A 144179-nucleotide genomic window follows, 5' to 3' on the forward strand; every position below is an offset into this window, starting at 1 on the left:
ATCTAACAGCACCATTTCCGTATCCAAATCGGATCTGATTCAGATTAGAAATTTTGATATCTAATCAGATCTAGATCCAAATTTGGATATCTATTTATAGATTTTGATTTTAAATATTTTTCCAATCTAGATCCAAGTATTTGGTAAAAAAATATAATAAAATAAATTGTATAACTTGGATTCGAGCCAACATTCCCTAGAATGAATGGCAAGCCCTCACACACGAGTCTATGACATGATTATTGCTTTATAAAAGTAGTTTGTTTTATCTATCCTTAAGTATTGTTTGATGTATATTCTCTATTTTTTATAAAAACCCTTTTCTCTTTGATAAAAAAATGAAAATGGAAATATTTTATTTTATTCTTTATGATATTTTCAAAGCCTTATTGTTTAAAATGTCAATATTAATAACTTCTATATATTTTCTATATCTATATATAACTTTTCTTACAAGCTCTTTAACAATAGATAATTCATGATCTCGACCCTTAACAAGGTACGTCTCTATGCAGGTTTATAAATAATCATGCATTAAATCCTTAGTTATCTATGTATCGTATAAATTCTATTCCTATCCTTTATGATTATATAAATGAATATCAATTTTCATCACTAAATTCTGCTAAAAATTTGATTTATAGCCAAATAGTATTTGACTTATATTTATATTAAGATATCAACATATGGATACAAATAATATCCGGCATATATCCATATCCGTTCAAAATGGCTATAGATGCCCTTAACTCTAAACTGTATCCGTCTCTGTTTAGAACAAATATAGATATTTTAATTTTGGAATCCATTTAATATGTTTATCAGTATACATATTCATTAAAAAATAAGTTTTTTTGACCACATCTTGTGTCTCATCTATAACAACTAGAAAAGATTTGGGTTAATTTCTAAAGCTGAAAATATGATAGTTTGGGCAAATGCAGGAAAAAATTTAGCAGTACTCTTTTGCTTAGGAAAAAAAATTAGTAGTACTTTTCATGCATTAGGTCCAATTACATCGATCACTTATTGGGAGGCCAAGCTGAAGCTAAAATTATGAAATGGCTAAAACGGCTATAAGTTGCTTCTCTTTTAATTCTCTTGTCCATGTGAGTTGGACAAGTCTTGCTAAACCTAACCTACCTGTACTTTAAAAATGGATTCCTGTTTTTGAAAATTGTTCCAAAAGAAAAGAGACTTCTTCTTGCAAATAGAGTACCTTGCCCAATCAACTTGAGATTTGCTAATGCAACTGGGGCGGTAGCTCTATGGCATGTAGGTAACTAAATTAGGATGAGTGGTGGATCTTATTATATCACAGGAAAAATATACATATTGTTACAGAATGGGACCCAGTAAGTGTACCTCTTCCATGTTCAGAAGAGAAGCAACGTAACGTTGCTGTTCGCCCTTATGCTTGAGGAGTCTATCATCTTCCCTAGAACAAAATGATTTGCAGGAAACCATGGATGGGTTCAAGATTGGAAAACATTATCTAAGACATTCCGCCCAGAATGTAATTGGCAGTGCATCTTTTTCCAATTCAAAGTTGGCATATATGCCTGCCTTTCTATCTTGTTTTTCATGGATTTCTGAGAAGGTAGCAGTCCTTGGTATCAATGCTGATTTCTTCTTTTAATCTAAGTTCTTTCCGTGTTTAAGGAATATTGAAGAGTGGTTTGGTACTTACATAAGTTTGGTTAATATGAGACAAGTCTCACCTCTGCTGACTATTGTTCTGGTTTGCAAAATGCTGGGAAATAAAAAAAAAGAAAAAGTTCAATGCACACACGACATGTTGACACCTAGAATATCAGTTGTTCTAAGACCAATCCTAAGATCCACCCTTGTGAAATGTATGCTTGTGGATGTCTGCTAACAAATTTTGATAGGTTCGAAATTCTTGGAGCATTGATTAATGCAGACATCCAGATGTCTTAATCATTATAATCATCAAGCTTTTTCCCAACTATTTAGAGTTGGCTTTATGGATCCTCATTCATTAAGTATTCTAATCTAGAACTATCTCTAAAGTTATTCCAAGTTTCTCCATATCCTGCCAAATCAAGGTACTCATGAATGGGTTCAAACGAATGCTTCAAATTTCTAACCTTTATATAGGCATGTAAAAATCAAGGTGCTCTCGTGCCTTGTTATATGTGTCATGACCCCAAAAAACAGCTTGCTTGTGTTATCATCAATTTGCAAGCTACAAGACACAGCAGGTAGCAATGAAAGCTATCAGCACACAACCACAACAGTGGAAAAGGCGCACCTAAAGATGCTTCTAGCCTGAACCAATTGTATTACTGTTGACTATTTGTGAAACCACTCCTTTTGCATGGTGCGGCCAGTTAGGATCATTCGGGAATTGATTGCAAGATCATTTCCCAAAAAATAAGAAAGAATTGATGCCAGGATAATGCCAACAAATAAACTATCAAGTTGGACAAGAAACTGACTTTTCTATTTAACAGATTATATATTCAAGGAAGATGACATCAATCAAACTTGGTTAATGTTGACCAAGGATTTAAATATCGGTGCCCATACTCATGCCAAACACCTGCCGGCACAGTATGTCTGTGTGCCATGCCGGCACATGTTTAATTTTGTATCGAGCAAAAAAAAAATAAAGAAACTTAAAATTTTCTTTAGATAAAAAATTAAGAATGGATGTAATAGGGTTGTGTTGATCCATACCAATGGTTCTGCACTGTTAGCATGCTCAATCTTCACACAATCCAACACTTGTTTCTCTTGGGTTCCATCATCAATTGTTTCTTTGTTCTCTGTTTCCTCTGCAAAGACAGATAAAGAAACAGAGCAGTTGGTGCTAGTACAATTATTAATTTGGTAATTAGCCAAAATGCAAGTATAGCTACCTTCAATTTCGACACATGGAGGAATAGATGGCTGCCGATCAACTTGTGCAAGCCGGAGTTGAGGACATCGCTCTATTCTTAAGATTAACAAGTTGCAGCTCCTCAAATGCACCCGTTGGAGCTTAGGGCAATTAACAAGCTGCAGCTCCTCAAATGCATCTCGGTTCTGTTGTGCCAATGGCAAATCCCTTAGCTCCTCACAACTATCAACCACCAAGCACTTGAGCGTGGATGGGAGCAGATAAGATGGCAGGCAATGGATTCTAGGACAGTCTTTTACTACCAAGCTTCGAAGAGATGTGAGCTTGGGTAGGCACCGTAGTGGTGGGATTTTCGTGCAACCCCATATGGTTAGCTGTTCAAGTTGGGGTAGCTGTTCAAGTTTGGGTATGGGGTCTCTTTGCATTATATTCTTCCATGTTGGCCTACGTTTTTTCCAAGTATTACGGAAACAAAGATACTCAACAGATGTCAAATCATGAAACCCACTCATTATGTTCTCCCATGTGTTGGATATAGTCAGCTTGTTGCCTGAAGAGACCTAGTATATTAGCAAAAGAGAATAAGAGAACTCTGTTGGTGCATGAGTTTCATACAGAAGCTTTAAAACAAACAATCTGAGAATGTACAATTGTGTAATTCTTTAAGTGATCAATTAGAGCACTTCAAATCTAGGATGGAGGGTACCTGAATGCAGTTGATTCTTTGTATTTGGCACCAGTTGACCAATCCAGGGCAATCTACAATTTTCACTTTGTCAGGCATAGATGAGAGCTGATCTTCTGCCATGATCTGAAGTTTAGGACAATTTTTTATAATTAATCTTCCGAGAGAAGTAAGGTTTTGCATCCTCGGCAATGATGTCAACTGCTGGCACTCCTTAATATGCAGATATTTGAGCTTGGATGATAGTCTTTCATCTAATAAGTGTCGGAGTTGAGGACAATCTTTTATAATTAATTTTTTGAGAGAAGTAAGGTTTTGCAATGACGTCAACTGCTGGCACTCCTCGATACGCAAAACTTGAAGCTTGGATGGCAGTCCTTCCTCTGATGAGAGCAGAAGTTGAGGACAATTTTTTATCTTCAGATCTTTAAGCAAGTGGAGATGATGCAGCCCTACTATGGATGTGAGTTGCCGGCAACCAGAAATGGACACCCTCTCAAGCATGGATTTTGATATGGGTGCATCCAATTTTCCAAAAGAGTCATGAATGTATAGAGGAAGAGACCGTATTTTGTTACAATTAATTATACGGATTTCTTGAAGTGATGCAAAGGAGAAAGAATTTCCCACCCATTCTGGAAACTTGGAACCACCATACCTTTTTATAGACAAAACTTTGAGGTTGGCATGAGGTTGGAGATACTCGAGCATGGCTTCCTCCCTTTTTTTATCGGCTGGGACATCCTTATTTTCCTCTGGAAAAGCTTCTAGATGTAGTAATCCATCATCTTGCTTGTCACACGGATCATTATTGCAGTCGACCGCATTCCAAGCTAGCATCAACCCCTCGAGTTTATGCTTATGTTTAAGACCAGCATCCCTGGCATTCTCTATGTTGACCAAGTTTCTGAGCCTTGAGATGATTAGAAATCCTTGGAGATTCACCAAGTCCTTCAACACTCCTATCCCACCCTGCACTTTATAGCATCCAAGAAATCTTTGAAGCTTTGTTAGTTTTCCGATCCCAGCTGGCAGGCAGAGAATTTGCCCTTTCGCAATTTGTAGGTGGCGGAGCCTAGTAAGGCTTTCTATGCCACTGGGTAACTCTTGAAGATACGTGTACCCATCAGGAACCAACATCTGCGAGTTGCGGAGCTGACAAACTGTTCCAGGCAGTCTTTTAAAGGATCGTAGGTTGGTAAGGTTACCTAGGCCATCTGGTAACTCTGCAAGATTCTGGCAATCAAGTTCCAATATTTGTAGGTGATAAAGGAGGCATACTAATTCAGGGACCTTCTCAATATTATGGGATTTGATACGTAAGTAGCGCAGGTGCTTCAGGTTACTGAGTAAATCTGGGATCTCATCTTCCCTTTCCCAACAAAATTCTAGAGTCCGTAAACATCTTAGTAGCGGCAGATTCTTGATTATTTCTAGGATTACTGTTTGATCTCTATACCCATCCCATAATAACAAGGTCCGTAAGGCGCTAAAATTATGCGAGCGCAGTGATTTCACAAATTCCTCTTCATCTCCGACTCCCACATATAAATGGCGAACTTCATCAGGGAGACTGGGTAGCTTTTTATTCACAATTGCCCCGCACTCATCTCTTGCAATGGATTTCGCTAGATCATGTATCATATCATGCATCTTAAACTTAGACCGATAGGAATCAAAGAACGATCTTCTTTGCAAGTCATTGAAGTATTCATTGCCAATGTCTGCCATTCTTCTTCTACCTCCAGATGTCTGGATGTAACCTTGCACCATCCATAATCGGACTAATTCATCTTTGTCAAACTCATAATCCTTGGGAAACATGGAACAATAAACAAAACAAGGTTTTAGATGTGCTGGCATGCGGCTATAGCTTAATCTAAGAACTGGCAAAATCTCATTCATATCCTCGTCGACTTCCCATAGATAACTCTGTATGACATCCATCCAGCTATCTTCATCTGCCGTGGATCTCAGGAGGCTTTCTATTGACTTCACAGCCAATGGTAAACCGGAACACCTCTTGACAATCTGCTCACCGAGATCAGCCAAACGTGGCTGTTCTTCAGGGTCTCGACCATCGAATGCATAATGTCTGAACAATGACCAAGACTGCTCTGGAGACAAGCAGTTAGGATGATAAGGATGCACTGTCTGCATGATCTCGGCGACCGAATCATTCCTACAGGTCATGATAATTCTCACCGATTTTGCACCAACGAAGGGGCTTCTTAAGGACTCCCAACGGCTTTGTTGCTCATTCCAGACGTCATCGAGCACGAGCAACACACTCTTCCCCTTCACCTCTTCCTTGAGAGTATCTTGAAGTGTGCTTAGTTGTGTAAGATCACACGAACGTCGAGTAAGAGACTCAAGGATGGCCTTTGTTAGCCTTGGAACATCGAAATCGTCAGATACACAAACCCATCCGGTTAGATTGAAATATTGTTTTACCTTGCGGTCACTGTAGACCAACTGGGCGATCGTGGTTTTTCCCAGTCCTCCCTTGCCGACAATCGGAACGACAGAGATACCATTTTCCACACCCTTAGAAAATAGCAAATTAATTACCTCCTGCATGTCGTGTTCCCTTCCATAAATACTTGACTCATCCACTATGTGGCTGGTTGGTGCTCGGTACGGAGCTCCGAGGTCTCGTCGCTTTCCATCTTCCTCTCTTAAACGGAGGCGTTCCCGATCCTCCGAGATCTCATCGAACCTCTTCCCGATCTCCCTGATTTTATCCCCCATGCCGTCCAGAATTGAAACCTGTTGGAGTTTTAAATTTATCAATAGATTGTTTTTTAAAAAAATAAACCAGCCTTACCACGTACCTCTTCCTGATCGCCCCCTACCCCTCCCTTCTCATTGCGGGAAGCTCGGCCTGTCGCTTGGCCTCGCAGTTCCTCGTAATGGTATTCGTCCAGCACGTCGTCTGCTTGATAAGCCACTTCTTTAAGCTCCTTCAGCCAGAGCTTGACGGATTCTTCTCGTATCTCTCTCTCCTCCGCGTCATGAAGCACTGCCTGGATCCTCTTCAATGTTCTCCCTAGCTTCTCCAGATCTTTCAAGACACTGTTGCGTGGATCCGATGATGAAGACGGAGAGACTGCCGATCTCTGAGCAAAGCCCAGTACTTGGCTGGTTTTTGATAGGATGGAAGATAGGAAAACGCTCGCCATTGCACAGCCTCGGTTTCCTCTTTGCTCTGCTCGGAGCAGACACGGCAAACAAGGAAGAGGGCTTTGGCTTTCCTTCTCGCCTCCTTATCTCGTTCGCGGAAAGAGTGAGCCGGGGTCAAGTCAATGCCGAGCAAAGCAGAGACCTCGTTCACTGGGTATGCTTCCGTCCACTCATTTCAGCTTCTTGCTAAAGCCAAGTGAAAAAAAAAAAAAAAATCTCACCAAAAAAACACGCACACACAATAAAAATAAAAAACGTGGATTCCCAGCCACTAATTAAAAAAAAATCAAAAGAAACAGAACAAACGAAAAATCAAAAGAAATAAGAAAAGGTGGGAATGTTGACGTTTGTAAAAAAAGTCGATGGGCGCGCATCAATCTTTGATGTGACGGATACAATCATGGTCCTTCGTGAAATGAGAAGAATGAAAATTTCAAATATAGCAATAATTTTTTTCAATAAATCTAGGTTAGGCTTTGTACAATTTATATTCCTATTTTCTATATCAAAAAGAGAGAAAATTTGGCTCATCTTCAAAATTCAGAATAATCATAAAAAAACTACTATTCTCAATAAATTTATTTCTTTACACACGAAAGGAAAAAAAAGATTAAATTAGCATGCAAAAAAAAACCATGAGTTAAATTTAGTTTCTCAATGCACAAAAAAGGGAAAAAGTAAGAGTAAATAAGTGCAAAAAAAAAAAACCACGATTTCGTTTCTTCATGCACAAAAAAGAAAAAATATCAAAAACCCATGAGTTGGATTTTGTTCCTCAACGCACGTAAAAAAAACAAACGGGAGGAGTACTCTTCAAAACAGTCACTTCAAAAATAAAAAAAAAAATCATTCAAAGTGGGACTCTTCAAAAAAAAATCAGTTCACAATATTTTTCATCAAAAAGCAAATCTATTTATAATATTTTCTATACGCACAACAAAGAAGTCCATTCAAAATGGACTTTTCAAAGAAATTTTTTTCACAAAGTAAATTAGTGTACAAAAAAAATCATGCACAAACTAAGCCGAAAAAAGTTTCATTGCTTATTTCTTTTGGGAACTCAAAGAAAAAAAGAGAAAAATTCTGCAACTTAATTAAAAACAATCCGAGTTAGATTTTTCATTGGAGTCTTTAAAAAGAAAAAATAACAAATTTCATTCGAAAGCGCACAAAAAAATAATTCATAATGCATAAAAAAAACCCCCAAATAAGAGCTTTCTTGGGCTGAAAATACAATTAAGGAAAATCCACTAGCATCATTAAGGTAAGAAATTTACAATGTGCTAAATCTTAAAATATGTACCGATAATTTAATTCTTCAATTCTAGGTATCTTATATATATTTAAATACTGATCATATGAGATAAATTGCATCAATTGTTTTTAATAGAAATACTGAAAGCCTCATGAGAGAACTTTATTTTTCAATTCTAAGTATCTCATACGTAGTAAAATACGTGATCATATAGGAGAAGTTGCTTCAATTATTTTTGATAGAAATACTAAAATCCTCCTGGGAAAATCTCTTACCGAACTGTATGATCTATATTTGGAGATAGTATAACCATGATATATTTTAATCGAGCAGAGTTTTCTGATAATAAATATATTAATATTGTATCTATATTATAGGAGGGGGACCAATAGAGCTGAAAGAATTTATTAAAAAAAATATTATAGGAATGCTATATCTTTGTTTTAACATTCATAATAAACAAAGCCTTCTTATCTGCAAGTTCTAACTGGTTTGTATGTGGCATATTTCAAATAGATCCGATTGAAGAAATTAGTCATTTCCTTTTACAACTTATTGCTCAATATGATCAACCTAATGAAAAAGTTATAACTATGCCATTCTCTACTTATTCATTTGAAGCATATAAATGTTGCTAATTTTTATTCTCTATTTTTTCATACGTTGAAACAATCAAAACATAAACATTCCAACAAGAATGAAAATAGCTACTCAAATGCAAAAGAAAAGTAATTGAAATCTTCTGCATCAAATCAAAAGAATCGGATGTCTTCACATAAGCAAACATTTATTTATCATACTACAAACATTCAACTATTATCTTAAACAATTTATCTTTTCTATTAGCTGATCTTTTTATTAGTGAGATGTTGAAAGTAAAATGATTAATAATTATAAAACATATGTTACTTATAATATAATTTTTTATTCTATTTTTAAGTTCTTATTATTCTTCTGTTATATTTCAGTTTCCAGTATCTCCTCGCACATTGCGCATGTATCATTTTTATTCTTTTCCTAAACAAAAAAATAAACAAAGGAGGAAGGAGAAATTATAGGAGATAACTTGGATGGTGATTGGATCTTCCTTAGGTTGAAATCGACAGGAATGAGTCTATCCTTAAGGAAGATCTTAGCTTTGTTGGATGTTATTGGCTTTCCAAAGAGAAACAAGAAGAGGTGATCTAACTCTGCCGTCATTAAGGAATGTACATATCAATGGTGGGAAGCTTTAGAATGGAGTTGGATCCCTCCGAGACTGCATCTATGGTGGTCTACGGCCTAGAATTTGAGAGGAGGGCAACTAGTTGAGTTTGTTCTAATTAAGCTTAGAACGTCACTGGTTCCCCGTGATAGTTTGCAGTAGAATTTCGAATCTTATTCAAAACAATTTCATTTTATCCATATTCATAATATGAAAATTTGGTGGAGTCTAGATTATTATTTGATGTACATGGATTCATGTCATGGGACATACTTTAGTGATGATATTACTCACAAAAGACTTCACAAATGCAAAGTCTTCCTAAGTTCACACGTGATGTCTCTTCTACAACTTTGGCTATCCTTTTTAATTTGTGAGAAATATTTCTCATATTTCATTTCTACTTGCTCTCTCTTTTTTATAGAGGAAGTATAATGAAATCTCATTCAATGACATTCATTATAATGAAACTTCTCTTATTCATATCTCTTCATGTACTAACGTTTAGTCTACCATATTCATTCCATTGTAATGAATAAAAAATTAATCAAATTTAGTAACATTCATCTAATGAATAGTAAGAGACTATTCATAATATGACCCTTCATATTATAACCTTTTGGATGTCAATTAGTAAGAGAATAAGCATGTTGCGTGGTCCCATTAGGGATATATTTTTTTCTCTGGTAAGCCAAAATCTAATTTGGTTTGGCAATTGCAATTATGCCTATTAGCAAACTACAGTCTCACCCAAAGAATAGAATATGTAGTGAGTATCCCTTGTCACATTATATTTCTACATAATTCCCTTCATCAACTAATATTCCATATGAACTATTGAATTGATATGGACCACAACGAGACTGTCTATTAGTAGTTTACATGTGTGTTCTTTTATTTAATTTGAATTAGACAATTTCTCAAAATTGTACCGGCCGGGTTTCAAATTCAATTCTAAGAAACGCAGTCTTGAATATTCTTTCCTTTCTAAGGAATGATGAATCCCCTTTTTGGATATTCATAACTCTTCACAAATCTCCATAATATATTTATGCAACCTAACATGTCCGTATGTAGTCTTTTACTAGACATCAACGGTTGACAATGTCAAAGCTACACAAACTCTACATGAGATTATGTAACATCCTTAGGTCATTAATAAATTATGAATATGTGACTAGAACCACTCTTTCATTCAGACAGATTTTATGGTCCAAGAGTGTTCTAATATTTGGTCCTATTCAGTATTTGTCATCTTACAAATACCCACATATTCACTAAGAATCTCTATTTTGATGATTGAAACACATCATCCTATCACATATAGTAGTACAATATGGGACAACCATAATATAAATATATTTGTCCAATATATATTTATTTAGGTTGTGAACTATTTTAGATTACAAAAAAATTGGAGTATCATATCTTTCTATATTAATCTCTATTATTATATGATTTCCATACAATGTAATCATGGACAAATTTTATCATCATATAGTAGAATTAATTACCCACAATATGCATGTAACTGAACTTTATTAATATAATATTGGTTTTGTTGGGCACATTAACTCTTTCACCCCGAATTTGAACTGCCAACATTCCATGCCAACATTATATGGTCAATGCCTGAACAACCAGAAAACATTTGAGCTATAGGTTCTAAAAAGAAAAACATAGTTTTTTACTATGATGATTTGTTTGTTCTATTGTATATAGTTTATTTTTCTATTTTGTAATTCCTGCAATGGCTTCTAATATTCGGATTGGAACCGGACCCGACCTGAACCCCAAATTTTTTGGATTGGGACTAGATCATACATGCACCCGACCCAATCCGAATGACTTGTTAGGTCAGAAAGTTTAGCAATGGACCTGACCCAATCCGATCTTCTATTGGATTGGGTCTAGGTCCAACATTAGGACCCGAACAAGGAATCCGGTCGGGTCGAGGTCACTCATGACCTGGTCCGACCCGACCTATTTGCACCCCTATATATAATAGAATAAACTGATTTAGTGTTGAACTAGTATTCCTACAATAATCAGCTTAGACTAATAAATAACTGATGTCCTAAGTTGATGTGGATTTGAACTAGTATCTTAAGTGGATTTGAATATTGTAAATTTTATCTTCCATATTTTAGAACTGATGTGGATTTGAATATTGTAAATTTATGATACACTCAACAATGCACCACATGCCAAATAATAAGTGGCAATCCTTTGAGCTGCGGCTTCGGATGGCACAGCCTGTTTGCCACAAATAATAAGACAATGAATGACCAACTAAATATCTTCAAATTTGTTATAAAACAGATAATAAATATGGAAGATAAAATCATTGTTGCCATTTTTTAAATGCACAAAATTTTTCTAGACGGCTGAATGTAGCGGGCCCAGCTTAGGCCTCTGTTTTATCCTGAGGCTTGACCTCCCCCTCTCTTTATATATATATATATATATATATATATCAAAGAGCTTCCGTCTTTGAAAAAAAAAAAGAAGGAAACTCCATGTGGAAACCGGATTTTTATTTTCAAAAAAAAAAGAGAGTGGCTTTTTTTTTTTTTGTTTGCTGAAACAGATGATTAAATTGAGTTATTTCTGTCAAAAAGAAATCGGATTCGTTAAATTTAATTGAAAGCGTCTGAACCGTTTAAAACTATGTTGATAAGCTAACATTGTCCGGTCCCAATTTGATTTCGGTGATGGCCTCCGCTTTGCCTGTGGCTTGATTCTATTGGAGGAAAAATAGATTGCTCCGAAACACGTAGACGCATCACCGGCACATGATGGCAGGCGCCTGACCTCAAGGTGCCCGACCTCGAGGCGCCCGACCCCGAGGCACCCGATCTCGGCATCCCCGACTTCAGAACGCCGAGCCGACCTCAAAAAGCCGACCCTGTCGTCCACATGCTGCGGCCACGCCCTGCAGCAACCTCACCGCACCATGCTTCGCTCGCCAGCCATGCCACGACATGTCAATCGGGGACCATGCCCTGAACGACTGACAACAATTAATGCGTGTGGCCTTCACAGATCTCCGACACTCAACAATTAATGCGCATGGCCTCCATGGATCTCCGGCCTACTCAAAATCTCAGGCCCTCTACGACAACCAGCTGACTCACTCAACTACGTCCGGTCACCCACAACAACTCATTGGCTCCAGTTTAGCCCTCCACGGCAATGTATTAATTCACACGATTGTGCTCAATCATGACGGTAACTCATTTAATTTATCCGGTCACATCACAGGTAACCATGTATCCCTCCTATAAAAGGAGGGAACTCTCATCTTGATCCGGATTCGGATTCTGACTTTTAAACTCCTGTATACAGTTCATCTCTTTCTTCAAATTAAACTCCTCTATGACTTAAGCATCGGAGGGCCGACGCCGGAATCTCCGGCAACCGGTTTTTTGCAGGTCCTCCAGAGGATGCAGCCCGCCGATGTACCATCCGCACCGGAGCTTCTCCTTCTCAGCCAGTGGTCACCCCCAGATCCAATTTCCAGCAATAAATTGGTTTATAAGTTATCGCAAGAGAGCCGGTGGTTTCGGCGGTATTCCTTCTTGGCTATGGCTGGCATTCCTTTGATTGCTTGATTAGAAAGAAACGACACGGTTTTTGAGGAAGAGGAACTCAGCGTACTAGAACTTCCGAGTATGGGTCCCATTCTACCTAGATCATTTGTCATCCTAAGTCCAATCCTAAGATTCAGACTCGTCAAATATGTACTTGTAATTGTGTGCTACCAAATTTCGATAGGTTCTACAAATTTCAATATGTACTTGTTATTATGAGTCCTCACTCATCAACCATTCTTATTTTGGACCAATCTAATATTGTTCCATGTTTCTCCATATCTCGGTGAGCTTATGGATTGCCTATAATTGAGAAGCCCATTACTTATTGGTAGATTTTATCACTTACATGAACGGCTAGCTGCTCAAGTTAGATTAGGCCCCAGTCGTGATTTAAATTACTCATAATTCCTTCGTGAATGGGTTCAAAAGAATGCTTAAAATTTGTGACCTTTATATAAGCATGTAAAGATGCAATATGTAAAAAAATCTGTTGATCCTGTTGTACAGATGCTTAAAAAAGTTGATAGCAACGAAGGCTTGTCCATGCCATCTATTTATAATGACATCTACCGAGCTAAGCTTGCTATTAAAGCCATAAATGGTGGTGATGATCGAAAATATGGTCCATTCTAGAGTGTCATAGAAAGCCATTGGTGTGCTGTTTTTCACCATCCTCTATATGTTGCAGCTTACTTCCTTAATCCATCATACCGTTATCGTCCAGATTTCATGGCTGTATGATTGTAGCATCGCATGCTTAAATCCTATGAGTACGATGTTTGTATTCTAATTTTGAATTGTTATTTTCTAATTCGTAGCTACCAGAGGTGATCCGAGGTCTAAATGAATGCATTACTCAACTGGAACCAGATAATGGAATAAGAGTTTCTGCTGCTTCACAGGTACTCTCTGTCCGACTTAAATCACTTTTTAATGATTAATATCATGATAACCTGTAAATTTTTAACAGATTCTTTTATTAATATTTTCTGGATCTCATGTTGTTCATCCTAGATTTTCAGATTTTGTTTTTGCTAAAGCTGAGGATCACTGGACATATCCTAGTTATTCTGTCTAAGTTTGAATAATCATATTAAACTTATGACTACCATGACTTCTTATTTAATTTGGAAGTTCCAGTATTTTTTTTCCCAATTGTTTGCATCAGAGGATCACTGGACATGTTACCTTTTTCTGAGGATCCTGTTTTCTCTCCACCTCTGCCAAAGATTTAACATATTAAAAACAGCAATTTTGATAATCATTTTTATTTTGATAAGAAACCATCACAATCAAATGGACGCTAATTGAAACAAAAAAAGAAAAAAAAGAAAAGCAAAAGAAACACTTGAGGAACAAATTCAAGTCTCTGCAAAATAATGTGTGAAATATATCAGGAGGACATTGCATGGCTTTTTGACCTGATGTCTGAACCCCCTAAATCACAGCCCCAGACCGAGCTCAGAGCCAGTAAACACCTCAGATCTATTGATTTTAACTGAAACTTCTATCATCAAGCATAAATAGATGCTCACCTAGTTTTGTGCCATTCTGCAAAGTTCAAATCAGTTGTATTATTCATTGAAGACTCGTATAGCGAGGACCCACGATGATGAGTTTCTTTTGCTACAAGCTAAACCCAGCCTATATGTTCTTGTCTACGAATCACTTTGATGGATATATTTGCAGTCTTATGTAGAGTAGCCAACATTAGAAGGTACAAACACTCAGGGGCGGCCCAATACATCTGGAGGCCTAAGGCGAATTCAGTAAATGGGGCCTTTCTTTTTTAAATAATAATTTTTTTTAATAAATATAAAATATTTAAAAAAATGTTATGGAAATGGATTGCTGTCAAGTACACTATTTCAACAAAAATGCATGAATCTAATAAAGGTAGACAAAAAGTCTCTTCAGTTTAATATAATTCTTGAATGAAAATATTTAAAAAAAATACTTAAAAAAAAGGACCCACGAAACTGTTCTTGGCAATACTGTTTACCATGTGAAGCAAGAGCAGAGTAGGAAAAGGTCATCCCATGGCGCTTCACAGTCAAAAAATTTGTCCAGAAAGGAAGCTCTCTATAAGAGAAAGTAGGGTCATTATGGGAAATTCACTCCATCTAATTAATAAAAGTCCCATCCCACCATCTCCCCTTCAAGTGAGTACCCAAGCAGCCACTGCAGCATCACGGCACAGCAGCCATTCAACCGCCCCTCCCTCCTTCTCTTTCTCTACCCTCCTTTTCTTTTGCTAAAGACCATCTCCCCTGATGGGGGAGCGCACCTCCCCCCCCCCCCAAGTGCATGAAAACACTGCCATCAGAGGACCGATGACGGCCGACCTCGGGCGGCCGAGCTCGGTGCCCGACCCCAGAACATCCAACCCGAAGAGCTCCCGGCCTCGGAAGTCCGCCCTCGCCGCCCACCTACCGCGGTTGCGTCCTGCCGAAGTCTGGTCAGAGGCCATACCCTGCCACCGCCTCCAGCATTTAATGCGCACAATCAATGCATGTCTCTGACTCACTCAACAATCAATGCATGTCTTCGACTCACTCAACAATTAATGTATGTCTCCGACTAACTCAACAATCAATGCGCATGGCTCCTGTTATCTGCGGATCCTCAGTCCTCCACGACAAATCGGCTCGGCAGTGTTCAATCAGCCGTAACAACTCTTTGATCCCGGCCTCACCTCCGACATCGAAGCATTAATCCACCTGATCGCGCACCAACTCGAGCGACGTGCTAAGTCGTACGGCGACCTCGCCCCATCACATCACAGGTAATCCGACCCCCCTATAAAGAGGAACCCCTCCTCCTCAATGGGGGGTAGAACTCAGAAAAAAGAAAGCAGAACGCTTCTTCCCTCTTCCTCTCTCCCAAATTTTAGCCCCCTCTAACTTAAGTATCGGAGGGCCGGCGCCGGAAACTCCGGCCACCGGCTTTCTGCAGGTCCCCCCCATCCACGAAGGACGCCGCTCGCCGATAGATCGCCACCAGCTAGAGTCCGCCGAAGCTCCTCCTCCTCAGCCGACGGCCGCCCCCGGGTCCAATTTCCAGCAACAGTTGGCGCTAGAGGAAGGGCCCGAGTCGCGGTCATGAAGTTGAGAAGTAAGGGAGCCTCCAATGCTTCCCGGCGTCCCCCGCATAGTCCTGGACACTCTGTCCAAAATTCGCCTTCTCCGGCTGATCCGGTTCCCCAAGTTCAGCCGGAACAGTTCAACTTTCTAGTACAACAAGTCCAGGCCCTGGCCGCCATCGTCCAAGGCCTGCGGCGCGAGGAAGCTCTACCTACGCTCACCCCGCAGGCCCAGGTCCCGCCGGTGCTTCCTCCGAACGGACCGATTCTCCAAGGCCAGAACCTTCACGGTTCTTCCAGGGCCAACAACGAAGAGCGAGTGTCCCCCCAGAGAGAACTGCTGGGGGGATCTTTAGACAGAAGACCCCAGCTCTCCGAAGCTGAGTCAGCACCGGACCACCGCGAGCCGGAGCAAACTGTGGTGACAACTCCCCGGGCTGGGGAGCTCGACAGGAAAGTCGAGAACCTGGAGTGCCAGATTGAAGCGCTCCGCAGCAGGAAGGCAAGGCATGAGGGAGACTTTGAATTCACCACCAAGTCCCCCTTTTTCCGCCAGATTGAGGACGAGCCGATCCCCTCGAGGTTTAAGATGCCTCCAGTGGAGCCTTACAGCAGAACCACCGACCCGCTCGACCACCTGGAAAGTTACCGGGCTCTCATGGCACTGCAAGATTCCTCGGAGTCCGTGCTCTGCAAGGCCTTCCCAACGATCCTCCGAGGGACAACTCGGCTCTGATTTTCCGGGCTGAAGCCAAGCACGGTATCCTCTTTCGAGCAACTCGGCAGACAGTTCGCCACCAACTTTGCTGCCAGCCGACGCCAGCGGCGGACGTCGGACTCCCTCCTAGATGTTAAGCAGAAGGAGGGGGAATCTCTCAAGGAGTATCTTGACTGCTTTACCGCCGCCACGTGGGAAGTTCGTGAGCTCGACCAGTCAGTAGCCATGTCGGCACTAAAAACTGGGGCTCGTTCCTACAGATTCCTCTTCTCTATTGAGAAGAGCTTTCCTGCCGACTTCACCGAGATGCTGGCCCGAGCTTGGAAGTATGCTAAGGCCGAGGAGGCTATTGCCACCAGGCGGGGTACAACTGAACAAGCTTCAAAGAAGCAGAAGAAACGCCGCGAGGAGCGCGGCCGTCAAAGAAGCCGGCCCCCCCGCCGAGAGAAGAACCTCCCCCGGCTGAGGAGCCCGCCGCAACAGCGAGGACAGTTTCGACCAAGGTCCCCGCCTCAGCCAGGGTCCCCACTACGACCTCGGATGCACCCGGGGAGGTACGAAAACTACACTCCCATCAACGCACCCCGGGCCGAGATCCTGATGGAGATTGAAGGTTGGGACTTTTTCCGACCTCCGCCTCCTATGCGAGATACAGGAGTTCTCCGCAATCCCAGAAAGTATTGCCGCTTCCACCGAGACCACGGCCACGACACGGAGGACTGTTTTCAGCTCCGAGACGAGATTGAGGCGCTTATCCGCCGTGGAGTACTTAATCGGTTCGTAAGGAACCGACGTGAGGAAAGAAGGCCACTGGAAAACGCCACACCGCCCGAAAACCTGAATAGCAACAGGCCTATCGCCGGCACCATCAATGTAATCGGAGGAACCTCGGCTGGAGATTCAGCCCAAGAAGGAATCCCCCCAAAGCGCCCGCGCACTTCTGAAGCCATCTCGTTCACGGACGAAGATTTGGAAGGAGTTGAGACCCCTCACGATGATGCTGTGGTCATCTCCATGATTGTAAATAAATTTGATGTAAAACGTGTCTTAGTTGACAATGGAAGCTCGGCTAATGTTCTGTACTACCACGCCTACCAAAAAATGGGGTCAACGGGAAGCCAGCTTCGGAGAATTAATGCCCCACTCGTCGGATTCACCGGGGACTCGGTCCCGGTCGAGGGCGAGGTCAGCTTTCTTGTTACGGTCGGCCTCGCCCCCCGAGAAAGTATGGTGAGGACGGACTTTCTTGTGGTCCGCCTACCCTCAGTCTACAATGCTATCCTTGGACGACCAGGGCTAAATGCCCTCCGAGCCATGGTCTCGACCTGCCACCTACTCATGCGATTCCCCACCAACCAAGGGGTAGGCGAAGTCTGCGGAAACCAATTGATGGCCAAACAGTGCTACATGGCGACCCGCAAAGCAAAGCAACCAACTGAAGCGTCGAGTCGGCAAGAGCTATCAGCCGAGGCGCCAACTCAAGCGATGGGCCGCACGCTGCCCATAGAAACCTTGGACGCAAGGGATGACCTCTGGAAGAAGCAAGTAAAGCCCGGTGAGCTTCTTAATCGAATCCCTTTACGAGAAAATTGCCCAGAGCTAACTGTGCAGATCGGCTCCGGCTTAAGCCCCTGCGAAAGAAGGCGCCTGACCGAATTCCTCCGGGCCAACATTGACGTATTCGCCTGGTCACCCGCCGACATGCCGGAAATCGATCCTGAGGTCATGATCCACCGACTCCAGGTGAAGCCGACCTGCAGGCCGGTAAAACAAAAGAAACGGGGCTCTGCCCCGGAACGACAGCAAGCGGCAGCCGAGGAAGTGGATAAGCTCCTTGAGGCCGGCTTCATCCGAGAGGTCTCCTACCCAGATTGGCTTGCCAACGTGGTCCTCGTAAAGAAGGCCAACGGGAAGTGGCGCATGTGTGTGGACTACACCGACCTGAACAAGGCCCGCCCGAAGGATAGTTTTCCTCTCCCCAGCATCGACCAACTCGTCGACTCCACCTCAGGACACCAGCTGCTGACCTTCATGGACGCCTTCTCAGGATACAATCAAATCCGAATGGCACCTGAAGATGAGGAGAAGACGGCCTTCATCACTGACAAAGGCACCTATTGTTACAAAGTAATGCCATTCGGGCTGAAGAATGCTGGAGCCACATACCAAAGGTTGGTTAGCCAAATCTTTGAAGACCAGATCGGCCAAAATATGGAAGTCTATGTGGATGACATGCTGGTGAAGAGCCGAGCGGCGGAACACCATGTGGCCGACCTCAATGAAACTTTCTCTAAGCTCCGGAAATATCAAATGAAGCTCAACCCCGCAAAGTGCGCATTCGGAGTTACCTCGGATAAATTCCTGGGCTTCATAGTAACCCAGCGCGGAGTTGAAGCCAACCCCGAGAAAATCCGGGCGCTGCAAGAGATGACACCTCCAAGGACAGTTAAAGAAGTGCAGCAGCTCACCGGGCGGGTCGCCGCCTTGGGGAGATTTGTCTCCCGGTCGGCCGAGCGCTACCTTCCATTCTTCAAGATCCTTAAGCGGCCAAAGAACTTCCTATGGTCGGAGGAATGCCAGCAAGCCTTTGAAGAACTCAGGCATCTTCTGGCCTCTCCCCTGCTGCTCACTAAGCCTCGGCAGGGCGAGGTTCTGTATCTATATCTGGCCGTCTCTCCGGTCGCAGTGAGCTCAGTCCTGGTCCGAGAAGAGGACAAGCTCCAGAAGCCAGTCTACTATGCCAGCCGGGTCCTCAGGGATGCTGAGACCCGATACTCTAAGCTTGAGAAGACAATTTTTGCCCTAATCATTTCAGCTCAGAGACTCCGGCCTTATTTTCAAGCACATACCATAGCCATACTGACCGACCAGCCTATGAAGCAAATACTGCAAAGGTCGGATCGTGCCGGAAGAATCGCCAAATGGGCGGTTGAGCTCGGAAAGTTCGACCTTGAATATCGGCCCAGGCCAGCCATTAAAGCTCAAGCACTCGCCGATTTCATCGTGGAGTGCACCCTGCCAGACGACCCCGAGCTGCCACTCACACCCGCAGAGGAGACCCCGAGGCCGCCATGGGTCCTATATGCGGACGGCTCCTCGACCTCGGGGGGTAGCGGAGCCGGACTCATCCTCACCAGCCCGGATGGGGTGGTGGCCGAGCAAACCCTACGCCTCGAGTTCCGGCCTCAAACAACGAGGCAGAATACGTGGCGCTTATTGCCGGACTCAAATTGGCGAAGGAGCTAAAGGTGGAAGACCTAAAGGCCTTCAGTGACTGAAAGTGAATCCTAGGTTCTTCGGTGTTTAGCATGCTGAATTTTTTTTTTTTTTGAAAACTATGGCTGAACCTGATCGGGTTGCCTACGTACCCCTTCATAAGGGGGATCAAGCCATACGTAGTACTTTTTAAGTTTTAAAACGCAGTGGAAAAACCGAATCAAACAATTTAATTCATGCATGCTTACAAGATCAAATCTAGAAATCAGCACCTTAAGAACACATAGGATTATGCCGGAATCGTTTAAACAATTATGCTAAAACTTTTATGCATGATTAACTATCAGATCTGAAACTTAAGAACTCTATTCCAATTAATCTCCGAATATCCATTGAATGGATTCTGGAGATATCTCCGTGAGGAGCCCCAAAAGAGGATAAAACCTCGGGAAATTGGACCTAGACCTTGACACCATAATAAATGATTAATGCTAGATTAATACCTTTTATGATGGATGAAAGTTGTGAATCTGATTCTTGACTTCGCAGCCACGCACACGAATGGCCTCTACGAGAAGTACACGCGAAGTCCTGAAGGATCTTCTTCCGCAACAGTGCTAGCAGCTGCAGAACACTTGAAAGCTGAAATCTGCCCGCCGGGATTCAATCAACTCTTGATCAATCGTCTTGAAGCAGATAGAGATGAGGTTTGTAAGGGAAGTAGAGGACTCAGATCTGATCTTGAATCTTCTAGATATTCACCCTGAAAACCCTATCTAAAATGGAGAAGAAGAGGAGGAGGAGGCGGGTGAGGAAGAAGGCTGCAATGGATGTGTTTTTGGTGCCCATGTTTGACCCCTTTTAATGGCCTCCGAATTTTCATTCAAAATTCGAAATTTATTTTCAAAAAACCTCTTTTAGTTGGCACATGCAAAGGAATAGGAACAACCCAAATCAGATCTCAACCAAATCTGATTTAAATTCAAATTTTAAACACATGTGCAAGAGGGAAGGAATTTGAAATCCATGCGGCAAGGTAAAACACTTCATAATTTCGAAATCACCTCTTGAAATTCGAATTTAATCCATTCAAAAACTCAGACGCCACCTTGGCTGATGGTTTGAGTGATTAAAATCATTTAACACATTGCTTAATGTTTGAATTTAAATTCAAATAACAAACAATGTCGCCATGTGTCAAGCAATGGGTCCATGTGCCATGCAATAATTTTGGTTTATTTAAAATTCATGAAATCCAATTCCATGTCACCAATAATTGCCACATCATCTGAGCCTAATCTCCTTGGGTTGCACCTAATCAAATTTGGTCAAACCCGAATTAAAACAAAGCAATTTGGTTGAACCCAATCTAATCAGGTCAGACCCTGATTGAGCTCAAATTGAATCCAATTCAATTTTGGCTCATGCAAACTCAATCAAATTGAATTATTACTTTGTGTTGGACCTAATTCAATTAGGTCAATCCCCAATTAAAAACAAATTAATTTAAAATTAATTTGATCAGCTTAAGTCCTTTTTGGTTCTGACTTAATCCAATCAGGTCAAAACCCTGATTGAGCCCAAACTTGAATGCAATTCAATTTGGCTCATCCTTAGCACAATTACTCAATCAAATTGAGTTTATTAGTAATTTAATTACTAATTAATCCTTCAATAATTACTTTAATTATTTTATAAGATAATTTGCCAATCAAATTGACCAAATTACCCCTGAATGATTCTTAATCATTCACCAGCTTTCTTGATCAATCAGGAATCTTCTATGCGTGTGACCTCATAGGTTCGAACCTAAGCCGGTAGTATAGGAACAATTTTCTACACTAATCGATGTGACCATCTAGCAATGGTACCCGACGTCCGGATAGGTCGAATATATGCGAAGCAAATATTCTGGAACCCTGAACTATGGTTACTGTATAATTCAATCCCTTTGACTCCTAATGCCAGGATGACTTAGAGCTCACTGTCAACCCTATAATTAGTACATCCATTATGTGATTAACTTTAGATATCCCGTGACTCCTCACTGGGATTACCCTGGCCAAGGTTTTGCTAAATTAATCACAAGACATTATCTCCTATTTTCAGGAGGGGTCAATTCCATCTTGACTCACAACTGACTACGCAAATACTTGACTGCACCCAGTGACCTTCCGTCACTGAATTAGAAATTCAGGTAGTCCGGTACCAAAGTACAGTGAGTTGCTTGCTAATCACAGGTTGCGGTCTCAGGTCAGAGGGCCAAACTTATACCCATATCCACTCGGAACATCTCTCGACAGTAGAGCGTTCCGGAATTGGTCACGTTTAGTGAAATGTACTTCTACACTTCACTTGTGTGGCATACCAGTGTCTCCACACTCCTTGGTTAAGAGGACAACCAACGTATATGTCACACAACGACCTAATCTCGATAATGTTGTCGTCCTAGTAACAACATATCATTTCGTCGCAAACAAGTTTAAGGACTCAAAGATAAATCCTCCTTTATCATAACATAAGTCCTAAGGACTTCATCATATAAGAGTTCATTTGAAGATGAAATGATGAATAATGCCAAATAACACTTTATTAATTTGTCAATTCATTTACAAAATTCAATCATCAATATGCTGACGATTGACATTTAGGATACAAATTCCAACAGTGACTCCCAGCTAATAGTAAGCCAGGTCCAGGGAGACTTCGAAGCAAAGGAGTCATCGATGCGGAAATATCTCCAAAAGGTGCGGGAACTTACATCCGTCCTAGGTTCTTTCAGCATCCAGCACATTTTCAGGGCGGAGAACCTCAGGGCGGACCAATTGTCTAAGATGGCGACCTCCCGCATGAGTGAGCTCTCCAAGACAACGGTGCTCGAATATCTCCGAACACCCAGCACAGAGGAACCTGAACCAACCATGTGCATCGACTTCGAGCCAAGCTGGATCGACGGGTTCGTCCGCTATCTCCAAGATGGGACCCTCCCTCACGACGAGCTGGAGGCCCGCCGGATCAGGCGTCAAGCTTCCCGGTACGTCCTATATGAGAACAAGCTCTATCGTCGGTCATTTACTTCTCCTCTCCTTAGATGTCTCCGCCCCTCGGAGGCAGACTATGCCCTCCGAGAGGTCCATGAAGGGATTTGTGGAAACTACCTGGGAGGCCGGGCATTAGCCCATAAGATCCTGCGGCAAGGATACTTTTGGCCCACGCTTCAGAAAGACGCAACGGACTTCGTCCGGAAGTGTGACCGGTGTCAACGGAATGCCATCATCCAGCGCCGACCTTCGGCCCCGCTGACTCAATTATCGCCCCCTGGCCGTTTGCCCAGTGGGGAATTGATATTCTGGGGCCCTCCCCCATATCCTTATATCAGATAACGGCCGCCAGTTCGACAACGTCCACTTCAGGAAATTTTGCTCCGAACTCGGTATCGACCACCGCTTCACCTCGGTCGCCCATCCGTAGACAAATGGAAAAACTGAGGTAACTAATCGTACCATTTTGCAGGGGCTCAAGGCTAGGCTTGACCGGTCCGAAGGACAATGGGTCGAGAACCTGTACAACGTCCTCTGGGCTTACCGGACTACGTTCCGATTACCCACTGGTGAGACCCCCTTCAACCTGGCATACAGCACGGAGGCTGTTATCCCGCTGGAAATCGGCCTCCCTTCCTCAAGGGTGGAACACTACGACGCCAACTCCAACTCTTTCCGGCTTAGGAATAACTTGGACCTCGTCGAAGAGACACGAGAGGTCGCCCGAGTCCGCATGGCAAGGTACTAGCAGAAAACGGCCCAGTACTACAACTCCAAAGTCAAGCCCAAGCTCTTCAAGGCGGAAGACCTCGTCCTCAGGAGAGCCGAAGTTTCTCAGCCCGCCGAGCAAGGAAAGCTCACCCCGAACTGGAAAGGACCGTATCAAATCGCTCGAGTGCAACGACCCGGAGCGTACAAGTTGAAATCTCTTGAAGGAACCCCCATCCCTCGAAGCTGGAATTCCGAGAATCTACGGATGTATTATCAATAAAATCCCAAGGGATTCCGGGCGATCGGAAACATGGATCCTGTCTCCTCTTTACAATGATTTGTCTCCTTACAACAATTATGATTATGTCTCCTCAAATGTTGGGTCGTTTGTGATCCTCAGATACCCCGACTAAGGTCGGAATGCCCCGTGCGTCGACCTTAGAGTCTCAAACTCCCTCAACCTCGGAAAGCGTCGCAGGTCGACAGAGCGTTCCCAGACCCCTCGACCTGGCGCACGATTCCTCAACCAAGTTCGAGATGCCCCGAGGGTCGACCGTAGAGTCCCAAACTCCCTCGACCTCGGAAAGCGTCGCAGGTCGACAGAGCATTTCCAGACCCCTCGACCTGGCGCACGATTTCTCGACCAAGGTCGAGATGCACCGAAGGTCGACCGTAGAGTCCCAAACTTCCTCGACCTCGGAAAGCGTCGCAGGTCGACAGAGCGTTCCCAGACCCCTCGACCTGGTGCACGATTCCTCGACCAAGGTCGAGATGCCCCGAAGGTCGACCGTAGAGTCCCAAACTCTCTCAATCTCAGGAAGCGTCGCAGGTCGACAGAGCATTCCCAGACCCCTCGACCTGGCGCACGATTCCTCGACCAAGGTCGAGATGCCCCGAAGGTCGACCGTAGAGTCCCAAACTCCCTCGACCTCGGAAAGCGTCGCAGGTCGACAGAGCATTCCCAGACCCCTGGACCTGGCGCACGATTCCTCGACTGAGGTCGGGATGCCCCGAGTGTCGACCGTAGAGTCCCAAACTTCCTCGACCTCGGGAAGCGTCACGGGTCGAGAGTGCGGCCTCAGACCCCTTGATCTTGTGTATGATCCCTCAACTAAGTTTGAGATGCCCCGAGTGCCGACCGTAGAGATCCAAACTTCCTCGACCTCGGGAAGCGACGCCAAGTTGATAGCAAACCCAAGCTCCCTCGACCTCGCGCTCGATACCCCAACCAAGGTCGGGATGCCCCGTGAGTCGACCGTAGAGTTCCGAACTCCCTCGACCTCGGAAAGTACTGACAAGCTGACGGCGAACTCACGCCCCCTCCTCAGTCCGAGGAAACCGGGGACAATGCCTTGACGGCCCTCCTGGATATTCAACAGTAACAACGGAGCAACGCTCGCGAAGGCTTTCGACAACGGCAATACCCCCTGGCTCGATTGGTATTCCGAAATAGACCCCAAGCTAAAGGATGACTCCAAAGGCCAGCTAGGAAACAAGGCGATCTACTCCACTACGAAGCGCGCAATCTCGGAGGTGCGAGAGTACATCCTACTTGACATCCGCCTTGTTATATTCATCTACCTATGTATTGCCAACAAAATCCCGATTGAGATCGGTACCTCCTCCCGGCCAAGGCTGGGTCGCCCCTACGAGTCGATCCAAGATCGAGGTCCCACCGACCTCGTGCATGCTTCCTCTACCGGTGACCCCCATGACGACTCATGCAAACTTCTTTGAGTAAGGGCCTGATTCGGCCCCCATACGTTGAGACATCGATGTCGACCTGTGAAGATGACCTCGATCACGGGCGTGCTGATCGAGATCAAGAGGGCTGAGGTACCCTTTACAGGTTCCGACTCCGCTTGCCAGAACTTCGGCAGAGCCCGAGGGCAATAACTATGAAAGCCCCGATGACAGTTTGACTATTGGCTCATGCTCCCCTTCAGAAACGGCCCTAACATTTTTTCGGACCTACGCTCCAAAAAGCCAAGCTCAAAAGCTTGACCAAATACCCCGATAGCGACCTATGCAAATCTAACAAGGCCCCCTCTCGGGGGTCCGAGGCCCGAGCCTGGTGCCTCAGAAATCCAAAAACCAAACCCGGCGAACTCTGCGAGCTTCAAATCCGAGCTCCAAGACTTGGTGAAGTTTCCTAAAGACCAAGCTCAGAGCCTCCCCTAATCAGCGTCATCGGAACTTAGACACTTAAACAAGTTAGGAGAAAGAAAAGCAAAACACAGCCGAGAAGCATGTCTTTATTGGCAAGCAGCCCAAAGGCTAGGATACAAAGTCGAGGGTCCATGAGACAATAAGTTGAAGTACCGGCCTCGCTTACAACTGAAGAAAATAAAAGGGAAAAATAAGCGCAGAAGGGCAAAAGAAAACCTTTTCATTAGTAAAGTGCCGGAAGGCTAAGTACAAAATTGGAGGTCGGCCGCTCGACAAATTTGAAGGCCGACCTCATTTACAACGAAAGAAAGATAAAAGTCTAAGTCCTAAGGGACGGCAGTTTCGTTGGCGTCACCCTCGGGGTCATCTATGGCGATGACCTGGGGACCTTCGGCGGACACAGGCTCGGGGTCTGCGGCGGGGACCTCGGCGGGCGCCTCGGGAGCGTTCTCGGTGATTTCGCGAGGGAGAGCCTCCGTCACTGCAGGCGCGGCTACGTCCGCCTCAGCCTCGGCAGACCCCTCAGATGCGAGGGCAGCAGGAACATCGTCGTCGGAGTCGGCGCCCAACCTCATTCTTGGACGAATCGTTGAGAGGTCGAGCTGGGGACAGTTGAGCCATCTGCCTCCGGAAGTTGTCGAAGCCGCGGAGGAACCCATCCACGGTCTCCTCCTCTAGCATGTCGCGGAATTCGTCCGAGTCCTTGAAGAAGTCCACGGCATGCTCAGCTCGCTCGAGTGCCCTTCTTTCCCGGGCCTCAAGTTGCTCGACCTTCAGGCGCAAGACCCCGCCCTCGTATTTGAGGCCCGCAACCTCGGACTGAGCCTCCGCCAGACGCGCCTCCGATGCGCGCAGGGCCGACTTGGCCAGGGAATGGGCAGCCCTTTCCTCCTCGAGCTCCTCAACAATGGCTAGTCGCCCAGCCTCCGTCGCCTCCCTCCGCGCTTCGGCCTCAGCCATGCGCGGCCTCCAACTCGGCGACCCTCTTCTTGGCCGGCTCCAACTGCCGGCTGAGTCGCCGAGTCTCCTCCTGACATCCTTGGGCGATGAATACCAAGGTGTCGACTTCGTGAATGTGCTGCAAGAGAAAAGAGAGAAAGCGATTATAAGTAAAAAACACACCAGACGTACACTAGTAGCCGAAGGAAGATTAAGAGAATGGCTTACCCGAACAGTATTGCGGTAGGTACCGTCGGCGATCTCTTCCAGCGATAAGTTTCGAAACTCGGCCCGGTCCGCTGGAAGCATAGCGCGCCGAAACACTGCACGCGCAACGTCGGCATCTTGGAAGGCCGAGCTCCCCTCAAGGAGTGGGGACCCTGGCTCGGCTGATTCCTCCCTCTGGCCCCTTGAAGAACTCGGCTCGTCCGAGCTGGGGACCTCGGGGCCCCTGCTCGGCTCGGGCCCCGAACGCCGCGGCTGGATTACCGTCGGCCCCCCCGCTGGGCGACAGGGACAGGACAGGATGGGGCCGCCGAGCCCGCATCATCGGCGGCCGACGCCCGCCCTCGAGCGGCTGCGGAGACCCCCGCCTCCGGGCCTCCCATCCCGGCCGAGGTAGAAGCGGCGGCCGACTTCGACTTCTTCCGAGGCTGGGGAATAGCCCCGCCGGCCTCGGCCTCCCGCCTTTTCAACCGGGAGAAGAGAGATGTGTTGCTGGTCGGCATGTGGGGAATGTCTGAAACAAAAAAGATTTTTCTAAGTATCAGACCAACGTTAGAGGAGCAAGAGGAAGGAATAGATAAAGCAAAGACGAAGCAATGCGACTACTCTTACCCTCGGGACGCGCCGAACTCAAGCCAACACTCGCCAAGGCGCTCTCACTTAGGAGCTCGGTCAGGTTGAACCCCTTTCCGAGGCCCCGCAAAGCGTCAAGGACCCTCTGGTCCCTCCCGGAGGGCTCGGAGAGCTTGTTAAGGGCCTTCAGCCGGGGGTGCCCCCACCTCGGGTCAAATCCCCACGGCACCTCGGACGCAAGAAAGAAAAACTTCCCCTTCCACTCATGAATAGAGGAAGGGGCACCCTAGAAAAGCGACATACCACCCCAAAAGGCGAAGTATAGCCACCCTCCATCCGTCGGGTTTGTCTTCAGTAAGAAACACCGGCGGAAGACGCTCACCGAAGTCGGGATCCCATGTGCAAGACAAAGGGACAAAAACCTGACTATGGTCCTCCACGAGTTCGGAGCGAGCTGTGCTGGGACGAGTTGATACTCCACCAGCAAGCTGTTCACGAACTCGTGTAAGGGGAACCGCAAGCTAGCCCAGAGCGTTTCACGATGAATCGCGATCCGACCTGGGGGCGGCCGCGTCACCCTATCCTCCGGCCCTGCAGTTTCAAGACGAAACCCGGGCTGGAAAAAGCACCGGGAGCGGATTAACTCCAGCTCCTCCCTCGACAGACTAGACCCGACTTCCTCCGGACCAAAACCCATTTTGGAGAAAACCGAAGTAACCTAAAGACAAAAGAGATGGGAAAAAGGAGAAAGAAGAAGAACCCCCTAGCTAGCACAAGGAAGAAACCTACAGGGGGAGTCGCCGGAAATCGCTCCGAGCACCACCGGCGAGATTTTGTTAAGAGAACAAAGGTGGAGACGGCGAGAAAGAGAAGGCAACCGAACAAGACTCCTCTTAGGGCTGGTTTGGGGGGGGGGGTTTATATAGACCCCCTAACGGCCCAGATCGGCGGATTTGGTTTCCACCCTCCCGTCTGGATTACGCCACGTGTCGGCGTCGGAAGCTAAAGTGCCGCATTCATTCCGGACCGATGCCTCAGGCGCAGAACCGAGGCGCCGTCCCATCGGATCTCGCGGCCTCATCATGGACCTGCTATACCGGATCACCTCGAAAGGCGAGCAAGTGCCGCCCCCGCTCCCCTCATTAAAGGAGCCCCAGGACGCGCGGAGCGCCGACATAATTGCAGCCTCCCAAATCCCCATTCGGCCGATATGAGATTAAATGCGTCCGACCTCGAGTAATTGGCTTGATCCTCGATCCCGAACTACCAGCTCGGCTCTAAATCCCGAGCGGCTGATCTAACGTCCGACCTCAAGGCGTCCGGTTCAATAAATGTCCTCCGTCCAAATCACACCACGTGTCCACCTCGAAGATCGAGACAGCGTACTTATTCAAGAAGGACGCTTCGAATACGGAATCAAGACACCTCCCCACCAGGTCCTAAGACTCCATCATAAGCTCACCATACGAGACGACAACGAAGGGTCGAGAGGCGCAACCTCCCGCCTCCCTTCCGTTATAAACGCTTCGGGACGCGTAAGGGCGCCAGCATAGCTCAACTCTCCTCGATCTCAGTTACCATAATAAAGACTTCTACTTTCCGCGTCCGAGCTCGCAAGCGGCTCGAACTCGGAAGTCGGGGGGTAGTGTTGGGGGAGCGCACCTTCCCCCCCCACCAAGTGCATGAAAACACTGCCATCAGAGGACCGATGATGGCCGACCTCGGGCAGCCAAGCTCGGTGCCCGACCCCAGAACATCCGACCCAAAGAGCTCCCGGCCTCGGAAGTCCGCCCTCGCCGCCCACCTACCGCGGTTGCATCCTGCCGAAGTCTGGTCAGGGGCCATACCCTGCCACCGCCTCCAGCATTTAATGCGCACAATCAATGCATGTCTCCGACTCACTCAACAATTAATGTGTGTCTCCAACTCACTCAACAATCAATGCGCATGGCTCCTGTTATCTACGGATCCTCAGTCCTCCACGGCAAATCGGCTCGGCAGTGTTCAATCAGCCGTAATAACTCTCTGATCTCGGTCTCACCTCCGACATCGAAGCATTAATCCACCTGATCGCGCACCAACTCGAGCGATGTTCTCAGTCGTACAGCGACCTCGTCCCATCACATCACAGGTAATCCGACCCCCCTATAAAGAGGAACCCCTCCTCCTCAATGGGGGGTAGAACTCAGAAAAAAGGAAGCAGAATGCTTCTTCCCTCTTCCTCTCTCCCAAATTTTAGCCCCCTCTAACTTAAGCATCGGAGGGCCGGCGCCGGAAACCCCGGCCACCGGCTTTCTGCAGGTCCCCCCCGTCCACGAAGGACGCCGCTCGCCGATAGATCGCCACCAGCCAGAGTCCGCCGAAGCTCCTCCTCCTCAGCCGACGGCCGCCCCCGGGTCCAATTTTCAGCAACATCCCCCTTCAAGTGAGCACCGAAGCTGCAACTGCAACATCACGGCACAGCAGCCATTCAACCCCCTCCCTCCTTTTCTCTCTCTACCACCCAAGAGGGGAGAAGAAACCGAGAGGAGAAAATTAAAAGAATCTCCACCCTCCAAGAAGTCCATCTCCAATCCTCCTATCTTTCTTCCTGATGGCCCAGCTGGATCAGGAGTAATGACTTGTGAGGGAAGAAAAACCAAGACCAAAACCAAAAAAGAGAAGGGATGAAAGATAAGAGTGGCTTCAGGCATGTATCAAGCCAACCAAATCCCTCCTCTCTCTCTCTCTCTCCACCCAAAACAAAATTATTGTCCCCAACTTCCCCAATTGCCCCTCTGCAGGCTAGGAAACCCTCCACCTCCCTTCCATCAAGGGGGAAGACTCGTAGCCAGCTTCTACTCCTGGAGGCCTTCCATTGGCCCGAGGCCTTAGGCGACCGCCTCGGTCGCTTAGAGCTTGGGCCGGCCCTGCAAACACTAAAGCCCTGTTTGGGGAAGTTTTTGGAGGGCCAAAAAGTACTTTTTGACTCTCCAAAAGCACTTTAGATAAAATAAAAGTGTTTGGTTAAATTTTCGGAAAGTTGTTTTAGCTTTTCTAAAAAGCTAAAACAGCTATTTGGGAGAAACTTCATTTTGGAGCTTCTCCGAAAAAGCACTTTTAGGAATTATCGGCAAGCAGTTTTGAGTTATAATATTTTTTTCTTTTTGGACCAAAATACCCATAATAAAATAAATAATTACACAAAATATATTATATGATATAATTATAATATTTTATATCTTTATTATTGTATTATACTATAAATATAATATAATATTATATTATATCATAATATATTAATATGTTATGTTAAATAATTTAATATTATGTTATATTATCCCATAGCCATCGAGAGAATGGAAATTAATTTATGCTAATAATTATAATATTTTATACCTTTATTATTGTTATACTATAAATATAATATTATATTGCATTATATCATAATACATTGATATGTTATGTTCAATAATTTAATATTATATTAAATTATTATGCTATAGTATACAATATTATATTACTATATTATAATAATATTATATTGCATTATATTAATATTATACTATATCATATATTTATGTATTAATACATATTATATTTTATTATGCTCTGTTGTATAATACTATGTAATATCCTTTATGGTCATTTTGTCATATCAAAAATATTTTCTCAGTTTGTTTACCAAACATATGTTAAAGTTCTACAGCACTTTAGAACTCCCCGAAATATTATGCTCTACTGCCAACAGCTCCCCCAAACGGGGCGTAAGTAGCTGAATCTTGCATGCGTTAAAATTTGTTTTTCATATTCTGCCAATTTTATGCTTGCATATTTTTCTTAAGTTTTTGGTTTTAAGTTCTTATATTAGGGAATTAAATGTGTCCGAGTATGATCTAAAAGAGAATTAATTTTTCCTTAATATTTAAATGACAATATTTTCTAATGCAGAGACAACGAAGCATCTCTACAGTATAGAAATGATGAATGTATAACATATCTCACAACACTTGAGTTCAACATGAGTCTAAAAATAAATGAGAAAAAAAAAAGAAAATGCAAGAACAATAATAAGATAAATCTCTTCCTTCAATCCTTGCGTGTATGCCTCTATATAAGGTATAAAATAAGTCAAAAGGCACCTGGCACTAGTTTCTCTATTTAATATAATTGCTGGAGAACAGTGCTGCAATCATAAGTTTTTTCCTTATTTCAAGATCACATTGATAATAAATAAAGCCAACCAAGTCTAGTCCATTGCTTTCTGTTCTTCTTATCACCTTCATTCATTTCAAATTCAGTAAATTGTCACTCTGTATGTTAGTATCTAATTTGTCTTGGTCAATTGGCACATATTGGACTCCACATTGAATTAGTAGTGTGAATAATGCTTTTTGTAGGCCAAATATGGTTGCCCTTATCCTTCCCCAGTTATAAACACTGCAGATGAAGCACTAGAATGCAAAGAAAACTCCCACAGAGGATCTCCTCTTTTCAGCCTCACCGCATTGGCACCGGCCTCAGCGAATCTCGGAAGCAACTCAAGAGTCTCCTCCTATAATATACCATGACGGGTGGAAAAACACTAATTCCAGAACAGAGCACCATGAAACTCCTAAGAGAAAAAAAGAAGAAGGAAATTTTGATCTTTTCACCGACCTCAGTCCGGCCGTGATAGCCGGCCGTCTTCCCGACATAGGGCAGCCTGGCATCAGCCCCGACCGAACCAAACAAGACATCATCGGACACCAACCTATCATAGAGGATAAGATCGGCCTGCTCGATCGCCCGCACCGACGCCACGCTCCCAGGCTCGCCACCGTCGCCGTTCTCCCGCCCGCCCGCCCGCCCTCCGGGCGGCCCTCAGGGCCTCCAGCAACCGCTTGAGCTCCGGCAATCGGAGGGCGATCTCATTCTCCCTATCGCTGAAGTCTTGGGGGTGGAAACCGGCAACTCTCGGGACGATAGCTTTTAAACCCAGCTATGTCTCTGGTATCGCTTGGGGGAGTTTTTCTGCGTGAAGGGAGACGACGGGGAGGCGGCGGCGGAGCAAAAGACGACGCGTTGTGACTGACGGCAGGGAAAGAAATGATGTAGCTCACTGAATCTAACTGTCTTCGTGATGTACTACACTTCATGAGAGGAGGAAGTATCTATTTATTTTAAATTCAAAATCAATAGTAAGACATTAAAATTAATAATACAATATCATTGATTATAATGTCTATCACTGGAAATATTTAGAAATAAAAAAAATCATATATTTTAGTGCTCCTTAATTTATATCATTGGGAAACAAAAATTAGAAGGATTCTGTATACTGACATGCTAAAATATATCATGAATCACTTTAATTAGGAATCCGTTTTATAAATCATGATATACATATGTTAATATATATATATATATTATAAATTAAGAAATTTTTGATGCTTAGGTGATAGAAAAATATAATCTCACATCATTTTAACTGCTAATTCTTACATCAACTTGATAGATGGATCAAAGACTATAAAAATATATAATTTTTTGTTAGCATAGATCATGATAATAGTGTAAGAAAGATAACTTTCAGGTGGTGATTTTGTTCTATTTTATTCAAGCAAACTAATATTGTGTATGTTAGCACACATGATAATTGTTTTTTTCTTTTTCTTTTTCTTTTGCAGAACTATGTGATCAATCAAAGCTTTAATTATTTTCCTCTCCCTTTCTTGAAGCCAAACGAGAAGCTTCCAGGTGTAAATTGCATCAACTACTGAATATGGTCAAGGAAATCGAGGCTTTTAGCAATTCGGCTCATTCAATCTAATATATGGAGAAGACTGATGGAGAAGATGGATGAAATATGGAGCCAATCATAATTGACAATAATTGACAATTAACGATAAGATGGCCAATTACCCTTCACTAGATATTGTAGATACCATGTAGCCAAGAGAAAAGATTAAGTTGTTGGTAGTTAGGGTAAGGTAAACCTATAGATTTTCCATTTGTCTTAAGTTGGAATTTTCTGTTTGAATTTCCTGATTACTCTACCGCAATTCTAGGATGAAACTGGGCATTGCAGCTTTTAGACATAATAATGATATATTCTCTTTAAGTTATTAAAGAATTTTAAATTATTCTCGAATTTTTCTTGATAGAAACATTCTCAAAATATTCTTTGTAAATTGTTGGCCATGTTAGTCAATACTGATAGTTTTGATTGTGTTTTTTGCCATCCATTTTACCAAAAATGACATGATTATTTTCCAAAGAAGTAATATGAATTATTAAATATAGGATTTATTTATAAATTATTCACAATCAACTCAAAAAACAATCATGGCTTACAAAACAATCGCACGCTGTTGTTGGCCATGGTCTTTTTGTTGTTGGTTATCATTCTCACCCCCTCTCTCATGCCTAATTTTACGTAAATAAATACATAATGTATGAACAATCTCACGTTTCTTTCTTGTTAACATTTTCTTAAGAAATTTAATCATGCAAGTCCTTTCTGACCTTTTTATAAAGTTTCTACTCTTTGCTTAAAAAGGAGGGGGAGGCCCACAGGTGCCGCAATTACCTAGGTCCCAGAACCTCAAATTGCTAGGCATAAAAATGTGACCACAGAAACAAGCCCCAGTTCTTTTCTTTATTTGTTTGTTTAATTATTTAAAATTCAGAATCTTTTCCTCTAGTTCATACATGGGCAACCTGAGATGCACTTTAAGCTAATTCCAAGAAATTTAGCAGTCTAGTCGAGACAGTAGGTTTCGATCCGCAGGAGTACTAGATCGGAGAAACACAGGAGAACGAAAGTGCAACAGTAGATGTACAAATAATGAGTTGATCATCTGACTTCCAATTCTCATGAATCCTATTAGACCAACATTAAATCAATGGAATGATTACATTAAATTGCCGTTTTATTTCCGAGGAAAAAAATGCGGGACCCATCATGTTACACGGGCAGTAAGCGACGAATGGCCATTTCCAACATCGCAAGATCATCTCACTCAAAAAATTATACAACTCCTAAGCTTTGAAGCTCACAAACAAAATGCCTCTAAAGCTGAACAGCTCTAGTTCCTCTTCCTCGCATCCAAAACAGTGTGCCAAAGCCAATTGTTGGTTGTGGAGCATAATGATCTTCAAAGGGTGGAATTTTAGGCCAAAGAATTCAAACTGCCTTATTGATGGGTATTTGAATATTTTTCCAACCAAGAGGAAACCTCAAAATCAACATTTGGAAGCAATTCGTTATCCCTGTCAATGAAGTTGGTATTCAGTAACTACGTGAAATTAAATCAGCTCTGATCAGCTTGCCAAAATAATAGAAACAGGTTGGGTAACATACCGACACCACAGGCATGTGAAGAAGAACCCATGAGATGCAATACAAACATAAGGAAATGACTGCTCCAGCAATAAAATGATGCACAAGGCGTTTGTTGTCTTTGCTGGGGACAAAAGCTACTTTGAGTGAATTTGTCAGATCAAAGATTCGATACGATATCTGCAACATGCACATAATAATGTGTCAGCTATACTCGTCTTAAGAATTCTGGCCAATTTATTTCTGGCCAATTTAGGTAAAAACTTGACTTACAAATACATAGATTGTAGTAGTAAGCAGGAAATTGAGCAATGGGTAATCCGGAATGAAACAAAGTAGCCATTTGGGCTGACCATTAGGCGTGTTTGACCTGTGTATCAATCCAAGACATGCATTAGAATTCATTAGGCCCCTCTAGTTATCCTGACCATAAAATACATTAATCAGAATTAAATACAGCAACCAGAAGACTCGAATTTCATCAACATTTCTTGGGTAGTCATTGGCATTTAGGTGTTCCAGATATGAGAGAAATCACAAACTTGATTTTAGTTGCTGCTTTTATAGCTGATTGGCCAAAACCCTTCCATAGTTACATATGATTCAGTAAAATAATAAACAAATTTTCTCCATGCTCATGGCAGTTACTAATCATATATGGGTTCCTTGGAAAGAAACATCCAATCAAAATTGTTAAACAAGAGATACTTTGATGCAGCCCTAGGGCTGGGCCTGCACTAAAGATAATTAAGAGGCCTTTTAGAAGGATTTACTAGGGTCCCAAGCAAGCAATGAAATCCAATCAAGGTTTTGGCAACCTAGATTGAGTTTTTAAAAGGTCTGTTGCATACCTGCAAGGAGGAGAGGTCATTGTTGCTGTTCTGAAATTACAGCATGAACCACACACGTAAAAGATGACATGAAAACAGAAAATTATAACCAGTGATGCAGGATATTTTGTAGGCAACAAATAACATGAGATGTCAGCAAAGGAATTCAAAATTTAGTGATCTATAAAGGTAAAATAGCAGCTATAGAGTTTGCTTCCAGCAAGATTATGAAATAAATGAGCAAGCATGATAATAAATACAAGGAGGAAAAGAAGATAGAGAGAGAGAGGTAGGGAGAGAGGGGATAAACGACTATGATGGTGAAGAGAGACTAGGGGAAAAGCGAGCACAAGGAACCAAAAAAAGAAGGCCCTTTTCTTTACATGTGAATATGAAATGGAGAGGAAAAGAGAGAACAAGGGAAACGAGAGAATAGAAAAGAAAGGAGGAAAAGAGAACCTTGGAAATCAGAAACAAGAAAAGAAAGTTCGCTTCTTTTCTCTCCACATCTCCACTTTTGGAGAGATTTGAAGAGTGGATTAGGAGAGACTTCTCTCCATATTTCTCTGCTCCTCTTTTTCCTTGACTATTTACTAGGGATTCTCTCTCCGCTCTCCCTCTTCTAATTAAATTAAAGATTCTGACTCCTCTCTCTTCTCTCCAAATCTCTCAAGCCAATGAGAGGTTTGTTGGGTTGCAAGAAAACTATGAAAATGCAAGTTTTTCCTCCAATAAGGAAAAGTCTTATATTTTAAGTCTTTGACGTATTGGAAGAAGCAAACAAAACTAATAGCAAATCCATGAATTATGTTTTTCCCAAGAGGACCTTTAAGTTCAATTTTTCAATGTCCAGAGATTCTTGGGGAAAAATGAAAAGTCTAATTTCCAGAAAATCAAGAAAAAGTTTTTTCTGTGTTTACTCTTTTGCCAAAACAAAGAGATGGAAAACCAGATTTCCATGAAAAAGCAGTTTACTAAGCTGTTTTTCTTTCAACAACCCAAATTCTTATACCAATCTCTAGAACTAAGAGATACACGGCATAAGTCTCATTAAATGAAAACCCTAACTTCTTATATCTTTCTGAAACTACCCTCTATAAAGCAAAGGTAACTTTTCAGGGCTACTGTAGTATGAATAGTAAAGTTGCTACACTACTTTGCCCATCAACTTACTAATGGACAATGTAACTTTTTTTTTTAATTCATTCAACATAATTACCTCTAACCATTTAAAATGAACGTGAGATCTTTTAATCTCAGCCATAAAAACTCTAAAAGCCACTAAAACTGAAAATTAAGACTCTAAAGAAAAATTAAAGGCTAAAACTAAATCATGAGCAATCTCAATGATCCAGAGCCGTCCAGTGCATCAACAGTCTAAACAAATTGTATCATATTACTCGGTGATCACACCCCTCTGTTTCTAAACTGAGGGTCCAGGGTTCGAGGCTTGAGTGTCTTATCCCTCAAGATTTCTGACCCAATTACAAGTGGGAATTCCATGTGTGAAAATCCAGTTCCAAGTCTCAGACCAGCCCAGTTACACCAGTCAGACTCCCTCCTAGCCTCTTGAAAAAGAAAAAGGGGATGGACAGAGAGGCAGGACGTGGGGATGTCATCTAGAGTGGTATAATAAACCAAAAATGACCTCAAGAAAGAAATTCGACTGACAGCTATTGCATCCTTAGTTACTTTGTTACTATCTATAACATCGCATCCTCCATGAGTAAGCTTTCTTTTTGAGACCCATTTGTGAATATCTGTAGTTCAAGAACTATTAACTAAAGCAAGTCTCAAAAGTCTAAAGATCAATAACTGGAGGCAAAGCAAACAACATTGCCCAGCAAGAGAATGACAGAACTACATTTAAATGCTATAGCTGATACCAAGCTAACTTTTGAAATATCTTTTGATAAGTAAAAGGTATGAAGCTAACTTTGGGTTTTCTTTCACTAATTTGGTTGTCTTATAATCTGTGCTTCAAAAATTCCTTGTATCAAAACATAAGATAACGTGTTGGTCAGTACAGTGTATCCAGCATGGTTGACATGACACATTCAATACGATGCTTGTTTCATACCGCATGCAACAATAGCACAGTATCAGCTCCATGCCAATGCTTGGCACGCTGCCAGGCTATTGCATGTAAAGCATTGACATGGCATGGTATGTATCTGCCATTCCCAAAAAAGCCGCAGCAAACAATAATTAAATCACTATTTATAACCTTGATGTCTCCATTCTTTGTTGAGACTCTTTCCTAGTCTAGAGGTACACTGGAGGGTTGTGCTCCAATTGCATAAATTCAAACTACATTACCAACGTTTATGTCTTCCTAATGTCATTTTTTCTGACTTATACAATAAGATCACCTTGATGTCTCCATTCTCTATATGAGACTCTTTCCTAGTCTAGAGGTACACTGAAGGGTTGTGCTCCAATTGCATAAATTCAAACTACATTACCAACGTTTATGTCTTCCTACTGTCATTTTCTCTGACTTGTACAATAAGACCATCTCTAGACCGAAGCAAGGTTTTAAGAGCTGCATGCAGGTGCGATGTAAGCCTAGCAACCTTGACGTCTCCATTCTTTGTTGAGACTCTTTCCTAGTCTAGACTCTAGAGGTACACTGGAGGGTTGTGCACCAATTGCATAAATTCAAACTACATTACCAACGTTTATGTCTTCCTAATGTCATTTTCTCTGACTTATACAATAAGACCATGTCTAGTCCGAAGCAAGGTTTTAAGAGCTGCATGCAGGTGCGATGTAAGCCTAGTACTTGCAAGATACACGCCATGTTCCACGCATTGGCCACTTTTGGCACGTATTGGTGTGCTGTGGATTTGCAGCCGGTGTTACTGGAACACACGGGCATAAGGAGAAACACATATTTTGGTCTTCAATTTAAACCATTCTAAACTTCTTTCCAAGGCTCTTAGGGTTGTTTTTATGCACACAAAAGAAGGATAAAATTAACAAGGTAGTATCCTACAATCGAAAATCAAGATACATGTGCATGTTATTTATTGTACAATTTAAGATAATAAGGTATAGTCTTACATGTCAGATGAAATCAAGATATGCATGCATGTTAATTACTATAAAATTTACGATAACATTACATAGTATTACATGTTAGTAATGCATCTGGTAAAGGAGAAAAAAAAAAGACATTGGATGATTAGACAGGAACCGTTACTGAAATACATCATATATAACGAACTCAAGATGGATGCCTTCCAAAACCAAGATAAAGCTTATTAGCTGCTTCACTTGTGATGGAGTAAAGCAACAGAAAGGCTTCAAAGCTTTTTGACTTAATGACTGCATTGAACCGGAAAGGTTTGATACATGCAGCACGAACAGATACCTAGGATACCTCACTACAAACCCATGTCTCATGTTCAAGGTTGGAGGAACCGGTACCGGGCACTGTACCGGTTCCCTAGCGGCACGAGCCATACACCAACGGCACGAGCTGGTACGGCTCGTGCCAAGCCTGTACCGACAAGCAAGGACACGGTACCGTGGGAGAGAGAAAAAGAGAGAGAGAGAGAAGGGGAGAGGGAGGGAGGCGGAAGCCGGTGGAGGCCGCAGCAGAGGCCGCAACCGGTTCTCCTGTTTCGAACGAAACAGGAGTCAGCCGCGGCTTAAAAAATTTTACGATTTTTAAGTGAAGTCAACAAGTCGCTTGCCGACTTTACTTAAAAATCGCGAAATTAAAAAATTTTGAAATTTTTAACTGAAGTCAACAAATCGTTTGCCGACTTCACTTAAAAATTCCAAAATTTTTTAAGCCGTGGCCGGTTCCCTTATTTCTTTTCGAAATAGGGGTACCGGCCGCGGCCTCTGCCGCCCACCCCCGCTTGCTCTCTCTTTCCTTCTTCTTCTCCATTTCCGACAATGGATCTCGATTCCGTTGCCAGAACCGTATCGGTGAGCCACCGGTATGGCTCAGATTGGCCGAAACCATCCGATTCAGGACGGTTCTGCCGACCTTACTTGTGTTAGTCCAGGCCTACCATGGAGCATACTGGCAGACACATATTTGCATGCCAAATCATGTTCCAAATATGCCACATGAATGTCATATGCAAAATACCGCAATTGTGATAGATCATAGCCTTCATCCTTAAGCCAGTCCATGCAATAAAATTGGGCAAGTCGGTTAAGCTTAGGTTTGAAACTGTCAGTTGTTTTCAATAAGTACTCCAAGAAGATATTCAAAAGAAGCTTCAGGAATGCAGCAAGATATAAAAGTATCCATACCTCAGCCAGATATGGATTTGAGAGATGTAGGTTTCCAGTGTGACCTTGCCAAGCCACCTAACAAAGAGAAAAAGGAAAAAGAGATTAAGAAGAATATTGACTAAGAAAACATCTGAAGCTTAGAATATAGAGAGAAGGTATCATAAAGGTTATAAATGTAACTTACGCAAAGAGAGTCAAAGAAGAACTACGTAATTGCTGAGTGAAGTTCCGCAAACAAATGTAAACACTAGAGAGGATTGAAATCAGATGTATCTTTTAGTAGGTTGGCCATATAAATTCAATAATTAACTAAATGTAACTTTAAATAAGATTTCAAAAACCCACGTGATAGGAATCCATGATGTGTATGGGTGGAGCTTATTGTACATAATCTTGTCTAGCTTGTAGATATACTCATACCACAAGCAACCAACCTGAAAAAAAAATCATGTCATATTCCGGTACTCACTAGATGAGGTCACTCTGCTATTCAATAGAAAGAATCACGACTCACCACCACGCAGACAGTAACTATGCTTGTTTTAATCGATAATCTCACTTTAGTTTCAGATTCCTCAAGCCTCTCCATCCATCTTTCAACCTATTATGATATAAGGCTGAAAAACTAAGCTACCTTGAGAATATCAATAACTCAAAAAAACAACATTCAAGATTACACATTTACATCATTCAAGATAATTCAAACACCAACATCAATCAAGCTACATGCTAAAAATCCAAGCAGGAAATGTGCAATTCATTGAGCATGCTGCCAAAACTAAAGAAACTTACGGTTGGGTGATAGTATGCATATATCATTCCAATGATCCAAATATAGCGATCAAGGCCAGATCTAAAGTGCCACTCATGCAGGAGAGGTAAATTAGCTTTAGAAGGCTCTGCATCCTTGTAACCTGCATCCAACAAACTCGGTACATTTGTAATGATCCTTGAGACGAATGGCAAACTTGATTGTGAACACAGTTACTGACCTAATACAAAAGTAAAAGGGGTCCATATAAGATCAAAAACTCCAGGAACTTCCCAGATTAAGATGACCACCAAAAAACAACCAATAATCTTCACAGCCATTACTGATGCAATCTCATTATACTTGTTACAAATGCCAAGTGCACCGTATACCATAAGAGTGAAAAGAGTGTGCATTGGACAGATATAATACAGCATGTAGTCATTGTTCAGGACAATGCAGCAGAAAGCCACAAAGAAATTTAGCCGCCACATCATCTGCAAATCAGAAGATGAGTGTTGTATTTCATTATTAGCAAGAGATAATTAGACACATAAAAAGAATAAGGGATAGAAACTCATGAAGGGACCTGAGCAAACCGAGCAACGCTAAAATCCTTCCTTATATAATAATAAGAGAAGTTCCCAAATCCAGTCATCCACACATAAGCAGCAATAAAGACACGTATTGCGTTGTATATCTCTGTGGCAGCGAAGTAGTGATACATCAAAAATAAGACCTGGGAGAGGATGTTAATGGGTGAATGATTAGTAATTGTTCACAGTAAAGAAATATTTATACTTCTAGTACTTTATAATATTATGGCAGTGAACTTTTAGGGCGCAGAGCACCGTAACCGCATCTGAAATGTCAACATGGTCCTGTACAGCCTCAAACAATCATGGAGTAAAAGAGAAAGTAAATAACCTCAGTAAAATAATCACTTCGTATGAAGAGATGATGTGATAATAAAAAATATGTTTTTTGCATATATAAATATATAGTGTATGACAAACATTGATTTTTCGTCAGGTGCTTAAAAACATTTAATAGCTGTAATTGATTAGCAATAACATGGATCCTTGGTTTGTTCATCAAGAAAGAAGCTACCGATAAGTCAAAATACATTAAGAATTAGAAAGAAATGAGATTTTAAAAAATTATCAACCAAAGTGGGTTATCACAGTGATGCTAACTTTATCATACAGGCACCATTCAAACACATACGCCATATAATGATGCCAAAGTTACAGAGTACCAAAAGTAATCATCCATAATGTCCATTATTAGATGGTCAGCATTTAAGTAAAGGATGTCCTTATGAGATACATCCCCCCCCCCCCCCCCCCCCCCCCCCCCCGCCCGAAAACAAACCCCAACAAAAAAAAAAAAAAATCCCAAACAACACACACACAAACTCATACATGTACACAGTAAAGATGGGGACACTGGATCAGGTATAAGGAGAAGGGAACCTCAGGCTAGGTTAGAAGAGAATATGGGTGTAGTCAAGGAGAAGTATGAGGACACGAGGGGAAAAAGGGGAATAGAAAGCAAAGATACATGCACGTGCCTCTGCGGCTATTGTGAAACACTACCGCTAGGTCTCTCTGTCTTACTCTCCCACTTATGGCAGACACAATAGATGACGTCTGAAGGGGGCTTAGTTCATCATAATGGGTCATGGATTCAAGGTATTTAACCCATGTAACATGATAGACCCATAAATATAATCTACCAACCATCAAAATTCAAAATATCCATGATATATCTCGAAAAGGTATTTGGTATATGCTCATGCAACCACTAAACATTAAAAAAGAACAAACAAATGGATACATGTGGATGGTATCCAATACATATCAGGTCACATTATAGTCTTACCAGTGTCCTGTATGTATTGCATACAGCAATAGCTGCTTTGGGGAATATATGTGCTCAAGAACTTAGGTATCATAAGGCTTTTTTTTTCAAGTGAAGTCTGCTATTTCATAGATAATTGAAAGGGCTTTCTCTTGACCAAGCCATGTGAATTTCTCGCAATGTTTTTTTCGAAAAATGGAAGCGGCTTTCCATATTCACATCTTGCCCTTCATGCATAAAAACGGTCTCAGGGGCAGACCATCCAATTATGGCGTTGCATGACTCAGCTACGTTCTGCTCCATATTAGTGCCGATAAGAGGAGTAAAAATTTGCATGGCTAGCCTGCAAATTATGACAGCCTTACTCTAGAGCATGTCATCCTAGAGTTTTTTATTAACATCCATCTTGACACTAATAACTATCTTAGATATATTTAATAAGTCATCTCATATACAAGAACAGAGAAGCCATTGGTATGCTCTCATTATAGGATAATTATTTTACAAAGGATAATTTGCAGTTCATCTTATTGTGTTCCAACATATTGGATTTCAATTCTATTTCCTCTCATGTTACCAAATTTTTCTAATATTAAATATTGACGTTTCGAGGAATTATTTTTGATAAAACCACAGTTTACCCATTGAACAAGTATTTCAATTGAAACAGTCCTTGTACAAGCGATTGTGTTAAGGAAATCAAGGAAATTGCTGGCATGCAAACTCCCATCACCATCAGGTGCTGGAACCTAAGGCGTTAGTGTTACTTTGTTGATATGAATAAGCCAACTCTCAAATCCATCATTTAAGGTCATAGATTTCCTTACTCCCCAGCACTTTCAATCTTAATTCTACCTCCAAATTCCAAATGGTTTAGGGATATATATACCCCCCTTGAGGCCTGCCATGTTTTTAAAAATAGACAAGGGTCAACTCATGCAATAACACTCCAAGATATCTTATTGTGCTTGGTTCATTCTTGGAAGGCACATTCATTGGGTAATATATGGCCCCTTTTGAATCACACTATAATTATAATGCCAATGTTTATAATGGTGCAACAAAACCGCATCAGACTGAAAATCAAACTACGAAAGAGAAAAAGAGAAAGTTAATACATATCATCAATTCATCACAGTATAGGTTTTTCTTGAACTCCCCAATGTTTTATGTCTTTGCCTCTTCCTCCACAAATCTGAAGGTTCTTGGGCACATAATTCCTCAATCATCACCGCAGTTTACATAAATAAAGATCATAAGCCACATATATAAGCTATCATAGTTTCCATCTCCAAGATCTCCTCTCATTATTTCTTCGCTCTCGATAGGCACATCCATTATAATTCCATGGCTTTTGGATCACATTGTAGCCCTTATTCGAAATGGCTATGTTGATGGAAAAAACCCAGAAAAATAAAACATACCAAAGAAACTACTTGGACATGGTTGGACAATCAGCATTGTTAGCCCATTCTACACCCGAAAAGTATCCTATTTTCTCCATAAAAGGACTATCTTTATCCTCTCTTCCAGATTTCCATCATCGTTGCCCAGAAAAGAATGTGTCAGCTCTTTTAAGTTGCAAATCACTAATCCCCTTCCTCCTTCAACAGATAAACATCATTTTAAACCAAAAAATATAAAATACCCTTTGTCACATAAATAAAGGCAATCACTACTAACTCTACTAACTTAAAGAATACAAATGTCAGTTCAGTTGAATCAGCATTAAACATGTGCAGCTGATTAAGAGGGCGGAAAAAACCAAATCAAGTTTTTTCACCGAGTCCTGCTGGGAATCCTTTTCATCATTAAATTGAGCATGATAAAAATATATAATAAAGAGTATAAACATAAGAGTATGAAGTAGTGTAAACATTCATCAGTCAAAGTGGCCACCGTAGGATTTATAGTACTAAGACCAAGATCAATTAGTTTACCATTAAAGGAGCACAAAAAATGGGAGGAATGATAAGTCACCAACCTGCATCCATCCTTTCCATTCCTCAGTTTGATGACGATTTAGGTAAAGTATGGCTTTTCCCGAGAATGCAGACTTGTCATGGTGCTTCTTAAGAGAAGTCATAGCTGAAGCTATGATAAGAAGAATGTAGAGAAAAAGAAACAGGTCGCGGCTGTAATTCTGGCAAAGTCAAAGTTCACAATACAAAACAGATGAGTTCGGTGGTATTTTTAAAAAAAATGAGAAAATTGAAGCAGCTGGTGATCATAATTCAATTTTCAGCAAATATATCTATGAGAACAATTGGGATTTGAGATTATTCACAATTTCCGACTACATTTTTAGCAAGGAAAATAGGAAAATGATAAAATTTGTCACAGTGTACTGTTATATGAACAGAAGTATAGAAAAGCTCAAAATTGTTGCATCATAATTAAATAGCAATAGGTGTATAAATATTCTTATATGAACCCAAGGATGGCTAATGATAATGATCACACCATGGGTTAATTACATTTTAGTGACTAATATGCAATTTTATACTGGGCCAATGTGGTTTGCATCTTTTTTTTCTTTTTCTCTTCTTCCAAGTGGGCCTTTTAAATTTGGGAGCCAATCCAGGTGGTCACTTCAGTTGGCTCTCAATTATCTGAAAGTGTTAAAAAGGGCCAAAGTTCCAAAATGAATGATCATATTTCATGTAAAAATGAACATGTAAATGCATAGTAGAATAATTAAGATTCTTATGGATTAACAGAGATATTACTCAAAGTGCTGAGGCATCACCATGACCAGGCTTTGGTCCAAGATCAGCATCACCATCATAATGTATTAATGTTAATCTATAGACAAAAGATCACGGCTGGATCACATAGTGAAAAAAAAAAATCAAGTTTCTTAGAGAACTCAAGACATGTTTCCCATTACTAAACGCCAATTACTCAACCCTTGTTTTCATATAGCTTTTCTGGAATAACTCTAGGTTGCTATGACAAGCATATCAGTGTCAAAAGAATTTTCTGATGTTGAATGGGCATTAGAAACAAAGGATAGATGTATCTAGTGTCAGGAATCATGCACCAACAGACTGGAAGTTTCTAGTTTTATTCTTGTGCAAACATGGTTTGTGCACAATAAACCATCATGAATGTACAAAAAAGCTGTATAACAAATTTAGTCTACAATAAACTCAAATCAAAGTCTAAGGCAAAGACCTTCTTAGATTCCGAGAATAGATTTGTGCGGTCACAGATGTAGAAGTAAGCCAGAGTCATCCCAAATTCTGACCTGCACAATGGTTATGAATTAATCCAGGAACAAGAAAAAATTAGGGGTGGCAATGCTTAACCTGTTTAACTTGATTTAACCTGTCGTAGGTCGGGTTGGTTACCTATTTAATAAAATGGTCGGATTTGAGTTCGGAATTTGGCATGTTTAATAAATATGTCAGGTTTGGGTTGACAGATTTTTTACCTAACCTGTATCTGACCCGACCCATATCTGACCCGCCCCGACCTGATTGCCACCCTAGGAAATTAATCTATTGAGTAGAGGTTTAAAATATATGCTGAAGAATCTTACATGGCTCTTAGTATTGCTCGATTTTCAAGCAAGAAAGACTCATCCATTGCTATAAACCTACAAGACATAACGATGTTAGAAATCACAAATTTCAACAACTTATGGGTCATAAAATTTTAACTGAAATTTTCTTCTAACTTATATTGTCAACAACCTGAATAAATTTGCCCGCACAGAAGCATTCTGAAATTTTGCAGACGATGATTTTGATAGCCCTCCTTCAAGCAAAACAGCGCGATCATCTTCCTTGACTGTTTCATTTCCCAATTCAACCAAATTTACATCTGAATGACTGCAAAAAAATATATATATGGCATTGCTGAGAGAAGGGCTCAAATTTGGGCTTGGACTCATGTTGATTATTCAAATGAATGCTTCCAATGTAACATGAAAAAAATCATTTTCTCAGCCTTGGTCCTGTCTCTTTGTGAATAATATCTTATGTCTTGAGAGATCTAGTGCAGCCTGATCCATCTGATTTGCATAAAAGCTATTTGAGAAAGGAGTTACCTTGCAGAGTGGATAGTGCAGCTCAAGGGTGGCACCCCATTATAGTACAAATAAGATGCCACGGATTGTCAATACACATATGTAAAGTTTCAAGGTTGACAACTTGTTACCAGAGGCATATCTCACACCAAATTGAACATATAGATAAGATAGCAAATATTATGTGCAGGAAATAATCTAAGTAAAAGAAGAAGAAAATTACCAAAAGACATCTAAAATGACCATTAACTCTTGTCAATATTTATATTCACTTAGGCTGCAAATACAATGATTCCTGTACCAGATCTTTCATTTTTATCTTCTTGTTTTCATATCTCCTATATCTACAACAACTTTTTATTTCTAAATCACATGCAAGTCACACCAGATACTGAATTCCTCAAAAACTACAAAATTAGTGGTAACTGTATTTATACTTGTATTTGATTTTGCTTACAAACTAGAGTAGATGATATAACAGCTACTATCCTGATAGAATGATTAGCATCAGAAATTTCAAACCTCCAAAATCATAGATGGGAGACTTTCAATTCTCCATATCTAATCATAATTATCTGTTCTGCCTACTCAAATTAATACAATAAGATTCAAGAACGATAAATTTGTATAATATGTTCTTGCTTCTGTAATAAATATCTTACACTTTCGTAGGAGAGGAATATTTTCTGTACTCCAATATTTCTGAATATATCCATGCAATGAACACAGGGAAAAAACCAAGCAAAAATGAAACCTGCAAAAGAAAAAAAAGAAGGTTGGTGGTAGTTGAAATCATCTAGAAAGAGACATCAGATATATATGAATTAGAATAGGCACTGGATTTGCACTTCAAAGAGAAATTTTTATATTTCGTAATGGACTGGAAAAGCCAAGGCAGATGTATTCAATGCGCAAAATGAAAGCATCTCCTAATATTCCTATAAACTGGAATCTTATAAAGAAATATACGGCTTTCACAAAAGAAGAAGAAAAAGAAGCTTACAAGACTTAAAGGATTCCGCCAAACCAAAACTAAAACCTGATATATAGAAGAAAAAAAAAACCCTTCATGCACCCTCTCAGGTGAGAATTTTTGCAATCTAGTTCTCTAGCAATGTCCAAGATCTACTTAAGGGATTTCCATCATCCACTAAGAATTCAAAAAAATCAGTATCCTAGCTCCCTTACTCTAAGAGCCTAAGAGGTGCACAAGGATCAAAGGCTTGTATTAATCTTAAAATTACAATAAAAGCTTTTCCCTGCACCTTGATGGAAGCATTTCTAAGGGACTGTAAATCACAAATCAAAGGTCACCATAATGGTCCCAAAGAATATATGTAGTGTCAAAAGGACTAAACACTTCTATCTAAGTTGACCAGAGAACTCCCAACAAGACGACTCACGCCTTGTCAAGAGCGAAAGTAGCAAATATTATAGTAAAGTTGGCAGTCTATCTCTGATCTCTTGCAAGTAACCACCAGCTCAGAAAAATTTAAAAATCAAGTATTTATTTCCCCTCAACACTTCTATAAGGACAAAATTGGTAATTTTGTCACCAAATTATTTTATTCTTCTTCCTTTTTTTCCCAAGGCCGCACAACTGCAAATCAGATTGAGCTCCAAAGTTCCACTTCAAAAACTGCAGCTTGACTTACCATCACTTGCAAATACAATGATGATATTTCCCAGACACTGATTAGTCACCAGATAGTCAAAAGGATGTTTCACTTGCAAATGGCAGCAGTCAGAACAGCACATGCCTGGCATGATATAGGCATGCAGCAGTTAAAACCTTGTTTAACTCCCACATCCATCTAATGCATTGCTACAATAACCTTTCTATAAAGATGTTCCCTTTCCATCTTGAAACTCCATATTCAGTAAGAAGAGCCAAAATATGATTCATTGAACTTTTCATTCCTGGCCCTCAAAATAAATAGTTTTACAAAGATTCTCCAAAATGACTAGCTGAGAACATCCTGATTCTTTTCATCCCTTCCCCAAGTATCACTGTAAAGTTTTCCCAATTTATTTAACACACTGCAAGGCATAGTAAACAGACAGAAATGAATAAGAAGGCATAGACAGTGGTTTGATTTGCACCATGTCAGAGGTTTAGTTGGATGAAAATAATCTGATATCACTCGTTATCTCGAATATTTCTTGACTGGTGTATGTGAAACAAAAAAGATGGACAGTGTCTATACACCCAATGGTAGGGAAGGGTCCATAAACCCGAGGGTAGGGAAGGGTCCATACACCCGAGGGTAGGGAAGGATCCAAAGAATGGCCCAGCTAGTCTATGCCAACGGGCAATGTAGCTGAAAAATCGCTGTTCCTTCATTTCAAAAGTCAAAACCATTAAACGATGTTGGAAAAAGCAGTATAAGAGAATATTAAAAAAAAAAAAAAGAAATCGATTCAACCAAATGAATTGATCAAGCAGCTAAACAGTAAAGATCACGACCGTGCTTAAAATTGATGATCACCGGTCACCACCATACAAGACAGATTAACCAAATAAGACTCACAAATCTGCCGACAGCACTAGATCATAGCAACCAAAACCAACTCCAAATCCGGTACCATTCCAAAACCGTCCCAAGAAGTAAAACTGATCTATTATATCTCAAAAGCAAAGAAAATAATAAATCGATCTCCTTCCTCATCAACTACTCGATCAATCCAATTATCGTTCCCTAACAAATGAAAGAACTGCATACCTGTCCGGGAGTCACAGGGCCAGACACCGCCATGTTCTCTGAATTGCGCATCAAAAATCAATGAAGAAATAACTGAATCAAAACCCAGACAATCTACTATGCAAGAAATAACGAAAGAGGAAAAGATAATGAGAGTGAATTACCTCTGAGGAGAAGCGATTCTTCTTCTTCCTCCTAGACTTCCGGCGGGATCAGAGACGAAACTTCATCGATACGAGGAATCGAGTGGTTGGGGAAGGAGAGATATATAAACCCTAAAGAAAGCGCCGATCTGAAGCAAACCGAGGGCCACCAAGATAAAAAAGAGATGTTGGGTGGGGAAGTAGGAAGATAAGTCGCCCTCACCAGCGGGGAAGGCAAAGGAGGAGGAGGGGAGCGGTTGAGGGGAGTTGGTGGTTCCTTGCCTTCCGCCCTTCGTCAAGTTTTCCCCATTGATTCATTATTCAACAAAAATAAATAAAATAATAAATATAATATAAAATAAATAGAGAAACAAAAGCGGGGACGGAGGGTGCATAAATATTCTATGCGAAAATAGAATGCTGCGAGTGAGACGGATTTAGACGGCAGTGCGAAAGGCCGACTTGATGTCGCATTAGTGAGAAATAGAAAAAATATCTATTCTCGGCAACGCGTATCTTAAGAATGGGAAAGGGCAACTTTTTCATTGATCAATTTATCTATATTTTTATTTTTAAAATAAATAAATTATTTTTTATAAATAGCATTAATTTATGAAATAAAAAATTAATATTATCCATCTAAAAAATAGATAAGTCATTTTTCCCTTAAACAAAAAAATATTTTTTAAATTTTATTTCTAAAATATTTCTAATCCCATAATAATAATAATAATATATTATATAATAAAAAATATTATGAAAAATATAATAGATTCCGAAACTATTTTTTAATATACGAAAAATGTAAATAAATTATTTCTTATCTAAGTATTGTCTGAAAATATTTGTCCAAAAAATATAAATTTTTGGATAAATTTTTTATCCTCCAACGAACATGTCCTCAAGGCTACTTTTTGGACATAACTAATGCAGTTAGGTAATATGATACGGCATCAAAATCGGAGTGCAAAAGTGGGAGTTAAAATTCCATCATTTTAACCACAGCCGGCTGCTTAAAAGACAAGTGGAAGGCACTATATAGGGAAAACAATAATAGGAGACAACTGGAAACAACAGAAACAGAAAAAAAAAAAAAAAGGTGGGGGGAGTGATATTAGATTCATTTTATAGTAGTCAATATAATACTCACATGGTGTGGGTCCCACCTTTCAGTGAGAGGTGTGCGTTTGGGTGTTCGGCAAAGCGGTGTGGGAGACCGCAATCTCTACCGAAGCTTCCAAGCTTAAAAGAGACATCGGCTAACCCTTACAGCTCATAACCATCTACTGTGGTGTGTGTTTTCTTCACCATTTTTTTTTTATTAGGAAAATGGAAAGGGGGAGAAAAAGACAAGCTCATCCCCATGTAGCAGCCTCCACTAAATCTCCATCCCATCAAAAAAATATTTGATGCGGATAGAATTGACCGTGTGTTAGGCATGCCGACCGTTTTTACTCATACCTTCTTCATTTGTGATCCGATGCGATTATTTTACTAGATCTCGATCCGATCTTCCGTGTGAGTATGTTATATCCGGCACCATCCAAACTACGAGCCGACCAATAAATCTTTCCATCCCACGGGTCCGAGCGGGGGCAGGTACCACATTTGTGTGTGTTTTATTTTACTTGGTTGCCATGGAGTACAGCTTTAACATAAGGGCTCGTTTGGTTCGCGGGAAGTATTTTCCCTCCTAGGAATATGATTCCTGGGAATCAGATTCCTAGGAAGAGGATACCTAGGAAAGTACTTTTGACATGTTTGGTTAACCATGGGAAAGTGACTAATTTCCAAAGTGCTTATGTTTGGTTGACCATCCACTTTCCTAGGAAAGTTATGTATAATTCCTATTATGCCCTTAATAAAAATTAGGTCTTTAATGCCTCTTTAATGCTTCTTTAATACTGAAGGGTCTTTTTGGGAAAAAATAAAAAAGAAGTGATTCCCACCTCATGGGAAAGTAACTTTCCCATGTTTCTCATGGGAAAGACTTTCCCATGAAATGTGGGAATCATATTCCCATGGGAATACAACTTTCCCATCTCTCTCCTTTGAAAACTCCAACCAAACAAGAGGCATTTCATTACTTTCCCGTTGACCACACTTTTCCCCCTTCTTTTTCTGCGAACCAAACGAGCCCTAAATGATAGCATCTTCCAGCTAGCGCCCATCGTAATCTTTGTGCATGTACCAAATTTTCCACTGTTTTCTTGCCCGCTTATTCATATTCGATTAATTTATTGGTACGGCATCATGCATGCACGGACGCCTGGAATCCTAAAAGAAAAGATAGTTTAAATTGCTGAAACATGTTTGAGGTGACTATTTCCACTCAATTCAGGTGAATGATAGCATTGTCACGCATTCTCGTCGGCGAAGTTGTTGTATCAAAAAACTAAAACAAAGCTTTGAACTTTGAAGTCTCCGACGCGTTTCATGGACCTAATTTTTGCTGGAGGTATGAACTACCTACCCCTTATGGTGTGTAAAGCCTAGTTTGGAACTCAGCCAAGTTATACCTAATCATATATCAATCATGGATCGACACAATAATCAGAAATTTATTTGCGGGTCATCTCCTGAAATAACAAAAAAAAAAATATTTGTGTATTAGGTGCTCTTAAAGGTTGTTGATTCCTTTTAATTGAGGGATTTTATTTTGTTAAGATATATAGACAAGTAATATATAGTTGGATGGTTAGGTAGTAGTTTGTCGTCTATCATAAATCCAATTATTAATGTTGCTTCTTTGTATCAAGAGGGGTAGACAGATCATAACCTCCATGCGTTACATTGGGAAAACTATTGGGTGAAAGGTATATAGAAAGGTCATAAAGAAATGAAGAACTAGAAGACAAAGGAGCAAGCTAGCTAGAAAGTATATTTCAACTTTTTTTGTGCAGTGTGACCACAAATAATCAAAAGTCCTTAGGAATTTTATGTCCAAGATACTTGCCTAACATGCTTGAGCTTTAAGGTATGTCAAGATTACATCCTAAGCTATCTATGAACATCCATAACATCAAACTTTAAAGGACAAGGATATGGAAGTGACTTGCAAAATATGGTGAGAAAAAATAATACAAAGTATGTAAAAATTTATTTATAAAAAAAAGCCCCCAATTTTGTTTCTCAGATCTTTGTACCATAGATAACAAGAAGAGTGACCACGCATCCCCACCTGGACTGGAAAATCTAACTTTTAGTCTATTCATGTCCAAGACAAATACTCTTGGAAGAGGATGAAGTTTTGGGTGTTTATCACCAAAAGCATCCTCTTATATTTGTGAGATCATATATAGGGGTGGAAAGTAATAGTAGTGGTAACTTGGAAGTTTAACCATCTCATGTGAGCTTGCATGTGTCACATAGAAATTTTTCATAACACTTGCCTAAACAAACATGCTTATATATATATATAGATGCATCAGATCTAATCGAATCAAGGATTGTGATTGAGTAGAACTGACTTAACCAACAGTGAGCTTTCATTGGCATCAGCAGGGCAATTCATGGACCCTTTACAAGTTTGTTAATTAGACTTCTACATGTATTGACTATGTGTGTTATATTTTTCATGACATTTGTTAAAGATGCCATACAAACTAATACTCAGTTTCTCCCACTTCATGACCCTATTCTTTTTAAACGTGTTCAACCAAAATTTTATTGGTATTCTATAGCAAAATAGATGGCAACAAATGTTAAGATGTGATTCTTCATGTTTCTTTAGATTTATTGTGTGTCAGAATGAAAACACAGGAAAAAAATTAAAGTTCTTGTATGGTGCTTTTGCCCATCTTTCTCTCAACAAAAATTAAACATCATTTGATTGATTTATCTTATAGAATATCTAATAGCTACCAGTGGGAAATGTTTCGAAATACCTAGCAATAAAAAGGGGCGAAACATATAAGAGTAGTTTATGGAGATGCATAACTAAGAAAGTTAGCATTTAAAACTATGATTAAAAAAAGTACACATGTGTAAACTGAAAAAAAAAGAGATGGGGGAGAATCACCTAGAAAACGTTGCTTTAAAGATGCAAGACTTGAGAATATGAAATTGCAAACGTAATATTTAATAACCTCGTTCTGCAATACATAAAAAATTAGCGCAGGATTTATGAAGAAGCAGCTTAGCAACTTAGCAAAGTAGATGGACATAAATATCACTGCCATGGTTATATTGCTGCGTGAAATAATAATAATAAAAAAAATCGACACTAGATGCTTGAGTCATGCAAATGATTGAGACACAAGATAATTATAATGGCAGTTTGAAATGAGGTTCAACAAAAGCAAGGAATGTTATCCATCTCCTATCACACCAAAACTTGGACCTGTTTTTTCTTTTATAATGTTTTGGCTTAAAGTTGAAGATATTTCGATTTAGGAGATCTCTTCTTTTTTTTTCCTTATTGGTATGGCAGAAAATGAACTTGATAATATAATTAGATATATCCAACTCAAAGCCGATGTGACACTCTTCATCATTAAACCAAGTCTAACTCGATCTATCCAAAAACTCAACCAAACAGATTAAAAGCAACTAACCTTCGAGGTCACACATTGTCGGTGCAGAGTCCTGTAGCTCGGACAGATAGCTATTCAGCTTGGCATCCATTCCAGACTGACTTGAGTCCTCTCACTATGGATGGCAGCTCACCGCTTTTATGGAAGAGCCCACTCTTATCATACCGAAAGATAAATATTACCATAATGGTCCTAAATGGTTATGCCACATTTATAGCATGATCCAGGATTATTACATTGAATCTTAAGATGGTTAGGACATAATTTTGGATGATTACAACACCATCCGATTAGAAGATTCCGAATCCCATGGCTATATATAGACTCGAAATCCCATGTTACTAATATACTAAAACTCTCATTCGTTTTCTTTTCCCACACCATTATCAAAATCTTTCTCTAACTTAAGTATCGGAGGATTAAATCGAAGTCAAATTTGGCGAGTCCTTTGACTTGTTGCTATTTTGTAGATCGACGGAGATGATCCACATCGACTATTTGAATATCGGCATCAATACTTACATATTGGATTATTAAAAAGATAGATCTAAACAAGGTTCATGGCTGAACAACTATGCATAACAACTGTTCAATTGTTGAATGACTCAACTCAATTTAACATACTTTTGAGAAATCAAAATTTAACACCTTTTATTTTACAAAAACTCATTCGAGATTTCATTAATTGTTGTCTCTCAAAATTGTAAATGCGATACCTCCATTCATCTTTACATGCTTCGAAATGTTTCCTTAGCAGATAAATTCATATGAAGGGGTTTAGAGCCCTATTTTCATAATAGGAGCATACCTAGCAGGATAAGCCACAAAAATAATAGTGCTCATGCAATTTTTCATATTGCACATCATTTCATATTACAAACTCTTGTGTAGCGCTCTTGCATTATGGGTCCCAATCAACACCTGCCTCTAAGGCGCAGCCTAATACAAAAACTCCCAAACATTAACATCATTTTTTTTTAGAATACATCATAATATCTAGTTACTTTAACCATACACCATTGGAGAAAGATAAAAGAAATGCCCAACAATAGCAGTGCATTTACCAATTTCATAAACAAAATGGGTTTAAATTCTATTAACTTGCAGAAAGTGGTGAATTTGATTGCTTTGGTGCACTTGCTATGATTTGTCTAGGTTATTGATTAAGAAAACATTGTTCATATTAACACAAGAAACTACCACCCAAAAAAAAGAAAAAAAATTATGAAGATCATGTTTGCATTTTTCTAAAGAATTGGGTTGAAAATTCTATAGAATTTGTAAACTTAGCTAGTATAACCAGTAAGATCATATACTACAAACTAAGTTAGATAAAATATCAAAAAATAATTTAGAGAAGATCGACCTGAATCCTATAAGGAGAAATAGATTTTTTTTTCTCCTTACAATATTCGGATCAGTCCACTCTAAAGCTATTTTAAATATTTTATGAAAATAAGTTTAATCCAATATTTAGTCAATGAGGTTACTAGTTTTACTAATCCAATTCACGGATTGTATAAAATTTTCAGCCCAATTCAATAAAAAAAATCTAAACAACCCCGAAACAGAAATCGCCTGGCAAATAATTTTAATCCGAAGATCCAACCAGCTGGCGTGATCACAACCATCAATCGAGTGGCGGTTCTCTTTCCATCGGCAGCCCACGTGCTCGGCACGTTATGTTTGCGTTAGCGTCGCCAGCGCTGTTTGTGTATAAACTTTCTATTATTTATTTCTGGATCTTATCGGTGAGGGATCTTGGAGACCCGCGCGGGTTACGCTATATTGGGAAAAATAAACGGGAAAAACGATAAAAGATCTCCCAGCTTCTTCGTCCATCCCCTACACTCTCTTCCCCCTTTGCCCTCTCTCTCTCTCCGATCCTTTGTAGGCCGATTCTTCCTCACCGGAGGTAAAATCTGCTCTTCTTGTCGTTTTCGTCGGCGTTTATGCTGATTTCTTGCTTGATTCGGGCTTCATAGGTTGTGTCCATGCCATCTGGCGGTGGTTAAATTCTTTATTATTTTTTGATTTGTTTTATTTAAGAGAAAGCCCTTCATCCCATCACGAGTTGTTCGAGGTTTCTGTTAACGATTTTAAGAGTAAGTTTGGAATCTTTGATGCTATCTCGTAAAGGAAAACATGTTTCTTGATAGATTTAATGGGAAATCCTTATGATTCTTACATGGGTTTTCTGTTATTTTTAGTGAATATGTGGATCTCAAGGGATTTGTTCATCCATGTGCTCAATTTCAGGTTAAATTTATTGGTTTTTTTCTTTTCGTTGCATCTCCACAAACTGATATATGAGAATGCGGTATCGTGGAAATCTAAAGAAATCGAGAATAGATTGACTTCCGAGCTATCTATATGTTATTTATTTCTTAGTAATAAATTGATGCAGCTATTACCAATTGGTGGGGTAAATCGGGTTACGTCACTTGGTTAGTTGGTTACAGTGCTTAGTGGTCCAGATCCCTCTGGATGGGGCACAACCTTTGCAAAATTCTGGACATTTCTTTTGTTTAGTGTGATTGCAAATATGAGATAATAATTATGTCAGCCAAGAGTTTTAATTCATTTTGTTGGTGACTTGGTGTTTCTTTGGCAGCCATCAATGAGGTTGGCAAATTTAATGGGCCATCAGTTAGATCAATAGGCTTGTTTTACAACTCGTAACTATGTGCTCGACCTTGCAATTATTCGTACACTTGATCAAGTTGGTTGTTTAGAACTCAAAGATATATCTATAAGAAAAAGAAATGTTTTGGTTTGTGTTTTTTTTGCGTTTATCATTATTAAGCAATGAGTCCCACGTTCTATGGTTGCAGAAAAATTCGCATGATCAGAATAGATTTTTTAAATGGGGAAATTTGTGAATCTTATAGGTTGGCTATGTTGGCTTTAAAAGGCCATTGCTTCCTAATAACATGGTGGAGTCCATGTAATCATTGATTTCTTTGATCGTAGAATTGATCAAAATCCCTGTTCTCTCATTTCTGTTGTGCATCAGCTGGCATCAAAACCGTATTGATATTGTCATCTTAAGGTGAAATTTGATACAGTGGATCAAAAGATGGATAATTTTCTTTAAAGCAATCACTCAGCAATATAATAACTTTTAAAGTAAGGAGAGTTTGCATCAATTGAGGAATGAATCTTGTGCTTTAGTAGTTTCTTTGCAAACTTGTGCCTAAAGATTTGAATAAGGATGGTTCTGAAATATCTTATTTAACAAAGAAGTAGTGACCAGGATCAAATTGTAAATCTATGAGGGTAGAAGTGCAAAGAGCCTAAAGAATAATCTAGACTCAAAAGGATCTGATGATGGAGGATGAAGAGATTATTGAAAGATTATTCATCATAGTAAATGGTTCATGAAGGGGCTACAATTGTTAAGTGTTGTCATTTTTGGATCGCAAAATGGATTTTGCATTTCTAATCAGATGGATTAATTATCTTCATCCAATGTTGAATTAAAACCCATTAATATGAGCTAGTGAATCAATAGGCAGCAATATTTGATAATTTGATTGGTAGTGAGCTTAATGTTGGTCCCCACTGTTAGATCTTAAATATACAGCAATAGAGCATTGTGCTGGTGATCACCATTGAGATTTTCACAAATCACAAGTGCTGGTGCAACTAGAATACTAGATGGCTAGGTATAGCTCTTGTATTTAATTAAACATGTTCTTTCAGAAAATTTTCTTGGCTATTTGTAGAGAAGTCTTAAGGAATAGAAAGGTTGCACAAAGTTAAAGGTTTTAGGAAAAATATCTTTGATTTGTCCTTTTCCTTTCTTTCATCTTAATTTTTTATGTTATGAGTTAACATTTCTATGACCGTAATTCTATATTTTTAGGAAAATATATTCAGTAATTTAATACTTTGATCTGACATGGGAGTTATGGTTTAGGTTATTTGGCATGCTAAATTTACTTGGCCATTATTTTTTCTTTCTGGAAATTTCATATGCCAAAGTTTCCAACAACATTGGAAAGCAAGAAATATTAAAGGATGCCCCCAGGGATCAATTTAGATGATTTCCCTCTACTAAATTAACTACTGATTTTTTTTCCTAAATTGCTTCCACAAAAATAACCCATGATCTGTCTCAATTGCTAATCCACCCGTGTACTGCACTAATTCTTTTTTGTCACCATATGAGTTGTCAATATTTATTTTGATTGAAACATAAATGATAGATTTATAAAATTGTTTATATTAGGAGTTAAAGATCGTTAGTAACTCATATAATGAAGCATAGGCTGCTGGAGAAGACTTAGGAAGTCAAATTTGAAACCTGTAATTGAATATTGACATGTTATTAAGAAACCAGAGACATTGTTTTTAGTGTAATGTTATGGGGCTTAGTTCAGCACCCATTAGTTTCCTGTGCTAACATGGCATGAGGGGATTGGTGCAATTTATAGTGGCTAGCATGATTCGCAGAGGGTGGTTGAATCATGACATTCCATTCTAGAGACACAATGGCATAAGAAATTGGCAGGGTGACTGAGCAAAGCCCCATAGCATTTTTCTTGTTCTTAACAAATGCCCAAGGGCATCTGTTACCATTAAAAGTTATAGTTTTCTATGGTGGTAATCTGGTAGATTTCATGCAGTACCTTCCTCCCCTTGATTGTTGTCTGAATGAAAATTCACATTCTTATCATTTCTACCTCTTTTTCATAAATATTATCTGAACTTTGATTTAATCTTGATGTAAATTTATGCCCATAACTTAGTTCTTTCCCCTTCTTTCCTTGCATCTAGCTTTTTCCCACTTACGGAAACCTTTCTCGGTGTTTTCTGCTTGATAGAGCTAAACAATTTTTACTACAATAACTTTTGTCCACAATGACTGGGATGGTGTTTGCTTTAAGCAGGGCAATTTATTTAATCTGGGTGCTTTTGTGAGTGAACCATTTGGTCCAGATAGTTTTTGTATTAAATTTTAGGTCAAACATGAGCTTTAACTCTCCTTGAAGGCTCACTTGATCTGGTATAATGCTTTTGTTTAGTTTTCAGACTTCATTTGATTGCATAATCCTATTGTGGAACCTAAACCCTAACCATCTAGCCTTTTTCCAACTATTTGGGATTGGCTTTATAGATCCTCATTTGCCAATTATTCCCATCTTTGATGTTTTTGAGGAACCTAAAATAGAAAATTACTACCTTGGCTAAGCAAAAGTTTAAGTCCATCCAAATGGTATCATCTTCATCTATTTTCTTCTTCTTGTTATTGTTGGATAATCTATTGGGTGATAAATGATGGGACAGGATTTTAGAGGACTTTCTAGCAAGAAGGATCTTGGTACTTGAGGGACAAAGAAGACTCAAAAAAGTAAGTATGAAATATAAAATCTACATGTTTGGTTATGGACCTGTGAGATATATATATATTCATGTTGAACCCATATGCTTTGATTTCCGAAAAAAGAAAGAAATGAAAAAAATAGAAATCTCATGCAACCCCTCTCTTCTTTGCTTCCTGTAAATATTCGAGAAATTTGGGAAATAAAAAAAATGCCTTATGCATGTATGTTGCCAAAAGGATGGTTCCACTTCTAGGCATAATCATCATCATCCTCACTTAAGCCTTCTCAAAATTTGGGGATCAACTATGAAGACAGCTCTTAAGTCAAAAAGATATCGTGCAAAGAGTGAGCCAATATTTTTGATTGGCGGTCAACTTCATGTCAAATTCCTAGCTAAGGAAATTTCAGGCAAATGAGGGCCAGTCCAGTCCATGAAACCTAGATGGCAATGATGGGTAGGAATAGGATGGTTGTTGTCGAACCAAGGTAATTGCCAAGGCGAGGTCAGGCGGGTGGAACTCTTGTGTAGCCTAGGCGGGCACGGTGCTTTGGCAGCTGCCTACATATGAAAGTCCTCCAAGCTTCTATAGTGCATATACTTAACTATATGCTAAACAAGCATGTGCGTGTATCATATATAGACTCTTTTTTCACCATATATGGCATTGTGAAACCTAATTTTCATGCTGAAAAAGTCCAAAGATCAAATTCCTCTAGAAGAACTAGACCAACAGCAGCATTGCTGCCACTACAGCAGCCAGCAGGCTGCAAAACACAACTGGGTGGTAAGCATGTAGCAAGAAGCAGGAGGAGGAGGGCAGGAATCAGCGGCCAATGGGTTGCGGGTTCATAGCCAACAACCTACCATGAGGGAGGAGGAGGCAAGCAGAATAAAAGGATTAGAAATTAGAAAAAAGCTGAAAAATTCTAGACGAAGAAGAGGTAAGAGTAGGAGAGATCAATAAAAATCAGAGGAATGAGAAGAAGATGTGATTGGTCGGAGAAGACAGAGAAAAAAAATGTAAACCTGGTAATAGTGCTGGCCATTGCAGCCACCACTGCCACTTGTAGCTCCTACTTTACCTATTAGTAGGCATTGCTCAGCTCAAATGGCTGCTACTTGCTTGGTGGTAGGCCTTTTGCTCCATCCCACATATCCTATATGGGGCTCATATAGGAAAATAAAATGTTAAAAGAAACTCTCAAGGGTTTGGTTAATCCTGTTGGATCCTTGGGATTGAAAATAGGATTTCTAGTATTCCAGAATATAAGGCCTGGCCCAGCTCATGTTAACCGGACCTTTCCTAGTCCATTCCTGCAGAGAGGAAAAAAACAAAAAGGATCTCAGCAGGATGGGATTCGGGCCAGCCCAGTCTGAAGCTATTCTCGGGAATTCTATGAATATAGGCTTGGCCTGGCCTTTGGTCCTGTGATCCTGCAAAATTGCACAGGATTATCCAAAGAGGCCCTAAAGATATGGGTTTAAAAGCGGGCTTAGCCTGGCCAAATAAAGTGCTTAGGCTGCTGCCTAGGCGCCAACAGCGCTGCTTTTTACAATACTATGTTGAACTTAATGCAACCAGTGAGCAGACCTCTGCAATTTCCTCAACATGGTAAGTGTCTAGACAAAGAAGATGGGTTAGAAGTCCTGAAATAGTGAATCGTATTACCTTTGAAGCACAGATTAAAGGCAAAGGAGTAAAATTTAATATAATTCTATAAGATGAAAGTACAAGGGACCAGAATATACAGTAAGATTGCATTACTATCCAGGATGGATGTCAAGATAGAGAAATTCAGATTAGCTGCTGTAGATTGGATGAGGTAATTTCAGAATTTTTAATATCTAAGAATGGTTTATATATATGGTCCTTAAATTATAAGATTAATAGGTTCACCCCTTTAATGCCTCTTACATATTCTTTAGTTAAGTCCCTTGGTGCTTATCACAGTGTTGGTTGATGAGAGTGCTGAAGTGGTTAATGTTGAATGGGGATTACGGGTTTCAGAAATTAGCTGGACTTAAATGCTTGGATTAATTGTGGATATGGTTAGAGTTGCGGAAAAGATCCCCGAACAAGTGGTTTCCCTTGCCTTTCCACGTAGAGGGATAGAGATGCATTGATTCAAATAGGACCATGGTGGTGAGGTAGAGTTGAGTCTTTGGACTGTTATAGAATTGTCCATCCATACATCAAAGCATGGTTCGCCGTGCCGGGCTGGGGGCGGTACGGGGCATACCGTACCATACCGGTTCGGTACTGGTACTTGGTACAGGTGGCATACCGACACTCAGTATGCCAAAAAGACTCTGTACCGTATCATACCGTACCGACACAGTACTAGACTACTAGTGTGGCACTGGTATGGGGTCCGATACCGATACGGCGAACCTTGCATCAAAGAAATGCTAGAAGAATGTGCTGGAAATATACTATTCTATGTGGATCAGAATGTTAGACGCTAAAGAGCGGATAATTGGGTGGTATGCATATGATGGATATGATTTTTAGTTGAACCAAGTAAAAGTTTGCATGATTGTATTAAAGCTACCAATGGATAGCATCGATAGAAGGTGAGTAACAACAGATTCCAAAAATCCATCCTAAGCTTGATAAGTCTTTCCTATATGTATTTTTATTCTTCAATTCTTTTCTGTGAATATGAAGTTTGTTTTCATATTACCAATAATAATTAAGATTGTGCGCATGATTAGGCTGCTGGAGGATTGAAAAATGTCTTGTACAATCTTTCTTATGTTCTATGGCTCTGAATCATCCTGCTTTTTGCTCAAATCCAAGTCTTTTGTATTTCTATAGACATCTCTTATATTTTTTATTTTTCTTGAGAGACATGTCCTTCCGTTTACAAAGCATTCATTTGTGGTCAATCACCTGAAATATTATAGAGAATTGCTTATTTTAGAATTAAATCAACAGTTTATCTTAAGTTTAGAATTGCGAGACATGCTGTCAAACATTTTCAATTACAGCTGTCTTTGAAGGACATTTGAGCACACTATGTCAGACATGAAGGCTGCTGAAGCCAATGAGCAGTTGTCTGCAGACAATAATGTCAAAGAAAAGGTTGATGAGGATGCTTCTGATGAGGGCCCTCTAATCTTGGACCAAACTGAAGAGAATGCCATGCCATCATCCCAAGAAGAGGTGACATTATGCTTTTTTGCTCTTCTCCATTACCTTCTAGGAAGTTGGCTCTGATACTTGATACATACATTGCATGCATTGCTTTTGTATATATCTGGGTTTTTGTGACATCTTGATAAAATGCTTTGAGCTATGCTGTGTCCGGTGAGGTCTTAGTCTTATACCCATAGGGTCATTACGTGACTACTTATTTGCAGGAGGAAGCAGTAAAGAAGAAATATGGAGGGATGTTACCGAAAAAACCACCACTCATATCGAAGGTAACAACCCTTTTCCTTTAGATTCATCTATTTATTGCATCATATAATATATATGCATTAAGTTAGGAAACCCATAATTTCTTTTCTTTTACATTTATTAAGGAATAACATCACAGAGAATTAATTTCTCCAGGACCATGAACGTGCTTACTTTGATTCTGCTGACTGGGCTTTAGGAAAGGTATGTGTTGAGCTTTGCAGTTATACCTTTTTTTTATAAAAAAAAAAAGGTCTAGACTTGGGTTGTTGCTAGCTATGAATTTTTTAGGTCTTGTAATGTTTATTTTTAGCTGAAAATTTACTTTGCTTGATTCTGACAGCAAGGAGGGCAACCTCACAAGCCCAAAGGACCCCTTGAGGCACTTCGGCCTAAATTGCAGGTATCAATGTTTTGCGGCCTTTTATACTGCTTGACATTCATGTGTACTATGACATGCTTTCAAAATTTGTCAGTGAATGCATCATATTTTTGATCCACACTTCCTCCATCCCCTTGAGGTGTGCACGCATGAAGCAAGCAACCATTTTTTTAATGTACACATGCACTCTGTTGATATATATATGTATGTACGTATGTATGTGTGTATATGAAAAATAGACAATGCATCTATCCATATGATGCAGAACAATTTTTTGATGACTGATTCTTTCATTTCTACTAGCCTACACCTCAACAGCAAGTTCGTTCCCGCCGCTCAGTCTATGCATCTAGTGATACTGAAGGTATTAGTGCATATGTTAGTGTTTTATTACTAAATCTAACTTTTTCCCTTCTTTCTCTTTCATGTTTTTTAAAAAGGTCCTGCTAAACACTAGTTCTCTTTTTTGGCCATAGATGGTGGTAATGCTGCAGCTGAGGATGTGAACAATAATAACAGCACGGACTGCGAGAACGGCAACAACCCATAATTGCATGTTCTACAGTGCTACTGTTGGCGTGCTTTGCTCTAATTCCTCTCTTACAAAATGCAATGAGTCCATTTGTAGCTTCCATGAATAAATAGTGGTGATGATGATGATGTTATTTTATTTCATACGAGAAGTTAATGTTGCAGTGTTGGTGGCAGCCAAGACTTGTGCTATTAGACTTGCAGCATGTAAGGCTTTTTAGTCTCAGATTGAATCGTCTGATATAATAAATTTTATAGATGGCATGGCATTAAAAGTGCATCCTAGAAATGCTGCACGCTAATATTGTGGAAAACAGGAAAATGCTGCAGATTATAATTTATAGCAGTCGAAATGATTGAGTGGTGAACTTGGAGAGATGAAGAACTAGGTGCTTCATCCCATCTTCGAGAATCTTATATGCATGCATGCATACATATATACATACATAAATATGGACATACAAATGTTTAAATTCTAATTTTCAGCAGTCCTTCCCCAACATTTTGAGAAATATGGTGGTTACGAGCCACCACAGATTCTGAACACTGGATTCTTTTTTTTTTTTGGTACAAACACTGGATTCTTTCAAGAGCACGCCCATGAGAGAGGCCGCTGCCTTAACGTTACGGTGTTTAATTTCGAGGAATTGCGCGGAAAACCATTTTTATTCCGCTCCTAAGCATAACTGTTTCTTCTTTTCCTCTTATTTATCGGTTGGTTTGTGGCTGACTTCCATGGTTCCATGAGTAATCCTCTCTTTATTGGAAACAGCCAATAGTAGGTCAAAATTGTCAAAGCCATTAATGCGTTTGGCTACGGTGACCCATTTATCCTATCCTTGTTCAGTCGCATCCGGGCTGAGTAACTTTTTCTCATGAGCGACTTTTTTCAGCAAAGGCTCCATTCTTTTCTCCTTTCAATCCAATTATCTCAATCAAAAGATGTTTGCTCGGCTGGAAAATAGAAATGTAGACTTCTTGCCCCAAGGAATTTCAACTAAGTGAGCTAATTTGCCTCTTCCACATCCTCAGACCAAACACAGCCTGCTTTTAAAATTTTGTCGCAAATTAATCAACAATCTTCCCTGTTTATCAGATTTTTATTTTTTTTTATTTAGAAAATCATTTGATCCACATAAAAAACTGTTTGCGTGCGTCCGAATGATAATGTTGCCATATTTCTGTTTTCGTGAGATGGGAGATGACAATGGAGACTGCTAGTACGAAAATAATTATCAGAATCATCATATTTTGGCGTCACTTCCCTCCATGCTATTTCTGCTTTCTAGCCATCCCATTTCAAGACCAACCAAACTTCTGCATGGGTCTCCCAATATCAGCAAAATTTCCAACCCATGGCCAACCAAGAAGGGAAACCAAAATCCAAACTCATTAAAAAGATTCCAAATTCGTGATTTGAAAAGCTCTACTCATTCCAGGTCATAAAACTCATCTCCGAGATCACGGTCTTCCTTGAAAACTAAAGCATCAAAAGAGGCTCTAGTCTCTAGTCCCAAAAAACACTGTTTAATCTCTTCCCATTCTTGGGTCCAGGTAGCTGCATAAATAAGAGTCATCTTCTTACGAGTCCCACGCTTTCACGATAAGAAACTTGGCAAACCACAAATCCATCATGTCCCGTATGAAATCTTTCAACATTATATTATTTCAGATGGTGATCAAGGCAATCTTGGGACCCTGTTGAGTACAGGTATCTGTTATAATGAACAATCTGGAACATGTAATCTCTCAAAGGGTGAACTTTAAGCTTCAAAAATGCAAACAAATATCACATATACAGACAAGAAATTAGCCAAACATCCAATGTTTCTAGGCGTGGGAAACATGAGAACATCAGGAACTGCGTGCGCTTGAACGCTGTCATTGAAGTTCTTTCTGCCTTACATCTTTGACTGATGCTTTGCTATGACCGGAAAGATGTTTGTCAGAGATTTTTAACTATAATGGCCAACGTTTTGAGACTACAGAACACAGTACTCAAGCTAACAACAATTGTACACTGAGATAAAAAGAAGATCAAGGGAAAAAATGCTGTCGTTAATTCTGTCAGCATATTAAGAAAATGGGAAGTAGTTTGCTGCATACAGAAATGAAAGATACAACTCATGGAAAGAGTTTTTAAGTCGAAATACATCGTACCATCTATTTCTCATACACCCGAAAGCTTGAACTGAAGAAAATGAGATGCAAACCACATTAATATTATTATGACATGGAAGCAAGCTAAAACAGTGGGTAAAATGTTGGCATGTTCATTATACATCGAAACAAGTTTGGCCCAGCTTGAAGATCTTAAGATTCATATTGATGAAGCACAGCACTTTCAGCTTCGGTGCTTTGAGAATCTTCATGGATATGCATTTTATCATGCGATCATAAGGTACCAGGAGACCAAGACTTGGTGCATATTTGATGATGTTATGTATAATTAACCATCATATTATGTACAGTTCAAAGATTTAAAGGCTTGGAGAACACACATGGAGAAGGTAAGGTCCGTTAATCATGTTATGTATGATTCACCATCATATTAATGCATGACTACCCTTTTTCTGTTGCTGTTTGGGACTTCATTGCTCAAACCATCCACCAATCCCCTTGCGGCAACTTCTTTTGATGGCATTTTACAATTGTTAAGCTCTTTGTCTGAGCGTGCTAAAACAATACAGTGTTTTATTGGATGGCTGCTTTGGAATACCAGAATGAGAGAATCTTCCAAGGAAAGTTTACAGCTGCTGTCCAGGTCACCCATAAGACAATCGGGACGGCGAAGGAGTTTGTAACAGCTTCCACCTGATCTTAACCATCTTGTAATGGCAAGTGCTCAAGGCTGTATCTTTATCAGACAGTAATGAAGCCAAGGATTACCTCATTTTTACCCAAAAAAGAAACTCATCAAGAAACAGGATTAGCTGGCTGACCACAATTACCAAGACATTAATCCGGTCTCTTATCATCTTGGTTTATTTTAATTCAGAAAGTTCATCATTTTTGTTTCTGAATTTAATTAGAAATAAAACATTGGTCAATTCCACTGGTAGGCATTGATCCAGGTTCCTTATTAACTAATTTAAATTTTTAAAAACATTATTCAACTCACTGATCAACACTTACATCCTGCTCTTGATCTTTGTTTACATTTTCACTTCAAAAAATCTTTGTTTATGTTTTTCCTTCTATTTTTAACATTGTTCAACTCTGCTGGCAGAAAAAAATGTAGAGCGAGATGTACCCCTGGAGGCAGATCAAGGTGTGAGCAATATGTGCTTAATAATAGTTAATAAAAATAAGAAAACAGTATATAAAAGTTTTTTTAGAGAGACAATTAGTTTGCAGAATTCCGATAAAATCTTGCAAGCAAAATCGGAATAATATATAACCTCCTGGAAAATTCAATTTAATATGACATACATCTCGTATAGTCATATTAGAACTATTTCTAATAGACTTGTGCAAAATTGATATAATAATTTAACAGAAGCTGGTGTTTCAAAATGTCTCATGAATTTAAGAGAATAAGAAGCACAGTGCATCACCTTTGCCACAACAATATAAACCACTTCAGAAAAGGAAAAATCCATGCTGTCTGCTGTAACATATGGATAAATAATGAGTCCCAAAAGAACAATAAATGCATTACATATAAATTTCTCACAGTTTCGGTTGTAATCCAGTCAACACTAAGAAACCACTAGCATAAGGTAACTATCAGAAACATCTCCAGTATCACCATTAAAAACGTCTATTCTTTCCTCCATCCTGTTTCCGCTCTCTAGCCAACCTATCTCAGGCCAAACCAAAGCATTGCATGTCTCCAGAACACAGAATTGGAAAAGCAGAAGCATAGTTCATCATCTTTACCAGCACAAGGTAATCCAGCAATAAGAAACTTCATGCAGTGAGCTACATGAATTCAAAAAGAACTATAAATTTTTTATATAGGCTTTTACAACGACATTCCAGTAGTAGATGATTCATTGGTGATAATAATAGACTGCTGGCACCAAAACAAAAATTAGCATAGAAGCATCTGTCTCTTTGAATCGCAACTCGAAACATCTTTTTCTTCATATCATTCATTGATGCTATTTCTCCTCTGTAGCAATCATATATAAGGGCAAGCCAAACTTTCAAGCACTGCATGGGTCTATGGTCAGAAAGTTCGGGTACGCGGAACAGGAAGGTTCTCTCGATTGCCTTGAGCATCATCTGAAAAGTGGGAACTAAAAGTCTTCAGGACAGAAACTGGTCAAGGGTTTTTCATATTGCAAGAGCAGATGCACTTAAGGTGATGACTCTTTGTTTCAGGAATTTGCGGAATAAAGAAGTTATGGAAACACAAAAAAGGCATGAATTTTTTGGTAGCGAAGAGGCATTAGCTACGAGCCCAACGGGGAGCCTAGCGGGGAGCAGGGAGCGGGCTTCTCGACGAACACCTTATGGGTAGCCCATGGCTGCTCCTAAGACCTGTGAGCCGGGTGGAACTGACGGGGGTCCACAGGTGGCCCCGCTGCCGGGATGGTCGAGACCACCCCCCGGTGGTCTGCGGTGGCGCAGGGGGGCCATCGACGCCTAGAGACGCCCTTTTGGGCTACCGAGGCGAAGCTGGCTGCATTGGAGCGCCACTTTCCTTGGGTGGTGAGGCTGCCGGCGGAGCAGGTGGATCAGGCACGGGCTGAGTGGGAGGGGACGGCGGTCATTGCTAGGAGTCTGGGTCGGCGCATCCCGACGGAGCTGGTGGCGTGCGACCTCAAAGGCCGGAGCAAGCTGAAGTAGCCGGTGGAAGCTCTTCCAATGGCGGAGGGCTTTATGACGCTACGATTCAAGTCGGGAGAGGATAGGGCAGCGGTGATGGAGGCTGGATCGTGGTTGGTGGCGGGTCAGCTACCGGCGATGGAAAAATGGATGCCCCATTTTATCCCGGCATCCACACTGTGAGACAGACGGTGGTTTGGGTTAGGCTACCGAGGCTCCCCCTGGAGTATTGGGATAGGGAGACGATCCTGGCGATCGTTGGAGCTAGACAGCGTCTCCAGCAAGCGACGGCAGATAAGGTTTGCTCGGGCGAAGGTGGAGGTTAATGCCCTCCAACCATTGGTGCCCGACACACTTGTGGAGGTGAGACAGAGGAAGTTTTGGCAAGCCTCCTTCGTGTACGAAGACCTGCCGGGCCTTTGCTATCACTGTGCTCGCATGCATGGGGCACCAGGCCAGCGAGTGCCGATATCATGAATCGGGGAAGACAGGAGCCCCGAAGACGGCCGACGGATCGGGCGAACCCCCGGAGGGGGGATGGCGGTTGGCCAAGGGGGCAGGGAGCAGACTGTCTTTGGATTACGGATGACGGTATCCCGGCCACGCACGCTTTAGGGTGGTGTTGCCAAGGGGGATATCGGGAGAAAGAAGATGACCGAGTCCCCCACTGAGTCAAACGGGAGCCTGGTCCAGGTAGCCCCGGTACCGAGTCCGGCTAAGGTCGGGCCGAATTCGCCCGAATCGCCGCCGGACTCCGAGGGCTGGCAAAAGCCAAAGAAAGTTGCTCGGCGCACCTCGCCGGATCAAAGCAGGGCGAACGGTAACGTGGCGCCGGGCGCAGGGAAGATGCCGCTGACTCGGACCGAGTCGTTACCGAGTTTGGAGCGGGCGGGCGGGGGTCAAGCCCAAGTTACAGCCCACGGCCCGAGCCCGCACTGCGCAACGGATCGGGCCAAGGACTCAAGCCCGGCCCGCGCTAAGATTGGCGGGCCCGTCGGGTTGACCCAGCCCCAAGGAGATTTAGTGGACCCGGGCGCAGAAATGAGTGGTGGGCCTAGCCCACTAAAACGGGCCAGGAGCCCGACCCGAAGGTGGGGTGGCACGACCAGCTTGCCTACAGTGCCCTCCGTGCCAGGAGGGCTCGCTCCACCTTAGGCCGGCAAGCAGCGGCGCTTCAAGAGCTGGAGCCTGTCGCTGGCGATCGTGGTGGAATCTCGGGCAGGTCGAACCGCCGGCAGAGGCGGTGCGGGTGACAAGAGACGGCAGAGGGTCTTGGCAGACCCCACTACCCGGAGTCGGTTGGGGGCGTGCGGCGGGGCAACTGTGCTGGGGGCGTCGGTGCAAGTGGTGGCCGACCATGGTGGTGGTTCGGTGGGGGAGATACCAAGAGGACTGATGCGGCCAGCCAAAGGGGAGGATGGCGAGTGCTCTGCACGGGTAGGCAGAGGCGGAGGTCATGGGGTTGTGGCCGACGACGGGTGTGACGGAGGCATGACTCCGGCCAAGGGGCTGCGGCCGACGACCAGTGCAACGAGGGAGGTGTACACCCAGCGGTCGGGGGCTTTGACAGAGCTCTCCAAGGAGGTCAGGGGCTTGCGGCGTAGGGATCCCACCTCTGCGGCACTGTGGGCAGCAAAGATCTCCCAGCCAGCAGGGGAGGTGGTGATGAGAGGAATTGCTGGGAGCTCGAGGCATGGATCCACCTCTCCAATTCTTGATCACGGGAAGGTGGTCGACTTGTTGCTAGCTGTTGTCCAGGGAGGAGGACTGATATCAATGGAAGGGGGGGTGCCCACAACACCAGGAAGGGTTAGCCCAGGGAGTAAGGGCCAAGCTTCATCTTCTTGTGCATTATGAAGATACTAGCTTAGAATTGTAGGGGGGCAGCCAAGCCTTCCTTCTTGTCGTCGTTCAGGAGATTAGTCCAGGTACACTGCCCTGAGATCTGCTTTCTTTGTGAGACAAGGGTGTCTGGAGCTGGATTGCGCCAAGTGGAACGATGCTTGGCGGCTGACTGGGAGTCCTTTGCAGTAGAGTCCCTAGGTTTATCTGGGGGTATCTTGATGTTGTAGAAGCGGGGGATGAGTTCTGTAGATGTCTTCTATAATTGTTCTTAGCAGGTTGTGATGGTTATATCGGAACCAAATGAAGCTCTATGGGCACTATGTAGGGTATATGCTAGCACCGACAACTGGACAAGGAGAGTCCTTTGGGGCGAGTTGACTAGTCTGTCGACCCAGGAGGTGCCGACTTTGGTGGTCGGCGATTTTAATTACATTCAGAGTCCTAACGAGAAAAGGGAAGGTGGGCCTTATTCTGATTCAGTAGACAGGAGGAAGTTTCAGAAGTTTTTGGCTACAACTGGACTGGTGGACCTCGGCTTCTCTAGAACACGATTTACTTGGTGCAACAATCAGACTGGGCGAGCTAGGGTGTGGGAGCGACTTGACAGGGCCATTGCATCTCCGGATTGGATTCAGCGACACCCATCATATTGGGTCAGTCATCTTGCTCGGATTGCCTCTGATCACTGTCCTCTTTTGATTTCCACAGTTTCGAGTTCCAATCATCATTCCATTCCAGTTTAAGAAGCTGTGGTTGTCATATCCCCAGTCTTGGAAAGTAGTTAGGGAAGCTTGGAGCATGCCAGTTCGAGGTGATGCCATGTAGAGGATGTTGCGCAGGCTGGAGCTCACAAAATGCCGTCTTCGCAGGTGGAACCGGGAGGTTGTGGGCAATGCCTTTCGAAGATTAGAGGAGGTGGAGGCTTCGATTGTGGAGTTCCAAGGGAGGGAGGACCAGGATGGGGAGCTTAAGGAGGCTGATATGGCGAACCTACGACGTTCTTTGGCTTCTCACCATTCGCTGCTGCGCCAACAGGAGATATTTTGAAAACAAAAGTTGAGGGTACAGTGGGTCCAGGAGGGAGACCGAAATACCAGCTTCTTCCACCGATCGACGGTCATCAGGAGGCAAAGAAATATGATACGATCACTAAGAGTTTGGGCGGGCTAGCAGGTGGAGGAGGATTCTGCAGTGAGACATGTGTTGTTTGAGTTTTTCAGATCCAGGTGGACGGAAGAAGGGGGCCCTATGTGACTAGTTAGCTCTCCAGCCCTGCAGTCAGAATTGAGGAGGCAGATAATGCAGCATTGATTCGACCAGTGTTGGATAGGGAGGTGCAGGAGGCTGTATGGGCCTTAGCAGAGGATAAGGCTCCGGGACCAGACGGATTCTCACCCTTCTTTTTTCGGCGGTATTGGAGTATTATCTGGGGAGCTATGGTGGAGGCTATACAGTTATACTTCAGTCGGGCAGTGATGGTAGATGAATGGAAGGCCACTTACATCATATTGATACTGAAGCGTCAGGATGCTTTGGAGCCAAGCCACTACAGGCTTATTAGCTTATGTACCACTTTGTATAAAGTAGTGGCAAGGCTTATGGTGGGGAGAATGAAGGATTTGCTGCCTAGCATCATCAGCCATGAGCAGGGAGCTTTTGTCGGAGGGAAGACTATATCAGACAATATCTTGCTGACTCAGAAGATGATGAAAGACTTATAGCGAGCCCCGAGGAGGTGATGTTTGATGGCAGTGAAATTGGACATGGAGCGGGCTTATGATCGGATCCGTTGGGACTTCCTCAGGTGGACACTGGAGAGTTTTGGTTTTCATCAGGTCTGGATTGATTAGGTTTTAGGTTGTGTGCAGGGGCCTAGCTTTTCCATTCTAATCAACGGCACGCCATCGTCCTTTTTTCGAGCGACTATGGAGCTTCGCCAGGGATGTCCTCTGTCCCCATACTTATTCATCATTTGCTCTGATGTACTTTCTCGTGCTTTGCATGTAACTTGTGAGAACCGAAAATTGGCAGCCTACAGTTTAGCCCCCGGTGTCGTCCTATCTCTCATTTACTTTTTGCAGATGACTGCCTGTTGATAGCTATGATTGACACTGGTCAGTCCTTTGCTGGTCAGGTCAGTCTCTATGATGAGCAGACTTAAGGGTTGAAGGGCATCATCACTCTCTATGATGAGTAGATTGACGCTGGTCAAGTCAGTCCTTTGCTCTGTGCCTATTTATCTTATGGCCCATACTGTTATGCCGAAGACAGTGCTGGCGAGGATTGAGCGGCTAATGCGGAGCTTCCTGTGGGGCTCCCTTGCGGGGGGCTACGACATACATCTGGTGGCCTAGGAGAGAGTCTGTTTACCACTGAGCGAGGGTGGTTTGGGAGTGCAGTCATTACTGGCGAGGTGCGAGGCACTCCTGGCATGGCGGGCAGTGCAGATTGTTCTGGAGCCGCATAGCCTCTGGAGTCGGGTCATGATAGCTAGACATGGTCGGGCAGGCTCAGTTGGCTAAGTGGCGGACGGCCAGAGGGGCTCCTTCATGTGGCGGGCGATTGGGAGGTACCTACCTATAGCTTTGGCGCACTCTAAGTAGCTGATTGGCGACGGACGGAGCATTGATGTGATGGAGGACCCATGGGTGGATGCACTCCCATTGAGACTGTGGCCGACAATGATCAGTGGCGAGGGAGCTGCAGGGCTCCGGGTGTGCAACCTCTTGAGACCGGGGGAGGCAGAGTGGGATGATGACAGATTAGGCTAGTTATTCGGGGAGCATCTTGCAGAGCGGATACGAGCTCTTCCCGTCCCGGGATCAGCAGGTCCAGATATTAGGGTATGGAGTACTACTTGCAGAGCTAGGATTGGGGTCGACGATGTTTTCCAGGTTCTTCAGCAGGAGTCAGAGTTGGGTATAGACTGTGGCTGGGTATGGAGGTTTGGGTTACACCAGAGGGTTGCACTATTCTTCTAGAAGGTGGCCTGGGAGCATTTGTTGACGAGCTTCGTGCTGAGCAGACGAGGAGTTGGCAACCCTCCCTTGTGCTTGGACTGTGAGGTGGACGAGTCGGTGGACCATGCACTGTTCCAGTGTGTGTGGACGGGGGGGCTTTGGAGGCTGTCCGGGATTCCAGTGGATGCTTGGAGTCGGAGGGACCATTTTTTGGAGGAGGTACGACATTGGTCGGGTACCCCCCAGATGCGTCATATGGCCATTAGGGCGGTTTGCATAGCTTATCAGGTATGGATGGCCAGGAACGCTCAGGTATTTGGCGAGCTTAGTCCGTCTCCACGTTTCGTGACGGAGCGGGTTCGGGCACAGGCAACAGAGATTCTTCAGGTAGAGTTAGACCACAGACCTTTGACAGCTCGGGACACCTGCAGCCCCTACATTGCTTCGGTAGCTCCTTATACGGTTTTCTTCACCTGGGAGCCCCCACCCTCGAGTTTCTTTAAGGTCAATTTTGATGGCTCTGTCCTGGATGGAGGCAAGAGGGCAGGGGCCGATTTTGCCATCAGGGGCCCGAGTTCGAGTGTGGTGGCAGCGGAGGGTGTTAGATTTTCGACACCTCGGTTCCAGGAGCAGAGTTACGGGCGGCTTGGATGGGATTGCGTTATGCGCGGCACGTGCTTCAGGCGACCTCCATCCTCTTGGAGGGTGATTTGGCCATGATGATCGACTGGGTTCGACGGGGCATGAGCAGGGCTGGAGGTGCTCATCCCCTGCTTTGTGATATTTGGTTGACAGTGAGGGAGAACATTATACTTCAGGCTATGCATGTATATTGTGAGGCTAACGGGGCGGCGGACTGGGTGGCGGCATATGTAGTAAGCCACTCAGGAGGCACCTTATGGGTTGGGAAGGGTGAGATGCCTGTTGCATTACAGGACCTTTGTTTGCCAATTTTATTGGGTGTATTCGTACCCGTGATGTATGAAATGCCCGTTTCAACAAAAAAAAAAAAAGAAGGCATTAGCTGTGCTTTGAGAACAAAGCATCCTCAGATGCTCAAGTTGTTTCTCTGAGAGACGAAGATGATAGTTAGAAGTTCTAGTTCCACACTTAGAGGCCACTTTTAAACCAGTAGCAACCCTTCTTGGATCAAGGGTTCAAGATCTTTCAGGCAGGGTTTTAATTTTGCTTACAGGTTGGAATGTGCTTAAAATTCTCTCGATGTGATCTTTGTAAGGTTTCTGCCTTTAAGAGACCTATAAAATGCTTAAAAGTTCGATTTGGTCCACTATAAGATGATTAGTAGAGCAGAAATGGCATAGTGATGTTCAGTAAAAAAAGGTCTGCTTCTTGTATTTATTCTAGTGCCCACAAACTCCAATATCTCCTCCATTTAATCATTGACATTTGGAATTTGTAGTATAGATCTGTGTGAATTGTTTCTTAGCTTTTATCTGGATTTCATAATGTATCCGTCCATTACATCTCAATGCATGTACTTTTTGTAAACAGTTACCTATTACTAGAAATGAATCACCCTTCCAATTTTCTAGAAGAAAGCGCCATAATACAGCAGCATAATACAGCCCTCCTATGATTTTGCATCAGCAAATTCAACCAAGCTCAGCCATTTGGCATCCCATCCAACACATGGAAGAGGTATAGGGTCCGAATCTAGTTGGTGGCATCCCCATCATATTTCCTTAAAAAAAGTTTGCATCAGTACTAGTCATTAGCTAGATTCATGCACAAGTAAAGCTAGTCAGAGGTTTTTCACAAAATGCCCTTTCTTCCACAACGTGGAAGTAACAGGCAAGGTAATAGCTGGTATTCTTAGTTGTCATGTAGATTTTAATAAGATCAGAAGCATAATTTATTATCTTTCCCAGAAGAACGTAATCACGTCAAGTAATAAGGTTCAGGCAGTGAGTTGTAATATACTGACGAGCAATGAATCCATCAAGAACCATAGAAGCATAAATACAGATCTTTAAAATAAGTTCCAATTCTAACACATTGAGGATGATAATAGAAACAGCTAGTCAAAACATCTTTATCTTCCCATCATTCTATTTCTGCTCTCTACCCATCTAATTTCAGGCAAAACCAAACATCAAGCACATGGGTTCCCAAAATGTAGAAAACTTGCAAAGATAAAATCAACAAAATCTGCAAGCCATTGCCAGCCTAAAAAGTAATTTCAAAACCAAGAGTTATTGGAAAAAATTTGCACTCACGAGCTAAAATTAGTTACCACTGATACATTATGAACTCCAAGAAGAACTATAGATGAATAAATATAGATTTCTAAAAGAAAGTTCCAACTGTAACACAATGGGGATGATAATAAAAACGACTAGTCAAAACATCTTTATCTTCACATCATTCTATTTCTACCCTCTACTCATCTGATTTCAGGCAAAAGTGAACATTAGGCATTGCATGGGTCTCCAAAATGTAGAATGCTTGCAAAGACAAAGTCAGCAAAATTTGCAAGCCATGGCCAGCCCAAAAGGGAATCCAAAACCAAGAGTTATTGGTAAAAGAAAGAGCACATGATCTAAAATAGTTCATCACTAATAAAGTAGCAAATTTCAAGTTGGAAACTCATCAATGAGATGCTAATCTTTGATGAAAATCATTTAAGCATCTAAAGAGGCCTTGTTCTCAAGTCAGAAAAGGCATCATTAAGTCTCTACCCATGTACTACCAAGGACCTATGCAAAGAAGAGTCATCTTCATAAAGACTCGTGCTTATATTCTAAGAAAGTTGGCAAACACACCATCTTAAAACACTCATGCATATGTAATAAGAAACTTGCCATACCCACAACCAAGTGCTTCCTTGGATGGCATAACCCATGGTCTGCTGAACCGATCCGCGCTTATATTCTAAGAAAGTTGGCAAACACACCATCTTAAAACACTCATGCATATGTAATAAGAAACTTGCCATACCCACAACCAAGTGCGTCCTTGGATGGCATCACCCATGGTCTGCTGAACCGACCGGTTCAGCCTGTACCATACCGGTGCTCGCCATCACCGGCACCGTACAGCCACAGAATTCGGTTCCGACCCCGAACGGCTCCTTGCCCGTACCGGTGCGAACCGGTTTGCATCGGTTCAAGCCTGATACCAATTCAAACCATTCTGATTCGCACAGGTACAAACCCGGTACTGGCACCAGGGAAGAAGAAGAGGAAGAAGAGGAAAGAAGAGGAAGAGGAGGAAGAAGAAGAGGAAGAAGAGGAAAAAGAAGAGAGAGGAGAAGAAGAAGAAGCCTACCTCCTCCCTCGGGCTGACGAGGATCACCCGTTCTTCGGTGCAGTTCCGGCCCCTTCTTTGCTCGCAGGAGAAGGGGGGAAAGAGAGGCGAAGAGAGGAGAGAGGGCAAGAAAGGAGAGGAAGAGAGAGTTCAGGAAGGAGAGGAGGAGAAGGGTCGGAAAGATGAACAAGAGAAAGAAAAAAAAGGAGAGAGGCCGGCCGACGCGCGGGGCAGCGCGCCCGCGCGTGGGGGCGCGGGCACAAGTGGGGAAACGCATTCCTGACTCGCACCTGCACGCATTCGCCCGTGCGTGGGGGCGCGGGCATGAGTGAGGAAACATATCCGTGACTCGCACCTGCACGCATTCCACGTGGTGCGAATCGTGCGTCCCTGCGCAGGGACTCGCGCGCGGTTCCCCGCGCGGGGCAGCGAGCCCACCGCGTGGGCTTTTAATGCCACAGAGTGGCATTTATTGCCACTCTGTGGCATAACGCACGTCCGCGCTTTTTTTTTTATTTTTTTTAAGCGGAACCGGTTCTGAATCGGTACTGGTCTTCACCGGTACATCGATTCGGTTGGTTCCGCGTATCTTGGTATCACCCCTTGCCACTTGTGAAAGGAGGCAGGGGTTTGATTGTTGTTGCAGTCAACCCGCGAAAAGCAGTATTAGTACCGGTGATTGGCCCCTCTTAATCTAAGACGAATCCCAAATCCATCACCTCCATTAGGAAGCCTCTCAACTTTACATACTTCAAATGGCGATCTACACAATCAAGGGAACCCCGCTGCCTCCAAAACCCCAAATTGGGATATACTTCTGAACAATCTGAAGGAAAACAAAAGAATCTCATAGTGTTTTAGAAGTGGCTATGGTATTTGGATGCCAAGGAACCACATAGTGCTTATGCAGTACGTGGACCGCATATTACTATTTTGAATTGCTTAAAAATAAATATAATAAATTAAATACAAAAAAACAACTGTAATGGTCATAATTATTTTTATGGATGGATAACAGCAATACTAATAACAATAACAACTAAAGTTAGTACTTATTACTTAGTATCTAATGCCTAATAACAATAATTATAACGTAATCAATATTTTAGCACTATTAATATCCATATTAGGCTTACTTGAAACCTATAACCATCAACTTGAACTTGTTTCACCTATAGGAAACCACGTAAATATATATAGCTCTAGAACGCTACGTGAGCTCACACATGCAGCCACACAATACTAGCAAGCCTTATACGTGATCGCGCAATGCTAACTGGACTTCCTTTTGGTCCATATGCAGTATGACTACATATAACCCTGCATATAAGCATCTTTGTGCAGTCAAGACAGCGCATATGCATATGCGTCAATAAGCACTGCATTTTAAAATGCTTGAATCTCAATCTTGAACAGGTGAGCATCCTAAGCTTTGGAAAACATCAGAAGATGCAAGCAAACATCACACCTACAGACAATAAATTACCAAACATCCAATGTTTCTAGACACGGGAAACATCCGAGCAAGTCAGGAACTGTGTGTTTGACGATGGTCATAGAAGTTCACTATCATGGCCAATGTTTTTAGACTATCGCACATAGTTTTCATGCCTAACGACAAGCCTACGCTGAGATAAAATCATAAAACAGAAGATCAGGGAAAAGATGTTATTAACAAATGGACATTACTTTTCCGCCCGAAGAAATGAAAGACAAGTTTACCTTAGAAGAAGCGGCACTGTCTATTAGTTGTGTACTGGAGGACTTCAACAGAAGATAAGGTGTGCAGACCATGTATTATTACACCAAGGAAGCAAGATACAATGGTGAGCAGAATCTCTTTAGGTCTTATTAATAAGTAAAATCATACCTCGAATTGAGTTTGCACCAGTTCGAAATTCTTCAAATGCACATAGGCGAATTCCAGTTTCAGAGCATTAAGAATGCCGGCAGTATGCATCTCATCGAGGCATCATAGAGCATCATGCGCTCAAGATCTGGGGCATCTTCGATAGGGTAGTTCGAATGCAGCTTAAGGATTCGGATTGTGGATACTTGCAGAAGAGATACGGATATAGAGACAGCGAAGGCCGGAACACATGAATAAAGATAATAACTAGAGGGCAAGACAGCTGGAGAGCAGGTGGTGGATGGTCTCATCAGTTAGTCTGACGCCCCACAATATGAGCTCTTTAACGTTAACAAATATTGGTTGGTGGGTGATGGAAGGTTCCAGGAAGTAGAAGTTGGTCAACTTCAAGGCTCGAAGAGGCTTGCACCCAAGAAGGGAGGGGGTCTGTTGGTTGACTGAGTTGAAGCTGGCGAGGTTGAGATATTGGATGCCTCTTCGAGCAAAGGCTAGGAGCCAGCCATTGAGGATGGGGAGGTCAATGTAGAAGCGGGGGATGTGGAAGCTCAAGATGGGCCCACAGTGGATGGAGAGGATTTGGTTGATGGTGCGGATGCTAGTTCCTATCCTCATGCCACCCCCACACTTTCTTGGATTGCCTATCAATGAATTTCTGGCGGCGTAGGGTGAGGTCGTCAAGGTGGAGGGGGACGAGGGGCCAGACGTGGCACCATCGATAGGAGAGGATGGTGGTCCGAGTGCATTCTTTTGTAGGAAGGAGGGAGAGGATGTGGGTGATGAGAATGCAGTCTGGTAGAAAGCTGATGAAATCCAGGCCGTCTCCTTCTCCAGCACCACCACTGGAGTACATGTCGGGTTGTGAGATTTGGTTCTTCTCGTCGTTCCTCTTTCTCTTGATAGCGACCGACATGGTGTTGGCTGGTGATCTTGATTTCACTAGAGGGAAGATGAGAACAGGGGGGGTCTTGGTGAATGGATTTTAAAACCCTAGGATAGGGGTAGGATGGAGTCATACACAAAGAAGGGAAGAACAAGGGGCTCTGGGCAAATGGATTTGAAAACCCTAGGAGCGGTCAGGTTAGAGGCGCACACAGATAGGAGGGAACCTATTTGATGTTGAAACTTTGAAAGCTAGCGTAGGAGAGAAATCCCTGGCTCTCTGGTGCCATTCTCTTTAGGACGCTCCATCCGGTTTGATATAACAATCAAGTTAAACTCACCATTTTTCACAACTAAACTAGATTGAAGAAATTAAATTCTATTTAATATTAAACTTCATCTAATTACCCATCAATTTGTGTTTCTGAAGAATTTGTATATGGTTGTCAATCAAATCTTTTGCAAAATGAGTTGTTGATGGCATCCACATTTTTTTAACCATTATCGTCTACATAATATTTGAGGATGTAATTAAATACTGAATTTATAGTGTTTCTTATGATTCTCATTTGATTATTTTTAACAAAAAACTCAATAGACCGGTAAGATAAGGTCTAAATTCAATCCAACCATGATAAAAGTTCATCGTGGCATGTGTTGCCATTAACATTCAATGGTACATTTTATCGTAGCTATATATATATATATATATATATATATATATATATATATATATATATATATATATATAATTAGCATGATACAGAGGGCATTTCCTTTCTGCTCTAAAGTTCAGCACTACTATAATCTTACAAAATACAGTAAATAATAAGCATTATAGCATACATTAAACACTTTTGGCCTGCCTTGAATATTGATAGTAACTTTATTCATTAAAATTATAGTGATAAAAGATCTTCACATCAGCCACTCATATAGATCCAAAGCATCTGTAAAAACACCCTATCATGAGCAAAAATGATTTAAAAAACTCATTTAATAGTTGGCCATACTGTATAAACTACATGCTGTTTCGACTCAGCCCTCCTATAGCTTGCATCAACAATCCGTGATAGGACTATATAAACATGGTAATTCATGCACAAGAAGGTAAGTAGAATTTTATAAAATGCATGATTCTTGCATAATGCAAAAGTAACAAGAAACCCCATGAACAAGCAATAGTAGTATGAAGAAAGACTGAATGAGAATTAAGAAAAATGGTGCTTGCTTTGCAATAATCGTTATAAAACTAATAAATGACTCTTGCCAAATGAGTAACATAGTATGGAAATTTTGCATTCTTGAAGATACATCATTAAAAACTAGAAAGAACCCTTATTCAAACAAGTTATTGGATAGACGACAGTAATAGTAAGCATGAAAATTTCCATATGCAACAACTCAGTTTGGCATGAATCAAGATGGCAATTTTAAACAAAAATGAATGCTACTGCTTCTACACAATTACAGAATGGCCTTCAGTATACTTATATTTATGAATAACAAATGCCCATACTTGTCCATGCATGCTAATAATGTAAGAAAAAATAATATAACATGGTACTGGTAAATAGTATCATAAACAGTTGAACCTAAATGTGGTAGGAAAGAAGTGGCCCACGTGCTTCTCTCTGAAACTTGAATCACCTGGACAATGAAGGAAGCAATGACATCTCCTGAAAAGAGTTTCTGATATGTACAATTTCACAACAAAGCATTAAAGTGGGAATTCGAACAACTGACAAGCGAGGACTTCCATAATTTTTATCTAGCAAGAAAACTAACTTGATAGATTTAGCAAGCTTTTGCATTTATATGGCATACATGATGAATTAAAAGCTATACAACATTTTTAAAATTATATCCGTAGGTTTATCTAAATCAAGAAGTAAAAAGATGATATCAGAGCCATCCACATCTAAAGCACAAGGAGTTACAAACACCTGCTGACAAAAGAAAAAGTGACTGCTACTCTTACATGTCTCATAACATTTTAAAAAAAATCAGAAGCATAATTTGTCATTTTTTTTCAGGACAAGTAGATTCATGCCGCCTTGCAATATAGACATAAGTAGCAATATTCTGAAAGAAAATAAATGTATTACAGATAGATTTCTGAAACAAAGTTACAGTCAGAATCCATTGGAGATGGTAATGGAAACTGCTAGAACCAAAATAACTACCAGAAGCATCTGTTTTTAGCATTACTATTCAAAACATTTATTCGCTCCATGCTATTCCTTCCCTCTAGCCAGCCTATCTCAGGGCAAGCCAAATTTCAAGCATTACAAGATCCGCGGGAGGCATGGAGCATGCAAGGATCAGATCAGCAAAATTTGAAAAACAAAACAAAAAGGGAAACCGAAACCCCAGATTTGCTTAAAAGATTTTGGATTTCTGATCTGAAAATAGTTCACCTTGGATTCCTTCCCTCTACCTGTTTTCTATTCCAAGCAGCTGCACAAAGAAAGAGTCATCTTCGTAAGTACTTTCACTTTTACAATAAGAAATTTGGCAGACTCCAAGTCTGTTGTCCGCCCAACAAAACCACTCGACTACACGTATTTCCGATAGTGATCAAGCAATCAAGTGAACTCTGCAGCTCCCAAAACCCTGAATATGGAGCTGCAGAATCCATCCCAGAAATCTGAAGCACGCAAAAGAATCTCGAATGGGTGAGTTCTACGGTTTGAGAAAAACATCAGGTTTAGCTCTCTAAGGTTGAGTAGAAATGGCAGAGGGAGGGGAGGTTCCGGGAAGCGGCGGTCGGCCAATTCGAAGGTTCGGAGAGACTTGCAGCGGAGAAGGTCGCGGGGTGCGTGCAGAGGTGGCGCCACCGGGTGGAGAGGACGCTGGTTCGAGCACGGGCTTTGGCGGGGAGGAGGGAGAGGATGATGAGGGCGGAGGCTGATTCAATGCGAATGCGCGCCGGACTGTTCTGAGTTCGTCTCCATTTGGTCTCCGACGGCACGGGCGGGCGGGTTGGCGTTTCGCCGGAGGAAAGGGTTTTCGCGGAGGCGTTGGGGTTGCCGGGTTTGTTATGAGCTGCATTGGAGGGCGTGATCGGAGTTGAATACTAGTAACTGGGCACGGACTTTAGTTTTTTCGAAAGAGACTCAGCCGCGGTGGGATATGCTGCCGGTGGGACATGGCTGCTCCATGACATATACAGTTTTTTAAATGAGTGTGTCTCCTATTATGCTGCCCCTATTTACAAGAAGACGAATAGTACTGCATATTAGATAGCATTTTTTATAACTCATAAATTCTAAAATTTTATTTAGGAGAATTCATGTCCCATCTTCTTTGCATTAATTTTTTTTTTAATTTTATAGACTGCGCTCACATCCGTTGGGTGTGAGTCACTGGTGTATAAAATAATAATAACAAAAAAACCTGAACGGAGCCCAAGTTTACTGATGAGAGGAGGAAGAGCAGGGCACCACGAGAGAGCCCTAGGTGGGAGGTCGTATACATTTATTTTACAGCAACAACTAATTTAGCAAGCGGGATTTGTTTCCTAAATTATAAGATGTTAAATGTTAATTATTTTTCTCAATCTTTTAGTGCACACGTTTGCTGAAACGTCTACCAAAAGAAGCAAATTGGAATTGAAAGAAAAGATAGAACTCCTATCAAATGCCAAAAAGAATGTTTTATGTTCAGGTGTTTAAAGTGCAATATGTTGTGTAATGGAACACAAACATAATGCATATATGTACTCTTGTGTTCATGGGAAGAAAGTATTTTATGCTGACATAATTTGTGAGATGTGTGCATCCAAATAAGAGAGAAAAGAACTGTCCAAAAGAGCAAATGATATAGAAACATGTAGATAAGATATACTCGCATCCACTTTTAGTTAATAATAATACAAGAGTCAGGTAGCATGTTCATGTGTGGTAAGTGAATGACTGATTTATTTAATAAGAGATTCATGAAGACATACTTTCTAATTACAGAAAATTAGTTCAAAATGAAAAGAGATTTTAGACAGCAAGAATTCTAGCGAGGGAAAGAAGATCACAAAACTTTTACTTCAATGGAGTTATAGAACTTGATCCAAAGCCCGTGGGAAAGAAAATTTTATTATATTTGAAACAGGTTTACACCCTTTTATATTATATATTGGTAGACTTGATTTCATGCTAGGCCATAGAATGTCTTTCAATTAAAATGAGAGAAGAATGATGAATTAGCCCTTAAAATTTTAAGAAAGAAAGCTTGCATCACCCTCAAAGAGTGGTTTTAGTAATTAAGGCTATCCTGCAGCTTAGATCAAATAGTTTTAAGCTTTTAATTATCTAACAACACTTGATCTCCACAATTTCTTTTTTCTCAACACTCGGATCTTTTTTCTCAGCATTCAGAAGAAAAACCAAAGGTGTGACGAAAGTCGACACTGTAGGCAGTTGATATATGGGAACTCAACCATGACATAGTTCTCATCTCAATGTACTTTTTTCTAGACATTAAAGCCATAAGAGTATAAGATCTTTACATCAGCACCCGATATAGATACAGAAGAAATGGAAACATGCTCTCTCATGAGTAAAATTTACAGAAAAAGGTCCTACAGTAGTTTTTGTACATCGTTATTGTTAATTTGATGAAAATATGGGAAGCCTATCACTCATTGCATCAGTATAATGACAACAGACTGCATGTTGGAACTTAGTCATGTCTACCATCAGCAAACTTTGATGGTATTATAGGAGTGTACTGCTAGGAAAGCTACTCAAGAACCGAAGATGTCCACATATGGCCCTACCGTAAGCATAACAGGAAAGAAGCAATCCACCTTAGAGATAATCAATGTGGTCATACGAAGAACAAGACTGCAGCATAATTTTGCTGGCTTTACAATTGATCATCATTTATCTACCAATTAACTTCTACATAACAAAGTAATATAGAATGGGTAAATAAAAAAATGGAAAAGAACTTTTCATATGCAACAAGTCAAACAGTGAAGAATGAGTCCAGATATCAAATCTCATGAAAAAGCCATGCAGCTGCTTCTACACTTAACAAATGCTTTTAGTATCCTCATAGATGGGAATAACCAACATGGATACTGCATTAAGTATACTTTCAGCTTAAACATGCAAAATCTATGGATGGTAGTCATAACATTGTAACAGTTGGCACTAAACATGATATGTAACCATGAATATGCCTCCATTATAGAATTTGATCTGATGGACAGCAAAGGAGGCAGTTATATCCACTGAATGAGATATGTAATATATCATGAATGAAACATGACAATCAGAAGCAAACAAAATGAGCAAGAGTTTTTCACAATTTTTCAAAATAGCTCATCTGAAAGATTTTTAGCATTCCATACTATAATAGGTAAATTTCATGCATTATTCATGAACTTATATTTGAAAACCTATCTGAAAAAAACTTGCAAAATAGATGAAATCAGAACCATCTACATACTACAAAAATAAAATTCAAGAGGTCAGCATTTTTGGATGCCTCATAAAAATAAGAAATTAGAAGCATATTTTATTGCTTCCAGTACAAGGTTATCAACTCAAAAAAAAGTTTTCATGCAGTGAGCTATCATACATGGACAAGTCATGGCTCCAAACATAGATGCAGTGAGCTAAAAATAACTTTCTTCAACTACCTTGTGTGGCTTCTAGTATGAACGACACATGATCATCTACTACTGTTTCAAGCGTAAATATATATCAATCAGTTTATTTAACGTTTCTGGCCATTTATTATACTTGTTTCATGATCATTAAAATCTAGGAGTAAGAAAATCTCACAAATAACTGCTGCCAGACCAAGTAAGATAAGGCAAATGAGGATAAGTAGTCATGAAAAATTTCAGATCCAGTAGTTCAGATTGTAATGTATGAATTAAGGCATCAACTTTGAGGAAAAAGCAACACTTCTGCTTCCACACCAAAAAAAATGCTTTGTTGTATTGTATATACAAATAACACATCTGCATATTTACCTAGGCATGCTAATAAAAATGCAACATCAAAATTATATGCACATAATAGATGGTCAATGTTGTAAATAGCTAACACTGAGCATTGGACTTAGAAGTGGCAAATAAGCTTCTAATTGAGACTTGAATCAGACAAAATAATAGCAAGGTATTCAACTTGCTTTCCAAAAAACACAAAATGTTATAACAGATCTTGCATGACTTTATATTTAGTATGTATAATGGATAGGAACCATGCATTTTTCATACAATTGTATGAACAGACCTCTATAAAAAAAAAAGTTATAGAATAGATCAAATCAAATTTGTTCATGTGAGAACTACAAGAGACCACAAATACAAAATTCAACCAGTAGTTGGCAAATTCAATGCTTCATAATATAATTTGTTACCTTTTCCAGAAGGCTGAAGAGACGAATATATGTTTTAGGCTTTAGGATCATATATGGATTGCATATCAGTATATTGATATCCTACACATTTTTATATGGAGAATATGTGTACAGATATGGAAGTAAGTCGGATGTGAAAAGTTACATCTGCATTTACTTTAATCAGATCCAGTTATGAATTGTACATTACAAGCACGGATATACTTTGATTAAAATACTGATTATTAAGAATAAAATCTACCAATTTAAAGATGTTACTGCATACGAAGAACATTGAAAATATTTTGATGTTGTCACTTTGGTAGTTTTTTAATCTATATGAGACTAACTACATCTAAAAACAGATATGATACTTGTGTATCCATATATACATGTTTATCCTCTTTTTATAATGGGTACAAATACAAATACAAATACAAATACAAATGCAAATATTAGGCAGATGCTAAAGTATGTACTTTATCTGGATAGATTTGGATAAGGATAATATTCAAAAGGATATTATCCGATCCATTTCCAAGAATATTATCCGATTCATTTCCACCCTTACTTTCAAGGATGCTCGAACAAAAAACTCAATGTAATGAATGGATGAACTTATTATGCTATTTACAAGAAGAACAATGAATATGAAACACATACAAGGATCTCATAAAGTATGAGATGTAATTGATTCACCATAGATAATAACAGAGATTTTTTTTGAGAAGGTCTTAGAAGCATCCTTTTATTCGCTTCATCAAAGCAATTTTTTCTTTCACATCATCCCTCCATGCTATTTCTGCCGATAAAGCCATCGCATTATAGGATAAACCAAATTCCAAGCATCACATACGTTGTTGGAAGTAAGGAGCACACAAAGACTGCATGAGAAAATTTCGAGGCTCAGCCCATTCCAACAGGGAAACAAATTCCCTGATTTATTTAAAAAGTCTTAAATTTCTTCATACAATAATTGTTTAAAACTCATAAATAACTGGATCCCAAGTTGAAAACTCATTGGTGCCACTATTTGTTGTCTTTAGAATTACTTGAGCATCGAAAGAGGCACGATTCTTAAGGCCCAAATGGCGTCGTATAGTGTCTCTCCATTTTCTTGTCCAATTAAATCTGCAAAGAAGAGTGAGCACCTCAAGCATGCGAGCTTTTGTAATAATAAACTTGGCAAATGCCAAGTCAGTCCTGTGCCCTTCAAAACCTTTAATAGTGCTCTTTTTCAGATGATGAAGGCAATCAAGGGAACCCTGTTGCTCCCAATAGGCAGAATCCTCACGATGGCAACCCGTGCCGAAAACCTGAAACAAACAAAATAATCTACAACAGGTGAGCCCTAAGCTTCGGTTTGCATTATAACATACTCGATATGCCAAATTTGTGCGCAAAAAATTACCTGAACATCCAATATTTCCAGGCAAGGGAAACATCTGAGTAATTCGGGAACTATCTTCACCTGACGATAGTCATTAAAGTTCACGCTGATGGCCAGATTTCTTAGACTATGCATCACAGTGCGCAAGCTACCAACCATCCTGGTTGACTGTCAAATATAAAGACGATGGCAGGAAATGTACTGTCAAATCTATGAAAAATGCAAACAACTAAATCTCTTAGGTCTCAACAATAGATCAGCAGAACAACAGGAATACTATTAGCCACCTTTTTTTTTGTTGAAAACTTGAAATTCACAGAAAAGTATACATAGCACTGGCCTTATATAGCGTCGAATGTTATTCGCATTAAGAAGGTTTTTACCTCATTAAATGTTGTTGTTAAATCTATGAACAATGCAAACAACCAAATCTCTTTGTTCTCAACACTAGATCAAAAGGACATAATAACATTAGCCGCTTTCTAGCACAGATCACAGAAAGCTATACATACATAGCATCGGCCTTACATAGCATGGTAGGATATTCGCAGTAAGAAGGTTTTTACCTCATAAGGTGTTGTTCTCACGTTCATCAGCTGCACAAAATAGAGGCGGCAAAACACATCAGTCAATACCGCATTCGAAATGGGGAGCAGGATGGTTAGGTTAACAAGAAAGATTACCTCAAAGTAAGTCCCACACATCCTGAGCATCTTGATCGCCGTACTCATGATGCCAAGAAGCTTCAGCCTTGGGGTGTTCAGAATCGTTACCTGCGAATCCTGCGCAACGCTCCGATGGATCATCAAGCGCTCGAGATTTGGAGCATCCTCGATGATGAGATCATTGATTTCATTGCCATAAACTGAGGAGCAGTTCAGCGTAAAACTTCGGAGACCTGGGGAGCGGATGCGGATGGAGAGAAGGCCCATACAGCCAGTGATGACTAGGCTGTGGAGGGTCCGGCAGCAGGATAGAAGGTTGGAGATGATATCATCTGTTATGACACAGAAATAGAAACTTAGTTCTCTAAGGTTAAGGAAGGTCGGACATGGCAGGGGGGGCTCCGGGAAGTGGCAGTGCGAGAGCTTCAGCGCCAGCAGAGAGCGGCAATCGAGAAGAGGAAGGGGCACCGGGTAGAAGCGATCCATGTCCGCGCAGCACAGGGCGAGCTCCCGGATGCCTCTTCTGATCAGGGTCTCCACCCAGCGACCAATGTCGGGGTTGTCGAGAAAAAAGCCCCACAGGCAGCCGCTCGGGATGGGCCCGCGGTGGACGGAGAGGATCTGGTTGGTGGCGCGGACTCGCCAGGCCTCGTCCTCGCGCCGCGTCCTGGAGGGATGGGATCCCTCGAGGTGGAGCGCGGAGACGTCTAGGTGGAGAGGGGCGAGGGTCCAGAGGTGGCGCCACCGGCTGGAGAGGATGCTGGTCCGAGCAGCGTCTTTCACAGGTAGGAACGAGAGAATTGTGATGAGCATGCAGTCCGGGAGAAGGCTGATCAGATCCAGACCGCGGCTGCTGCCTCCTCGGCTGCTGCCGCCTCGGCGAGAGGAGGAGGCGGATCTGGAGCCCATCGTCGCCCTTATCTTGTTAGCCGTCATCTGCTCTCGCCTCCTTCTGGTTTTGCTCAATTTTGCCCTAGAATATGATGAGAGAAGCCTCCGCCTTGGAACCTTGGCAGGATTTTAACGGGTCCGGAGGAGGGATCTTGCAGGAGCTACAAGTGTAGGCGAGGTACATGCTCTCTGAGGATCTACGCGTGGGAGATAATCGGGAAAGCAATAACTCCACTGCACCCATCCTCCCCACTCCCTCCGTCGGGTAGCGACTCCGCCTCGTGCATCTCGTGCTCGCCCTTCGTTGCGCCTCGCTGATCTCCTCCCAAGCCTCTGTTGTCATTCTGGATTCGAGCACGATTTGGTGGAAGATGGAAGGGGAAAAGAGGAAGGTAAGCAATGCGGCTGCCACCCGAAATCCGTGACGCGGCCGCCACAGCAACCCTGCGTCCGCCGGCTGCGTAACCTCGGCGGACCTCCTCTGCAGCAGCGAGGCCTAAAATCCAACCTCGGAAATCCCAGGAAGACGGCGGGCCCTTCATGCGAAGAAGGCTTTCAAAGAAAACTAGAGGCAAAGGTCGGCCATGTCCGACCTCGGCCGACCTTCAGATGACACCACAAATCTCTCGCCGCAGGCAACCCCAGCATTGCCGGAGCAGTACCTAAAATACAGTCGACGGCGACTACATCACGGAGAGGGAGATCAGGGAGAGTAGGGATATAGGCAATTGTGGAGAAATTATCGCGTAGATCTGGTCTACCAGCATCTGCGGTAAATTGGACCAATGATCACCCGCCAGCTCGGCAATCCCGTCACCTCAGCTATTCGCGTAGCCCAAATTTATGCAGCCAGTTGTATTCTTGCAAGGTGTGAAGCCATGTCGTACCTTTGAATGATGCCATAAATCTCTCGCAAAATGGCAACGCCAACATTGCCGAGCATTACCTTCCCTTCCAAGTGCAATCAGCATTCGACATGAAGGATTGCTATGCATCCACCATCCATAAAACCATGGAAAATACATCAAAGCACGGTGACTACATCATATAGGGAGGTGACTGAGAGTAGGGCTAGCTACAAGAGAATAGTAGAGAAATTATTAGGGTAATTGACTTTCCCATCCCTCTAAAGACTCCACTATAGCAAAAAGTCCTTGTTAATTAAATCTAAAACAACCGGTCCAGAAACTTTCCAAACTGTAATTTCCGGTCCCTGAGCCCCTTTTATTTTGAAATAAGATACCGAAAATGCCCCTTCCCTCATGATCTCCCATCCTTCCGAAGAAGAAGAATTTCAGAGACTTTCCAAACTGTAATCTCCCAGCCGCGGCTGCTGCCGACCGCGGCCTGCCCCCTCCCGCGGCCGCCGCCGGCCCGGCTCGCCTCCTCCCGAGCCCCCTCCCGCGGCCGCGCCGCGGGGAATGCCTCCGCCCCTGCCCCCATGGTGGGAAGGTGCCGAAGAAGAGGAAGAAGGGCGTCGTCCCGCGTCCTGCGGCTGTCGCCGGCCACGGCCCGCCCTCCTCCAGCGTCCGCCATGGCCCAACCCCTTTCCGGCGCCGCCGGCCTCGCGGGAAGAGAAGAAAGAAGAAGAAGGAAAGAAGAGAAGAAAAAATAGAAAAAGAAAAGAAAAAGTTTGAACTGGGGTCGACTCCTGCTCTGCTGGGGTCGACTCGTGAGAATCTTGGGTCGACTCGCTCACTTCTACAACAATTTTCTAAGAACACTTAACTGTGTGCACAGTCCTGTTAACTGTGTTCGCAAGCAACTTAATTGTGTGCCGCCAGCTCGCGGAAGGAGAAAAAAGAAGAAAGAAGAAGAAGGGGAGAAGAGAAGAAAAAAAAGAAAAAAAAAAGAAAAAAAGGAAAAAATAAAAATAAAGTTAAATAAGCTTAGAACAATTAAATAAGTTTGGAACACATTTAATCTAACATGACACACGGTTAAATAAGCTTGGAACATATTTAAATCATCCCGGAACACACTTATTCTACCCCAGAACACAGTTATTTCGACTGTGCACACAGTTAAGTGTTATTAGAAAATTATTGTAGACTTATGCTGAGGTCAACTCCTAAAGAGCTGGGGTCGACCCCTAAAGAGCTGGAGTCGACCCCTGAAATCAGGCAGAAAAACAGCTCTCTGGAAAGCCTGAGAGAGTCGACTCCAGGTGAGCAGGGGTCGACCCCAGGTCTGTGAACACAGTTAAGTTGTCTGTGAACACAGTTAACTTGTCTAGGAACACAGTTAACTTGTCTAGGAACACAGTTAAGTTGTCTGTGAACACAGTTAAGTTGTCTAGGAGTTAAGTTGTTTAGGAACACAGTTAAGTTATTTGGGAACACAGTTAACTTGTCTGGGAACACAGTTAAGTTGTCTAGGAACACAGTTAATTTGTCTAGGAACACAGTTAACTTGTCTAGGAACACAGTTGTTTAGGAACACAGTTAAATTGTTTGGAAACACAGTTAACTTGTCTAGGAACACAGTTAACTTGTCTAGGAACACAGTTGTCTAGGAACACAGTTAAGTTGTCTGTGAACACAGTTAAGTTGTTTAGGAACACAGGTATCTAAGAATACAGTTAAGTTGTTTGGGAACACAGTTAACTTGTCTAGGAACACAGTTAATTTGTCTAGGAACACAGTTGTCTAGGAACACAGTTAAGTTATTTAGGAACACAGTTAACTTGTCTGGGAACACAGTTAAGTTGTCTAGGAACACAGTTAACTTGTCTGGGAATACAGTTAAGTTGTCTAGGAACACAGTTAACTTGTCTAGGAACACAGTTGTTTAGGAACATAGTTAAATTGTTTGGGAACACAGTTAACTTGTCTAGGAACACAGTTAACTTGTCTAGGAATACAGTTGTCTAGGAACACAGTTAAGTTGTCTGTGAACACAGTTAAGTTGTTTAGGAACACAGTTATCTAAGAATATAGTTAAGTTGTTTGGGAACACAGTTAACTTGTCTAGGAACACAGTTAAGTTGTCTAGGAACACAGTTAAGTTGTTTGGGAACACAGTTAACTTGTCTGGGAACACAGTTAAGTTGTCTAGGAACACAGTTAACTTGTCTGGGAACACAGTTAAGTTGTCTAGGAACACAGTTAACTTGTCTAGGAACACAGTTTTTTAGGAACACAGTTAAATTGTTTGGGAACACAGTTAACTTGTCTAGGAACACAGTTAACTTGTCTAGGAACACAGTTGTCTAGGAACACAGTTAAGTTGTCTGTGAACACAGTTAAGTTGTTTAGGAACACAGTTATCTAAGAATACAGTTAAGTTGTTTGGGAACACAGTTAACTTGTCTAGGAACACAGTTAATTTGTCTAGGAACACAGTTAAGGTGTTTGGGAACACAGTTAACTTGTCTGGAAACACAGTTAACTTGTCTAGGTATATAGTTAAGTTATCTAGGAACACAGTTAACTTGTTTGTGAACACAGTTAACTTGTCTAGGAAAGCCTGAGAGTCGACTCCAGGTGAGCAGGGGTCGACTCGTGCTGTTAAGGGGTCGACTCCAGGTCTGTGAACACAGTTAAGTTGTCTGTGAACACAGTTAACTTGTCTAGGAACATAGTTAACTTTATTTTTATTTTTATTTTATTTTATTTTCTTCTTTTTCTTTCATTTTCTTTTTTTTCTTTTCTTTTTTTTTCCTTCTCTTCTTCCCTTCCCCTTTTTTCTTCTTCCTTCTCCTCTCGCGAGGCCGGCAGCTACGGAAGGGGGTCGGACGGTGGCGGCCGCAGGATGGGGCCACCGGGGGGGGGGGGGGGGGCAGCGGCTCCTCTTCTTTGGCACCTCCCCACCGTGGGGGCGGAGGTATTTCCGGCGGCGCGGAAGGGGGCAGCGGGTGCGGGAGGGGGCAGGCGGCAGGCACGGGAGGGGGTGGGCCGTGGCCGGCGGCAGGCGCGGGAGGGGGTGGGCCGTGGCCGGCAGCTGCCTTTTTCTTCTCCTTCTTCGGTGGGAATGGGAGAGGCGGGGGCATTTTTGTCCCATAAAGCAATGTTAAAATATATATGGACCGGTTGTTAAACTACCGGTCAACAGGAATTTAATGTTAAAGTTCGGTCAATAAATGGACCGCTGAGCAAGTTCCCCAAATTATTATCCAGACCTGATCTACCAGTATTAGCGATAGTTCAGGCCAATGATTGCCCATTACCCCAATAATTCCACCACCTTAGTAATTTTTTTAGATTAATTTCTTCAACCAGCAAAACCCTCCTCCCCCTCTCTCTCTCTCTCTCTCTCTCTCTCTCTCTCTCTCTCATCAATAGTTTTTTTTCCAGAAGCGAGGCGTAGAGTGGTGCCAAGCAATTTGGATGTAGATAGCTGTAACGCAGTAGTCGAGGAAGGCAAGAAGGCGAGGGAGTGTCGGTCAAGGAATCCAAAGGCGAAGGAGGCCTAGGGTGAGGATGGCACTAAGCTAGGTCAAGGGGAGGGGAGGAAAGAAGGTGAAGTTAAACTTGATCTCAAGGCAAGAAAACTTAGCATCGGAGAGGCCCAGGCAATAGAGGCTTGGATGTGGAAGATGACGGCTTGGGGAAAAGGAGTAGAATGTGTTACAAGCGGCGAAGGTGGTGGGGATGGTGGCAATGCAGGTGGAGAGGAGGCAACAGCCTCGATGAGTGGCGAGAACAAGAAAAGTTTGTTGCGGGTGGCGAAAGGAGAAGGTGGTGGCAGGGCAAGTGGCGAGGAAGAGGTCGGCAATATAGGCAAAGTTAAGGGATAGGGAGAAGTAGAGAAGACCATTGTAGGCGGTGCAGATGGAGATGGTTGTGGTGGCAGCAACGATGGTTTATCGAATGTTGGGATGAGCAGGGTTGCAGGAGGAGATGCTAGTAACAAAGATAGGGAGGGGTGGTCGAGTGCGTGTGAGCATCATTTAGCATGAGAGAAAAGCATTGAAAGAAGGAACTAAAAGATGGTGAAAAAAGGAAATATTATATTATTCAAAATACCAGAACCACTAAGGTGGCAGGCAATTATTGACTTGGTCTATAGCTGGTACTGGTAGATAGGATTTAGGTAATAATTTCTTAGGAACAGTGACATATGAAGTATTGAAGCACAAAAAGTTAGTTCCAATTGGTCACTATTGACCGCTTCATGTGCTTTTTCCAATTAATTGCAATGCAGTGGTAAATTGCTTTCTCCACATATAGAAATATGTTCTCTTTGGTGATTTTAGGAAAATATTTTTTGTTCCTTTAAAGTTGATGACTTAACAAAAGCATGATATCCCAAATCAGATTTTTCAATTTCTTTGATTTTAAAATTTAGACAATTTCAAGTTCCTTGACTTTAAATCAACAAAGATTGAAATTCATTTTAGGGGATGGTAAATTTTGTTTACTTATAGGAAGATCCTTGATAGAAGACCTAACACTAAATTGCCTTTTTTCCATATCCGTATCATGTTGCACTTAAGAAAGAAGCCATTCTTAGCTCTCAATTTGATAAGAGAAGCGGGGTTGGAACATTGAAGTTGTTTGACCCTTGGATTTTGAAGCCAATAGGGAATGGGATATTAAAGTTGTTCAACCCTTGGATTTTGATGCTAAAAAAGAATTGGGATATATTAATGGAGCCGTTTCAGATGTTTTAACCACGGAATAAATGGGATAGGATTTTGTGGAAAGGATATCTGGATACGGCCACAGTAAGTTATTTACCATATCTATGCATTCCTTCCTGAATGTGGCGGCTTGAGATGTGGATTCTCTTTTTTTTCTTTAAATTGATAAGGACTTGAGATGTGGGTTCAGAAACATTATATGGAAGGCTAGGATACTTGTTAAGATTTTTTTTCGTTTTTTTTTGGCTAGTGCTTCATGATACATGCTTAATAGACAACGAAAGTTGCTAAAGAAAGGCATGTTATTGTTTAGAGATTATGCCCTCGTGTCAAAAGTCTATTTGGGTAAACTAGCATGATCTGGACTAAATTTTCTATTAGATTTGTTGCTGGAAATTGGACCCGGGGGCGATCTTCGGTCGAAGAGAGGGAGCAGCAGGTTCTCACAGGGGAGCGGCGATCCGTCGGCGGGCGGCGTCCTCCGTCCGAGTGCCTGCAGACAGACCGGTGGCCGGATTTTCCGGCGCCGGCCCTCCGACGCTCAAGTCAGAAGGGGGCAAAATGTATGAGAAGAGGAAGAACAGTGTTTGTAGAGTGCCCAATCTCTCCCCCTGAGAAGCAAAGGCTCCCTTTTATAGGGGGGGTCGGTTTACCTATGATGTGATGGGGCGAGGCCATAGTACGGCTCGGCATGTTGCTCGGATCGGCGTACGATCGGGTGAATTATTGTGCTGATGTCGGAGGTGAGGTCGTCGTACGACCCGAGCTGGCACGCGATCGGGCGAATTATTGTATCGGTGTCGGAGGTAAGGCCGAGATCAGAGACTTATCATGGTCGATTGGACTCTGCTGGGCTGACTTGCTGTGGAGAGCTAAGGGTCCGTAGATGACAGGAGCCATGCGCATTAATTGTGGAGTAAGCCGGAGATCCGCATTAATTGTGGAGTAAGCCGGAGATCCGCATTAATTGTGGAGTAAGCCGGAGATCCGCATTAATTGTGGAGTGAACTGGAGGTTTGCAGGGGTCATGCGCAATAAATGCTGGGGCAGTGGCAGGATATGGGCTTTGGCCGGACCTCGGAGGGGTAGGGTCGTAGTAGGTGGCTGACAAGGATAGACCTCGGGTGTCAAGATTTTTCCAGGTCGGAGGTTCTGAGGTCGGATGTCTTGAGGTCGGACGCCGACTCCGACTGTCCAAGGTCGGCGGTTGTGCGACTTCTTAGGGGTACTTGTGTCACTGGGGGAAAAACCTTATTCCCCCAACACTACCCCCCGACTTCCGAGTTCGAGCGGCTCGCAGGCTCGGACGTGGGAAGTAGAGACTAACATTAAAGTTGGAGGGAATCACGTCCGCACCCTTACGCTTCTCGGAGCCTTTATGACGAAACCTGCGCCCTTTGGTGCTTCAAGGTCGCTTTATTCAGCGAACTTATGATGGGGCTTGTATCCTTACGTTTTTCGAAGCAGCTGTAACGGGGGTGGCGCCTCTTGGATCTCCGAGATCGCTTCGTGCGGCGAACCCATGATGAGGGTCCCTGGGCCCGACGAGGCGGCGCCTCGATTTCATGGTCAAGGCTCCCTGCTCATCAATGAGTATGCCGTTCCGTGCTTCAAAATGGACATGCGGCATGATCTGAGGTCGGACGTTTCCGATCTCGTATTAGCGGATCATTGATCTGGGGAGGTGGAGGCTACATCGGTGCTCCACGTGTCCCAGGGCCTTATTAAATGAGGGGAGCGGGGGTGACGTCCGCTCGTTCTTCAAGGTGATCTGATCCTACGAACCCATGATGAGGCCCCGAGATCCGATGGGACAGCATTTCGATTTCGTACCCGATTCATTGATCCGGAGTGAATGTGGTGCCTCGGCTTCCGAGGTCGACACGTGGCGCAATCTGGTCGGGAGATGGGAACCGACCCTGTTGATCTGGGCCGTCAGGGGGGTCTATATAAACCCCACGAGTCTGCCCTAAGAGTTCTATTTGGTTGCCTTGTTTTTTCGCCGTCTCCTTCCTTGCTCCACCCTTCGACCAAATTTTGCCGACGGTACCCGGAGCGATTTCCGGCGATGTCCCGTAGGTTCCCACCCTATACTAGCTAGGGTTCCTTTTCCCCCTCCCTCCTTTATCTTTAGTTTCATTTCATTTTTCTGTAAGAATGGGTCTCGGTCCTGAGGAAGTTGGGTCGAGTCTGTCGGGGAGGAGTTGGAGTCGCTCCCGGTTCTTCTTCCAGCCCGGGTTTCGTCTTGAAACGGCGGGACCGGAAGATAGGGCGACACGGCCGCCCCCAGGTCGGATCGCGGTTCACCGCGAGACGCTCTGGGCCGGCTTGCGGTTTCCTGTTCACGAGTTCGTGAACAACTTGCTGGTCGAGTACCAGCTCGTCCTGGCACAGTTGGCTCCGAACTCGTGGAGGACCATAATCGGGTTCCTGTCCCTGTGTCTCGGTCATGGGATCCCGATCTCCGTGAGCGTCTTCCGCCGGTATTTTCTATTAAAGAAAAATCCGGCGGACGCAGGGTGGCTATACTTCGCCTTTCGGGGCGGTATGTCACTCTTCCAGGGTGCCCCTTCCTCTATTCATAAGTGGAAGGGGAAGTTTTTCTTTCTTGCGTCCGAGGCACCGTGGGGGTTCAACCCGAGGTGGGGGAACCCTCGGTTGAAGACTCTCAACAGGCTTTCCGAGCCCTCGGAGAGGGAGTTGAGGGTCTTGGACTCTTTACGGGCCCTCGGAAAGGGGTACGACCTGACCGAGCTCCTACGGGAGGACGCCCTGGCGAGCGTGGGTCTGAGTTCGGCGCGCCCCGAGGGTAAGAGTAGTTGCATTACCTTCTTTTTTGTCTGTTTTTTCTTCTTACTAACGTTGATCTGACACTTAGGAGAATTTTTGATTTCAGATATTCCTCATATGCCGACCAGCAACGTGTCGCTCTTCTCCCGCCTGAAGAGGCGAGAGGCCGAGGCCGAGGGGGCCGTTCCCCAGCCTCGAAAGAAGGCGAGGTCGGCCGGTGCTTCCACATCGGCCGGGACGAGAGGCCCAGAGGTGGGGGCCTCCGCAGCCGACCTGGGGCGGACGCGGGCCGCCAGTGACGCGGGCCCAGCGGCCCCGCTTTGTCCTGCCCCCATCGCCCAGCGGGAGGAGCCGGCGGTGACCCGACTACGGCGCCCGGGGCCTGAGCCGACCCGAGGCCCTGAAGCGGGCGGCCCCGCAATCCCAAGCTCGGGCGAGCCAAGCTCTTCTAGGGCTTTCCGAGAGGAGTCGGCCGAGCCGGACTCCCCTATTTCCGAGGGGAGTTCGGCTATCCACGACGCCGAAGTCGCACGTGCCGTATTTCGTCGTGCGATGCTTCCAGCGGACCGGGCCGAGTTTCGGAACTTGCCGCTGGAAGAGGTCGTTGACGGTACTTACCGCAACACCGCCCGGGTAAGTCCTCTTCTTGATTTCCTTGAAGTTATTAGCGAACCTATATGTTTTTCAACTCATGATCATTTTGTTCCTTTCTTTGCAGCACATTCATGAACTTGACACCCCGGTATTCATCGCCCAGGGGTGTCAAGAGGAGGCTCGGCAGCTCGGCCGGCAATTGGAGCCGGCTAAGAGAAGAATTGCCGAGCTGGAGGCGGCTCTGGCCGAGGCCGAGGCACGGAGGGAGGCCACTGAGGCCGGGCGCCTAGCTACGATCGAGGTGCTCGAGGAGGAAAGGGCCGCCCACGCCTTGACCAAGTCGGCTTTGCGCGCTTTGGAGGCGCGCCTGGGGGAGGCCCAATCCGAGGTCTCGGGCCTCAAGTACGAGTGCGGGGTCTTCCGCCTCAAGATTGAGCAGCTTGAGGCTCGGGAGAAGAAGGCACTCGAGCGGGCCGAGAATGCCGTGGATCTCTTCAAGGGGTCGGAGGAGTTCCGCGACATGTTGGAGGAGGAGACTGTGGACGGGTTTCTCCGGGGTTTCGATAACTTCCGGAAGCAGATGGCTCGGATCTGCCCCCAGTTCGATCTTTCGACAATTCGTCCGAGGATGAACCTGGGCTACGGGTCTGATACGGACGACATCCCCGCCATCCTGACATCCGAGGCGGGGTTGTATGAGTCGGACGCCGCCGAGCCTGCAACGGCGGTGGCCGAATCGGAAGCACCCGCCGAGGCCCCCGCTACAGACCCCGAGCCCGCGCCTGCCAAAGGTCCCCAGGTCATCACCGTGGACGACCCCGAGGGTGACGCGGATGCCGGTGCCGCCCCTTAGGACTTGGGTGTGTATATATTTTTTTTTCTTTTTCATTGTAACCGAGGTCGGCACTTCCCAACTTTTGGAGGGCCGACCTTCAATTTTGTACTTAGCCTTTTGGCCTTTTACTAATGAAAAATCCCTTTTATCACATTGTGTTTATCTTTCCTTCTCTTGTCGTAAATGAAGCCAGAATCTTGATTTCTCCGACTTTTAACTTTATATCTTGGCTTTCTCAAGTTCTGGTCATACCAACTAGAGGGAGCTCCAAGCTTAGGCTTTTAGAAAATTTCTCTAAGTCCTACAACTCGGATCTTAAAATCGCAGAAATTGCCATGTTTGGCCTTTAGGTTCTTAAGGCATCGAGGTCGGGCCTTAGTCTTTCGAGTAAGATCGCACTAGATTTGTATGTGCCGCTATTCGAGGGGTCTAGTCGGGTTTCCGAATTCGACCCCCGGATCCTTCGTAGGGAGCGTGAGCTAATAATCGAGTTGTCGCCAAGGGTTTCTATAGTTATCGTTCTCAGACTTTGCCGAGGTTTCGGTAAGCAGGACCGGGACTTTTAAGGAATGCCTCGGCATCTTTGTGTTCGATCGGTACGCCCGCGGCCGAGGTCATTTTCACAGCTAGACATCGGAGTCTACGTACGGGGGCCGAGTTGGGCCTTAATTTATGAGGACTTGCATAATTTGTGGAGATTTAACGGACGGAGTATGCATAATGTTGGTGGGAGATCGGTCTTAAGCCGACTCATAGGAGTAGTCCGACTTTGGGCGAAATAAGGTTCCGACTTTGACTGAGATTTCGCTAGCAGCGCGTAGATAAAATTTGACAAGGAGGACGTCGAGTTAGATGTACCTTTTGTATTCCCAGAATTGTGTCCTTCATAGCGGAGCGGGTTGCTTCGTTTCCTCGTCGGCTTTCGGAGTCATTCTTTGACTTGTCAGGGGGCTCGGGCTTCTCACGAACCCGATGACGCCCACCGAAGTTGAGAGGATCTGGGAAGGCTTCATTGATCCGCGGCTCTTCCCGAGGTCGAGGGAGTTTGGGACTCTACGGTCGAACCTCGGGGCATCCCGACCTCGGTCGAGGGATCTTACGTGTTGCCCAGATAGACAACCCAAGAGGGGGGGGTGAATTGGGTTTTAAAATAATCTTACAATTTAAAACGATGTGGATGACTAATTAAAGCTATTGCAAGTTGTTCGATTAATTGCTATGTGCTGTGAGTGATATGAGAGTAAGAGAAAGAGAGACAATCAATCACAAACACCAAGTTTTATAGTGGTTCGGAGTTAACCCTTGCTCCTACGTCCACTCCCCAAGTCTCACTTGGGAATTCACTATAACCCCTTGGATTACAGCCGGTTGTTTTCCAAGCTCACAACCAAACTTGTTGTTTTACGAGCTCACAACGAACTCGGTCGGTTTTTCCAGGCTCACCGACTAGAACCAACCCCGATTGTTTTTCCGGGATCACAATCGAACCCTTACACGTTGGTTTTACACTCGGCTCACCAACCAACCTCTATACCCTTGATTCAATCCCCCGATTGAACCAAGCAAAGACAATGTGTAGATGAAAAGAATAAACAGAAAAATACAGCTTCTCAAAAGCAGATAAATGGCAATATGAACAACAACGAAGTTAAGAGCCCTCAAACGCTTTTAAGTTGGAGAAGAGGAAGGGCTTCTTGAACTTCGGGTCTCCTCTTGAATGTGTAGTCGACTTGAATGCAGGAGGAGGCTCTTTCACTGTTGGGAAGAAGTAGGTGGATGCAGTTAATGCTGATCTTCCCTCTTTTTCGTTGAAGAACAAGTTGCAGAGATTGAAAGCTTGATTACTTGGAGTGGAATGGTTGTTCTCTGCTTTGCTACAGTCCTCTGTGGCTATTTAAACCAACCCTCACGGAAACTAGCCGTTAGAGAGCTTTTTCTGCCCGTTCTGCACACTCTGTACACCCTGACAATGTGTCCGTTGGTGGGTTGGAGTCGACTCGCGCGATCAGGAGTCGACTCGGCTGTAGCGGGAGTCGACTCATGCTTTTCTGGAGTCGACTCGGCAACTGTTTCGGATTTGAATTAAAGTAGCCTCTTAGGCTGGGAGTCGACTCGTCTTGACCTGGAGTCGACTCGCCAACTTCTGGAGCTGACTTGGCTTTCTCGGAGTCGGCTCATCCCATGGAGTCCGTGGATCTAATTTTGAATTTGGTCCACTCGAGTCGACTCGACAATCCTGGGAGTCGACTCGGCGCTCAGAGCCCGAACTTCCTATCTTCTGTCTTTTGCCTCGTCCAGTCTTGGAGTCGACTCGAACTTCCCCGGAGTCGACTCGGCTCTCAGTTTCCGAAACACTGTCTTCTGTCTTTTTGATGTAGAGCTGCCTTGGAGTCGACTCTAGCTGTCTGGGAGTCGACTCGAATCTCAGAGACAGTAAATTGGTCTTCTGTCTTCTTTGTGGTTGCGGAGTCTCGGAGTCGACTCGCGTATTGCGGGAGTCGACTCGAATCTCAGAGTTCGAAAAACGTTCTCTGACTTTTACCTTGTGTTCCTCTGAGAGTCGACTCTCACTTTCTTTGAAGTCGACTTGCCAACCATCGGAGTCGACTCGAATCTCAGACCCGAAAACTGCTCTCTGACTTTTCTGCCTGTGGCTCCTTGGAGTCGACTCTTGCTACCCTGGAGTCGACTCGGTGAACATCGGAGTCGACTCGCGCACTTCAGGAGTCGACTCGCTGACAGGTTTTGAGTTGATGCTTTCTGTTCGTCTGTCTGTTCTAAGTCGGAGTCGACTCGTACTTATCCGGAGTCGACTCGAGCCCGTGCCAGTGAACTTGATACGCTTGGAGTCGACTCGTGATACTCTGGAGTCGACTCGAGTCTCAGACTTTGGTTCAGGCTGACTTCTTAACTTATCCAAAATATTATGAACCAAGTCTAGAGACACTTAGACAAGATTTTCACTAAAACACTTAATTGAATTCATTAGTAAGCAAGAGATATACTCAAATGCTTTGAGCTCATCAAAATCAAATAGGGTTTTAATCAATCACTCCACAATCTCTCCCTTTTTGATGATGACAAAACATTGAGTATATGTAAAGTGAATTGCTCAATAAACAATAAAATAAAATTCATAATTGAATTCAAATGTCTAGTAATTCAATTTATCCAAGCTTGAAAGGAGTGAAACAATAAATTTCGGAGTTAAAGCTCCCCCTTTCATTTGGAATTATATAAGCCTTCATATTATACAATCAATTGTTTGGCTTATATATCTTTAATGATTTAGCTTGATTAATATTCAGATTCTCCCCCTCAACATATGCATTCTACTATGTTTTGATTCTCTGAATTTCCTTTTAATGCTTTGAAGTTTTTGAACTGAATTTTTTATTTTTAGAGGGAAAATCTGTCAATTTGTTCTTGAGTAGGATTCAGCTAATCTCCGAATATTCCTTGAATAGATTCTGGAGATTACTCCATTAGGAGCCCCAAAAGAGAGATAATGAGCCTCGAGGTACCAAATCCACTTAGAACAAATTTTGTGTGTTTTAACAGTTTTTTTTTATTTTCATTGATTCCTTTTACATATTTTATACATATTTCTTCCCCTTTTTGTCATCGTATCAAAAAGAAGGTAAGCACACACAATCAATGGCACAACCAATCAATCATCAAATGGCACAGAATTGAAGAAAATATGGCTACTCATTGTATTGATTTGCATGTAAATACATTTGAGAGTACAAAAAAAATAAGGCAAAACAATACAGTCAAAACAAAACACAAAAAGTAGCTATGGTCTCCTCGAGGATGTAGCTCCTCCTCTCGAAGATGTATCTCCTCCTCTCGAGGACGTATCTCCTCCTCTCGATGACGTGGCTCCTCCTCTCGAGGATGTATCTCCTCCTCTCGAGGACGTGGCTCCTCCTCTCGAGGATGTAGCTCCTCCTCTCAATCTGCTCTGCTCCATGAGGAGGGTGACTGCATCTGTAACATGCCCGAGCTGAGTGATAATGGACGAAGTGGCTCTGCTATGTGTAGTAGAGAGCTCAGTCACCGACGTCTGAAGTGCGTCCAGCTTGTCGATGAGCACATTCGACAAGCGCTCGGCCCCCTCGGTAGTGGTGTGCATGTCACGACCGATGTCCTCCCTCATCTGTCGAGTGGTGCTCGTGACCTCACTCATGCTATGAAACTGGGCCTGGAGCAAAGTCCTCATGTTGTAGATCTCTTTCCGCACATGAGCCGTCATGTCAGTCACGGCCGCCAGGGAAGGGACCAAAGCTGAAGATGGAGCGGGAGAGGGAGCAGGCACCGAACCTCGGAGCTCCCGAAGCAACTCATCCCTCAGACCTCGGACTATCTCCTGGCGCAGCTCCCGGAGCTGCTCAGGAGCGATGCGGACCTCTATGGATGGTGGAGCCGAGGAGGAGGGTCCGGCGGAGGTGGGAGGAGCAGAAATGGATGGAAGGTCTGGTAAGTCGGGAAGGTCAGAGTCTGGCTCAGGACTGGGGGAAGGTCTGGTGGTCTGTGTGGTGATGGAAGACTTCCTAACCCATGTCCCCTCTCTCTTCCGAAACCCCATCCTGTGTAAGGTCCCTGCACGCGTGCGATCAGTCCATCGCAATGCGCGAAAGGGTTCCCCCTCAGGGATAGGAATCTCGTACTCCCTAAATAACAAGGTGAAGACCATACCGTAGGGCAAAGTGAGCCTAGGTCTGTCTAGTGGCTCACACATGTATCGATATATGAGTTTGGGGAAGTTGATTGGGGTGTCATGAAGCATGTAGAACATGAGAGCTAGGTCTCTCTCAGATACAAAGTCAAATCTCCCGGTCTTAGGGAAGATGGACCTAGACAATATACTTAGGAGGATCCGCATCTCAATCGGAAGTGAGCTAGCGGATACCTCGTCTAAGGGTGACTGGGGTGGATGCCCTAGAACGGCCGTAAGGGCCTCAACCCTGTCCTCGGGATGTGTGGGAGCCACCCCTACTAGTGGAAGGTGGAGGATGTGGGCAATAAGATCCTCCATAATGAACAGAGGGACACCGGCTACAGTGCCCTCGATACCCCCATCTCCCCGATGGACGGTACCGTAAAACTCTCTTTTGAGCCCTGGATATGTGGGGAGATCTAAGGTGAGGAAGTACTCTAAGCCCTGGGCCCTAAGTCTATCACTTATAGTGAACCCTTCCCGGGAGAGATAGTCGAAGTCGACATATCTCCCGGTGGTGACGGCCTTCCCGGCTAATGGCCTCGCGGGAACCGCCCTTGGCGGGGAACGAGCCGGAGGTTGTGGCCTCGCGGGATCGTGCCGAGCCTTGGAGCGCCTCTCGGGACCGGCCTCGGGTCGGGACCTCTTCCGGACTACGGTTTTACGCGGCATAATGACCTAGAACGGGATGAAAACCTAAAGGATGGTGAAAGGTCGACGGAGAAGGCTTGGGAACGATCGGGGACGACCTAGGAAGGGAGGAAAACCCTAAGGGACGGTGAAAAATCGACGGAAAAAGGCCTTTGGGATGACCGGGGACGACCTAGGAGTCGGCTCTAGGGCTTGTGAACAGTGGCGGCTGAGAAAGAAGTATTTTCGAAACGACAAAGTTAGGGTTAAAAAGTCGGATCCCGACTGCGAGTCGACTCCACTGAGTCGCGAGTCGACTCGACCTCGAGTCGACTCCAGAATATGCGCGAGTCGACTCTCCTTATGCGCCTGTAGACCTCGAGTCGACTCCCGACTATATGAGAGTCGACTCCCCCTCTGCTGCCATCTTTGCGAGTCGACTTCCGCAAATGCGCGAGTCGACTCTCCCTTAGGAGCCGACTCTGAAACTTACTCGAGTCGTCTCTAACTTTGGCACGCACCTAAAAATCATGTTATGTTCATGCCGAATGAGGGAAAATCACTAAATTATGATCTGATTTGATGATCATTGAAAAGAAACTCTATTTTAACCACAATCTAATCATCAAAATCAACGAATCTAGTGGAAACTACCACTAGGATGGATCAATCACTCCTAATCCCCTCCTAAGCACACTAAACCTCTCTTCACTTAGGGGTTTTGTAAAAATGTCTGCTAATTGATCATCAGTACAAACAAATTGTAGTATCACATCACCATTCAGTACATGATCTCTTATGAAGTGATGTCTTATCTCAATGTGTTTAGTTCTTGAATGCTGAATTGGATTTTTAGTTAGATTAATGGCACTTGTATTATCACAGTTAATAGGTATTTTATCTTGTTTAATGCCATAATCTTCTAATTGTTGTTTGATCCACAAGATTTGAGCACAACAACTCCCGGCTGCAACATATTCAGCTTCAGCAGTAGATAATGCAACCGAGTTTTGTTTCTTGCTAAACCATGAGATTAGGTTTTCTCCTAGAAATTGACAAGACCCGCTGGTACTTTTTCTATCAAGCTTACATCCAGCGAAGTCTGAATCTGTGTATCCTATTAAGTTTAGGCTAGATTCTTTATAGTACCATAACCCTATATTCTTAGTTCCTATTAAGTATTTAAAAATTCTCTTAACTGCAACTAGATGTGATTCCTTAGGATTAGCCTGATATCTAGCACACATGCAGACACTAAACATAATATCAGGTCTACTTGCAGTAAGATACAATAAAGATCCTATCATACCTCTATACAGTTTCTGATCTACAGATTTACCTGATTCATCTTGGTCTAATTTGCATGATGAGCTCATGGGGGTGCTGATTGACTTGTTTCCCTCCATATCAAACTTCTTGAGCATCTCCTTGATATATTTGGCTTGATTGATGAAGATGCCTCCTTCAGACTGTTTGATTTGAAGCCCGAGGAAGTAGTTCAGCTCTCCCATCATGCTCATCTCAAATTCACTCTGCATCAAATCAGCAAATTCTTCGTAGAGGCGATTGTTAGTAGCACCGAAAATGATATCATCAACATAAATCTGTACTAGTAGCATATCTTGGTTTTTCTTTTTCAGAAATAGTGTTGTATCTACATTACCCCTAGAGAACTCATGTTCTAGTAGGAATTTGCTAAGCCTCTCATACCATGCTCTAGGTGCTTGTTTTAAACCATAAAGTGCTTTGTTCAGTTTATATACATGATTAGGGTATTGATGATTTTCAAAATCAGGAGGTTGTTCTACATATACCTCCTCATTTATATACCCATTTAAAAATGCACTTTTTACATCCATTTGAAATAGTTTGAAGTCCTTAGAGCATGCATATGCTAATAATAATCTAATAGCCTCAAGTCTAGCTACAGGAGCAAAGGTTTCATCAAAATCTATACCTTCTTCTTGATTATAACCCTTTGCTACTAGTCTAGCCTTATTTCTTATAATAATTCCATTTTCATCAAGTTTATTTTTATAAATCCATTTAGTACCTATAATCGGATATTCAGAAGGTCTCTCTACTAGATTCCATACCTTGTTTCTAGTAAATTGGTTTAATTCTTCTTGCATTGCATTTATCCAATTTACATCATTTTCGGCTTCTTCTATATGTTTGGGCTCAAAGTGTGAGACGAAAGCTAGATGGTTATTTAAATTCCTAAGAGATGCTCTAGTCCTAACCGGTTGAGATGGATCATCTAGAATTAGTTCCTTAGGATGCCCGTGAGCATACCTCCAAGCTTTAGTTACCCCATGATTCACAATAGCCTCTTGGCTTGATGATGCTCCTTCAATCAATTTTTGATTATCATCTTGTAATGTCATCTCATCTATCTTTTCTTCAAGAATTTCAGCATCATCATCAAAGTTAACTTTCTTACTAGAGGAGATGTCACTAGAATCATCAAATACAACATGTATAGATTCTTCTATAACTAAGGTTCTTTTATTAAAGACTCTATAGGCTTTACTAGTTGTAGAGTAACCTAAGAATATTTCCTCATCAGATTTAGAGTCAAATTTACCTAGATTATCTTTCCCATTATTATGAACAAAACACCTACATCCAAAAACATGAAAGTAATTAACTTTTGGTTTTCTGTTTTTCCAAAGTTCATAAGGTGCTTTCTTTATGATGGGTCTCAATAGAACTCTATTTAATATATGACAAGAAGTATTAATGGCTTCTCCCCAAAAGTACTTAGGGAGGTTACTTTCACATAACATAGTTCTAGCCATTTCCTCTAGAGTTCTATTTTTCCTCTCCACAACTCTATTTTGTTGTGGTGTCCTAGGTGCAGAAAAATTATGGGTTATCCCCTTTTTACTACAAAACTCATCAAATGACTGATTTTCGAATTCGGTACCATGGTCACTTCTAATGGCTATTACTGAAGTATCTCTAGCATTGGTTACTTCCTTATGAAACTTTTTAAATACTGAAAAAGCTTGATCTTTATGTGCTAAGAACATAACCCAAGTGTATCTAGAATAGTCATCTACAATAACTAGACCATATTTATTTCCACCTAGGCTAGTGGTTCTAGTTGGTCCGAATAGGTCCATGTGTAATAATTCTAGAGGTCTAGATGTAGAGACACATTTTATGGATTTAAATGAGTTCCTAGATTGTTTGCCAAATTGACATGCTTCACATATTTTATTCTTCTCAAATTTTAATTTTGGCAAACCTATCACGGAATCTCTTTTAACTAGTTTAGTTATTGTGTCCATGCTTGCATGACCTAACTTACGGTGCCATAACCAGCATCATTATCCTTAGTTTCATTAACAACTAGACATTGGTTATGTTTGGCAAGATCTTCAAGGTCTACAATATACACATTCTCACGTCTAATTCCTTTAAAAACTAAACTATTGTCATTAGGGTTTGTTATAATGCATAGTGATGGTTTAAACATAACATCATACCCTTTATCACATAATTGACTAATGCTTAATAAGTTATGCTTAAGACCATCAACATATCTAACATTATCAATAAAAGTAGAAGGGGTAATTTGAACTTTACCAATACCAATGATGTGACCTTGGTTGTTGTCTCCAAAAGTCACAGCACCTCCCTTCTTAGCTTCAAGGGTGAAAAATTGATCCTTGTCACCCGTCATGTGTCTTGAGCAGCCACTATCCAAATACCAGCAGTTTTTGTTGACCTTGGCTGCAAGACACTCCTACACAAGCAAATCATATCATCTTAGGTACCCAAGTTTTCTTAGGTCCTTCATGGTTAGTCAAGTTGGTTCCTTTTGGAACCCATACCCTTTTAATTTTCTTTTTTGTTTTACCTTTCCTAAAATTACACACATTTGCTTTATGACCTATAGTTCCACAACAAAAGCAGGTTATTTTCTTAGTTTTACTTTCCCCAGCTTTAACAAAGAAGTTACTAAGAAGTTGTTGTTTATTTCTTGGTTTATATCCTAAATCCGCTTTATTAAATACTGCTCGTTGACTATTTAGTATCATATTTAACTTTTCAGAACTATATGTAAATTTTTCAACCAAAGGTTTGTATTTGTTAAGTTCTTTAGTTAGTGTTTGATTTTCTGCTTTTAGATCATTTAGTTCTTTTGTGAGATCCTTGTTTAAGATTTGTTTATGATTTTTAAGTTCTGAAAATTCCTTAGTTAGTTCTTCGTTATCTTTACTTAAGGCGTTAGTTTTCTTAATTAAGAGTTGGTTGCTTGTCTTAAGTTCTAGATTTTCTTTGGTGATACAATCCTTATCCTTAACTAGTTTATCGCATTTAAGTATGTATGATTGATTAGCTATTTTTAGTTCTTTATTCTTAAGATTTATGGCCTTATATTCTATCATTAATTCATTAAATGCATCATAAAGTTCATCAAAAGAAAAATCGAGATGTGATTCAGATGTTACTTCATTTTCATTGGCCATGAAGCACAAATTGGCCTTTTCTTCTTGTTCTTCATCCGATGATGAAGATGAAGCGTCGGAGTCCGATAAGGTGGTGACGAGGGCTTTCTTCTTCTTGTACTTGTTGCCCTTCTTTAGTAAGAGACACTCAGCTCTGATGTGTCCCGATTTTTTACACTCATAGCAGCCAATCCCCTCATTTTCCCTTTCCTTACCTTTGTCCTTGCGGTAGGAATTTGAGGGGCCTCTCCTTTGATGATAGGACTTCTTGTGGTTGATGAATTTTCTGAATTTGCGCACAAGAAGAGCCTCACCATCATCTTCCTCATGTTCTTCTTCTTCACTGCTGCTACTGCAAGACAAGTCCTTGTTAGATGAAGTAGATTTAAGAGCTATTACCTTTTTCTTATGGGAGGACTCTTCCTCGTTGTGTTGCTTCATGGTTAGCTCGTGCGTCATTAGGGATCCAAGAAGCTCCTCAAGTGGTAACTTGTTCAAGTCCTTGGCTTCTTGGATTGCCGTCACTTTAGCTTCCCATGACCTTGGTAGACAACGAAGAATTTTCCTGACAAGCTCACTGTTAGTATAGTTCTTGCCAAGACTTTTTAGGCCATTGACAATGTCAGTAAACCTAGTGAACATGCATGTGATTGTTTCATTAGAATCCATTTTAAATAGTTCATACTTATGAACCAAAATATTTATTTTGGATTCTTTGACTTGATTCGTGCCCTCATGGGTCACTTCAAGTCTGTCCCAAATCTCTTTTGCAGAATTGCAAGTTGAGACCCTATTGAATTCATTTCTATCTAAGGCACAATAAAGCACATTCATAGCTTTAGAGTTTAGTTGTGCCTTTCTCATGTCATGTTCATCCCAATCCTTTTCTAGTTTGGGTACCGTGACACCCTCTACATATATGGATGGGATGTATGGCCCATTTACTACAATGGTCCATATCTCATAGTCTTGGGCTTGGATGAATATTCTCATCCTAGCCTTCCAATATGAGTAGTCGGATCCATTAAAGAATGGAGGTCTTTGGGTGGACTGACCCTCAATATGGGAAGATCCAAATGGGGTTGTCATTTCGATCTTTTACTCTTGGGTGGAAGAGTTTAGGCTCTGATACCACTTGTTGCCCAGATAGACAACCCAAGAGGGGGGGGGGGGGGGGTGAATTGGGTTTTAAAATAATCTTACAATTTAAAACGATGTGGATGACTAATTAAAGCTATTGCAAGTTGTTCGATTAATTGCTATGTGCTGTGAGTGATATGAGAGTAAGAGAAAGAGAGACAATCAATCACAAATACCAAGTTTTATAGTGGTTCGGAGCTAACCCTTGCTCCTACGTCCACTCCCCAAGTCTCACTTGGGAATTCACTATAACCCCTTGGATTACAGCCGGTTGTTTTCCAAGCTCACAACCAAACTTGTTGTTTTACGAGCTCACAACGAACTCGGTCGGTTTTCCCAAGCTCACCGACTAGAACCAACCCCGATTGTTTTTCCGGGATCACAATCGAACCCTTACACGTTGGTTTTACACTCGGCTCACCAACCAACCTCTGTACCCTTGATTCAATCCCCCGATTGAACCAAGCAAAGACAATGTGTAGATGAAAAGAACAAACAGAAAAATACAGCTTCTCAAAAGCAGATAAATGGCAATATGAACAACAACGAAGTTAAGAGCCCTCAAACGCTTTTAAGTTGGAGAAGAGGAAGGGCTTCTTGAACTTCGGGTCTCCTCTTGAATGTGTAGTCGACTTGAATGCAGGAGGAGGCTCTTTCACTGTTGGGAAGAAGTAGGTGGATGCAGTTAATGCTGCTCTTCTCTCTTTTTCGTTTAAGAACAAGTTGCAGAGATTGAAAGCTTGATTACTTGGAGTGGAATGGTTGTTCTCTGCTTTGCTACAGTCCTCTGTGGCTATTTAAACCAACCCTCACGGAAACTAGCCGTTAGAGAGCTTTTTCTGCCCGTTCTGCACACTCCGTACACCCTGACAATGTGTCCGTTGGTGGGTTGGAGTCAACTCGCGCGATCAGGAGTCGACTTGGCTGTAGCGGGAGTCGACTCATGCTTTTCTGGAGTCGACTCGGCAACTATTTCGGATTTGAATTAAAGTAGCCTCTTAGGCTGGGAGTCGACTCGTCTTGACCTGGAGTCGACTCGCCAACTTCTGGAGCTGACTTGGCTTTCTCGGAGTCGGCTCATCCCATGGAGTCCGTGGATCTAATTTTGAATTTGGTCCACTCGAGTCGACTCGACAATCCTGGGAGTCGACTCGGCGCTCAGAGCCCGAACTCCCTATCTTCTGTCTTTTGCCTCGTCCAGTCTTGGAGTCGACTCGAACTTCCCCGGAGTCGACTCGGCTCTCAGTTTCCGAAACACTGTCTTCTGTCTTTTTGATGTAGAGCTGCCTTGGAGTCGACTCTAGCTGTCTGGGAGTCGACTCGAATCTCAGAGACAGTAAATTGGTCTTCTGTCTTCTTTGTGGTTGCGGAGTCTCGGAGTCGACTCGCGTATTGCGGGAGTCGACTCGAATCTCAGAGTTCGAAAAACGTTCTCTGACTTTTTCCTTGTGTTCCTCTGAGAGTCGACTCTCACTTTCTTTGAAGTCGACTTGCCAACCATCGGAGTCGACTCGTGTTCCACGGGAGTCGACTCGAATCTCAGATCCGAAAACTGCTCTCTGACTTTTCTGCCTGTGGCTCCTTGGAGTCGACTCTTGCTACCCTGGAGTCGACTCGGTGAACATCGGAGTCGACTCGCGCACTTCAGGAGTCGACTCGCTGACAGGTTTTGAGTTGATGCTTTCTGTTCGTCTGTCTGTTCTAAGTCGGAGTCGACTCGTACTTATCCGGAGTCGACTCGAGCCCGTGCCAGTGAACTTGATACGCTTGGAGTCGACTCGTGATACTCTGGAGTCGACTCGAGTCTCAGACTTTGGTTCAGGCTGACTTCTTAACTTATCCAAAATATTATGAACCAAGTCTAGAGACACTTAGACAAGATTTTTACTGAAACACTTAATTGAATTCATTAGTAAGCAAGAGATATACTCAAATGCTTTGAGCTCATCAAAATCAAATAGGGTTTTAATCAATCACTCCACATTACGCCAGGTCGGTAGTTCTGGGAATACTCTGCTGACCTGTGATACTTTCCGAGGTCGAGGGAGTTTGAGACTCTACGGTCGGCCCTCGGGGCATCCCGACCTTAGTCGAGGAATCGTCCGTCAGGTCGATGGGTCTGGGCACGCTCTATCGACCTGCGACGCTTTCCGAGGTCGAGGGAGTTTGGGACTCTACGGTCGGCCCTCGGGGCATCCCGACCTTAGTCGAGGAATCGTTCGTCAGGTCGATGGGTCTGGGCACGCTCTATCGACCTACGACGCTTTCCGAGGTCGAGGGAGTTTGGGACTCTACCGTCGGCCCTCGGGGCATCCCGACCTTAGTCGAGGAATCGTTCGTCAGGTCGATGGGTCTAGGCACGCTCTATCGACCTGCGACGCTTCCCGAGGTCGAGGGAGTTTGGGACTCTACGGTCGACCCTCGGGGCATCCCGACCTTAGTCGAGGAATCATTCGTCAGGTCGATGGGTCTGGGCACGCTCTATTGACCTGCGACGCTTCTCGAGGTCGAGGGAGTTTGGGACTCTACGGTCGACCCTCGGGGCATCCCGACCTTAGTCGAGGAATCGTTCGTCAGGTTGATGGGTCTGGGCATGCTCTATCGACCTGCGACGCTTCCCGAGGTCGAGGGAGTTTGGGACTCTACGGTCGACCATCGGGGCATCCCGACCTTAGTCGAGGAATCGTTCGTCAGGTCGATGGGTCTGGGCACGCTCTATCGACCTGCGACGCTTCCCGAGGTCGAGGGAGTTTGGGACTCTACGGTCGGCCCTCGGGGCATCCCGACCTTAGTCGAGGAATCGTTCGTCAGGTCGATGGGTCTGGGCACGCTCTATCGACCTGCGACGCTTTCCGAGGTCGAGGGAGTTTGGGACTCTACGGTCGACCCTCGAGGCATCCCGACCTTAGTCGAGGAATCGTTCGTCAGGTCGATGGGTCTGGGCACGCTCTATCGACCTACGACGCTTCCCGAGGTTGAGGGAGTTTGGGACTCTACGGTCGACCCTCGGGGCATCCCGACCTTAGTCGAGGAATCTGAGGATCACAGACGACCCAACATTAGAAGAGAGTTATAATCATTGAAATAGGCGAATCACTTGCAGAAAAGAGACTTGAGTCCATAATCCTGATTGTCTTGAACCCCTAGGGGTTTCATTGGTAGTACATTCGTAGATTCTCGGAGTTCCAGCTTCGCGGAATCAGAGTCCCCTCTAGGGACTTCAATTTGTATGCTCCGGGTCGTTGTACTCGGGCGATTTGATACAGCCCTTCCCAATTTGGGGCGAGCTTTCCTTGCTCGGTCGGTTGAGAAGCCTCGGCTCTCCTGAGGACGAGGTCCCCTACTTTGAAGAGCTTGGGCTTGACTCTGGAGTTGTAGTATTGGGCCGTCCTCCGTTGATATCTCGCCATACGGACCCTAGCGACCTCTCGGGTCTCCTCAACAAGGTCTAAGTTGTTCCTGAGCCGGGAAGAATTGGTGTCGGGGTCGTAATGCTCCACCCTTGAAGAAGGAAGGCCAATTTCCAACGGGATGACAGCTTCAGTGCCGTACGCTAGGTTGAAGGGGGTCTCTCCCGTGGGCAATCGAAACGTAGTCCGGTACGCCCAGAGGACGTTGTACAAGTCCTCGACCCACTGTCCTTTGGACCGATCAAGCCTAGCCTTGAGCCCCTGTAAAATAGTACGGTTAGTTACCTCAGTTTCTCCGTTTGTCTGGGGATGGGCAACCGAGGTGAAGCGGTGGTCAATGCCGAGCTCAGAGCAAAATTCTCTGAAGTGGACATTGTCGAACTGCCGACCATTGTCGGATATAAGAATACGGGGTAGTCCGAATCTGCAAATTATGGACTTCCACACGAAGTCCCGCATCTTTTGCTCGGTGATCCGAGCTACAGGTTCCGCTTCGACCCATTTGGTGAAGTAATCGATGGAGACGACCAGGAACTTTTTTTGTCCGATGGCCAGAGAAAAGGGCCCCAGAATGTCGATCCCCCATTGGGCAAACGGCCAGGGGGCGATGATGGAAGTCAGCAGGGCTGAAGGTCGGCGCTGGATATTAGCGTTCCGTTGACACCGGTCGCACTTCCGGACGAAATCCGTCGCATCTTTCTGGAGCGTGGGCCAGTAATATCCTTGCCGCAGGATCTTATGAGCTAATGCCCGACCCCCCAAGTGATTTCCGCAGATTCCTTCATAGACCTCTCGGAGGGCATAGTCCGCCTCAGAGGGGCGGAGGCATCTGAAAAGAGGAGAAGTAAATGATCGACGATAAAGTCTGTTTTCGTACAAGACATACCGGGGAGCTTGGCGCTTGATTCGACGAGCTTCTGTCTCGTCATGGGGTAGGGTTCCGTCCTGAAGGTAGCAGACGAACCCGTCGATCCAGCTCGGTTCAAAGTCGATACACATGATAGGTTCTGGTTCCTCCGTACTGGGAGCCTGTAGATACTCGAGCGTTGTCCCTTTGGGAAGCTCGCTCATGCGGGAGGTTGCCAGCTTGGACAACTGGTCTGCCTTGAAATTCTCCGCTCTGGGAATGTGCTGAATATCAAAAGAGTTCAGAGTAGACGTAAATTTCCGCACCTTTTGGAGGTATTTCTGCATGGATGGCTCTTTTGCTTCAAAGTCTCCCTGGATCTGGCTTACCACCAGCTGGAAATCGCTGAAGGCTCTCAGATCTTCCACTTTCAGTTCTTTCTGTAATAACCCCAAAATATTTTTTTTATATATATAAAAAAGGATAGAATAGTCATTTAAAATTGATATGAGGGGTAAAATTGGAAGGAATGAAAAGATAATGGCATAGTTGTAGATGCGTTGAAGTGGTAAGGGTAAAATTGGAAAGGAATCAAAAGTTAATGGCATAACGGTAGATATGTTGAAGTGTTAGGGGCAAAATGGGAATTTAATAATATTAAACAAAGGGTGAATAGTATCTTGATGTGATTTAATTGGAGGGTTTGAGCTGGCTTTTGGAATGAAACCGAGAGAAAGAGGGAGGGGGTTCTCAGGCGTGAAACAGAGGAAAGAAAGAAAGAAAAAGAGAAGAAGAAGAAGAAGAAAGAAGAAGAGGAAGAGGATTCGAAAAGGAAGGAGATCCCGGTTGCGCTGCCAGCTGAAGGGAAAAACGTAGATCTCCTTCCCCTCTACGCAAGGACCTCGATTTCCAAAAAGAAAAAGGTAAATATCCGTCCCTACCTAGTCTTTTGATGATATTAGGCTATACAAAGGGTGGATGTAGTCTAGAGGGGTCAGATAAGGGTTGTAGAGGTGGTTAAAAGAGAAAGAATCGGATTTCGACAAATTTTTCCGGCACTACGGAAAAACTGTGTCAAAGTCCCAACTTCGGCGAATTATTTAGGGGGTCAAATGGCCTCCGATGATGATGCATGTTATCTCTTTGGAATCCTCTGTGAGTGTAGAATGTTAGATAAAAATTTCATCAAATTTGGAGTCCTGAAAGTGGATCAAAATCGGGATGAAGTAACCCACTGTCAGTTCGGGTTACTGTTCATCCGGGTAGAAAATAGGGGATTTCATGCTATAATAGGGTATTAAGCCTAAATCAAGCTAAAAGGGACCTTGTACTCATGCAAGGGAGTCCCTAATACACATAAATGGTGAGTTAATTAATTAAAAAGGAAAAGAAGAAAGAAAAGAAAAGATTTAGGGAACAGGGGAGTTGAATCAATTAAAGTTTCCTATGTTATAATTGGCACGTAGATTATAGCCCTTGATACAAGACTAAATGTATTGTAAATGCATGTCACAGTTGGGCAAGAAGCTAGAGAACAAGAGGAAGAAGTTTTCCACTGCCAGCTGTAGATTTTTGGAGGCGTATCAGGGCTGTGCCAGATTGACAGGTGAGTGGGAGTCATGTACTTTGCACCATGAGCATTCCTTATTCATTTTCATGAATGTTGCCAGTGTGACTTGATTCCACCTAAGCCTATTGATTAATTGTTGTTGTAGATTCCTCTATATTTTGTTCTTCATACTTGATTATTCTGTACATGCATTCGAGGGAACATTGAGAGGAATTACGATGGATCTGAATTGGGAAATGACATCTTTTGTAAAGTGATTTCATTTCATCTATTTCAAAGACTTGTGAGTGGGAGTCATGTACTTTGCACTATGAGCATTCTTAATTCATTTTCATGAATGTTGCCAGTGTGAATTGATTCCACTTGAGCATATTGATTGATATTGTAGTAGATTCCTCTATAATCTTGATTCTCCATGCTTGATTATTCTGTACATGCATTTGAGGGAACATTGAGAGGAATTACGAGGGGTTGATGAGTAATCAAATTGATTCCGAATTGTGAAATGATTTCTTTTGTAAATTGATTTCATTTCCTCTATTTCAAAGATTTGTAGAGCCCATTTCAGTGGTATATTGAGTTGCATTGTACATCCTTGACCCCTCACTCCCAACCCTGATGTTAGTTTATGATTGGGTCGGAGTCGAGTGAGCGGTAGTCTTGATCATACTCCTTTTTAGTAGAGTATTGGGAGGGTGCATTATGGCATTTATGCATGGCTTGGCAGTATCTGCAGGACACCTATAGTCGATGGGGGTTGAACATCGGCCTTTGTGCACATAGTAGCCTTCTGGGTGGGCGGAGCCCAGTCCCTTCCTAGGGGGGACACGGCCCTAGGCGTAGGATCGGCCGGTCCTACGACTTATATTCTGCTTGCCGCCGGGCATAGTAAGATCCCGCGAGGTGCAGTATGGCTTTCCGCGGATGTAGAATTCCCGCGAGGTGCCGTTTAGTATGTAGATGTGAGATGGATTTCTGTTCTGGATACTGGCCAGCATTTATATGATCAGTGTGGTGTCTTATCCTGCATATGCATGTGACAGTAGGGAGTTGTTGCTGGTTCGCCTGGGGCGTAAAACCCACCTCCCGATAGCTGTCTAGCATTTATGTTATCGGTATGGTGTCTTATCCTGCATATGCATGTGACAGTAGGGAGTTGTTGCTGGTTCGCCTGGGGCGTAAAACCCACCTTCCGACAGCTGTCTAGTGATGATTTACATATTGGTGTGGTGTCATATTCGATGTATGCATATGGCAGTAGGGAGTTGTTGCTGGTTCGCCTGGGGCGTAAAACCCACCTCCCGATAGCTGTCTTGTTGATGATTCAGCCTATTGACACCTGATTTATATGATTCAGTACTATGACCTGTTGAACATATTCATGAGTAGCATATATGTTGACTTGATTATTCCATATATGCTTCAGATGAGTTGATATTGATTGTGGTGATATTGATGATTTACTCCATATTCTTTATGTTGAGTTCATGTTCATCTTGTTATTGATCTTGAGATTTTACCTCGAGCCATGATTATATCTTGTCTCATGTGCATAGTACTCTCTACTCCACTCACTGAGTATTTATATACTCACTCCCCAGTTTGATGTTTTTGATTGCAGGAAAGGTATTGTATAGAGAGGAGCAGGATTAGTGGTTGCCTGCTAGCTGTGCCGCTCCATAGTATAGTATAGTATAGTATAGTATAATGTAGATAGAGGTTTATACCCTTTTGGTGTATTATAAACCTTCTATTATATATAGTGTATAGTTACAGTCATAGATCCTGTTGTGGATATGGGTTTGACCATGGATGGAATGGGAACCAGATTTTTATACAGATGAGTTATATGCCTGAGATAATGTATTGATATATATTGTCCAGGTTCATTATGTGACGGATTATGTGATTGCTGCTCTGACAGGTAGTGTGTTGTATGTATTGAGATAATCCTGACAGGTCACTATAGGAAAAGTGATCATTTTGTGCATGCATCATGCCAAATTTTTCAAGATTTATTGATGATTGATAGGTAGTAGGGTTCTACGCGGTGGCTGGTGGCCTTATGCCAACCCGCACCCTAGGACCGTCGCGGCGGCCCGCCGGGAACGGGGCGGGGGTCGTGACACTTTCGCCAGCTTGAGCCCGGCGATGAGAGCCTTATACTCAGCCTCGTTGTTCGAGGCCGGAAACTCGAAGCGCAAGGCTTGCTCGGCCACCACCCCGTCTGGACTGGTGAGGATGAGTCCGACCCCGCTACCCCCCGAAGTTGAGGGCCCGTCCGAGTGTAGGACCCATGGTGGCCTTGGTGCTTCCTCCATGGATACGGATGGCAGCTCGGGGTCGTCCGGCAGGGTACACTCTACGATGAAATCGGCGAGTATTTGAGCTTTGATAGCCGGCCTGGGCCGATATTCGAGGTCAAATTCCCCGAGCTCGACCGCCCATTTGGCGGTCCTCCCCGCACGATCCGACCTTTGCAATATTTGCTTCATAGGCTGGTCGATCAGTATAGCTATTGTGTGGGCTTGGAAGTAAGGTCTGAGTCTCCGAGCCGAAATGATAAGAGCGAAGATGGTCTTCTCGAGTTTGGAGTATCGGGTCTCAGCATCCCTGAGGACCCGGCTGATGTAGTAGACCGACTTTTGGAGCTTGTCCTCTTCCCGGACGAGGACTGAGCTCACTGCAACTGGGGAGACGGCCAGGTATAAGTAAAGGACTTCGCCCCACTGTGGCTTGGTGAGTAGCGGGGGAGAGGCCAGAAGGCTCTGGAGCTCTTCAAAGGCTCGTCGGCATTCTTCTGACCACCGAAAGTCCTTCGGCCGTTTGAGGCTCTTGAAGAATGGGAGACAACGCTCAGCTGATCGGGAGACGAACCTCCCCAAGGCGGCAACCCGCCCTGTGAGCCGCTGCACCTCCTTGACTGTCTTCGGAGGCGCCATCTCTTGCAGTGCTCGGATTTTCTCAGGGTTGGCTTCAATTCCACGCTGGGTTACTATGAAACCCAGGAATTTGCCCGAGGTGACTCCGAACGCGCACTTCGCTGGGTTGAGCTTCATTCGGTATCTCCTGAGCTTGGAGAACGTCTCGTTGAGGTCAGCTACGTGGTGTTCCGCCGCTCGGCTCTTCACCAGCATGTCGTCCACGTAAACTTCCATATTTAGGCCGATTTGGCCTTTAAAAATTTGGCTGACCAGTCTCTGATAGGTGGCTCCAGCGTTCTTCAGGCCGAAGGGCATCACCTTGTAGCAGTAGGTACCCTTGTCGGTGATGAAGGCCGTCTTCTCCTCGTCTTCCGGCGCCATTCGGATTTGATTGTACCCTGAAAAGGCATCCATAAAAGTCAGCAGTTGGTGTCCTGAGGTGGAATCGATGAGTTGGTCGATGCTTGGGAGGGGGAAGCTGTCTTTTGGGCAAGCCTTGTTCAGGTCGGTGTAGTCCACGCACATGCGCCACTTCCTATTGGCCTTCTTTACGAGGACTATGTTGGCGAGCCAGTCCGGATAGGAGATCTCCCGAATGAAGCCGGCTCCGAGGAGCTTATCCACCTCCTCGGCCGCAGCTCGTTGTCGTTCCGGGGCAGAGCCCCTTTTCTTCTGCTTTACAGGTCTGCTGGTTGGCTTCACCTGGAGTCGATGGACCATGACCTCAGGGTCAATTCCCGGCACGTCCGCAGGCGACCAGGCGAAAACGTCGGCATTGTCCCGTAGGAAGCTGACGAGGTGATCCCTCTCGCAGGCGCCAAGGCCGGAGCCAACCTGCACAGTTAGTTCGGAAAAATTTTCTTGCAGTGGAACTTGAACAAGAAGCTCACCGGGCTCTACTTGCTTCTTCCAAAGGGTGCCCCTCGCATCGAGGGTTTCTATGGGTAGTGAGGGGCCTGTTGGCTGAATCGGCGCCTTGGTTGGTTGCCTTACTCTGTGGGCCGCCATGTAGCATTGCTTGGCAACCAGCTGGTCTCCGCGGACCTCGCCTACTCCTTGGCCGGTGGGGAACCGCATGAGCAAATGGCGGGTTGAAACCACGGCTCGAAGGGCGTTTAGCCCTGGCCGCCCAAGGATGGCGTTGTAGACCGAGGGCGGACGGACCACAAGGAAGTCCGTCCTCACAGTGCTCTCCCGGGGAGCGAGGCCAACTGTGACAAGGAAGCTGGCCTCACCTTCAACTGGGACCGAGTCTCCGGTGAACCCAACCAGTGGGGCATTAATTTTTCGGAGATGTCCTTCTGGCAACCCCATTTTTTGGTAGGCATGATAATACAAAACGTTGGCTGAACTTTCATTGTCAACTAGGACACGTTTTACATCAAACCTATTTACAATCATAGAGATGACCACAGCGTCATCGTGAGGGGTCTCGACCCCTTCCAAGTCCTCGTCCGAGAACGAGATGACTTCATCAGTACGCGGGCGCTTTAGGGGTACTCCCTGGGCGGCTGCTCCTGCCGAGGCTCTTTCAATCATATTGATGGTGCCGACGATAGGCCTGTTGTCGTCCGGATTTTCGGACGGTACGGCGTTCTCCGTTGGCCTCCTTTCCTCACGTCGGTTCCTCACGAATCGATTGAGTACTCCCCGACGGATGAGCGCTTCTATCTCGTCCCGGAGCTGGAAGCAATCCTCCGTGTCGTGCCCACGGTCTCGATGAAAGCGACAGTACTTCCTGGAATTACGGGGAACCCCCGTGTCTCGCATAGGAGGCGGGGGTCGGAAGAAGTCCCGACCCTCGATTTCCATCAGGATCTCGGCCCGGGGAGCATTGACAGGTGTGTAGTTCTCATACCTCTCGGGGTACGTCCGAGGCCGTGGTGGAGACCTCGGTCGAGGAGGGGTCCTCCGCTGAGGTCGTCCCTGCTGCCGGGGCGGGCTCCTCAGTCGGGGGAGATTCTTCTCTCGACAGGGGGATCGGCTCCTTTGTCGGCCGCATTCCTCGCGGCGTTTCTTCTGCTTCTTTGAGGCGGGCTCAATTGCTCCCCGCCTGGAGGCGACTGCCTCCTCGGCCTTGGCATACTTCCGGGCTCGGGCCAGCATTTCGGTGAAGTCGGCCGGGAAGCTCTTCTCGATGGAGAAGAGAAATCGGTAGGAGCGAACCCCAGTCTTCAGAGCCAACATGGCTATTGACTGGTCTAGCTCGCGAACTTCCCACGTGGCGGCAGTAAAGCGGTCCAGGTACTCCTTGAGGGATTCCCCCTCCTTCTGTTTGATGTCCAAGAGGGAGTCTGACGTCCGTCGCTGGCGCCGGCTGGCAGCGAATTTGTGGCGAACTACCTGCCGAGTTGCTCAAAGGAGGATACCGTGTTCGGCTTTAGTCCAGAAAACCAAAGCCGAGCAGTCCCTCGAAGAGTCGCTGGGAAGGCCTTGCAGAGTACGGCCTCTGAGGACCCTTGTAGAGCCATAAGGGCTCGGTAGCTCTCCAAATGGTCGAGGGGGTCGGTCATTCCGCTGTAGGGCTCTACTTGAGGCATTTTGAACCTCGCGGGGACCGGCTCATCTTCGATCTGGCAGGAAAAGGGGGACTTGGTAGTGAACTCAAAGTCTCCCTCCTGCCTCGCCTTCTTACTGTGGAGCGCTGCAATTTGGCGCTCCAAATGCTCAACTTTCCTGTCGAGGTCCCCCACCCGTGGGATTGTCGCCGTGGTCTGCGCCGGCTCACGGTGGTCTGGGGCTGACTCAGCCTCAGAAGGTTGGGGTCTTCTGTTGAAATCTTCCCCCGGTAGCTCTCTCTGGGGAGAAGTCCGCTCTTCATTGTTGGCTCTGGAGGAGCCATGCAAATTCTGGCCTGGAAGAATCGGGCCGTTGGGAGGAAATTCCGGCAGGACCTGGGCCTGCGGGGGGAGCGTTGGTAAGGCCTCCTCGCGCCGCAGGCCTTGAACGGCGGCGGCCAGGGCCCGGACTTGCTGCACCAGGGCATTAAACTGTTCCGGCTGGACCTGAGAAATCGGGTCAGCCGGAGTAGGCGAATTCCGGACGGAACGTCCAGGACTCTGTGGGGGACGCCGGGAGATGTTGGAGGCTCCCTTGCTTCTCAACTTCATGATCGCTACTCGGTCCCCTCCTTCTAGCGCCAACTGTTGCTGGAAATTGGACTCGGGGGCGATCTTCGGTCGAAGAGAGGGAGCAGCAGGTTCTCACAGGGGAGCGGCGATTCGTCGGCGGGCGGCGTCCTCCGTCCGAGTGCCTGCAGACAGACCGGTGGCCGGGTTTTCCGGCTCCGGCCCTCCGACGCTCAAGTCAGAAGGGGGGCAAAATGTATGAGAAGAGGAAGAACAGTGTTTGTAGAGTGCTTAATCTCCCCCCCTGAGAAGCAAAGGCTCCCTTTTATAGGGGGGTCGGTTTACCTGTGATGTGATGGGGCGAGGCCATAGTACGGCTCGGCATGTTGTTCGGATCGGCGTACGATCGGGTGAATTATTGTGCTGATGTCGGAGGTGAGGTCGTCGTACGACCCGAGCTGACACGCGATCGGGCGAATTATTGCATCGGTGTCGGAGGTAAGGCCGAGATCAGAGACTTATCATAGTCAATTGGACTCTGCTGGGCTGACTTGCCGTGGAGAGCTAAGGGTCCGTAGATGACAGGAGCCATGCGCATTAATTGTGGAGTAAGCCGGAGATCCGCATTAATTGTGGAGTAAGCCGGAGATCCGCATTAATTGTGGAGTGAACTGGAGGTTTGCAGGGGTCATGCGCAATAAATGCTGGGGCAGTGGCAGGATATGGGCTTTGGCCGGACCTCGAAGGGGTACGGTCGTAGTAGGTGGCTGACAAGGATAGACCTCGGGTGTCAAGATTTTTCCAGGTCGGAGGTTCTGAGGTCGGATGTCTTGAGGTCGGACGCCGACTTCGACTGTCCAAGGTCGGCGGTTGTGCGACTTCTTAGGGGTACTTGTGTCACTGGGGGAAAAACCTTATTCCCCCAACAAGATTCATAGTTTACAAAGTTTATTTGAGCATAAACCTAACATCTCTCAGTCCAAATCTGGTGGGAAGATTAAAAAAAAACTAAGTGTCTTTTTTATTTCTTGCAGTCCAACCGAGCGACAGGCTAGAATGTAGGTTGAGACTTCGATAGGCCCTCAGAAGATTCCAGCTAGGTGAGCCAATATTAATAAGTGGTATGGAAGCTAATCTTGCAAGCTTTCAATATAACTATTCAAATTTCTCCACGGGAAAGAAATGAGAAAAACAAGATGCCTAGTAGTTAGAGATTTGATTGGGAGATTGTAGTGGCAGAAATATGCTAAGACTTTGTGGAAAGAGAGAAATAATCAGATATTCTCGAACACACTAAGGACCAATCTTCTTCGGTACCGATTTATCTCGTGGATTTCTTCCAAGCGAAGATGTCCTATGCATCTTTGGTAGAGAATTGTTGCTTATTTGTAATTGTTTGTGCATCTTTGGTACAAAATTGTTGCTCTTGTGTAATTGTTTGTAGCTATTTTAGGCCCTATTCGGAGAAGCTTTTGGAAGGCCAAAAAGTACTTTCTCGCCCTTCAAAAGCACTTTTAGATAAAATAGGAATATTTGGTAAAAATTTTGGAAAGTTGTTTTAGCTTTTTCAAAAATTTAAAAATAACTTTTTGGAACGAAAAAATACTTTTAGGCTCCGTCGGAAAGCTATTTTTTTTACCAAAATACTCGTGATAAAATATAATAATTACACAAAATATTCTTTTATAATTCTAAAAATCTGCAGGAGGGTGAAAAATTAATTTACACTAATAATTATAATATTTTATACCTTTATTATTGTCTTATACTATAAATATAATATTATATTATATCATAATACACTAATATGCTATGTTAAATAATTTAATATTATGTTATATTATGAGAAATTAACTAATGCTAATAATTATAATATTTTATATCTTTGTTATTGTATTATATTATAAATATAATATTATATTATATTATATCATAATGCATTGATATGTTATGTTAAATAATTTAATATTATATTAAATTATTATGCTATATAGTATACAATATTATAATAATATTATATTATATTATATTAATATTATACTATATCATATATTTATGTATTAATATATATTATATTTTATTATGCTCCGCTGTATAATATTATGTAATGTTCTTTATGGTCATTTTGTCATACCAAAATTACTTTCTCAGTTTGTTTACAAAACACATGCTAAAGTTTCATAACACTTTATAAATGTAGTTACCAAACAGCAAACATCTTTTTATAAAAGTTGTACTGTCAACAGCTCCTCCGAACGGGGCGACGAGGGAGAGTGGGGCTACAAGAGAATAGTGGAGAAATTGTTATCCAGACCTGATCTACCAGTATTAGCTATAGATCAGGCCGATGATTGCCCATTACCTCAATAATTCTACCACCTTAGTAATTTTCATAGATTAATTTCTTCAACCCGTTAAACCCTCTCTCTCTCTCTCTCTCTCTCTCTGTGTGTGTGTGTGTGTGTGTGTGTGTGTATCGTCAATCGTTTCTTCCCCATAAGCTAGGTAGAGAGTGGTATCAGGCGGCATTTGGATGCAAATAGCTGTAATGCAGCGGTCGAGGGAGGCAAGAAGGCGAGGGAGTGTCATTAAGAAATCCAAAGGTGAAGGAGGCTTAGGGCGAGGATGGCACGAAGGTCAAGGGGAGGGGGAGGAAAAAAGATGAAGCTAAACTTAATCTCGAGGCAAGAAAACTCAGCATCGGAGAGGCCTGGGCAATAGAGGCTTGGACGTGAAAGATGACAGCTTCGACAAGTGGGGAAAAGGAGTGGAGGCGTTACGAGCGGCGGAGGTGGTGGGGATAGTGGCATTGCAGATAGAGAGAAGAAGAGAAGTCTGTTGCAGGTGGCGAAAGGAGAGGGTAGTGGCGGGGCAAGTAGAGAGGCGGAGGCTGGAAATATAGGCAAAGGTAATGAATATGGAGAAGGGGAGAAGGCCATTGTGGGCGGTGTAGGTGGAGATGGTTGTAGTGGCGGCAACGATTGTTTATTGAATGTTGGGACGAGCGGGGGCGCAGGAGGACACGCTAGTGACAAAGAGAGGGAGGGGTGGTCGTGCGAGTGCAAGCATCATTTATCATGAGTGGAAAGCATTGAAAAAAAAAAAGAAAAGATGGTGAAGAAAGAAAATATTATTTTATTCAAAATACGAGAATGAATAAGATAGCGAGCAATTATTGACTTGGTCTATAGCTGGTGCTGGTAGATAGGATTTAGGTAATAATTTTTTAGAAATAGTGACACATGAAGTGTTGAAGCACAAAGAGTTGACCTCCAATTGGTCACTATTGACCGCTTCATGTGCTTTTCCCAATTAATTGCCATGCACACAAGGCCTACAATATGTGGTAAATTGCTTTCTCCACATAGAAATATGTTCTCTTTGCGATTTTTTTCTCTATATTTTAGGAAAATATTTTTTTGTTCCCTTTAAAGTTGATGACTTAACTAAATCATGACATCCTAAATCAGATTTTTTAATTTCTTTGATTTTAAAATTTAGACAATTTCAAGTTCCTTGACTTCAAATCAACAAAGATTGCAATTCATTTTAGGGGATGGTAAATTTTGTTCACTTCTAGGAAGATCCTTGATAGAAGACCTAAGTTATAGAAGAAGCTGCTCTTGGCCTTTTGCTTGGCACTAGGAAGAGAAAAGAAAGCCAAATCTGTATCGTGTTGCACTTAAGAAAGAAGCCATTCTTAACTCTCAATTTGATAAGGGAAGTGGGGTTGGACATTGAAGTTGTTTGACCCTTGGATTTTGAAGCAAAACAGGGAATGGGATATTAAAGTTGTTCAACCCTGGGATTTTGATGCTAAAAGAGAATGGGATATATTAATGGAGCCGTTTCAGATGTTTTAACCACGAAATAAATGGGATAGGATTTTGTGGAAAGGATATCTAGATATGGCGGCATGGCCACAGTAAATTATTTACCATATCTATGCATTCCTTCCTGATTGTGGCGGCTTGAGATGTGGATTCTCTTTTTTTCCTTTAAATTGATAAGGACTTGAGATGTGGGTTCAGAAACATTATATGGAAGGCTAGGATACTTGTTAAGATTTTTTTTTTGTTTCTTTTTGGCTGGTGCTTCCTGATACATGCTTAATAGACAACGAAAGTTGCTCAAGAAAGGCATGTTATAGTTTAGAGATTATGCCCTCGTGTCAAAGTCTATTTGGGTAAACTAGCATGATCTGGACTGAATTCTCTATCAGATTCATAGTTTACAAAGTTTATTTGAGCATAACCAATGTCAACCTAACATCTCTCAGTCCAAATCTGGTGGGAAGATAAAAAAAAAAAACTCAGTGCCTTTTTTATTTCTTGCGGGCCAACCGAGCCATAGGCTAGGATGTAGGTTGAGACTTGGATAGGCCCTGAAAAGATTACAGCTAGGTGGACCAATATAACTAGTCAAATTTCTCCACCAATGCGTATTGGAAAGAAATGGAAAAAAACAAGATGCCTAGAATTTAGAGATTTGATTGGGAGATTGTAGTGGCTAAAATATGCTAAGACTTTGTGAAAAGAGAGATAATCAGATATTCTTGGACAAGCAGAGATTTACAAGACAACTTTTAGGATTGGTGACCAATCTTCGCTGGTACCAATCTATCTCGTGGATTTCTTCGAAGCGAAGAAGCCTTATGTATCTTTGGCAGAGAATTCTTGCTCATTTGTAATTGTTTGTGCATCTTTGGCGAAGAGTTGATGCTCTTGTATAATTATTTGTAGCAATCTTAGACCAGCTTTTAGAGGACAGAAAGCACTTTCTTACTCTCCAAAAACACTTTTAGATGGAATAAGGATTTTTGATAAAAAAATCACAAAGCTATTTAGCTTTGTGAGAAAGCTAAAACAACTTTTTGAAAAAAGCTCCATTTTGAAGCTTCTCCAGAAAAGCACCTTTAAGCTCCGCCTGAAAACTATTTTGAGTTCTAAATTTTTTTCTTTTTTGACCAAAATACCCATAATAAAATATAATATTACAGAAAATGATAATATTGATATATATGATAATAATTATAATATTTTATACCTTTATTATTGTATTATACTATAAATATAATATTATGTTATATTATATCATAATACATTAATATAGTATGTTATATAATATCAAATTATGTTATATTATAATGCTATAGTATATAATATTATATTACTTATTGTAATAATATATATTACATTACAGTAATACTATGCTATATTATATATTTATGTATTAATGCATATTATATTTTATTATGCTCTATTGTATAATACTATGCAATGTCTTTTATGGTCATTTTATCATATCAAAAAGTATTTTCTCAGTTTGTTTACTAAAATATTAAAGTTATGTAGCACTTTAAAAATATAGTTACCAAACAATAAAGAATTTTTTATAAAATCTTTACTTCTAAAAGCTCTACTTCTAAAATCTCTACTGCCCACGGCTCTACCAAACAGAGCCCTAGAATGCACAGATGTTCTGTTGGGCTGGCTTCTCTCTTCTTTTACTTTTGTTGGTGTATCCTATTCTACAATTAGTTTTGTACTAATAAATAAGGATGGGTTCACCTTCTCTCTATATTACTAAAAAAGAAAAGAAAGAAAAAACAAATGAATGCAGATGTTTGGGTCCAGTTGCGCATTAATAACTTATAATATAGTTGATATGCTATAAGTGTTTTAATATTAGTCATGAGATTAAGTGTATCATGCTTCTAGAAAATCCATAATGGATTGTTTTGCAAAAATAAATCCACAAAAATATAAAGTATTATTTTTGCAAAATCTTCTTTGTCAAATGTTTTCTTTCTTCCTTCCTTTCATTTTTTTTTGGCAGGTGATTTTTGTCAGTTGGACCCCTACATAGTGTACTTTAGCATAAATTTCAGTTATATCAAAACCCAAAAGCCTGTTTAGCTCCTGCAGGGAAACCTCGCTCCAGACATTAATTTCTCCGGCATTCGATCCATATTATAGCAGTCCAGTTGGTACCCTTGGGTGCAGACTAGACTTTTACACCAGAAATTTCCTCTGTAAGCTGGTAGCAATAAGCTATCAAAGTCCTCACATGCCAAGCTCCCTGCTGACCAGAAGCAAGCAAACCAGTCAGCACTAATCACTTCGAACGAAAGCTGATCAAACGGCCTCTTTCTCATATGGCTTTCACAAATTCTGAAGTGCAGAAAATAAATGACAACATCAATACCTCTTCATTTTTATTTAAACTGGCAGTTGCATTTCTTGAATCACCAAACTAATCTTGGATTGTGCCCACTAATTTTAAATAATCTTGGATGTTTGCATTTCCACTAAAACTGCAGAGTGTACTCATATTTAGTCTACAAAATACAAAACAAAAGAGAGAGAGAGAGAGAGAGAGAGAGAGAAGAAAACAAAATCAGAATGCGAATCATCTAATGTTTTAAGTGTTACTTAAATGCTACAAGTAGATGTATACATAACAATCATGCTCACATGATTTTGGCTTGGTTATTTTTGATATCGTTGGCAACTAATATTCATGCCACATGTCCATCATAATGAGAGAGAGAGTTGCTAACCTTTCTGGTTAAACAAAGAAACTGCTATCACCCTTCATGAGGTTTTAGCAAGATAAGTTTATTTCCTATGATTTTGCATTATCAATAATAAAAATATGTGTGTTTGATACTGTTGATAAGCAGCTGATTAAAGGGATATAAACAATGACTGAAGTCTCATCTCAGAATACATTGCTATAGATTCATATATGATCTCTGTGTAACCTAGTAATGCAGGACCATCAAGAACAAGCACACCGACGAAGTTATTTTTCATACAATAATTCAAATGGTTATGGATGAAACAAGATATTGATTTTCAAGAAAAAGAAGTGATGTTTGTTTGTTTGTTTTTGCACAAATACAGAAATGGCTCTTAGTCTTCTGATTTAGAAGTCACAAATGTGCACTTCTGTATGCTTTGTCGCAGTCCAGGCACTGATGATAATATGAATAAAACTGAAAGATAATAGCTGACGTTAAGCATGATAATTAGAAGTGGCTAATGTGCTTCTACCTACCCTGAAGCCTGAATCAGACAGACAACAGAGAGAGGAGTTATGTCCACTAAATAAGTTTCTGACAAGCAATTTCTCATGAACAGAACAAAGAATGCAGAAATCACACAACGGTTAGCAAGGCTATTCCATAGATTTTTTAACCAGAACTATCCTCACATGTTTTGCATGCCTCTGTATTTAGTAGAAATGACAAATAAAAAAAAGATTAATCATTATAGAAACATCACTCCTAGATGTCCATGTATAAAGATCAGCGAATTAGATGAATCAAAAAAACGAACATCTTAAATATAGAATTTCACGAACACAAAATCCCACCAGTAGCTGACCAATTTGGATGGCTCATAATTTTAAATACAAAAATCTGGAAGTTTAGTTCATTACCAATTCCAGGGTGCTCCAACAAAAACTTAGTGCAGTGAGTAGTGGATGAATAAATAGTGATGTCCATAACAAGAACAACAAATAAGAATCACATAGAAGTGTCCCTGACAAAGTCCATGTTGTAACTAATTCACTGTCGATAATAACTGAGGCTGTCCTTTTTGTTTGCTTCACTAAAGCAGTTCTTTTTACATTGCATCATCCCTCCATGCTATCATTGCTCTCCTAACCATCTTGTATTGGGACAATCCAAATTTTAAAAATTACATACGTTATCGGAGGAAATGAAATGAGCTTACAAAGACCATATCAGCAAACATTGCAGGATTGTTTGAAGAGCATAGGGAAATCAAAGTCTAAGTTAACTTAAAAAGATCATGAAATCTTGGTACAGAAATAGTTTACCAGTCATTAATTACTAAATTCCAGGTTGAAAATTCATCAATTCGATATCGATCTTTCATTAAAACTACTTCTACATCCGGGGAGGCACTCTTCTCAAGGCACAGCTGCTGCTGTATGTTTTCTATCCATTCTCTTCTCCAATTATCAGATGCGCAAAGAAGAGTCATCTCCTTGAGCACGCGTGCTTTCGCAATAATAAACTTGGCAAACCCTAGGTCAGTGCTCTGCCCTTCGAAACCTTTCATGGTGACATTTTCCAGATGGCAATCAAAGCAATCAAGGGAACCCTGCTGCTCCCAATACCCTGAATCGCCATCATGAGGATCATCCAAGAAAACAATCTGAAGAAGAAGAATAAAAAAACAAAGGTGGGTGAGCCCTAAACTTTGATGTTTTTTTGTTTGCTCTGCCCTGTTAATAGATGCAAAGATGCATGAAATTTGCGTGCAAGAAATTACCCGAACATCCAAGGTTTCTAAGCAAGGGAAACATTTGAGCAAGTCATGTACGACCTCTGCCTCGCTATCATCGTCGAAGATCACACTAATGGCCAACGTTTTCAGACTACGCACCCGACTACTCAAGCTACTAACCGTTCTGTTCATCTGTGAAGTAGAAAGAAATTGAAGAAAAATCTTAAACCGGGAAGAAAGCAAGTATGGAAACAAGCTCGCCTCATAGAGGAATCGACAGAATAGCAGTTATTTGGCTACTTTGGGTCGCAATGAACCCCAGAATCATGGAAAGGTTTACCTCATAAAATGTTGTGGCCTCCATGAACTGAACGAAGGGGGAGGGGACCATATCAGCATGGCATTGGAAGCAGGATAATTAAGTGGGAAGAAGAGTACCTCAAAGCAAGTTCCGCCCATCTTCAACCTCTTGATGTCCATGCAAACGAAGCCTAACAGCTCCAGCTTTGGGGCATCGAGAATCTCCACCTGCAAATACTCCAAGGCGTTCTCGCGGAGCATCAAGCGCCTGAAATTGGGGGCGTCTTCGATGATGAGCTCCTCGATCGAGTCGCCGGAGTCCGGCGACGAGCACTTCAGCACCAAGCTGTCGAGACTCGGAGAGCGAACACGGAGGCTGCGGAGGCCTGCGCAGTGGATTAAAGCTACGTGCTGGAGGGAGCCGCAGTTGGAGAGCAGGTCGCGGAAGGTGTCGTCGGATAGGGCGGTGAATTGCATGAATAGGTTTCTGAGGTTAACGAAGGCGGGAAGGGATCGCGGAAATTCCGGTAAGCGGCAATTCGTAAGTTTCAAGGTTATAAGAGAGCTGCAGGTAAGAAGGGAAGAGGGCAGGCGGTAGAAGCACTGCTCCTCGCCGAAGCGGCGTTCGTGATGGCAGAAGAAGGAGAGGTCTTGGATGCCTCTTCGGGTTAGGGTTTCGAGCCAGGTGTCGACGTTGGTGGGGTTGTCGAGGAAATAGCCGGCGAGATGGCAGGTGGGGAGGGGTCCGCGGTGGACGGAGAGGATCTGGTCGACGGCGCGGGCGCGCCAGGCCTCCTGGTGGCGCGGCGTCCAGGAGGCGCTGGGTCTTTTGTTGCGGTGGAGGCAGTCGCTGTCGAGGTGGAGGGAGGCGGTGGTCCAGAGGTGGCGCCACCGGGTGGAGAGGACGCTGGTCCGAGCAGAGTCTTTGATGGGGAGCAGGGAGAGGACGGACGAGAGGAGGTCGTCCGGAAGGAGGCTGATTAGATCCGGACCATCTCCGCCGCCTCGTCGGCCCGAAGGTGCTTCGGATTTCGATCCCGGCGCCCTGCCCTTCCTCTTGGCGCTCGCCGGCATGGTTCTCTTCCTCTTTTTCCCCAGCCTCCTCTCAATTTCTTCACGATTTCAAAAGCAACATCATAGCTTGGGACCCATGGGTTATCTTTTGTAGAAAAAATAAATCAGCGGATTTGCCGATTTTGGGACTGAACCATCATCCGTTGCCCCAAATAGAGGCAAGGTCTCCATTAAGGCCCTCGGTAGCGGGGCTTTTAAAACTAAAATTTTTAAAATAAAATTTTTATAAAAAGTTATCTACTGTTTGATAACTATATTTTTAAAATATTATATTTTTTTATAAATAAATTAAAAAAATATTTATTTTTTTTATTTTAATATTAATAAAAAAATATAATTAGAAAAATATTTTTTTGGCCTCCATGGCTTTTCTTCTGGTTAGCTCAGGTGGGACTCTGTATTTTTAAAAAACTTTCTATCCATCTCTTATTCATATCTCCCAGTTTATTGAATTTTTTTAAAATTTAAATTAAACAAACATATAACAAAGAAATATGGATAAGAAAAAGAATAATGAGGTTATTGTCTAATCATTAGTTTCTTATTAGAAGAATTTTACTTCCATATAAACACCATGGAGAACCTGGCAGTGGATTAAAGCCGAGTTCCAGAGTGACAGGCAGTCGGAAGGCTGGTTGCACAAAGGTGGATTCTGATAGGCCAGCGGATTTCAGGTATAGGTGATTAAGGTTCGCAGGATAGAGGAGGATGTTTTGATAAGTGGCGATGCACAACTTTGAAGACTCGTAAGAATGGTGCAGTTGAGATTTGAGAAGGGAATGGAGCACTGTGTGCCATAGTTGCGGTCACGGAAGAGGGCGATATCTTTTAAGTTAGGGTAGGCAGCCATCAGAATTTTTTCAGGTAATGCAGCTATTGGCGTTTGCATAGAAAAAATAAAAAAACTGGAAAGGCAGTAGGTTAGAATGGTTTTATAGTAGAGGTGGTAATGCTTAATGTGCTTAACCATTTAACTTGATTCAACTAATAATAGATCAAGCTAGGTAATTTAATCAAATGATCAGATTCGGATTTAAGATTTTAACCTACTTCATAGAAAGGTTGCCTTCATATTAACAAGATAGTCTTCAAATTAATAAACTTTTGATATATTGACCCATATTTGGTTGACCTAACTATATTGCCACCCTTATGGAAAGGGTCTGGTTGATGGCAATATAGGCGTGGACCAAAGGTTGGAAAGGAGAGGCAATCACTTCTCATCCCTCCTCCTCTCAATTTTTTTTCCTTTTTTTTAATTTGCATTTGGAGGGCTAATTCCTGCTTATCTTTTTATTCCTACCTCATATAACACTAACGAATACTTATTACCTTAACTAAGTGACAAGAGACGGTATCATCTGAGCTAATACTTATCATCCTCCTCATGCCATAAATTTGGATCCGGTAAGATTTTTAACCAGCCTGTTCTTAGCATCAACTTGTCCCTTTTTCTCCCTCTAATGTTTTATTCACAAAGGTGATATTTGGGGAACTTCATGTAAAAGTGTTAGAAAGCTAAACCATGAAAGCAACATTTTAATGATTTAATGAAATCACCTTGCATGGAAAAGGTATACACGTGTAAGATAAAAGGAAAGGACAAAATAAAAATGGAACGGAGGGGGAATCCTATACATTCAACGTGTCAAGTTTAAACGGGGCCAATAGAAGGCCCCAGTCAAAAGAAGACCCACCATTAGATTCGTGTTGGAGCTTGATGGTATGTGATCCTTCCTGATGAGGGCCAAGTATGGTGCTCTAGTGCCCGGGATCCGAGCTAGTCGTCGCCACTCACCGGTTTGGAGGAAGATCTGTGCTATAGCAGTATTGGTGCTTCCCGCGATCAGATGGGCCATTGGTGAACCGAGAACCAACCTAGCAAATAGGAGGATGGATTTGGAGGATGCGAATTCACCCGCATGTGGCGCTCTTCATCTGAAAGGTGGCATGAGGTTGCTTATCGACCAAGAGCTTGTTAGCACGGCGAGGGGTGAGGACCACTCAATGTTGTGAGGAGTGCACAGAGACTAAGGAGACGATTGATCATGTTCTTTTGCAGTGTCCCAAAGCTAGGGAAATTTGGAGCAGATCACCTTTCCTGCTGCCCCACTCAGTCGAGTCGGCACAGAATTTGATTCATTAGCTGAGAGTCTCCATGCAAAGGCCTAGTACTGTTGAGGCGGAGATCCGTTGGGCATATTTTGCTTATTCTATTTGGTTGAACAGATATGCTGGCCTGTTTGAGGGCAGGCGGTTACCCCCGCGGATGGTGGCGGACAGAGCCATGCTTCATGCGAGGAAGGTCACTACAGCTGCCGCTAGGTTCTCTTCTGAGATGGCCAAAAACACTTGGGGTACTCTTTCCGCTGTCACAGTGCCTAGGTTTGCCCTTGGTCATCTCAAAGTGAACTTGATGGTAGTATGTCGATGAACGGAGTGTTAAGAGAAGTTAGCTTTGTAATCAGAGATCATCTGGGTAGGATGATAACAGGTGGTAGCCACCGCACGTCGGGACTCACTGCAATCGGGGCGAAGCTGCGGGCAGCTTGGAAGAGGATATCCTACACGAGGTGGGTACTTGGTGCTGAGCATATATGCCTTGAAGGAGACTCCTCTATTGTGATCGATTGGATTCAGGAAGTGTACAGATATGCTGATGGTCATCCTTTCATCCGTGATATCCGTAGATTGGCTCAAGAGCTGAGCGACTTTCAGGCTTTACATGTTTTTCGAGAGGCGAACAATGCAGCAGATTGGGTTGCCTCATTTGTTGCCCGGCATTTCAGAGAGATCACATGGACATCTATAGAAGATATCCCTCCTACCTTGTACTCTTTACTTTCTTTTGATATGGCTGGATGTACTCAAGTTAGAGCTACATGAAAAGCCATTTTTACCAAAAAAAAAGAAAACCCACCGTTCATACTTTCCCTATTTGATCACCTGCCGTTGATCAATCAATTGGATGGAGGTGGATGATTAAAATGGGCCCTCCTGTTTGGAACATGAATTAGAGAGCATCGGACACATGAATTCATTCAAGCAGCTGTGATAAAAATACCTAGGCATATGCAGCCATGATCTAGACATTCTAAGTATCATGTTCTAAGAGGAATTCTCCATACAATTTTCACCCAGAATAATACCAATTTTCTGCATAGGAACTACTACACAAGCATGTCTAAGATAGTATTAACTTTCTTATTCTAGCCTCTATTTATATGTATACTGTAACAATCCTGCTAGCCAAAAAATTATTTAGATTTCTTGCCGTACTCAGATCTCCCCAATATAAAATTAATGTGAGATTAAAGACATGCCAACACAAGTCCATATATTTCTGATTTAAACCCTGACGTTTTTGCCAAACTAAGAACTCTATCGAAATCATAAACACAACAATCGACTTGTGATTAGCCTCAATATAGCTTATGGTATAATGTGCCCTAATCCACATGAACTATCAACCAGAACTACTTTAAATACTATCTAAGATCTCATAAAAAAAAAAAACCAAAAAATTATTATTTAAATTTTTTAATCCAGTATAAATATCCAAAATCTCCGTAGTGCACGATCAAATGTTGACTAGTGTCATATAACTAATCATGCTTGTTGGGTGTTTTTCTAAGCATATCTTAAAAAATATAATTATTTATTATTGTATCATGAAAGTCGAGATTCGTCGAATTGGCATCTGTATACCGTATCATATCCATATCATATATATACCCATATCCGTGCTTCCTAGCCAAACACAAAATGTTGATTTACATATAGCAACTACACTCCCATCTCTTTTGAGTCAATAATATTTGAGCTCACATAACCTGTCAAACATTTGCTTTTCCTTGAAAAAAAGTTCAGTTCTGTTGAAAGCACACATGCACACATGCATGCAAGAATGCATGAATGCAAACACACTAAGTATAGAACGCATTCGCCCATAAATATCTATAATAGCTAGGTGTTATTACACCTATAACAAACTATCTTGTTTTAGAATGTGCAATTTCATATGAGCATGAAATGGATTACTTTGAGCAAATTATCAATCTCAGCTAATAATGTTTTAGGCACTAAGCAGAATGAGTTGTTTCCATAATTATGTTTTATTTCCCACCTAGGTATCCAAACCAGAATAAAAGTTTATATATGTGCATATATCTGTAAATGAAGCATATTTTAAGTTTCATCCTGAAAGGGTTTCTTCTCCACTATTCTGATCTAGCATTCAACAAAAGCCTAATCTCAGGATCTAATGCAGCATAATATGTAAATACCAAACGTGGAGGCCTGCTCTTAAAATTCAAGTTCTTTTATCAATAATATAATAATATTACATCCTAGTTCAAACCCCTAATAATAACAACTATAGACACCACCCTCACTATTGTTGACAATGTACAAATTGCTTGCCAATTTGCATCTGTCGGTAAAATGCAAAAGGACTAAAGGAGGATATTAGTGTTAGGTATGCAATACAAGCACAAGAAAACTATGAACTTAAAGGCATTCAGATATGCCATTCCTTTTAGCAGTTTACAAAAAGAAAAAAAGACTTCAAAATGAGCGATCTAGAAGTATAAAAAATAACACAGAAATTTGCACTTGCTTCAATAAGATCATCAAATAGCTTGTGTCCACCAGGTAATCTACAAAACGATGATGCTCTTTTTACATGCAAAAACTAAGCAAGTTATGGATGAATCAAGACATCCAATTTTAATAAAAAAACTACAAAACCGGTTCAATAAAAACAAAAAAATGGATTTTAGCTTTCATTCATTTACAAATAAACAATGTTGCATATTTATCTACACATGCCAATCAAAGCCTCAAAAATATATGCACAGCAAAGCCGGATAATGTCATCAATGGATGACCCTAAGTACAGCAAAACAGAAGTAGCCAATGTATCGCCAGCTGAAAATTGAATCAGATAGACAACAAAGGAAGCATTGATGTCTGAACAGAGTTCCTAATATGCACTTTCCCATGAATGTATCACAGAAATTTTGGGGTCAAAGAAACAATGAGAGCAATCATTTTTTTGTGAAGAAAACAATTAAAACAGATTTAGCATGCCCTTCATATTTGTGATGCTAATGGATAAAATTTATGTATTGTTCATAAAATTATATCCATAGATCTATCCAACTAGAGTAGACGAAACCAGAACTATTAAAATCTTCTCTTCAAGATGTCAAAAACACAACCACAAAAGCAAGAAAATTGTGGACACCTTACTACCTCCAAAAGGTACACTATAAGCACAATTCAGTATCTTTTCCAGTAGACGACAGCTGCTTTAATAAAAAGTTTATGCACTTAGCTGTCATGGATGAATAAGTCACAGATTCCAAAATATGAACTTTAAAATGCGGGCTTCTATCAGATAAATGCGAAACGAAATAACAAGTGTCAAATAGGTTTCTAAAAGGAAAAAAGTTCACTCTAGCAAGCCTGACCCTACCCAGAAGGGGATGCAAACCAAATATTCACCGGAGAAGAGCTGAAATGCTGATACTAAAAGAGCTTGCTACTTGCTAGCGTCCTCTAATTTTGAAAGTCTCTAATTCTCAAACACAACTTACAGCACAAGATGTCAGATTATTAGATAGTTCCGACAATTTTGAAATCTGGTAACAAGTTGACTAAGTATCTAAAAACCTTCTGTAGTTGATTTCCTTGATAATATATTACAAACTTCAAGAAACTACTGATTTTTTTTGGCACGGTTTACATTAAAGCTAGGGAACAATCAAGCAGTAATTTCATACATTTAGAATCAGCAAACTTGAATGCCTTCAAGATAATGATAGACAAAAAAATCCTTAAAAAAAAAGGAAGCTAGCAGGGTTAATCACTGAATCCATTTTACAACATAGAGAACCAAAAACCCTAAAAATTAATGGTTCCCAATAATTCATCATATCACCAAATGCTAATTCATGCTGTCAACTCTTGTAATGTGAAAACCAAACATACAGAGCTTTCTCTTTGTGATTCTTTCCCAGCATTCACATACAAAGGGCATAAAGGAAAGAGAAATGAAGACCATCCACAACAAAGGTGAATGTACAGAAGTTGCTTAAAGGAGTTAACAACTGACTCTTACCGAGTCTCATCTCCATGGTATTAGAGTTGCCTGGCATTTTACTTGTTTAAATTAAAAAGAGCTTTAAGCTGTTCCAAGATAGATTTTCTTAGCCTTCAACAAAAAAAACTCACAATCTTAGACAAGCTAGCACAGCAAAATATGCACACATCAAAAGTTAAAGACCCGTTCTTGAACATTGATGGCAAGTTCATCCATCACAAGCATTACGAATAAAAGATCATTAAATGAATCACCAATTTAATGCAACATAACTAAAAAATATACTACCATGAGCAAAAAATAATACATAGATTCATCTAGAAGGTTAGCAATATTTATGACTGCTTCTCGTTTTTGATGAAAAGCTCCTTCTATCTACTGCATCACCAAAGAGTCACAGGACTGCCACTGGATGCACGATAAGGTAAGCACATGAAAGCAAAATAGAGACATTCACAAATCGCCATACTTAGCAAAAACAAATAGCAAGCAACCCAGAAGTAGACAAAGCAGTATGTTGGATTCAACTGAAGTAGCACTATGCTCGATTCGCTATATAACAGTATAATCCAATAAATCAATAACTTATGTAGAGTCAAGCAATTTGTGATGGTAAAGAACAATGTGAAGCATGAATATTTTTGCATGCAAATAGCACGCATCATATATCCCCTGATGACTTAGATAGTGGTCAATAAAATCAACTTTCGACAAAAAGCTACACTTTCTCTACATTTCCAATAACAATAACAATTCCGCATCAAAAATGTGGCTGACATATGACCTTCGAGATGTGTTCCTTTTTTGCGCTTCAATGATCTTAAAAAGGTAGATTCATCATCGTGGTGACAAGAGAAGTGCCACATCATAGGGGTCACATGGGAGTCGCATCCAGCTATTAGTATTAAGCCACAAGTAGGTGATACTGAACACAGTAAATTAGAAGTGGCTAATGTCCTTGGTGAGGACACAGACCACTGTTTTCAGCATGTTTACAGGCGTCGCTGGCGTGCATAGCACTTTGGCCCATATGCAGGGGCCCTAGTGTTATTTTCTTGTGTATTTTCTTTTATTTATTATGTATTTCCATCCTTATGTTAGTTGCTATTTTTAACTGGCTTGTTATGGCAATGTTTAGTTGTTTTAGTGTCCCATGTTGTTTGTGGATAGGGCTGTTAACGAGCCGAGCGGAGCTCGAGCCTCCGCAGGCTCGACTCGGCTCGTTTCATAAAAATCCAGGCTCGGGCTCGGGCTCGGTACCAAGCCCTATATTGGGCTCGGGCTCGGGCTCGCTTGGCACAGCCCGATTCGGGCTTGAGCTCGTAAGGCTCGTTTACCTAAGCCCGAGCCCGAGCCCACCCCATCCCAGCCCGAGCCCGCCCATCCCCATCCCCATCCCCATCCCCATCCCCAGGTCGTCGGTTTGTCGAAGGAGTTCGTCAGAGGAGAGAAGAACGAAGGAAAGAAAGAAGAAAGAAAGAAAAGAAGAAGAAAAGAAGAAAGAAAGGGGCGGCTGCGAGCACCGCCGGCACGAGCGTCGGCCGCGGGCGCCGCGTGCACGGTTGCGGGGAGGGACCGCAAGCTGGAGGGTAGGGGAAGCCTCGGCGCAGGAACGGCCGGATGGGGTGCAGGGGTTGGGGCGGCGGCATCGGGGGCAGAGAAGAAAGAGGAGGCGTAGGAAGGGTCCCCGGCCGGACATGATGCGGAACTTCTTGCGGAGACGGCGGAGCTTCTCGTCATCAGAGGGGAGGGCGGGGAGGGGGGCATCGGCTTCGGGCGAGGAGAACGAAGCCGTGGAGGCGGGGGTGGAGCCGTGGAGGCGGGGTTGGGAAGATTCTGGAGAACCCGAGAAGAAAAGGGAAGAAAAGAAAAAGAAAGAGGAGGAGGGAATGGTTAATGGGTTGGTTCGGGTTAACGGGTTGAGTCCAAACCCGAACCAATCCAATTTGATTTAAAGAAATTAAATGGATTTGGGTTAGCTCGGGTTGGGTCTAATCTAAATCTAATTGGATTCAATCAAATTGGGATTTAAATTGATTAAGCCTAATAAAATTTAATTAGGTTGAGTCCAAGTTTAATTGGGACCCAATTAAATTGTTAATTGGACTGAGCCCTCATTTGGGCTCGTGAGCTGCTCGGGCTTGGATTTAAACGGGCCTCATTTTGGGCTCGGGCTCGTTTGACTAACGAACCGAGCTCGAGCCAAGCTTCTACCGAGCCGGGCCCGAGCCGAGTCTAAGCAGCTCGGCCCGTTGACAACCCTATTTGGGGATCATGAGTAGTTACATTATCACTTGTTGGGATCATAGGTAGTTACATGATCACTTGTTGGGATCATGGATAGTTACATAGGGAGCTATATATGGAACCCTATGCCTCTTGTTTAGTTAGAAAATTTGAAATGAAAATCTTGCTTTGGCAAAATTACTCCTAGATTGGAGACCACTAGAGGAGGATTCCTCGAATCTGGTGGACTCCAGATCTTCCCCCCCTCCTTCTCTTGTGTCTTTGAAATTTTTGTACCGCATCAATCCTGTTTGAAATACAGATGCGTAATTTGTTTCATTTTCTAATAGGATGTAATAACCTAAATAAAAAAGTTTCATATGAAGAACTGCAGTAAAATTATGAGTTCCAGAATAGAACAATGAAAATAACTTACATAGAGGTTTCTATAACAAATCTCTTAACAACATTGATGGAGAAGATAGTACTGATTATTCGCACTATTATGAGCAGCTGATACATCTTTTCCTTCAGATCACTCCTCCATGTTAATTGTTATCCCCTAGCCATCTTATAATAAGTCAAACCAAACTTAAAGCTCTCTACATGTAGGGGCAGAATGGTTGCCAAATCAATGGTAGGCAAAGTTGCAAGCCGTTCCCCACCCAAAAGGAAAACCAAAGGCCCAACTGATTTCAAATATCTCGAAATCTTGTTCCAAACAGAGTTGCTACTGTTCAAAATAGTGAACTCCAAGGTTGAAACTGATTCATCTCATGTTTTTCTTTCATGAAAACTACTTCAGCATCTATAGAAGCTTTATTCTGAAGGCACAGGTCTTGCTGTATGGTTCCTACCCATCCCTCTTTCCAAGCATGTACAGAAATAAGAGTTATCACCTGAAGCACTCGTGCTTTTGCAATAAGAAAGTTAACAAACCCCGAATCAGCCCTCTGTCCTAAAAAACCCTTCAGTGTCACACTTTTCAGATGATGATCAAGACAATCAAAGGAACTTTGCTGCTCCCAGTAGTCCACATATGGGTCGTCGTCGTCGTCGTCATCGTCCATGTCAGCAATCTATAGCCAAACAAAAGGATTCCAAAAAGGTGAGCCGGAAGCATCAGTTATCAACAGAAAAATGCAAAGAGACACCAAATCTCACAAACATCAGAATTACCAAGACATCCAATGTTTCCAGGCAAGGGAAGCATCTGAGCAAGTCAAAAACTATATCCGCCTGAAGATCGTCATTGAAATCCACTCTAATGGCGAGTTTTTTCAGGCTATGCACCACAGTACTCAATTTAACCATGCTTTTCTGGGAAATAGGAAGAAGATTAAGCAAAAAAACAAAAAAACAAAAAAGTTAATTAGTATGAAGAACAAGATGAGTTACCGTACATTGCATCCAAATCAGTTCTGTGCCAAGAAAAGTACCTCAAAACAAGTGCTGCCCAACTCGAGCATCTTGATGTTCATATCAAGAAAACCCAGCAGCTCCAGCTTTGGCGCATTGAGAACTTTTAGGTGCGTCCTTCTTGTCGCGTTCTTACCTAGCATCAGGTACTCAAGATTCGGGGCATCGACAACGAAAAGCTCTTCGACCTCCAAGGAGTAATCATCCAGCATCATGCTGCAGAGGGCAGGGGAGCGGAGATGGATGCGCCGGAGGCCAGCACAGTGTACCAGAGCTAGGCTCTGCAGGGCTGGGCAGCTGGACAGCAAGTCATTGATGGCGGCATCCGTTACGAGACTCCGCTTCAGATTCAGAACTCTGAGATTGACAAGATTGAGGCGAGGCTTAGTGGGTTTCAAGATTCGACAGTAGCACAGCTCTAAGGACCGAAGGGACTGGCATGTGATGAGGGAAGGGGGAACGAGGTAGAAGCGCTTCTCCATGGGGATGAGGATAACGAGATCTTGGACGCCCTTCTGGCTTAGGGTTTGGATCCAGCCGTCGAGGAGGGGGATGTGGAAGTAGACGCAGGAGAGGCGGCAGCTCCGGATGGGACCGGCGTGCGCGGAGAGGACGCGGTCGATGGCGCGGACGCGCCAGCCCTCCTGGGCGCGCCATTGCTCCTCGTCGTGGAACGCCCGGAAGGCCAAGAGCTTCTTGTTGGGGAATTTCTCAGAGCGGAGGGCGGAGTCGTCGAGAAGGCCGAGGGGGGCTAGGGTCCAGAGGCGGCGCCACCGGGTGGAGAGGACGCTGGTCCGGACGGCGTCTTCGATGGGGAGGAGGGAGAGGATGGAGACGAGGAGGCAGTCCGGGACGAGTTCGAATCGGTCGAAGCCGTCGGCAGTGACACCTCCGCCGCTGAAATGTGGGTCGGAGTCGGAGATGATCTGTCCCTTCTTCCTCCTGTTCGGCGCCATCGGTTTCTTGATTTCTTGAACCTACCTTTCCATCGCACTCACGGTTTTTATCGCAGTGGGGAAGGACGAAGAAACAGGAGTGGCTGGGTTTGGGCACGGGTGGCGCTGGAAGGAGTGGAGGGTACGCAGGCCGGCCGCCGGGCCCGGTTGGTGTTGGACCAGTGCTGGACGCGTGCGATGAACGGTTATGATCAGTGTTTTGTCTGATAAATACACACGATCTTCCTGTGGCGTTAACGGACCGACGGTGGGCCTCTCCGTGCTGGGCTTTGAGCTTTAGCACGAGGGAGACTTGGAACTTGGAAGGTCCGAAGCTGAATGACCCAAACTGTGGCCCACATCGGCCAATTCATAAATCCGAATAAGGCCGGCCAGTCATGAATTGTAGGCCGCGCCCTCTTCCAAACACTTACGGAATCTCTTATTTACGGGTGACGGTGGGATTCTAGATCACGGTCCAATTAACTTTACCAACATTATAAGTTGGCATCTTAGAATTGTTTCTTGGGGTGAGGTCCTGATTGTTACAATAATATTGTGTACGAAAAAGTTACTTAGAAATCCCTGTTGAAGTATGTAAGTTTTTAAAATAAAAATATTTGCCAAAACTTGACAGGAGTATTACAAAATTTAAGACTTGTTTGGTTCGCAAAAAGAATTTTTTCTCAACCAAAATATTATTTTTGGAAAGCTGATTCATAGAAATATAATGTCTACAAAAATAATTTTGGCATGTTTGATTGATCATAGAAAAGTGATACATTCCACCATGGCTTATGTCTGGTTAACAATGTACTTTTCTAAAAAAGTTGTGAATATATATTATACTCTTGATAAAGAAAAAAAATCATATCGATAAATTTTGATAGCTTTATGATAATTTGAAAAAAAAATAATTTTCAATCGGTGGAAAAATAGCTTTTTCATGTCTCTTAGAGATTTTTATTTTTCATGAAACATGAGAATCTTATTCCTATGAAAATATTAATTTCTCATTTCTTTCTTTTGAAAACTCTAATTAAACAAGCGGGTTTTTTTTTTTCCAAGTTGACCACACTTTTCTTTCTTCTTTTTCTCTTACTCTTAAGAGAAACATAAATATCATGGTTCCATTAATATTCGCACATTAACCATTTGGCGCTTATCTTCCGCATTAGGGAATGCCAGCCTGGTGGATCGATATAGGATTCAGTCCTTTGCAATGCCCTTGTTTTCAACTTCAGAAAAATGTTACAGTAACTTAAAAATCTCACCCAAATGTCACTTGGCTGCCTTACAACCTTTTGTTTGTTTTTTTTTTATTTTTTGAGTGAGAGCGACTCTAAAAGTCCCACAACTCTCAAAGAGGACTTTCTATCTTATACCCATTTGGACTGGACCCTTGGGCTCCCAAGAAAACCGATCTAAAACTTCTAAAACAATCGAACTCTTGACCTCTCGCCACCATAAGCCAGCACTTGGTGGCCTATCATTTTATTATTTTTACCGCTTTGCTTTATTATATAGCAAACTTCACCATGTTGACTTAAAAAGAAACAATGGATTGTAACACTTTTTACCTAGTCACCTTTTGAATAAGATTTCTAAGTTTTACTAAAGCACTGGTCTTTCTTTTTACATACCCCTGAAATTTTGGCTGTTTCTTTCTTTTATGTTTTTGGCTAACCATGGCTGCTTTACCTTTCATCCAATTCGGGGCGGCAATGCTTCCAAACTGATTGGTTAAACAAAAATAGAGAAAATTACACTTCCTCATTTCTAAAAATTTTCAATTAGCTTTTAAAATTTATAAATCGATCCTCTGGCTCGCCAACTAGCTAATACCATTGGTCTAATGTTTGGAAAGATCAAAAAATACCCTCATCCTCTTGAAACATCTTTAAAAGTTCATTCTATTCCTTCTCTTTTGGCAATTATCTAATGTCTATTGATGTTTCGACCAAGCCAGAGATGAATATCATTTTTTTCAATTTTTATAACAATTAAAATTAATTTATTTTAAAAAATTGAAATACAAAACTTATTTAATAGTAACTTGGGTTGTATTTGGTAGTGGTGGAGATGGAGACACTCCATTCCTCTCTTTTATCTCCCCACTACCATCCCACCCGCTTCCTCTTCCCTCCACCGAAACCCCCTACGATCCTCTCTTATCTCCTTGTCACATCCCACCCTCCTCTTCTCCCTTCCATCATAGCCCCATCCTAATCCTCTCTTATCTCCTTGATACTATCCCATTCACCTCCTCTCCCTTCCATCACAACCCCGTCCCCATCTGACCTCCTCCATCGCAGCTCCCTCTCCATCCTCCTTTTATCTTCCCACTGTCATTCCATCCACCTCCCTATTCTCCCTTACCTCCCTCCATGGCTCCATAAAGAAGGTTAGGATCTTCACCCTAAATAAAAAGATACTAAGAGCATTTTTGTCCTACAATATTTCATACTATCATATAATGACCACGCGCCATCTTTTTATTAAAGAGATAAATGACGAAATCATTCTGAAACGAGTTGCAAATTACTAATTTGAAAATTTTTAAAAATGAAGGTGTGTGGGTAAGAATCGTCCAAACTTGAGGAGATTACACTATAACTTTTCCATAAAGATATTAACACGCAAAATCTTAACCCATATCTGACATCACCCGACATCATGTCACTTATTTGACCCTAAACTAATCTATTTTGCAAGAGTCCATAATAAATTTAAGCTAGCCTATAAAATCCAATGTATACAGTTCTTATCGGCTAATTTTCAGAATGATCGAAACAACTAGCAGAGGGAAAAGCACCGATCATTCAAAAAAAAAATTATACAAGATCATTACTCAATCCA

General features: G+C 42.6%; 5 protein-coding genes across 11 annotated transcripts in view; 1 reads left to right on the forward strand and 4 right to left on the reverse strand.

The window, feature by feature from the left end:
* LOC103699572 (putative disease resistance protein RGA4) overlaps positions 1-6898 on the reverse strand; it is a 10451-nt gene extending 3553 nt beyond the window's left edge. For 3 of the 4 annotated variants that reach the window (XM_088705256.2, XM_088705250.2, XM_088705253.2), the window contains exons 1-4: positions 6386-6892; positions 3573-6320; positions 2886-3426; positions 2704-2801 (exon numbers count right to left, since the gene is read on the reverse strand). In XM_088705256.2, the coding sequence (XP_088561382.2) occupies positions 2704-2801; positions 2886-3426; positions 3573-6320; positions 6386-6733 (3735 nt within the window). In that variant the 5' untranslated portion in view covers positions 6734-6892. Of the gene's footprint in view, positions 1-2703; positions 2802-2885; positions 3427-3572; positions 6321-6385 lie in introns of all 4 variants that reach the window. The other variant, XM_088705257.2, reaches the window with a different exon arrangement.
* A 27387-nt stretch (positions 6899-34285) lies between these two features.
* Positions 34286-49778, reverse strand: LOC103712694 (protein REDUCED WALL ACETYLATION 3). Its single transcript, XM_008799284.6, has 17 exons — positions 49367-49778; positions 49224-49261; positions 47163-47254; positions 46166-46303; positions 46012-46068; positions 45645-45717; positions 44452-44610; positions 41194-41343; positions 40846-41101; positions 40646-40767; positions 40368-40454; positions 40199-40287; positions 40038-40100; positions 39872-39928; positions 35040-35136; positions 34788-34946; positions 34286-34696 (listed from the first exon to the last, which is right to left on the reverse strand). The coding sequence occupies exons 2-17, from the start codon at positions 49254-49256 to the stop codon at positions 34691-34693; spliced, it is 1638 nt and encodes a 545-aa protein (XP_008797506.1). The 5' UTR covers positions 49257-49261; positions 49367-49778; the 3' UTR covers positions 34286-34690.
* Positions 49779-55588: 5810 nt separating this feature from the next.
* On the forward strand, positions 55589-63807 carry LOC103712692 (uncharacterized). Of its 4 annotated transcripts, XM_008799281.6 has the most exons (9): positions 55628-55795; positions 55930-55985; positions 56091-56139; positions 62203-62377; positions 62575-62637; positions 62771-62818; positions 62958-63017; positions 63300-63360; positions 63473-63807. In XM_008799281.6, the coding sequence occupies exons 4-9, from the start codon at positions 62231-62233 to the stop codon at positions 63544-63546; spliced, it is 453 nt and encodes a 150-aa protein (XP_008797503.3). In that variant the 5' UTR covers positions 55628-55795; positions 55930-55985; positions 56091-56139; positions 62203-62230; the 3' UTR covers positions 63547-63807. The 4 variants fall into 4 exon arrangements, with proteins under 4 accessions (XP_008797502.3, XP_008797505.3, XP_008797503.3 ...); XM_008799283.6 differs by lacking the exons at positions 55930-55985; positions 56091-56139 and adding an exon at positions 59173-59236 and having other exon boundaries at positions 55593-55795; XM_008799282.6 differs by lacking the exon at positions 55930-55985 and having other exon boundaries at positions 55658-55795.
* Positions 63808-86389: 22582 nt separating this feature from the next.
* LOC103712691 (F-box/FBD/LRR-repeat protein At1g13570-like) lies at positions 86390-89397 on the reverse strand. Its single transcript, XM_008799279.6, has 4 exons — positions 87549-89397; positions 87432-87461; positions 86887-87033; positions 86390-86791 (listed from the first exon to the last, which is right to left on the reverse strand). Exons 1-4 carry the CDS (start codon positions 88464-88466, stop codon positions 86456-86458), a joined length of 1431 nt encoding a protein of 476 aa, XP_008797501.4. The 5' UTR covers positions 88467-89397; the 3' UTR covers positions 86390-86455.
* A 37550-nt stretch (positions 89398-126947) lies between these two features.
* Positions 126948-141838, reverse strand: LOC103712690 (uncharacterized). Its single transcript, XM_088708270.2, has 10 exons — positions 140406-141838; positions 140146-140286; positions 139709-140045; positions 131370-131507; positions 129699-130672; positions 129601-129627; positions 129306-129452; positions 128848-129188; positions 127204-127312; positions 126948-127077 (listed from the first exon to the last, which is right to left on the reverse strand). Exons 1-9 carry the CDS (start codon positions 141339-141341, stop codon positions 127252-127254), a joined length of 3102 nt encoding a protein of 1033 aa, XP_088564396.1. The 5' UTR covers positions 141342-141838; the 3' UTR covers positions 126948-127077; positions 127204-127251.
* Between the last annotated feature and the right edge of the window lie 2341 nt (positions 141839-144179).

Source organism: Phoenix dactylifera, chromosome 1 (genome assembly GCF_051530095.1).
Source record: "Phoenix dactylifera cultivar Ajwa chromosome 1, Ajwa_hap1_PhDact_Kaust_v1.1, whole genome shotgun sequence".
NCBI classification, from domain to species: Eukaryota; Viridiplantae; Streptophyta; class Magnoliopsida; order Arecales; family Arecaceae; genus Phoenix; species Phoenix dactylifera.

Bases quoted from the DNA above. Each gene is read 5' to 3' on its own strand.
- LOC103712692 (XM_008799280.6), top strand. From the start codon at position 62,231: ATGTCAGACATGAAGGCTGCTGAAGCCAATGAGCAGTTGTCTGCAGAC. The intron at 62,638-62,770 runs GTAACAACCCTT...TAATTTCTCCAG, and splicing joins AACCACCACTCATATCGAAG to GACCATGAACGTGCTTACTT. The intron at 62,819-62,957 runs GTATGTGTTGAG...TGATTCTGACAG, and splicing joins CTGACTGGGCTTTAGGAAAG to CAAGGAGGGCAACCTCACAA.
- LOC103712690 (XM_088708270.2), bottom strand. From the start codon at position 141,341: ATGGCGCCGAACAGGAGGAAGAAGGGACAGATCATCTCCGACTCCGAC. The intron at 129,628-129,698 runs GTACTCTTCTTC...CCCTTCGTTCAG, and splicing joins TGGGCGGAACTTGCTTTGAG to TTCATGGAGGCCACAACATT. The intron at 129,189-129,305 runs GTAATTTCTTGC...CTTCTTCTTCAG, and splicing joins TAGAAACCTTGGATGTTCGG to ATTGTTTTCTTGGATGATCC.
- LOC103712691 (XM_008799279.6), bottom strand. From the start codon at position 88,466: ATGACGGCTAACAAGATAAGGGCGACGATGGGCTCCAGATCCGCCTCC. The intron at 87,462-87,548 runs GTAATCTTTCTT...TATTTTGTGCAG, and splicing joins TGTGTGGGACTTACTTTGAG to CTGATGAACGTGAGAACAAC. The intron at 87,034-87,431 runs GTAAAAACCTTC...TATATTTGACAG, and splicing joins TGAGAACAACACCTTATGAG to TCAACCAGGATGGTTGGTAG.
- LOC103712694 (XM_008799284.6), bottom strand. From the start codon at position 49,256: ATGGCGGTGTCTGGCCCTGTGACTCCCGGACAG. The intron at 46,304-47,162 runs GTAAGATATTTA...ATTTTTTTGCAG, and splicing joins TATTCCTCTCCTACGAAAGT to TCATTCAGATGTAAATTTGG. The intron at 44,611-45,644 runs GTCTTTGCCTTA...TGACTTTGCCAG, and splicing joins TATTCTCGGAATCTAAGAAG to AATTACAGCCGCGACCTGTT.